Source organism: Euprymna scolopes, chromosome 7 (assembly GCF_053919585.1).
Source record: "Euprymna scolopes isolate OS-2025 chromosome 7, ASM5391958v1, whole genome shotgun sequence".
In the NCBI taxonomy this organism is placed as follows: Eukaryota; Metazoa; Mollusca; class Cephalopoda; order Sepiida; family Sepiolidae; genus Euprymna; species Euprymna scolopes.
In genome coordinates this window covers 100353060-100497238 of record NC_136488.1, presented here as the reverse complement: position 1 = coordinate 100497238, position 144179 = coordinate 100353060, and the positions used below count along the sequence as shown (strand labels likewise).

At 35.1% G+C, this 144179-nt stretch overlaps 2 protein-coding genes and 1 long non-coding RNA gene across 3 annotated transcripts; 1 reads left to right on the top strand and 2 right to left on the bottom strand.

Moving 5' to 3' along the window:
* Positions 1 to 18173: 18173 nt before the first annotated feature.
* Positions 18174 to 18701, bottom strand: LOC145280308 (uncharacterized). Its single transcript, XM_080132078.1, has one exon. It carries the CDS (start codon positions 18699 to 18701, stop codon positions 18174 to 18176), a length of 528 nt encoding a protein of 175 aa, XP_079988204.1.
* Positions 18702 to 40771: 22070 nt separating this feature from the next.
* On the bottom strand, positions 40772 to 97292 carry LOC145279863 (uncharacterized). The gene is made up of 3 exons (XR_013868475.1): positions 97122 to 97292; positions 76064 to 76615; positions 40772 to 41039 (listed from the first exon to the last, which is right to left on the bottom strand). It is a non-coding gene; the product is annotated as an uncharacterized LOC145279863 (long non-coding RNA).
* LOC145279862 (uncharacterized) lies at positions 94365 to 121906 on the top strand. Its single transcript, XM_080131304.1, has 2 exons — positions 94365 to 94521; positions 120645 to 121906. The coding sequence occupies exon 2, from the start codon at positions 120654 to 120656 to the stop codon at positions 121329 to 121331; it is 678 nt and encodes a 225-aa protein (XP_079987430.1). The 5' UTR covers positions 94365 to 94521; positions 120645 to 120653; the 3' UTR covers positions 121332 to 121906.
* The last annotated feature ends 22273 nt before the right edge of the window (positions 121907 to 144179 follow it).

Below are 144179 nucleotides of genomic sequence, written 5' to 3'. Positions count from 1 at the left end.
ACAATTTGCCCTGAGCTACGTTCATCTTCTGTTCTCTCTCCACTGGGATCTTCTGACCACTCTATTATATCAGTTAAAATAAAAACGAAATGTAATGTCCTTTAACGTACCTCTCCATCGTACAGTATATCGATACTCTATGGCTGACTGGGAAGCTCCATTTGTGTCTGATCTACCTCTGCGTTCCATGTTTAAAAAGGATGTATCCTCTATAGTAACAGACCTGGCGGAATGGCTTATTGTAGGTATAGACTGTTTCAGACCCTCCAAAAAATTCCAGCAAATACCTAACAGCAAGCCGTGGTTCTCTCCAGAATGTGCTGCTACCATTGCGCACAGAAATCACTTTTACCATTGCTTCCAACAAAACAGATGTACTGAGACTAAAGCCACTTTCAGGGCTGCCAGCAACCACTGTAAAAGAGTAATGAAGAATGCGAAAGAGTTGTATGTTCAGTTCATCAAGTCCAAAGTGGCTGAGCAGCTGCTCGGTTCCCACCAGTTTTGGCAAATAGCAAGCAGAATTGCTTCCCAACACCCTGGAAAATCTCATCGGTATGCCCAGTATTTAAGAATTCAGGTGATCGATCATCTCCCTCTCAGTACAGACCTGTAATCTCCTGTGCACCATGAATAAGTTACTTGAATCTGAGTTTAATAAAGAAGTAGTCAACCACCTCAGCAAAAATAACCTTCTTAGTGACATGCAATATGGTTTCCGTTCTGCTAGATCTACAGCGAATGTGCTTACGGTTATTTCTCATAGAATTAGCGAAACTCTCGATGGAGCTTCCTTTCTAGGGCAATTGCTCTTGACATATCAAAGGCCTTTGATAGAGTATGGCATAAAGGTTTACTTCACAAGATCTCCAGCTATGGTATAGCTGAAAATGTCTTTTCAAGTATTAAATCATTTCTCTCTGATAGGTCCATAAGAGTAGTGGTTGATTGGCAGAAATCAGAAGCTCACAGTATAAATGCTGGAGTCCCTCAAGAGTCCATCCTGGGTCCAATTCTCTTCCTGATCTATATTAATGATCGTCCAAATCACATCCTTAGATCATTCGTAGACATTTTTGCTGACGACACTACCATCTATGGCAGCACATCAAGGGCCGTAAACGACCAAGTTCTCTCTGATTCTCTCTCCTCTGATCTTGAGCATGTGGTACAATTGGGAAAAAAGTGTCTGGTTACTTTCAATGCATCTAAAACCAAGCTTCTATCTTTGCATCATCAACGTTCTAATCCCCATTTGGCATCAACTGAAATGAATTATAGGGGTAAAATTACCCCCAAATTGTGCATCCGTTCATTTGTTCACACTTTTTTCAATAACCATGCCTTGGATTTAAAAAAAAATTTGCACAAACATTTATCACAGTGAAAGTAAATTTTTTACTCGTGGAAGGGGACCTCTCATGCTCGGCTTGGTTTACTTTAATTTCAATGTACATTTCAAAGCATTGCAAGTAAATAAGTGTTATATTCGTTTTAGTTAAACTTCAGATGAGACTGACAACTATTTTTATAGAAGACAGATGCAATATTTTCTGGTATATTATTAAACTTACGGGCATTATTTCAAGGGATACAGTAAATTATACCAGTAAATGGGAATGACCACGTCGACTGAAGGTTCGAATCCAGTTAGTTCCATGGTATCGTTTTCACTTATCAATGTAAAATAAAATACACTTTTACGAATATAAAATCTTTTTTATTATGAACTAGTCGGGGGGGGGGTAAAATACGTTCGAATACATTTTAATTCACGCAGATTTCGTATTTATTATTACAGAATCAATTCTTTATTGAATATTATATTGTACCTAATATATAATAGTGTCTTCAAAAGTTTTTAAAAAAATGACTCGGGTGCCACCAGCTAGAATCCAAACCAAAACATTTAGCACTCCAGCCGTGTTCTTGACCGACGTAGCTATCGAGAGATGGGAAAGAAAGATTTGATATTAAACGACTTCAAGAAATTAATTGAATTTGGCCATGAGCAGAAAGAAGTGAAAATATGTTGACAAGTTGAAATGAACATTTTGCAGTTCGACTAACCAACGCGTTATTCATCCATCCAAACAAAGATTTTACTCATTATAAACCATCCTTGGTGTATGGTTACTATTTTCTGTTAATTTCAGTGTCCTGTGACCATTAGTTTGAGAGATTATCGGTTAAATATTATCATGCAAACAGACAAAAACACACATATACATCTACGGTTTTATTTATATAGATTGAATATATTCTCGACTTATCATTTTGAATGGTAATTATTAAATAAAACATAATTCTTTTCTTTATAGTAGTAAATAACAGATTATTTAAACGTTGGGTAAAAGTATAAAACAATAATCAGTTGAGAAATCATAAAAATAACAATACATAACTTATAACGTATAACAAATGCAGTATAATTTCACTATCTGCCAAACTGTACACGTTCGTGTTGAAACTTGTAAAACTTTTTTTTTATTTCAAAATCTGATTTTATTCGAAGTCGTCTCTCCAACATACGACAAAAATAAAGATAGTGGCCTATATTTTTGTTTATGTTGAAAAGATAGTAAAAAAAAAATACTTACCCTGCTACCAACCCTAAGTTCTTGTGACGGTGAGGCTTACCATTCGGACTTAAGGTTAGTGGTAGGGTAAGTTTTATTTACTATTTTGTCAGAAACGATTCTCCTCCCCTCCACCCCCACACCCAAACAAGAGACATTTTAGTGGACATTTTGGTATCATTTGTCGATAAACCAGCTTTTGTAAAAATGAATTATGAAAAAAATTTAGCAAACAGTTTCACTACGTTAAAAGTACACAAATCGGTATGTAATTTACTTCTACTGCGTTTGATATAAATTATTTTTTGTTTGTTTTTTGTTTTGTTTTTTGTTTTTTTAGTATTTTCCGTTTGTTAAGTTTTCTGCCCTTTTTGCCTAACTTTGCATACACAAAGTTGATTCAAGTATTTTTTTAAATTGCTGTTTATATACTTGTCGAGTGATGTAAAAAAATGATATTTGCTCAAAAGGTAAGTGAATGAAAAAGTCTATTCTAATATACTTTATCAATGTTATTTCACGCCTTCACTCAACAAATAAACAAAAAGGCGTCAAATATGACAGTAGGATTCCATGAAGTAGTAAGTTAGACAGGGTGCATTTCACATCCGTTTAAGTTGACATCTTAAGTCCAACAAATAACAAATAAGATGCAAACCAATAAAAACATTTGCTAATATTTTTCCTCTGAGGAGATGAATAAGCATTGAAAATTCATGGGTGAAGGAAATAGATTTATTTAATTGTATTCTTTGTTTTCAAACAATAAAAAAATTCTGTATTTGAAGATTAACCTTTTCAAACCATATAATTTAAATGCCTAAATTATATATATATGTATATATATATATATATATATATATATATATATATATATATATATATATATATATATACGTACACACACACACACACACGAACATATGTGTGTGTGTGTGTGTGTGTGTGTGTGTGTGTGTGTGTGTGTGTGTGTGTGTGTGATTTACATGTTATGTGTTATGCAGGAGTGGAATCACAGACTTTCATTTAAAAATTGATTATTAGTATTTATTTGCTTTCCCATGTAAGCAAAATGTGACACAAGGTCGTTTTTAATGTGAGGGAAAACCCAGCTCCCCAAAAAGGGGCATTCCGAAAGTAGGCAAAAATAAAAATTGCCTTAGCATAGAAGGGTTTCCCTTCCACTGACTAAGAGAAAATTAACTTAAGTGTAGCATCAGAACAGTTACTACGCTGTGATCTTAGATATATGATTTATTGCATGTAATTAAGATTTACAATAAAAATTGAAAAAATAATACTACACAACAAATTTAGACACAAGGCCCTCTAAGAAATTGGGGAGGGGGAGGGTACAGGGTCTTTTGTGACTAAAGTTTTTTTACAACTATTAAAACTTACTCTTGACTGGCAACATTTACCACAATACCTCATTCACTCGGTGGAGTTGGACCTACTTAATTGCCCAGAGATTTTGTAGAGCTATATACATTTGCAAAGAATTTGTGTGTGTGTGTGTGTGTGTGTGTGTGTGTGTGTGTGTGATGGTGTGTGATGGTGTGTGTGTGTGTGTGATGGTGTGTGTGTGTGTGTGCAGTTTTTTTTAAGTCTTAAAAACGTAATTAGAAACTCATAAAATTCATGAGAACGCAGAACAAGAAAATTTGAAATTCATACAAATATTTCAAAATTGAAATATTTATTTTGTTATCAAAGGTCAATTATTACGTCAATTAATAATTTACAATTAATTTCATGTTTTTTTATGATTGCACTTAATATTCCGAAATAATCTACCACCATTCTATAGTTATATTGCTGTTTCAAAAATATACTCGTACGAAGAACATTCAGTAAGTAGATATGATTTGAGGAGAGCAGAAAGCAAACAAAATATACTTTGTACTAATTAGATTCAGACTACTATTCACATCTTGTTATTTTGACAGAATTTCGGCCGATGAAACCTTCGACATTTTTCAAGTGTATCTTTTTCAACTTGAGAATATTTATCTTAAACGAAGGAAATTATTTGAACTGAACACTTTATTTGATAAACAGGGGCAGATTTTTATTATTCTGTCAACCATGATCGGGTAAAATTGTTAATTAATTATTATGATATTCTTAGTTATTATCGCCGGTAGTAAAGATTGAACCTTCAACCTCCAGGAGACTATGAGAACTCAGAGGTTTACGCTTACAGGTGATAATAACTAGGAATAGTACACTACTTAATAAGGAAATTTACTAGATCATGGCTGATCGAATGACTTTCATAACATGCATTAAACATAGATTAAAGATTTAAGAAATGTCGTTTCGGTTGATTATATATATATATATATATATATATATATATATATATATATATATATATAAGCTGTGTGTGTGTGTGTGTGTGTGTCTGGTCACGAATAGGCTCCTATATGGTTGACTATTTTAAAAAACTGATTACATATAATGATATAAAATGTATCGAGACACAGGAATGGGTTTGTTTGATCTGGCAGAACTGTAGTTAATATGAATTGTGGGGTCTGCGTTCTCGCCTGGTCCACAAAGTATGGAAATAAAAAATTTAAAAATAAAAAAAAATCGTTTACAAGTGTTTTTGATATAGATGTACATAAGAATACTTTGATAAGTATGTTTTAACATAAATAGAGATGGTATAATAAAATTGTGGGATCTGCGTTCGCGCCTAGCCTCCATAGAATGGAAATAGGCACAAACTTTAATAAAGACTTTTCATATCTATCTGCGTAAGTATACTTTGATAATTATGTTTCAGTTTGAAAAAATATGGTATAATAAAATTATGGGGTGTTCGTTCGCACCTGACCTCCAAAGAATGTAAATATGTCACAAAGTTTAACAAGGTTTTTTAATACAGATCCACAGAATATTGTGATAAGTGTTTCAGTGTGAACAGGTATGATATAATAAATTATGGGTTTTATCTATTTTATTTTTACTTTCATCATATTTTGCTTTGGTTTTGATACCCCCAAATTCAATCCAAATTTACAGCCATTCCTTTTCATAACCTATCATACGTTCATAAATGAGAGTCTATTTTCTATAGGCTATTTTTGAACCCAGTCAACTACGGGTACTTTTGCTAGTATATATATATATATATATATATATATATATATATATATATATATATATATACTAGACTACCCGTGACCCGTTGGGTCAGTATGTTATATTAGCTTATTGGAATTAATGTAGGAACTTGACACTTGTGATGTCAAGAAAATAGTTTTTTGTGAGATAACAGAAACATTTCTATGAAAGTATATTGAAATGAAAAAAGAATATAGATAGATTTCTATGAGTCGTTCTTTTTATAATTGTTTATTTAAAAAAAAATCTTACAGTCATTGAATTATAAGTGGTTTGCCATACTTATAGGTGAATGTGCACTGAACAGATATCGGCACTGGATGACGAGTGTGGACTCTGCGCAGACATTGGTTTAACCATGAAAAACTTTTTCAAGCCAAAAAAAAATTTTTTTAAAGCCAAAGAAAATGCCAAATTGATAAATAGTAGTCACATTTAATTCGCATAGATCAGCAGGGACAACACCAGTGATCTGTCTCGACCAGACATACAAATTTTTATAAATTCTTGCAAAGTTAACTTAGAGTTTTCTAAAAAAAGATCCTTTTTTAATAGATGTCTTCTGACTCTTATGAATTTTGCAATAAAAAATCTTTGTGTCACGATACTTTATGAGAGGCATCTTCTGAGTACAAACACTTCATTGCATCGTAGATGCAAGTATTTTTCGTTCTTTGAGGAAATTATCAGAAGAATCCTTTGTCCACTCAAATAGTTGCGTAGGCATTTTTTTTTATTATAAATGTAAAAAAAAATATTCAGTAGAGAAAATAAAATAAAAATTAATTTAAAATAAAATAAAATAACAAATTTAGAATGAAATAAATAAAAATAAATTTAAAATGAATAAAAATAAAAATAAATTTAAAATGAAATAAAATAAAATAAAAACAAGCACAAAATAAAAATATGAATGAAATTTACGCTCGATAAATTTAAGTTTAAAATCAATTTGGCATTTTTTTAATTTAAAATTTTTTTTATTACATTTTCACCCCAAACAAGGCACATTGCCACTTTGTTGTAGGGGGCTACTGTCAGGGACATAAGCATCAGGAGTACTGTGTAGAGAGTTGGGCAGCAAGATGTTGGTTCACATTGCACTTGAACTTCTGCATGTCAGTACAGTTGGAGAAGCAGGGACCTGGAAGGGAATTCCAAACTCTAGCTGTTCTGGGGAAGAAACTACTCGAGTAGAAGGGAGTAGTAGGGATCTCTACCGTGAAGGGGTGCGATTTAGCTGCTTGTCAGGTTTGTCAGGGGTATTTACGTTGAGGGGGCACAAGTGCTTGCAGTTCATTAGAGCATTCACCATTAAAGTTCTTGTAGAACAGGCAGAGGGATGCACCATTTTGTCGATAGGACAGAGGCTGAAGTTTAGATGACAGTTCAGGACCTATCAGATTGGCGACTCTCTTTTGAACCTTGTCTAGGAGCGAGAGACTAGTGGCAGATGCACCAGCCCAAATATGACAATAATACTCCATATATAGTGGTCTTATAGAGGTATACTTTCGGGCATTAGTAGCTTTCTTGCATGGTAGAGGGAACCCACATTCTTTGCAGCGGTCCTGGCAATACTCTCAATGTAATTGTTCCAACTCATGTTTCCTGTGAACGTTAGGCTGAGGAGTTTAAAAGATCTACTTTCAGATAAAGAGTCATTGGCTATTGCTATTGGTGGTAGGGAAGGTTTCTTGTAATTATTGATAGAAACAAGTTTAGTCTTGGCAGCATTGAATGTGACCATTCATTTTTGTCCCCATTCCACTACGGATCGGAGGTCATCCTCTAGTGTTTCTGCCATTTCTTTAGATATGTATTTATCTGTTTTCTTGTCATGTCTGTTATAGAGTGTAGTGTCGTCAGCATATATACCTATCTCACAGACAATTTTGTCATTTATGAATATTAGGAATAACAGAGGTCCAAGGATAGACCCCTGGGGCACTTCTGCATTTATATCATATTTTCTTTGGCTTTTTTTATTTTATTTTTTTTTGGGGGGGGGGGCTGAAAAAATTTTCATGGCTAAATAGAACAGGGTCCACACTAGTCATCAAGTACCCAGATACCATAATACTTAAAGTTAAATTCAAATTTTGATATATCTTTTAATTTAAACGCGAAAAAAAAAACACAAAAAAAACAATGAAAACGTACACAGTAAAACACGTTTTATTGTCGCATGATTATGTACGCATGCGCAACCGGAAGTCATAAACTGGCTGTTGGATTACAACACCCGTTACAAGGTCATTTGAGTTTTTTATATATATATATATATATATATATATATATATATATAATCATTCAAACACTACCGTGTTTGAATATATGGTTAAGTGTCGATGTAATAAAGAGACACGGAGACACAGTAATTGTTATATGCTTTTTATACTTCGCAGTCTACTGCTCATCAGAAGAGAGGTGAATGGACTAGGTTGCAAACAATTCAATGCGACACCTATATAGGAGGATAATTCGTGGGAGGTATTAAATATTTGGTATATAGGGATATGAAGGACGAAGAGTGAGCGGGTCAATCTGGGGGTGTTACACAAATGTAGGTGAATTTAAGTTAGCTGGGTACTTTCAATGGATTAGAAACTATAAGGAATGTATCATTTCATGCCTATACAGATATAATATTATAAGGTTATGTAATGTATATTTCAGTATTTAAACAGTGTTCAGTACGTGAATAAAGGTTAGTAGTAGTCTGAACATATATCGATGGCAAGTAAGCTATACATATTACCTGCAAAGTGAAACATGGGCTCCTCTGTGCCATAGATATATTTTCATATGACTACTTTATGTACACGTAATGTTTATAGTAAACTTGTAAAGAATGTAACTTATGAATAATACTTTTAAAAAAATAATGATGGAAATAAAAATTGAATAAATTACAATATTTATTAATCCATCGAAAGTTCAAACAAGGAATTAAAATAAAGATAAGTCTTTAACTCATGGATTTTCAATTTTTTTCATGAAGAGATAAAAATTAAAAGTGTATCAATGAATAACATGCGATAGAAAATGTATCAAAAACTTTTTATGAACCAAAAGGTATTTTTAATAGAATAAAATAAGATAAAAAAAAAGTAAAAGTCAAATAATCAATTAATTAATTAACTTGTACTCCGTAAGGTCCAAAAAGTAGAATCTGGAATCTGAAGTGTCAATCAAATACAGTGAAATCCAAAAAGCTACTAAAATTTGAGCATATCAAACAATTAATAAAGTTGTACTCTTCAAGATTCAAACGCAAGAAAAATGCAATTCGAGGTGTGAATAAATTATATTAAAGTTCAAAAAGTCAATTAAATTTGAAAATATATGAAACACTTAATGAAGTTGTAACTCCTTGAGGTCCAAAATGAAGCATCTGCAATCCGATATGTGAATAGATTATGCTTGAGCCCAAAAAGTCAGTTGAAGATTCCTAAAATATCATGAAAATATTGAAAATCCAAAACGTCCGTAGAGAATCCATTTATAAATAAAAATCTTTTTTGCTTTTATAATATGCTTTCCGACAAGTTAAAAAAGAAAAGATCAGTTTAATTATCATTATATATATATACTAGCAATCGGTGCCCGGCGTTGCCCAGGTGTTTTGAGGTTAATGCTGAGAAAAAAAAAAAACGGTCAATTTTTTAAAACTTTGACCCCTATTATGACCTCTTAACATTTATTGTTTAGGGATCAAGTAAAGTTAATAAGTTAGATCCATGTCCAAGGAATCTATATCTAAAATATCAAGTGTTTACTGTTTAGACCCAGAATTGTAGGAGGAGTTTGGTAGAGTTCTCAAAGGTCAAATCGTTGAATATTGACCACTTAATCGCCAAATTTCTGTCGAAAACCTATCACATCGATTTTCCCAAATCGCGAATTTGGCCCTTTTTTAAAGCAGTTTGGCCTTCAAAATTTCTGTTTGGCCTTTTTCTTCACCGATGAAATCTGGAGACGCAACGGGAATTTTCGGCAAAAAAATGTTGTTACTATGCACATCTATGTAATGAAATACAATTTGTGGCAAAATTTCAGGAAAAACTAATGGATGGTTATCTCGCAATAGTCCGGACAATTCGCTAAATTATCTCGTCAAAACCATAAATCTCGAATTTTTGTGCATTTTTTTTTTGGGGGGGGGGGCTAATTTGGCATAATAGTGTCCATTTAATAGTATTTTCTTGTAAAAATAAAAAAAATAAGGAAAATTACCAAAAAAAAAAAACAAGAACAACAAAAGTGTGCCGTATTTTTAAAAGTTTTATTGCGTTGTTTTTATTTGCTTTTTTTATTTCATCGGTGAAGAAAATGGCCAAACAGAAATTTTGAAGGCCAAACTGCTTAAAAAGGGCCAAATTCGCGAAATTTGGCCTTCAAAATTTCTGTTTGGCCATTTTCTTCACCGATGAAATAAAAAAAGCAAATAAAAATAACGCATTAAAACTTTTAAAAATACGGCACACTTTTGTTGTTCTTGTTTGTTTTTTTGGTAATTTTCCTTATTTTTTATTTTTTCAAGATAATACTATTAAATGGACACTATTATGCTAAATTAGCCCCCCCCCCCAAAAAAAAATGCACAAAAAAACGAGTGAACGCGCGTATTTGTTTTTTTTAGTTTAGTTTCATAATGGCGGCCGTGGTGTCGGAGGTTCGATTGTTAGATTGTAAGTTAGTTTCGTATTTTTTTAAGTTGTAAATCGCAAGTTAGAAAAAAATTAAACCCTTCCAAGATGGACAATAAATAAGACCAAAATATTTTATGGTAAAGTTAAGAGCGTAAGAACTATACTTTTTTAGGAGATGTGATTATTGGATTAACCAATCAGAAATCGTCTGTGGCACACACATCTCTGTTTTTATAGATATATAGATATATATATATATATATATATATATATATATATATATATATATATATATATATATATATATATATACTATCATGGTTACTCTGCATTGCCCGGGTCAACATGAAGTTCCGTTTGGAACACACCTGTTATACTAAGGACATTAATCATTTTCATCAAGGGCAACGTCAATACTCCCACAACAATTTCAAAAATAAAAGAACAGATCAAAACACGTAAATGTAACACCCCCCCCCCCCAAAAAAAAAGAAGTACGTGATACCAACTCCACCAGATATTTTGGCAGAAGGGATAAAAGAGAAGCTACGCTGTGGATATTGATCATATTTGTTGACTGTGCGCCCCCCCCCCCAAAAAAAAAAGAAAAAGAAAAAAAATGAATTAAAACAACTTTTCTATTAGTCAAAACAGCAGGGAGTGCCCGTGTGACCGAAAAAAGAAAGAAAAAAAATAAGCCACGACATGAAACGCGGAAAAAGGTAAAAACTTACGGACACACTATTTTGCCCACACAACCACGAAGGTGTATGACGTCATATCGTAGCAATTTTTTTGTTTTAACGCACTTTTTCAATGGCTAAAGGAAATGTTATATTTGTTTTCTTGAGGATGGGGGCTTTTTTGTTTCTAAAATTGTGGCTTAAGTTTCAATTTGGCTTTTTGGCACTTTTTCCTTTATAATTTGGCTTCCATTTTGGCCCTTTTAGCGTGAAAAATAATTCCGTGTAGGAAGTAAAAATGATTTTTTGTTAAAATGTAAGTAAAACTTATTTTTACTGATTACATAGAGTAATTTTGAGATAACACTTATTATTACTGACTTTCCACATGTAATATTAAAAAAAATTACTGCCTACACGGAATTATTTTTTCACACTAACAAATTATTTTATTTGATGGAGTTTTTTTGTTAGTCATTTTTTCAAAACGAAATTAAAAATGTAAAAATTGTTTCATCATTTTTATATATAAAATAAGGTAGTTTCTGGAACGGTCAAAAGTTCTGTATAGCGGTTTCAAGAATAATAAAAACAAACAAATTAAATACTTTTAGTTTATTCGTAAGTGTTTGATTTTTTTTTTTTCAATATTGAAAAAAAAAGCAAAACATTTTTATGTCTAGACGGAATTAGATAAATGTGCCTATCAGAATACCCTAACCAAATCACCGCGTCAATCAAGCTTAAACATCGAACGGGAAACTCGAAAACAAAATGAAACGAAATTTATTTATTTTATTTATTTGTTATTTGTTATTATTTTATTTTGCTGTACTTATTTTTTTTATTTTAGTTTATATATATATATATATATATATATATATATATATATATATATATATATATATATATATATATATATATATACTAGCAAAAGTACCCGTCGTTGACTGGGTTCAAAAGCAGCCTACAGAAAATGGACTCTGATTTATGAAAGTATGATAGGTTATGAAAAGGAAGGGTTTTAAATTTGGGTTGAATTTGGGGGTATCAAAACCAAAGCAAAATATGATGAAAGTAAAAATAAAATAGATACACCTCATAATTTATTATACCATACCTGTTCACACTGAAACAGCTATCACAATATTCTGCGGATCTATATTAAAAAACCTTGTTAAACTTTGTGACATATTTCCATTCTATGGAGGTCAGGTGTGAATGAACACCCCATAATTTTATTATACCATATTTTTTCAAACTGAAACATAATTATCAAAGTATACTTACGCAGATAGATTTGAAAAGTCTTTATTAAAGTTTGTGCCTATTTCCATTCTATGGAGGTCAGGCGCGAACGCAGACCCCACAATTTTATTATACCATCCCTATTTAAGTTAAAACATACTTATCAAAGTATTCTTATGTACATCTATATCAAAAACACTTGTAAACGTTTTTTCTTTTTAATTTTTTTATTTCCATACTTTGTGGACCAGGCGCGAACAGAGACCCCACAATTTTTATGAACCACCGTTCTGCCAGATCAAACAAACCCATTCCTCTGTCTCGATACATCTTCTATTATTATATGTAATCAGTTTTTTAAAATAGTCAACCATATAGGAGCCTATTCGTGACCACACACACATTCAGATTTATATTATATATATATATATATATATATATATATATATATATATATATATATATATATATATATATATATATATAGTCCTGGTCAAAAGACTACTTAAGAAAATAAGCGTTTATGCATATTATCGAATTTTTAATCAAACAAATGGTTGAAACCATTGCCAAAAGGGAAAATATGATTAAAAAAATGAAATCTGCTTCATTCGAAACCTTAACTCTGATCTAATAATTATTTTTTAAAATAAAAAAATTGACATGCACACACACACACACACACATATATGAAAGAGATTTATATATATATATATATATATATATATATATATATATATATATTTGTCTTTACATAAGCAGTAGTTTGTTGCTACACAGTAATCAGCATGTTTCGGTCTACCAGTATTTACCAACTAGAGACCTCATCAGGCAACAACCCTTATTTCCGAAAACGGAATTCTAAATTCCGTTTTCGGAAATAAGAGTTGTTGCCTGATAAGGTCTCTAGATTGTAAATACTGGTAGACCGAAACATGCTCATGACTGTGTAGCAACAAACTACTGCTTATGTAAGGACAAATGTAACTTGTTCTACTTCTGTATTGAGCACTCTCGTATGAATCTCGTTATATTTCACTGATTAACCTACCTTTGGAAAATAGCAACCTCAAATTATATATATATATATATATATATATATATATATATATATATATATATATATATCATTCAACCACGGTAGTGGTTGAATATATGCTTAAGTCCGAAATTGAATGAATCGAGACACATTCAAACCCCCACCACTAATTCCGTTCGCAACCAAATTTAAAACAGGTTATATAGTTGGATAGAACACCTCATTAGCTACATTTTGAAAAAAAATTTCGAAAATTGGTTCAGTAGAAAAAAAGTTACAACAAAATATGTGGGTTCACAAACAGGAGAGTAAATACATAAGTGACTAACGCTTTTTTTTATTTTGCATAACTTTTTTTTATATAAATATTTTTTACTGCGATTTTGCCAATATGACATGTTAGCGTAACGGTTAGAGTACCGGGGGTTGGTGGAAAGATTTTAGGTTCAATCCCGTGTATCGTTTTTTTTTTATAATTAAAAAACCGAACTTTTTTTTTAATAACTATTTTTTTTTAACTCTCCTTATGATTTTATAGCAAAAAATGGTGAATTTATCGATTAAAAATATTAGTGAATTCTATGATATACATATTCTTTGAATGAACTCAAATTTTTCGTTATCACATTTGATGAAAAATGTAGTCCCATTTTGGCAATGCGTCTGACCAATGATGCTTTTGAACCCGCGACCAGCACTGCGATGTCATCAGCAGCAGGCTGGGCATAAATATTCCTATTTTTAAACTCCTTTAAAAGAGGATTCAGCATACAGTTCCATAGTAAAGGTGATAAAATCCCACTTTGGGGGTTTCATTTAACTACTTCCCTTTTAACAGTTGCATTCAGTAGTTCTACTTGAACTGTTCTGTGCCTCACCATATACTCAATCCATCGGATGAGTACTGGTGGCACATTGAGTTCGACTTGAACATACTACTGAAGGGTATGTTGTCAAAAGCTCCAACGATATCTAAAAAGACACCGAGTACCATCTTCTTTTTTGTTAGTTTACGCTCTATACAGATCACGAATTCATGAACCGCAGTCTCGGTAGAAACCCTGGCTCGGAACTACTGTGATTGAATGATAAATATTGCATAAATGTGTGTTTGAGAGCTAATTTTTTTTGACAATCATTAATAAATATTATAAATTTATATATTAATACAATAGCAATGCCTGGAAAAATCATGGATTATATGGAAAAATGCGCGCATGAAAAGTAATATTCTTAAGATTTTATTAAACCTGGAAAAGTAAAGGACAAGAAATTCAACCTGGAAAAGTAAAGAACAAGATATTCTAGTAAAGCAAAAAATAAGAATTTTTTAGACTTAAAATATTGCAGCTAAAGATAAAATTTGAATATTGATAAATATTTTATTTATTATTTGCATAAGTTGTTGTTTATTGTTGAGTTAGAAAGAATTAAATGATCCTAATTATGATATAATAAAATTATTAATTTTTATGTAAATTATAAAATTATTAATTCCATCTACTAACTAACTAACTAATGAATTAATTTTATTCAAACAATTTTCACTACATAAATATATGCAAATAATAGGGGGGAAATAAGTTCAATCCAGCGACTGACACCCTTTCTAAGTCAACAATAAACAACAACATATGCAAATAATAAATAAAATATTTATCAATATTCAAATTTTATTTTTAGCTGCAATATTTTAAGTCTAAAAAATTCTTATTTTTTACTTTACTAGAATATCTTGTTATTTACTTTTCCAGGTTGAATTTCTTGTCCTTTACTTTTCCAGGTTTAATAAAATCTTAAGAATATTACTTTTCATGCGCGCATTTTTCCATATAATATACATATATATATGAAAGAGACAGAGAGAAAGGGAGGGAGGAGAGAATAGTTATCTACAGACATGTGTTTCAATGTACTATGGTTCATTACAGTGGCTGACTATGCCAGAATGCAAACTCACAACCAGTGTCTGCAATATAGAATACAATGTGGATTGGTTTTGAAATATTAGCTAATATTCGCCCATTAAAATACTATTTAATCAATTACATTTTATGAAAATCCTACTGGTTTCTATGAACCAAAATTGTTTTATCTGGAGAAAAGGCAATTAAAATCCCCGCAAAGACACGAGTTTATCTGTTCGCTTCATTGTACAATCAAGCCGGAATCTGAAGTTGATTTCGACATTGCTTATCTCTCATGAAGAAGAAATCTTTTGGAAGTGATAATTTAGTGGCACGCGAAGAAATGATAGGTGATTTAATGCCGATGTGAAAATGGTAGATAAAACAAAAGCTGTACAAGATGATATAAGAAATATAACAGGTAATTCTGATTGGCTGATAATTAGGGTTGATAAATGTGCCATGTTTGAACTGTTCACAAAACCGATGAAGAGAAAGATGGAGAACAGATATAATAAGCGAAAGGAAAGAAAAAACAGAAAATATAATAAATAAGGACAAAAAAGAAAGAGAAAGAAAAAGTACAAGAAATAAAGGTGGAAAATAGTTGAGACTTGTTTTTGGTTTGAATTTTTTATCAGCGAGTGTCTTGAACTGTTTGACAAAAGTGAAATCGAGAAAGACGAAAAACAAAACATAAAAAGGAGGAAGAAATGGAAAAGGGAGGAAGAAAAAGTAAAGACATTAAAGAAAAGTAAGAATTTAAAAAAAAAAAAAAAAAAATTGACAAAACTGATATAGAGTAAGGTAAAAGAGAATGGGAAAGAGGAAAGAAAGAAATAAAAAGAAAGGAAAACCAGGAAAGACAGAAGAAATAATGAAAACTGCAGGAAAAAGAAAAAACAGAAAAGTGATAAAATTACAGGAAAAAGAAAGAAAAAAAGAAATAAATATGGAAGGAAGAAAATAGAAAGAAAAAGTCGAAAAGCTGTTTTTGACTTTATCATTTGATCAACCTGTATCTTAAACTGTTTGTCAAAACTGAAAAAGAGAAAAATAAAAAAAAGAAGAAGATGAAGGGAAAAAGGATGGCAATCAATAACACAGAAAAAGAAGGAAATCATTAAGTAAAAAAAAAAGAAAGAAACGAACGAAAAGCCTAGGTCTGTTCTGATCAGCTACAGTCTTGCGATAATAATGTTTAATCAATGTTTAAAAAAGCTGAGAGAAAAGTATGAATTGATCTCATGATGTCTATAACTTCAAGATCAATTCGTCAAAATAGATTTCATTGGTTTGATTGATAGAAACGGGAAATTGTTTCTTTAAGTTTTAACATTTTCGGTGCCAAAGTGCACAGGTTATCGAAAACATCTTTAGACTAAGGATAGGACACCGGAGACTCTGCATAGAATAAATAGAATTGCAGGGAAACAGGTATTAGTCAAAGCACAGACGATGAAATAAAGATAAGGCATGGATTTAAAAAATGAGATCTTAATTAACATTGTTAACCACTTATAATACGCACCACACCTTTTATACGGTTCACAGGTTTATTAAAAAAGATTAATTAACATTCTACCACGCATATCATAATTGATTGCTATATCTTTTAACTTAAGTTGTTTCAGTATATAAAACCAAATAAATTTGCAACACCACAAAAGTATAAATAAGTAACAATTATTCAACAATCTAAACTATATTGTAGTATTGTCTCTCTCTCTCTCTCTCTCTCTCTCTCTATATATATATATATATATATATATATATATATATATATATATATATATATATATATATATATATATATATATATATATATGGGGGTGTTGCTTGGATGGGGATAATTAATTATTAAGTGGTACAATGCTTTGATTCAACATTTGTCTGATTATGACTATACTGATGATCGCTATCACATTGTTTAATTTTTATAACCAGCCATCATGAATTAGAACTAAGCACATGTTGACTTGAAGCAAAAGCTTATCAAGATGCAACGACATCTTTTGTATGGTTCACAGTTTTATTCATATATCTAGAAACGAAAGTGGTGAATCGTGGTTGTTTAAAGTAGCCCAACTATTCCAACCCAATGGTACTGAGGGGAGAATTATACATTCTAAGCATTAAGACACGTCTGCCTCATACAGGGTGGGCCAAAATAAGGGTCCTATCTTTAAATTTGAATAACCTCCACAAAATAAAAGTTAAACTCACCAAACTTTATGTGTGTGTAGACTGACCCTTCCTCTGAAAGGTCAGTCTACACACACATACACAGTCTACACACACATAAAGTTCTTTGAAATAAACAAAACAAATTTTGGCCGAAAAACACTTCTTAAAACTTACAAAAACTAAAGTATTGTTTTTTACACTGTTTTGAGTTTTTTAAGCAAAAATAATGTTTTCTAAATGGGCGCCATTGGCGGCTTCACACTCTTCGGCTCTTTTTAAAATATTTTCCATAACAGTTTGCAACATCTGAGGACTTATGGCTCTTATTTCTGCTTCAATATTTGCTTTCAGTTCCTCAATATTGTTTGGTTTATTGGCATAAACCTTTTCTTTGAGGTAATCCCATAAGAAGAAGTCAGGAGCTGTAAGGTCGGGTGATCGTGGAGGCCATTGAATTTCGCAACTGCGAGAGATAATCTGATTTCCAAATATACCCTGTAAAAGTGTAAGGGTATCTCTCGCAGTGTGTGCTGTGGCTCCATCCTGTTGGAACCACATCCTATCAGGTTTGGCGGCAACCCACGGTTGCAAGAAATTTTGCAGCATTTCTCAGTAGCGGTCACCCGTTACTGTTACCTGATTTCCGGCATCGTCTTCAAAGAAATAGGGGCCAATTATCTCTTCAGCAGTAACGCCACACCACACCGTGCACTTGAGTGGATGTAATGTGTGCTGCTGAATTATCCTTGGCAATTTTGTTTATTGATGAACCCATCAAGATGAAAATGGGCTTCATCCGACATTATTAGTTTTTTTAGAAAATACGGATCATTATTGGCCAAATCCTGGAGTCGCATAGCGTACTCAAGTCTTTTTTCATTATCTCGAGGTTGAAGTTCTTGAACTAGCTGCACTTTATATGGAAAATACCCTCTTTCTCTTAGCATTCTCCGAAGTGAGGTTCGAGAAATGCCAAGTTCTTTTGATCTCCTCCTTGTGGATGTGGATGCATCCTCCTCCAAACTTCTCTCCAATTCCTCGAAATTTTGAGCTGTTCGTACAGTACGAGGCCTACCACTTCTCGCCATGTCGGATATTCCTTGTTGGTCCCTAAAACGAGCAATAATTCCTCGGATTGCTTTTGCCGAAGGAGAGTTTCTGGTGGTGTAATGACGCCGATAGATGAGTTGAGTCTCCGAAATCGACTCATTGGATTTAAAGTACCACTCTATTATGAGGGTACGTCCCTTAGGGCTAATACGGCTCATGCTTGCTTCGGAAGGGGTCCTTTACTTATTCTGAAAAAAAAAAATCAATAAATAAAAAAGTTATGAATTTTTTAAAAATAGGACCCTTATTTTGGCCCACCCTGTACAAAATGCATTAGAAGAAACAGATTGTGAGAGAGAGAGAAAGAAAGGAGGTGGAAACCACTTCACTTTTCTTCCGGTCCTAAAATCATTTGCCACGACTTAGTTGCCCCTAGTGGGTAAACATAGGCGCTTCCCATCTCCAATTTTAACAGGAGGCTTATATTTTGCACCAATCGATATGCTGTCCTTTGTAGTCATGAGATATGCCAGTCTTTAAGACTTGCATTATACATCCATTAATTCTAACGAATGTAAGTAAATTATATGTAGATGAATGAAAACAATATTAAAATAGTACTTTCCACATAAAGTTGGAGTAATCATTAGGGCTATGACAACAGCATATACTTATTGTTTTGACTCTCGAGTATATATCCGACACAGTTAGCCACAGTTAATCAACCGAGAATGACATCACTCTACATAAAAGCATATAAGATATTAACGAATACACACTGGAGAGTCAAAAGAATGAAAAGTATATGCTTTTGTCATAGCCCTAGTAATCACAGAGTAGTGGAAAAATCCATTAAAAGTTCAAGATTTAGAGTTAGGACTACAAGTCAGGATGTGATATAATGGATAGCCCTATGTTGGATAACATATCAGGTAATATCAATCTTAAGAAAGATCGAACTAGGTTCAAATAAAAGTGACACAAAGTTTGGGAAATAAACGTATTCTCACGAAAGATGAACAGGAAAAATTATCGTGTAAAGTTAGCGAGGTTAAGTAGATTAAAATTAGAGTAAAACAAAAAGACGTCAGTGACATGATGCCTCGAGTATCGAGCTTGATAAAGAAACTAAGATTTAATTATTTTTTCTATGGGACGTCGCACAAGGTGAAGTAGCAATAATGCTCTAAACATGAAAGGAAAACTTTGATAATCGTCAAAAGCGAAATGCTTTCCTATTTATCCTTAAGACAATTAGTTGAAAGAATATTAATTTCCCTTTAATTTCTTAAACATTTCTCTCCATGAAAATAAACATTAAGAACTCCCAGCCGTCTTTGTTTCTACATACGTATAAAGACTTTTATTTAAAAAATTACAAGGAAATTACATCATAGACAGGAAGTCGCCATAGACAGATAACAGAGGAGGCGCGGATATTATCTGTGCATACTAGGAAAGAAAAGGAAAACTCCAAAAGCCTTGTAAAGCTCCAAATGAATCCTTTGATGTCATTATTTAATAAATTTTACAACTACTGATATTAAAAACATAATGACAGCAATATCAAAGAAAAGGAGAGAGATCGAACAGTTGCTATGTGTCATCAACACAACGATGTGATGAGCCACTGCCCAAGAATTGAATAATTGGTCCCTGTAGTGCTACAATTGTTTATTCTCTAATCTTCGATATTAAAAAGTAGAAGATGGCAACAATGAAAAAGAGAGAAGAGAAAAAGAACTACTGCTATGTGTTATCAAAACAACAAGTCTCATTGTACGCATCTTGAAATCTATAAATAGAATTTTATCTGTTAAACAGTTCTGGTGAGCATTTTATCAGATTAAAATGGTCCATAAAACTGATAGTCATTTTTTTCTTCTTTTCAAGAAAATAAAAAATTATTTAGAATTAGGATTAGCTCAGATTATATAAAAAAAAAAGAAAAATTTATGGTCAAGATTATGATCTTTTGCAAAGGGTAGTTAAGCTGATTAATCCAATTGTTCTTGTTTCTTTGTCTCATTGTACAGCTATGTTCAGACAGACGATCCAGATGAAAAGATGTACGAGCAGATCTCCATCTTTTTCAAGATAATATAAATAGAAATTGATCATCTTTTTTTATACCATCTGACAATATTAGTAAGAAATAGAAAGAGATTGCCAACAACATTTCCATATTGATTCTACAAATAAAGGTGAAGATAAGGTGACTCACCCCCCCCCCCACACACACACATATACAGATACACCAAAATGACACCCATGGAATTATTAATAAAATTCACAATTTGTTCTGCACTCCAACCATATTTGGTACAGTCCGACTTGTCCACCAAGTTTCAGTAATGAATATTCAACAGTCTTTGTTCAATGTTATACTACAAATGTGCAGTCTTATGTAACAAGCAAACCTGAATGTGATGTGCAATAATTCTCAAACACTCTTCTCTTGACCCATCCTGTTGAAAGCACTGTTCATCCCTCACAGTACCTCCTTGACTACTCAAGTTTGCCCAAAATTTCCTGACCACTAGGTAATGATTAGTATTGCTCATGACAGCCTATTCATTCCGATCTTGAAACCAGTAAAAATAAATACTCACGTTTTGATATTGCTATCCATGCAGTGCATTTGATTAAATGCAGTGATCCTTGTTTGAAATGGCTGCAGGGCCTCTTTGGTCATCGCTTCATCAGTAGGATGTACGATTCTGAGGGAACTTTACACTCTCCAAATCTAAACTTTTATGTTAATAAAATTCACAATCCTTTCTGCAATACAACTATAATTAGTAATAACTAGGGCTATGACAACAGCATATTCTTTTCCTTGTTTTGATTCTCAGGTATATTATTCATTGATATCTTGTATATTTTTATGTAGTGTGATGTGGTTCTCGGTTGATTAATTATGTCTGTGTCGGGTATGTATTCGAAAAAGTAAAAACAATGAAAAGAATATGCTGTTGTCCTAGCCCTAGTAATAACTAACAACTTCAGACAAACAGTCTTTGTTTTACTACTATTCAATGGCATGTTGGGACATTTTAGTGATTTTTGCATCTGTAGGTGTGATCCTAAATTAGCTTCATACTAACTGAATAATAGCCGCCTAGAATAAAAGAATAAAAACTCAAATAAACCTAGAACCCCATCTTCCAATGTAGACCCCTACTACCAGGTCTCCTTCTCCAACATCAGGGGTCTACGTTCCAACCTTCCAGAGGTTGAAACCCAATTACAGGAGACGAAACCTGACATATTCTTTCTAAGCGAAACTGGAATAGGGCCGACCACTTCCCTAGATGAGTTCATAATTAACGGATACTCTAACTTAACAGCTAAATCTGACCCCCAAGATCGCCATGGGCATGGAATATGTGCCTACATTAAAGATGGCTTCCCATGTGGCAGGGATATCTCTAGAGAAGATCCTAATTTACCCTATATGTGCTTCAGGGTTGCACTTGCTAACACCACTGCATTTATATTTGCCCTCTATCGGCCCCACAACAGCGGAGTTACTATCTTTAAGAGCATATCTGAGAAAATAGATCATGTCCTGTCTGCACATCCCTCAGCTAACATCCACATCTGTGGTGACTTCAACGTCCATAACGTAGAATGGCTGACCCATTCAAATAAGACAGACGATGAGGGGAGGTTTTGTCATGATTTTGCCATTGCTTATGACCTCACTCAGATTGTTTGCGAACCCACCCGTGTGCCCGATACACCCGGTCATTATGCAAGTCTCCTAGACCTTTTTCTCTCAACTTCCCCTGAGCTATGTTCATGTTCCGTTCATTCTCCTCTAGGATCCTCCGACCACTCCGTCATATCAGTTAAGATGAAACGAAATGTAATAAGTCCCCAGACATACCCCTCCACCGTACTATATACCGATACTCTATGGCTGACTGGGATAGCTTCCATACATTCATATCTGATTTACCTCTGCACTCCATGTTTAAAAAGGAAGTGTCCTCTATAGTATCAGATCTGACCGAATGGTTAATTGTAGGCATAGACCAATTCATACCATCTAAAAATTCCAACAAAAACCTAACAGCCAGCCATGGTTCTCCCCAGAATGTGCTGCTGCTATCGCGCACAGAAATCACTTTTTCCATAGCTACCAACGTAATAGATGCACTGAGACTAAAGCTGCTTTCAGGAACGCCAGCAACCACTGTAAAAGAGTAATAAAAATGCAAGAGAGCTATATGCCCAGTCTGTTAAATCCAAGGTAGCTGATCAGTGGACTATGTTCCCACCAGTTTTGGCAAATAACAAATAGGATCCTGAACAGAAGTGTGCGTTCTATCCCAACCATTATCAATGGACCAGAGGTCATCTTGTCAGCATCAGACAAGGCCAAACTATTTGCAAAGAACTTTGCAGTTAATTCTATCCTATGCGACGAAGGCCATCAACTCCCCATATTTCCTCCTATAACACAGAACACGCTAGGTAACATACAAATATCTTTGCATGAGGTCGCCAAGCTAATCAAGAACCTTGATTCCAGTAAAGCAACTGGCATCCCAATTATAGTGTTAAAAAAGCTTCAACCAGAACTTGCTCCCATACTTACGAAACTGTTTAAGCGCTGCCTTAAGGAGAAGTGCTTTCCGACTCCCTGAAAGACCTCATCAGTTTGCCCTGTATTTAAGAATTCAGGTGATAAGTCATCTCCCTCTCAGTACAGACCAATAAGTCTCCTGTGTGTTATGAGTAAGTTACTGGAATCCATATTAAATAGAGAAATAGTAAACCACCTCAGTAGAAACAACCTTCTTAGTGACACACAATATGGTTTCCGCTCTGCAAGATCTACCGCAGATGTGCTAACGGTTATATCTCACAAGATTAGTGAATCTCTTGACAAAGGCTTCCTTTCTAGGGCAATTGCTCTTGACATATCAAAGGCCTTCGACAAGGTATGGCATAAGGCGCTACTTCACAAGATTTCCAGCTACGGTATAACTGGAAATGTTTTCTCAATCATTAAATCATTTCTCTCCGATAGGCTCATAAGAGTAGTGGTTGATGAACAAAAATCGGAGGCCTGCAGTATTAATGCTGGAGTCCCTCAGGGGTCAATCCTGGGCCCAACTCTCTTCCTGATCTACATTAATGACCTCCCTAAACACATACTTAAATCATTCGTTGACATCTATGCTGATGACACGACCATCTACGGCAACACATCAAAGGCTGTAAATGACAAAGTTCTCTCTGATTCTCTCTCCTCTGATCTCGAGCACGTAGTTCAGTGGAGGAAGATGTGGCTGGTTACCTTTAATGCATCTAAAACCAAACTCCTATCCTTACATCATCAACGCTTTTATCCTCATCTGGCATCAATTGGGATGGATGGCTCTCGTCTGGGAGAGGCCCCATGTTTTGACAAGCTTCTGGGTTTGACCTTTACTCCTGATCTGAAATGGAACACGTACATCAAGTCTGTTGCCAAGGTCGCTGGAAAGATGGTGGGATCCTTCTATCACTCCAGAAGATATCTCACTACTGATGCAATTCTCTATCTATATAAAAGCCAAGTACGTCCAAGGATGGAATACTTCTGAGCAGGAGCTGCTAAAAACAGCCTATCCTGCCTTGACAGAGTACAAAATAGACTTCGTGGCTAAGTGGGGGATGCCCTTTTCTCTACCCTGCAACCTCTCTCCCATAGAAGCGACGTTGCAAGCCTATCCTTGTTTTCTCGTTATTTCCATGGCAGGTGCTCGTCTGAACTCCAATCTCTGGTCCCCCTCGCCAATCTTTCACGAAAAACACCCGTCTAGCTGAATCCAGTGTGAAAAATTTCCCCCACTCTTTATTTGTGCCTAAATCAAAACGTGGATTCCATGAACAAAGCTTCTTTCTTAGAACTGCACGCCTGTGGAACTCTGTTCCGTCTGCCTGCTTCCCACCTGACTACAACTTGGATGTCTTCAAGTCCAACGTTAACAAATTCCTAATGAACCGCCCCTTAAGTAAACACTTCATCAAATCTCCACACTAACGTAATGTACTTGCAATAACCCTTATCCCTGAGTGGCTTCCGGGTCTTGATAAGTGGTGACCACTATGTAAAAAAAAAAAAAAAAGTTGGTTGGCTGTTTTTGTTTTATGGCACATCAACCTCTCTCAGTGATTTTCAAGAAAAAATTTTTAATCGAATATATTTGCTTTTTTTCAAGTCGGTTTCTATTTAACCTATAGTTGGGACCCTAACAGGTACTACCACTCCGAGTCAGAGTGAAGCTGGGAGCAATGGCAATTAAAGGGTGGCTTCACACTCCCCAAAGCCCGCAAATAAAATAATTTACTTTTTTTTTTTTTTAATTTTCTTCCTTTGAAGATTGTAATGCTGGGTATGGGGCAGTCAAACCAGCTGCCAACATAGCCCTGCTTTTTATTGGAACCAGCCGATAGCTCTTTTTAGTATCCTCGTTGTTCCCTTAAGTGCAATTGCCTGGATCTCTTTTGCACTTGGTTCACCAGGAATCTTAGTAAGGTAGGATTTGAGGTTCTTCTTCATAAGCCCTGTGGCACCTACAATAACTGGTATGATTGATATCTCTCTATGATTTCAGTTTCTTAGCATGCAAAATGTTTTGACTGTGAAACGACAATTTCTGCCTTCCAACATAAACACACCTTCACCGAGTAATTGCACTTTTTTTTCTTTTTCTTCCTTCTGAGGATGAGGTGTACCTCGAAAATTAGAGAACATAATATTACATTACCATCCTGGTGCAACATATATTAACATATAACTATTTTATAATTGAAAATTGTTGAAATCTTTCAATAGCGTTGTTATTTTTTTTAACTACCTTGTCATATATCCAATGGTGTTTTTCTACAAAATTGCATTGTCTTAGACGTTTCACACACACACGAACACACACACGCAGATAGTGTACTATAATTTGAAAAATATATCAGAATTATATATTAAAGATATTGATGTTAAAATTTTTTCTATTAAAATATAGCTATAAAAAGTCCAAAGTAAATAAAGTGTTAATGTATTTCAACATTTACATTGAACTCATCACTAACCCGAATCCTAACCTCCTTCTTATGTTTCTGCATATGCATTGTACTTGTCTGCTAAGGCATTTTCCACTCTAAGTTTTGTTTTTACAGTTTTAGTTTTGTAAATAAACTATTGTTTATTTTCATGTTATATAACTCTTCAACATTTACAAAGCAAAATTTTTCTTTAATTAAAAATATGCATATAAAAAACATGCCTATAAATATCTTTAGGCAATTAGTAAAACTTTGTATAGGCTGTTTTATATATAGTTCAAACGGAAGTAAAAAAAAATCTGTATTAAGATAAAATGAGTCTTTTTGGTTGCTGCTTATTCTAAGGTGTCTCAAATCTATTTGATCCGTTTTATTATATCTATTCAAAATGTAGAAATGCTTTATGTTTTAATTTGCACTTATGTGTAAGCACTGCTTGCGTATATTCAACTACTATTATCAACAACCATAAACCCTGAATTTTCCCCAGGACATAAATTTGCGTACATTTTCGACTTTCAGTTGTCTGGCCAAAAGAAAACAGCCTTGAGGTATTGTCGGATTTTTTCTTAACGTTAAATAAATAAACTGGCCTATTATTTTCTATGCAGATAGAAGAATATTGCTTTTCATCATCTTTCCTCCTTGGAAGTAGTGGTGATGATGGTACAATGATTACTGACGCTGACTTTGGACTAAGTGGCCCATGTTTGAATTAAGTTGCAGCTGTTACACCATTTTCTCTTAATACTCTTAGGGAAGGTGGTCGACTGAGCTTCAATCTCTGGTCCCTTCTTGTAAGACATTCATCGAAAAACCTCATTTTTCGACAAAAATCTTTCCTTTCTTACTCTGTGTGCCTAATATTAAACAGAATTTTCATGAACAGAGTTTCTTTCCAAGAACTTCCCATCTGCAGAACACATAGTCACAATGCTGCTGCATAAAACTAGACTCCAGGGAAAGAGGGATAAATAAAAACCTAACCAGAAACAGGTTACCTTGGAAGTTAATCTTTTTAAGCTGTCCAACATATGTCAGCATGTAAAAGGGACGTTAAACTGATGATGATGATGATGATGATGATGATGATGATGATGGCACCTGTGGAAATTCCACAGGGGCTGATTCATATGTAATATATTGATGTTGCCATTCTGTAGATATTCAGCGTAAATGGAGACGCCCTGATATTATTGTAGCTATTTTGTTAAAACTGCAAAAGTATTTATCCAAGCTAGCAGGGACTTAAATATGATATTTTAATTCTTGCAGATTTCATATATATTATAATATAGTTAATGTTCTATCGATTTTTATATATTATAAAGTTGCAATTTCAAAAATAAAAAATATATCTATATGACTTGGGTTCATCAACTTGAATCGAAACCAAATCCCAAACTTACTTATATATATATATATATATATATATATATAAAGTTTGTTTTTGAAATGTCGTTACTTTCAATGTATACCATTTTCGTTTAACGGATCTAGATTGTTATTTTAAAACCATTCACCGTTAATTTTGAGTTAAGTTCAATGTGTCTATTTAATAGGGACAGAGCATATATAGTGCAAAATTTTGTTGAAAATTCAAAACCTCACGTTTTCTTTTTTATGACCTTCATTTATTTTCTGGATTTTTCCATTACAGCTGTTTCATTAATGAGTTGGCAATTTTATGATTTATGTTTCCATAAAAATATTCCGTCCCCACCAACTTCTTCAAATTTTTATCCATTAGATTTTTACAACAAATCGTATATTTTTAACATGCTGGACATCGTATTCGGGTAAAAAGATTTCCACAGCCATGCTTCCTTACTTCCTCCATCTTTTGGTGTTATGTAAAGATAGTTTTCCGTTTTAACCCGTACTTTCGTATTTTTATTTTTTATTTATTAATTATTTATTTTTGTTTTAATTTTGCCTGTTTTTCCTATTTGTTTTTTTCCAATTATCATATAATTTTATTCCTATATTTATACGTGTTTATTTTAATATTGTTTATTTGCTTAGTGTTTGAATTCGTATTATATTACCCGATGCAGGGGAGGTCACTCCCGTGGTATCATTTTTTATCTAGGATTACCTCCCTTCCATTTTTTCCCCTAATCTGCTCTAGTGCGTGAAATTAAATATTTGTTTTTGTGCAAACACCCGTGTATTACATCTAGTCTTTTGTTTAATAATTTTTCTTTTGATATTAATATATGGTAAGATTCTAATATACATAGGTTGCATCTTTTCGATTTGCTAGGTTTATATTTTCCCCTTATCAATTATTGACCATCTTAATTTATATTCAGTTTTATTTTCCTTTAATTCCTTAATCCATACTGCTAAAGTGGTTGAATTTTTCTTTGTTTTTTTTTTATTTTTTCCGGTTGAATATTTTTACGGAAACATAAATCGTAAAATTGCCAACTCATTAATGAAACAGCTGTAATGGAAAAATCCAGGAAATAAATGAAGGTTATAAAAAAGAAAACGTGAGTCTTTGAATTTTCAACAAAATTTTGCACTATATATATATATATATATATATATATATATATATATATATATATATATATAGCTTAGAGCGTTAGAGGAAAAGAGCAAGCTCAATTCTATTACAGGAGACTTATCTGGACATTATAAAGCTCAACAAGTATCAATGGACCTTATATATGAAGACAATAGGAGTTGGAAAGGAAGACACAGAACTATATATTGGTTCATTTATTCAATAAGGGAATACAATCGATCAGTTGAGGGATAGAAGGGACTCTTTATGCCAAGGCATTTCGAAGCCTAATGCTTCTCATCAGAAGAGGAGCGAAGATGCTAGGTAGCATAGTGGGGATGCGGCGTCTAGTGTTGGATTCATTAGGAACGAAATAGATAAAAACAAATTAAAACAAATTAAAACAAATTAAATTAATTAATTAATCAGAACAAATTAAAATTATAGATGATGTTGGGGGGATCGAATTCGACTCAGTCGCCACCCCCCCAACATCATCTATAATTTTAATTTGTTTTGATCTATTTCATTCCTAATAAATCCAACGCTAGACACCGCATCCCCACTATGCTACCTAGCATCTTCTCTACTCTTCTGATGAGAAGCATTAGGCTTCGAAATGCCTTGGCATAAAGAGTCTCTTCTATCCCCCAACTAATCGATTGTATTCCCTTATTGAATAAATGAACTAATCTATATCCACTAATATATAGTTTTGTGTCTTCATTTCCAACTCCTATTGTCTTCATATATATATATATATATATATATATATATAGTGCCCCGCAAAAGTTTACAATACACATTTGAAACTGTCAGTTTTGTATTTCTAGCTTCCAAATGGTAATGAAACTTTTTATAAATATAGAAAATATATTGAAACTAAGAGAGGAACAGTAGGAAAAATAAAAAATAACAATTTAACACAACACGAAGAGAAAACTCAATAATTAGCAACACAAAAGTTTACAACACATTTACAAAATAACTAGATTTCTCAATAATTTTATGGCGGATATTGTACCTCGGGGAGCGAGATCTTACTGATACCTGAAACTATTACTATTCTCTATATCTTTCTCTATATCCTTGTACCTTTCCTTAATACACTTGTAAACCACCTACTACATGTTTTTCTGTGTCGTTCTTATGGACCAAACTGAGCCCCACAACAACTAGACATTGAAGTAAGCAGTTAGTAAAATTATTGGTTATTCTTTATCTAATAACCGTATTGCAAGCAACCACATCATGGGAAAGAATAAACAGATTGGTCAATATAATTAAGCAAAGAAAAGGGTTTTTCCACGTTGCTCCCTTTCTGTCGAAAATAATTATCAAAGAAAACAACTTAGACACCGGTTAAACGCGAAAAAAAAAAAAAAAAAAAATTCGTAATTTCACTTAATTTTATTTTTATTTTACTTATTTACTGTATTTTATCATTATCTATTTTTAGACTCCATTTTATCACCTCCTATTCTTATTTTTAGATACCATCTTTTAAGTTACTGCGCTATTTTATCCCAATTCAATTATTTCTAATTTAAAAAAAAAAAAAAAAAAAAAAAAAATTCTTTCGTAATCTCGTGTCATTTTATTTATTTAATCTATCACCGCTATATTTCCAAACACAATTTTTAATCTCTACGATATTTTATCTTTTAGACGTAATCCACTACACTAGTTTACTCTAATTAGTTCTTCTCTCATAAAATGTATATACATGTATATATGACATCTAATTTACATAAGGAAAACACGCTGCTCTCCCCCATCATTATATATAGCCCCAATCCTCCGACTCTCTCGTCAATGACCATCCCTCTTGAAGAAGCCCGCATAGATCGGGCGAAACGTTGAGTATCCAGGTCCTTCCACCTCCATTTTATTTCATATATATATATATATATATATATATATATATATATATATATATATATATATATATATATATAACTTTAGTTCCTTCAGCTATAATCGAAACCGAAACCAAAACTTATGAAGAATTCTTTATAAAATCATTTGTAAAAAAAAATAGATTACTAAGGTGCCATCAGCTAAAATCGAAACTGAAACCAAGACTTATGAAGAATTCTTGATAAAATTATTTTTAAAAAAATAGATTATTCGAGTGTCATTAGTTATAATCGAAACGGAAATCAAAACTTATGAGGAATTCTTCGTAAAATTATTTATAAAAACAATTAAATGACTTGAGTGCCATCAGCTATAATCGAAACCGAAACCAAAACTTATGAAGAATTCTTGGTAAAATTATTTATGACAAGAAATGGAAATACATAGCAATTAAAAGGCCTGGATATAAGCGTGACACAGGAAATAACATGCACATTATTGTATTAATGTATAGATTCCTAATTATTGTCTCCTGTGAAGAGGACTGAATCTCAGTATCAATAAGACTATCGCTTAGAACTGAAAAAACTCAACGCATTGATCCGGTGGACATTTCTAGTGTGAATTTTAGGATTTCTGGAGTTAAATATATATAAATATATAGCTTCATAATTCAGAAATTGTTTACTCATTAATATTGCAATCACTTAAAATTATTCCTTGTTATTAGCTATCATCTTGCATGTGTTCTCCTTTCTCCAAGGACTAAGGTAATTTTCATTAGCTGCAATAAAAAGTCCTCTGGCACACTTCTTACTGTAATTATTCAATTCAACACGTTCTTAGCAGAATAATGGATTTTCTCCAGTCAGTGATCGTTGCATAGTTCAATGGTCAAAAAGAAGCAGAAGAGAGAGAGAGAGAGAGAGAGAGAGAGAGAGAGAGAGAGAGAGAGAGAGAGAGAGAGAGAGAGTTTATTTTTTCCCCCCATTTTCACCCCAAACAAGGCACAGTGCCACTTTGAAATAGGGGGGTACTATCAGGGACATAATTTGCAGGGATATTATGACGGGAGATCAGCAGCAAGATGTCTGTTCACATTACACTTGAACTTCTGCGTGTCAGTACAGTTGGGGAAGCAGAATCTCGAAAGAGTCTTCCAAACTCTAACAGTTCTGGGGAAAAAAAATATTAGAGTATAAGGCTTTCTTACCCCTAGGGATCTCTACTGTGTATGAGTGGGATTTAGCTGCTTGTCGGGTTAGTCGGGGGGTATTTACGTCGCGGGGCTACAAGTGCTTGTAGTTCGGCAGAGCATTCACCATTAAAATACTTGTAGAACAGGCAGAGAGATGCAAGATTCCGTCGATGGAACAGAGGCTGAAGCCTAGATGACAGTTCAGGACTTATCAGGTTGGCGACTCTCCTTTGAACACTGCCCAGGAGTGAGAGGCTAGTAGCATAACGTTTTACACACACTGTTGTCTAATTATTATTGCCTCGTTGATAGCAGCATAATTAATACGTCTTGTCTAATTCAAGTTCCCCTCAGGACTGATCTATATTTTCCCATCGATCTCGTCAGCTTCCAAACACATGATGTTAAGATCGCCCATTTTCTCGGCTTTCGTTTTCACAACACAGCAAGAACAATCTTTTCATCTGAACTCCAATCTCTGGTCTCCCCTCGCCAATCTTTCACGAAAAACACCTGTCTAGCTGAATCCACTATGAAAAATTTTCCCCATTCTTTATCTGTGCCTAAATCAAAACGTAGATTCCATGAACAAAGCTTCTTTCTCAGAACTGCACGCCTGTGGAACTCTGTTCCGTCTGCCTGCTTCCCACCTGACTACAACCTGGATGTCTTCAAGTCCAACGTAAACAAATTCTTGATGAACCGCCCCCTTAAGTGAACACTTCATTAAATCTCCACACTAACGTACTTGCAATAACCCTTATCCCTGAGTGGCTTCCGGGCCTTGATAAGTGGTGACCACCGTGTAAAAAAAAAAAATCTTCCTTTCGCGACAATTGTCTGAAACGTTTCCTGTTTTCCAACATATATCTCGGCAATATATTTTCATATATACACTGGGAAACGTACCCACCTGATTCATTAACAGAATGTATATATTGAATATTCAAATGTAATTTGTATTCATCCATTCATCAGAAGCCAGCTTCCAGCCATGAATATGAAATCCAAGATAACCCCCATATATACCAAAGTATATATCTACTAGCAAATGTTCTCTCACTCATAGGTTAAATCAAATATATTACTATAGATCCAATATGTATAAATATTATTATATATTATGTTAAATATAAATGTCAATGTTGCCATCGATGAACGATTTCGTGCATGGTCCTGTTCATCCGAGAGAAAAATATTCCATGAACATCATCATTCCTGGCCCAAGAAAAAGAATCAAACAACATGTACCCCCCCTCCTCGTGACATGCAAACATTCCTTATTAATAGCTTTTCTTTTTAACGTTCAATATGTAGAGGAAAAAATATAGAAATATAAATTTTGTAAATAATTGAAAACGATTTTTTAGGAGTTCATTATGAAATGTTACGTTATCCCAACATAAAATCAGGTTTCCTTCCTATTTCATCAGTTTTTTTTTCCACATACAGGTACATATCACTTTATATCTTAATATGTTCTGGCTAATGGGACATTACACAACTTGTATCTCAGGCAAATATACTTCAGTTTATCCATATGAGACAATAAACATATATGCAATCAAACATTAGGTAAAAGGACATAGACTGAAAATATATGATGTGTGTGTGGGGGTGGGTGCGGGTGTGTAGGTGTGTGTGTGCGCGCGCGTGCGTGCAGTAAAAATCAATCGATGAAAAATCGCAACTAGGCAAAAAAAAAATGAAAAAAATTATCTAAGTGGGCGAATTTAGAAGTAAGGTAAATCGAATTTCGTTTTTGCTTTTACGTTTTCATTAGGATACACATGTATATATATATATATATATATATATATATATATATATATATATATATATATATATTATATATTGTAAATGTAATTGATATACTGTATAAATATATATATATACATATATATATTATATATATGATATAAATATATATACATATAGTATATATATATGATATAAATATATATATATTATATATATATTATATGTATATTATATATTGTAAATGTAATTGATACACTGTATAAATATATATATGATATAAATATATATACATATCGTATATATATGATATGAATAAATATATATTATATATATATGATATACATATATATTATATATATGATATAAATATATATATTATATATATATATGATATATATAAATATATATCTTACGTATATGATATAAATATATATATATTATTATATGGAAAAATGCGCTCATGAAAAGTAATATTCTTAAGATTTTATTAAACCTGGAAAAGTAAAGGACAAGAAATTCAACCTGGAAAAGTAAAGAACAAGATATTCTAGTAAAGTAAAAAATAAGAATTTTTTAGACTTAAAATATTGCAGCTAAAATTAAAATTTGAATATTGATAAATATTTTATTTATTATTTGCATATGTTGTTGTTTATTGTTGAGTTAGAAAGGGTGTCAGTCGCTGGATTGAACTTATTTCCCCCCTATTATTTGCATATATTTATGTAGTGAAAATTGTTTGAATAAAATTAATTCATTAGTTAGTTAGTTAGTAGATGGAATTAATAATTTTATAATTTACATAAAAATTAATAATTTTATTATATCATAATTAGGATCATTTAATTCATTTTTTAACTGCAATATTTTAAGTCTAAAAAATTCTAATTTTTTACTTTACTAGAATATCTTGTTCTTTACTTTTCCAGGTTGAATTTCTTGTCCTTTACTTTTCCAGGTTTAATAAAATCTTAAGAATATTACTTTTCATGCGCGCATTTTTCCATATAATCCATGATTTTTCCAGGCATTGCTATTGTATTAATATATAAATTTATAATATTTATTAATGATTGTCAAAAAAAATTAGCTCTCAAACACACATTTATGCAATATTTATCATTCAATCACAGTATTTCCGAGCCAGGGTCTCTACCGAGACTGCGGTTCATGAATTCGTGATCTGTATAGAGCGTAAACTAACAAAAAAGAAGATGGCACTCGGTGTCTTTTTAGATATTGTTGGAGCTTTTGACAACATACCCTTCAGTAGTATGTTCAAGTTGCTACGAGAACTCAATGTGCCACCAGTACTCATCCGATGGATTGAGTATATGGTGAGGCACAGAACAGTTCAAGTAGAACTACTGAGGGCAATTGTTAAAAGGGAAGTAGTTAAATGAACCCCCAAAGTGGGATTTTATCACCTTTACTATGGAACTGTATGCTGAATCCTCTTTTAAAGTTCGTTTTTTTAATTATAAAAAAAAACGATACACGGGATTGAACCTAAAATCTTTCCACCAACCCCCGGTACTCTAACCGTTACGCTAACATGTCATATTGGCAAAATCGCAGTAAAAAATATTTATATACAAAAAAAAGTTATGCAAAATTTAAAAAAAGCGTTAGTCACTTATGTACTTACTCTCCTGTTTGTGAACCCACATATTTTGTTGTAACTTTTTTTCTACTGAACCAATTTTCGAAATTTTTTTTTCAAAATGTAGCTAATAAGGTGTTCTATCCAACTATATAACTGTTTGAAATTTGGTTGCGAAAAGAATTAGTGGTGGGGGTTTGAATGTGTCTCGATTCATTCAATTTCGGACTTAAGCATATATTCAACCACTACCGTGGTTGAATGATATCTATATATGGTATAAATAGATATATATTATATATATATATGATATATATATATATTATATCTATATATGATATAAATATATATTATATATTATATAAATATATATATTATATATATATGATATATATATATTATATATATACGATATATACATATTATATATATACGATATATACATATTATATATATACGATATATATATATTATATATATACGATATATACATATTATATATATACGATATATATATATATATATATATATATATATATATATGATATATATATATATATTATATATATCATATATATATAATATATATATCATATATATATAATATATATATCATATATATATAATATATATATCATATATATATCATATATAATATATATATATATATATATATATATATATATATACACATACACGATGGATTCTAACAGTTTAATAATCAGTTTGAATCTTTATGTTGAAGATGAATTTTAGTCAGACGACTAATTCGCAAACTACCACACAAAAATTTGTTTATTGTGGTGAAGACCTGTGTAGCACCATCCAAGCTTCTTAGAATTGATAGCACACAGTCGATGCAATGGTTTGCCAGAGATAACACGAACCACAGATATGAGGTTTTATATCAAAGTTTTCCTTCTCCTAGATGCCTTAATAAAAGATTGAGGTTGCATTGCTCCTAGTGGTTTAAACCGTGAAAAGTTAGAAGTTTTTATACTTTTCGTATTCTTTTTTATACATTTTCATTCACACACACACACACACACACACACACACACACACATATATATATATATATATATATATATATATATATATATATATATATATATATATATACGAGGCCTGTCTAAAAGTATCCAACCTTTATTTTTCCTATGCAAAATATAGACTTAGCGTGGCGCCACTCTACATAGTCAAGGAAGATACCTTCATGCGCATGCATAAAGTTTTGGGGGAACTTCCAGCACGTCTGTCGCTGCCTGTTCGTCGTTAAGTAAGGTGTTACACAACGTGTTTGTTGGATTACCGATTCTCTCAAGATGACTGAACGTGTTGAGCAACGGTACTGCATGAAATATTGTTAAAAGCTTACTGATTCTCCAAGCGAAACAATTCCTAAGATTTTGGGTCTAAACACTTTAAATTTTAGATATAGCTTACTTGGACATGGATCTAACTTTATAATTAGATTTGAGCCCAAAACAATAAATGTTAAGGGGTCATAATTTGGGTCAAAGTTTTAAAAAAAATATTTCCTCTGCGGTCTTTACCAAATTACTCAGCCAATTTTTAATCTAAACATTTGAAATTTTACATAAAGGGTATTCAGACATGCAGCAAGCTTTTTAATCAGTTTTTGGGGATGAAAATTTGGTTGATAAGAGGTCAAAGTTGAAAGAGTTGACCTTTGTAGACTCTACCAAACTCCTCCGCCAATTTTGGGTCTAAACACTTGAAATTTTAGATGTAGGTAATTAAGACTAAACTCGTTTCATTCAATAATTACAAGAAACCCTCTCTACCACCTATAGCAATGGCCAACGACTCTTTATCTGAGAGTACATCTTTCAAACTCCTTGGCCTAACGTTCACAGGAAACATGAGTTGGGACAATTACATTGAAGGCATTGTCAGGGCCGCTGCATGAAAGGTGGGCTCTCTCTACCGTGCTAGACAACTACTAACACCCAAAAGTATCCTGTACCTCTATAAGGCCACCATTCGCCCATGTATGGAGTATTGCTGTCACATTTGGGCTGGTGCATCTGCTACTAGTCTCTCAATCCTTGACAAGGTTCAAAAGAGAGTCGCAAACCTGATAGGCCCTGAACTGGCATCTAAGCTTCAGCCTTTGTCCCATCGACGAAATGTTGCATCCCTCTGCCTGTTCTACAAGTATTTTAGTGGTGAATGCTCTGACGAACTGCCATCACTTGTGCCCCCACGACGTGAGCACCCTCAACAAACCCGACAGGCTGCTAAATCCCACCCCCACACTGTAGAGATCCCTAGATGTAAACGATCTTTCTACTCCAATAGTTTCTTCCCCAGAACCGCTAGACTTTGGAATTCCATTCCAGGTCCCTGCTTCCCCAACAGTACTGACGTGCAGAAGTTCAAGTGTAACGTGAACCGACATCTTGCTGCCCAAATCCCTACATAGTACCCCAGTAGTTGTTGCCCCTGATAGTAGCCCCCTACACCAAAGTGGCAATTTGCCTTGTTAAGGGTGAAAATGTAATAAAAAAAATTTAAAAAAACATGGGTAAAACTTTGTATTTTAATTTGAGACCAAAATAATGTTAAGGAGTCAAAATTGGGGTTCAAGTTAAAAAAAAAATGACATTTGCGGACTCTACAAAATTACTCAGACAAATTTTGGTCAAAACATTTGAAATTCTACATAAAGCGTATTCACATATAGGGTAATTTATGAACAGTATATAGGACCCAAGCAAAGCCGGGCTCAACTGCTCGTATCTATCTATCTATCTGTCTATCTATATATATATATATATATATATATATATATATATATATATATATATATATATATATGTATATATATATGAAACTTGGTTAATAGGAAGTTAAGCAACATAAAACTGTGTTTGTAATGATTGAAAAAAATATATAAAAAAGAAATATCTGTAATACAAATATAAAGAAAATGGAAAAGAAAGCCTTAAACGCAATTTGCATTATAAATGTAAGGTACTTTTTTTACAAAGGAATCACCACTTATCAAGGACCAGAGGCCACTCGAGGATAAGGGTTAAAGAGTGCACCTTGATCAAAAGAACAATATCATAGTAATCGTTAGAAGTGTAAATTTGGTACTTTTTGATTCTCATTGAGGTTTTCTTTCCGTATTTTAGTAAGATTTTTGAGATATTTGTAAAAACCTAAAGAAACTGAATAGAAATGGAATGATTCTAAATTAAAAAAATAAAATACAAGATGTAGATTTCAGTAAAACATGTTTTTTTTACTGTGACATACAATTAAGTTTTACTTGAGTTGAATACAAAACGGGGAATATTAAAGGAAGGCATTATGTAGTAGAAACTATTTTCATTGGCTGCTGACGTGTCTCTATAAGAATGGTGAAGATTGTCAATTCAAAAAAAGGAAAGTTTTTGCAATGTCGACTGGAGTCGCTGTTTAAGGCCGACATGATGCGAAGCTCGAAATTGGCAGTGAAAACAGTGCATCACTGAAGACCACCCTTGACGTATCTAGAAAATGTATTTTACAGTTAACCTACACGCTCTGTCAAAAATTACATTAAAAAGTCATACTTTGTTAGTGTTCACACTAATATTCATATAAAATCATAGAATTACGTCAGTAATTTATGTTTTCATGTATTGATTACTAGAACATTACTGTCCGAGGACGTTTAAAATTAATTTCTTGAACTGAATAGTTTTGCACCATTTTTATGTGCTATTACAAAAAGTAAAATCAAGATATAATGACAAGAAAATTTAATAAAATTTCGAGGAAATTTTATTCCTATTTTGATCAAGATTCATTACAATTATTTGGATTCTAGAAAATCTGGCCTTTCATCTAAACCCATGCAGAGGAAGTAAATAGATATAAATATGCATAATATAATAATATATAGGGTAATGCCCCACCCCCCCAAAAAAGTGCCACCACAGAATCGTTAATAAAATTGATAATCTTTTCTGCAATCCAACCATAGATTCATTTATGACTGACAACAGCCTTTGTATTTTTTAAGGAAACTATATTTAATTGAACCTCGATAAGTGTATGTATAATTCGTTTACAGATGAACAGAAAAATCACCATTACTTTATGTTGCAGCCTTTCATGGTGATAATAATCCATACAAACACAGTGGTATAGTCATCAAACAGTGTATTAACAAAAGAATTTTGCAGAAGTACACGTCTGGGGCCATAATTGTCATGAATCGCTACACAATAATATGTTAAGTGTAGCTATATTTATGGTTTCTCGGTAAGTCCATTTATTCCTGAAATGTGTAGATCAGCTTATCCCATAACACTTTATATATTAGATCAATACAAAAATGTAAAGTTCCAAGCAGTGTTTTTTTTTTCTTTGTCATGAACTCACGTGATACACTTCTTCTGTGATAATCTCATTGGTACTAAATATGTTCACTTTACCTTGTGTTTAATGCTGTAACAAATTCTCCTCCAAGATGTTTATTTGTTTTTTATGATACACTTTGATTTTTGTAGAATTAAGTAATTGCGAAAGTTAGAGAAATCATAAGGAACTAAAAACATGGTCCATAAAACAACTAAACAGTTTCATTCAGCTTTAGTTTATACAAATATTTATTGTCAGACAATCATAATGTTATTATGCCGTAAGTATAAAGTAAAATAAAAAAAGTAAAATAAAAGCTATTCTTCTGGTATTGAAATGAATGCTGATTTTAAGTGCTTATGGTTACTAGGGGGGAGGCAACACAAAAATTATTTTTAAACTATTTTAAAAATAAATCGTTTCTTTCGTTGGGTGTGATTATAAAGAAGCACTTACATTTCAAATATAACATCATGACGAGATAGAAATGTTTGGATAATTTATTCCTAATTATTGTCGCCAATGATAATAGGAATTTGACTGTTTAGAAAATAATTCTTTTTGTCATTCAAAAATTTGGATTATTTTAATAATAATAAAGTGCTTTTTTCATATTTGAAATATAAAAAATGAAGCATTTTCTTCGTTAACTATTTTGAAAATTGAACTAACAATAATAAGGCCATGTTTTTTCATGAATAATTTTTAAAAATTGGACAATTTTAATGAGAATAAAGTGTTTTTTTTTTCATTGATGATTTTAAAAATTTTACTATTTTAAAAATAATAGGGCTTTTTATGGTTACTGTACGTTTTCAATCGAATTGGAATGGAAAATATTTATTGGAAAATTAATATATTTCTTTCTGCTTGAGTCCTTATGTATCATTTATGAAAATCAAATATGTTTTAATGAAATCTTTGCAGAAATCTATTTTATTGATTTATTAAATTTTCTTTTTCTTTCATGAATTAAAAAAATCACTGACAGATAAAAATGAAAACAAAAATGGCTATAATCAATATACCTCAACTATTTGATTTCTAAAGGGATTAAGGAATTAATATAATGATAGCAATCAATTTAAATACACAATATTTGAAAGTATTTAGAGTGACGAAAAAATTGACTCTTCAGAAAGTAAATTCATCAATTCATTAAAAATTGCATTTCAAATTTTTTTAATGGAACAATTTCTTTCTTTTTTTTATTTTCTGATGTAGTACTTCAGCCGTTGATGATATGTGTTGCATGGAGATAAATAATATGAAATGATATGTTTAATATGAGTCTTAAAGACAGATTTACATTGATATTAATAATTACCGTAACTCCAGCAACTTCTGGTTATTTTGATTGTCAATTTGATTTGATTAAGAAGCTTTTTCTATTTTTTGTTTTAAATGAAGTATGTAATGAAGTTTATACACTACTTTCAAATGATTCCAAATACTGAGTAATTTACACAGGCTAAGCTTTTTTTTTAACATAGGAGGCACCACTTATCAAGGCCCGGAGGCCACTTGAGGATAGGGGTTATAGAGTGTACAGTAGTCAATGGGATAATATTGTAGTAATCGTTAGTAATGGAAATTTGGTAAATTGGATTACTTAAGGGGGCGGTTCATCAAGAATTTGTTTATGTTGGACTTGAAGACAACCAAGTTGTAGTCAGCTGGGAAGCAAGCAAATGGAATAGAGTTCCACAGGCGTACAGTTCTAAGAAAGAAGCTTTGTTCATGGAATCTACGTTGGCATTAAATTTATTATTTTTTTATATTTATGAAAACTGCTCCAGACAAAGCATGAAGCCACTTTATGTATTAAGCTCAAAATATTACTTCAAGGTTAAAAACTAGCCGACAGTAAGTCTTAAATGAATATATTCTTCCTCAAAACATACTTTTTTACTTTTGTCAAAAACATCACTCATGGAATGTGAGGACTGAAAGACAAAATAAGGGAATCTAGAATTACAAGTCTGACGAAAATAAACGTAAGGTCCACTTTCTACTCTCGTTGTTATTAAACAATTTCTGGTGTCAATGTCTATCTTTGGACTGATAAGGAGATGGTTGTAGTAAAGTGGATAGTGATGTGAATTGATGATCTGGGCGTGTTAGGTTCAAATCCAGTTAGTTCCATAGTACCATTTTTATGTGGTCTTTCCTGTAAAATACTAGAAAGAATTGAGAAAGTCAATGTCAACAACAGAATTAAGCCAATTAATATGAATTTACAGTTCATATTATATCGCACATATAACATATATATTGGAGCACACGAAGCTAATGCTAGTATTATTGCAAGAGTTAGGGATAGATGAAGTTCAGGGCACTTCTGTCCTTATTTACCAGCAGAACGTTACCATTGTCGACCAAGGCAAGAGTCTATTAAGCAACATATTTAGTGTGATGAGGCATGGAAGTGAAAACAAGCCCATGAGAGTTGAAGACATGGGTTGCATGGAGAGAAGTTTTATAAAAATGATACAATAGGCATTTGATGTGATTCTTAAAGACAGGTTTAGATCTGTTGATCTTAGTGGAAGATTAAACCTGAATAGTATAGAGAGATTATGTAGACAGGAAACTTTGCTGGTTTTAAAAATATGGATAACAGTCCTTAGGTTAGAAGATGTAGAACAGTTAAGATTGGGTCAGTTATCAAGGAAATGTCAAAGGAAATAGGAGAGTAAGTGATAATTAGGGCTATGACAGCAGCATATTCTTTTCATTGTTTTGACTCTCGAGTATATATCCGACAGAGTTAGACACAGTTAGTCAATCGAGAACCACATCACTCTATATAAAAGCATATAAGGTATCAAGGGATACGCACTCGAGAGTCGAAACAATGAAAAGAATATGATGTTGTCATAGCCCTAGTGATAAGTATGAATTTGAAATAAAAAATGAATAAATACCTGGCCAAAGTTGGTCAATTTGGAAATTAATTTCTAAAAGCTGTCTAACATATGTCAACATGTAAAACAGACGTTAAACCGATGATCAGATATGTTATCTAGAGCATATATTGTCTTCTCTTATGCAACTTGGATGGACTCCAAGCAGAGATTCACAAGAAGGAATAATTTCAACATCTATCTCAGGATCGTTTTAGTTTTTCTTCGTATTGTCAGAAAAATAGTCGTTTTAAACAGTAATGACAAAAACGTGCAATAAAAAAAGAAGCTTACTGCACATCTGCATTAATTTGGCCTAAAACTAAATTCCATAAATTTTCTTACTTTTGAAATAATGTTAAATTTGAACACGTCTATTCCTTATATTTTAATTAAAATTAGATAAATCTATGATTTTTGGTGAATTAAAAAAATGTAGCATATTGGTTTGTTTACAGAAAGTAATCTGCAAAGTACGGCCTCATCTCATAAATTGGAGTTGGGGGCTTTAGCACAAGCACTGCTCATAGCAAACAATTATTATTGATATTAGGTTTGATTTTTACTAAGTAACCCGTATTTATTTGTAAATGTGTGATAGGCTACAAAGTAGAAAATGCTAACATATATATATGAACATATATATAAAATGTATAGTAATATGTTCGTAACTACCAGCCTCTGTCTGTCGTACTTTAACCGTTTGTTAGTTTCGATCTTTTCTTTTTCAATTATCTATCTGTCTTTCTGTTTCCAAGCAACGTCATCTCCTAAAGAATATCACAGAGAACGAATAAGAGTTAAGTAGCAGTAAACGACATGTCTTAGCTTTACTGTTTTCTTTTCCCTTCTCTCTCTGTAAGCCCCCCCTCTCTCTCTCTCTCTTTCTTTCTTTTTCTCTCTCTCTCTTGCTGCGCATACATGTTAATGTAGTCCATATTTGAATTCCGCCAACCATCGATTCTATTTAAAATCGCCATCATGTTAAATTTGAAATTTTGTATTTCTTATAAAATATTATAATTTATTGAATATCTGGATCTCTTGTAATTGAGAGCGACCCAAAGACTTTCTTTTCATTAGCTACTATACCGAGATGTATCAGAGGACACAACTTCTTTTCCTGGATTGCTCCACTTACCCTTGATCGTCATAAGATAATGATGAATTTTTATCAAGAAAGCATCAAATACCATTTTCTGAGTATAACTTGATTGAGGATTTAACCCCGACCTCATAGCCTGTTAGCAAACACTCTAACCATTATTTCAAACGAACTGGTTAAAATTTTTGGAGGGATAATTCTTTGATTCTTTGATGATTAAAGGAAATGAACATATTGGCTTACTTACAAAATGTAGTCTCCTATTAAGAGCTCCTATATTGTAAACCCTATACATGAGCCCTTAGTGCTTGCACTGGTGCTATTATACATTGCTATGAAATAGCAGGCCTGCATTTCTTTTACAAATACTGTGATAGAATGTGCTCTGATCAACTTGTATCCTCCTCAACGTAAAACCTCCCAGCCAACCTGACGAGCAGTTGTAGAGGTCTGTCGATAATAGAATATTTTCTATTCTAATATCTATATCTCTATAAAGTCATTCTTTGCCCATGCATGGAGTATTGCTGCCATATCTGGACTGGTGCACCAACCACTAGCATCTCTCTCTTGGACAAAGTGAAAAAAAGAATCTCTAACCTAACAGGTAACTGGTGTATCGCTGCAATGTGGAATTCCTGTGCTTGTTTTGCAATTACTGCCAAGGAGTGTGCTCCAATGAACTTAGTACACGTGTACACCCCCTAACATATCCGAGTAGTAACAAAATCCCACCATTTTACTATAGATGTCTCCAAATGCCGTAAAACTTTCTGCTTTAATAGTTTCTTTCATCGGAGTACTCACTTTTGGAATTCACTCTTTCTAGATTGTATCAACATGCAGAAATTGAAATGTAACGTGAACAAATATCTGGCTGTCCAAGTCCACACAGTGGATGATACCCTATAAATCTGGCCCCTATCACAGTAGCCTCTTATGCTTCAGTAGCAATATGCCTTGTTTGGATTATAAAAAAGTATTTTAAAAAATAATAGAAGGAAAGAAAAAACTTGCCCATGAAATAGTAGATATTTGAAAAAAAATCATCATTTATCTCATCAAAATAGAAATATATATTCATGAGTTTAGTTCACAGTTAGTATATACTAGTAAGCGTACATGGCATTTCCGGTAATGAAAGAGAACCTCTGTGGACTCCTGCTTCCAGCCCTGAACTCTATATTATCATTTTATAATGTTTTGCAAGAAGTCATTTTTTTTCTTTTCTTCTTTATTCACGTCTTTTATTTATTTACATCATCCTTTTACTGTCCTTTTCTATTGTTAATGCTAGTATGATTTCACATTCCTTATTCACCTCTTCTCACTTCTTCTCATCTTATTCACCTTTCTTTCTACCATCTAAGACATTTAATGTATGCAAACAAGCAAGATTATTAGGGTTTTAGTATTATATAAACACTATGATAATACCTGTTCTGGGACAGGTAAAATTAATTCCCTTTATGTTCATTACAAAAATTAAAATCATGATATAATGATACTAAATCTTATGACTATAATCTTTATTCCAATTTTTATCAAAACTCTTTAAATGGTTTTATTTCTAGAAAATGGCGAAAATTTAAGGCTTGAGCTCATAAAGGCTTAAGAAGGAATTGAAATTCAAGGAATCTTGCTTAATTAGTGTCTAATGGTTATAAACTAAATTTAATGCAAATTTGAAATATTTGAATTTTTAAATGGGAGGTTGTGTTCAAATTATTCCCCTCTCCGACAGCCCTTTAAAATATTCCAAAGAAACTGAAATTTGGGAAATATTTATTGATTGATGTCTAATACTTGTTAAAATTTCACCAAAATCTGAGGTATCCCAATTTTCACAAGCGGATTCCATTCTTTTTTCCGCATTTTGCATAAAATCCAATTAAACTAAATACAGCCACATTATGACCCCAAGTATCTAGCAGCCATGTTTCCAAATTAATAACGATCATTTAATTAGTTTATGTACATAAGAAATACAGAAACATATACACATTCTTATTTGTTATAAGGTAAGCTGATATGCCTATTTCTTGAATAATGAACTTACTCAAAGACTATGAATACAGCTATATTTAGCATGTTATTGGGAAGTGATTCGTAGCAGTTATGGCCACAGAATCATGACGTGTACTTCTATAACATATTTTTGCGGACACATTTTTTTTTTAATTATACCAATGTATTTATCTTGATTATTACCAGTCTGCGTGGTCATAACAGTATAAATAGAGATTATATATCATAAGAGATACACCACGGAATTTCTATGGGTGACAATATTTCATGTTGTTTTGTAAAAAAAAAACAAAAAAAAAAACAAAAAGAAAAAAACAAACCCAAAACCAAACACTTACGCTTTTAGTGCATTTTATGAAATTACTATTTGCCTTGAAAACATCACTTATGTTAAATGAGTTCGGAAACAATGAACTTTTAATTTAAATGTATTCTAGAATCGGAATCTATTTTTAACAGGTATGGCTACAAGAACTTAATCAGCTTTTTGTTACCTGTAGCATAAGGAAGACAATTTTAAATGTATGAGAATATGGAAATATTTTTAGCCGATTGAGACCTAAAAATAATTCCAACGATTGAATTATCCATCAATGTTAATGAGAACAACTCTCCAAGTTTTTTTGCGGAAAGTTAATTGCGAAAACGTAAAGTTATTTTTTTCCAGGAGCGTAAATAAATATTATTTCGCACTTACAAAAAAAAAAAGTATCGGAAAGTCCTTGAGCCATATGCATGCGTCGAGGAATTTAAAAAAATTAAAAAAACAAAAAACAAGAGAAAGATGGTTTTTGTTGATAGAAACGATGTGCTCACCACTGGACCTTTGTTACGTGGCATATTTTCCTTGGCTAACACGTTACTCAATGCCACAACGTATTTACTAAACACAAGTAGTAGACTTTTCTTTAACAACACCATTTTCAATACTGAACTCAAGAATAATGTGTTCGCCTCTGGAACATTGTTATGTGGCATACTTTTATATAACAACACCAATTTCAATATTGATCTCTATTGCTTATTGGTCTTAACCTTTCAAGTGCTAAAACGTCACTGACATCTTCTATTAGACTTATCTTTATGGATGGAAGAGCACGTTGGTCACACATGGTTAACACACCTAAATAATTTTATTCCAAAGTGCGTTCTTTCTCACATCTAGGTTCTGCACGTGAGGCAAAGATAAACCATTTCATTGCAGTCATCATCATCATCATCATCATAATCACCATCATATGAATCGGAAGATTCTATTGTTGTTATTTGGTTTCCCCGATATTTTTCTAGTCAGAATTCTTTCTAGAAAGACATTGGATACTTAGGGGAGGGGCCACAAGAAGGTTGCCAATATCGTAAGTGAAACCGGTTTTTGTAGAACGAACTGGATTCGAACTTGAAACACCTAGGTCATCAGTTCGTTTCATTAACCACTAGACCATGCTCAGTTCAAGTTCTTTCTCATCAAGTCTGCCACAATGGTTATAAAACTGCTACACAGAAATGTAAATGCAACTAACACTAACTTAGAAAGCATCTAACTCCTTACACAATCCTCTAGATGTAAGAGTTAAATACGTCCTAAGATGGAGTACCCTCGTCACATCTGAGGAGGTGTCACTAAGTGTACCCTTTCCTGCTTTGATAGAGTACAAAACCAATATGGCAGATGCTCGACTGAGCCCCAATCTATGGATCCTCTGCAAAACATTCGCAATAAAGACTTGTCTAGTTACAACCACAATAAATAATTTTCCTTTCTTCCTCTGTGTATCAAAAAGTAAATAGAACTTCCATGAACAAAGTTTATTTTTAAGAATTAATCATCTGTGGAATACAATACCACAGGGCTGCATCCCAGATGAATGCAACATAGTTGATTTTAAGTCCAATGTTAACAAATTTTTGTTGAGCTGTCCTAGTAAATAATTAAATCCTGCCAAATTCCCACCATCATTTCCAATCATCATGTTATTGTCTCACTGTCCATCTAACTAACTCATTAACCCTTATACTTAAGTGATCTTTGAGTTTTGAAAAGCAGTATATAAAATAATTTTAAGAAAAACTAATACCCACTATAAATGTTGAATATTTGATTCTCATTTTAATGTTTTCATAGCAATGCTCATGTTAGAAGCCCTTCACCATGTTGAATAGATTAGATAACACATGGTTTAGACATGAAGTGAAAAAAAAAATAGTTGAATTTGGATATCCCTCTTTATATAAAGTTAGGTACATATTTGTATATTTGTATGTACAGAATTCACTCTTAAAATAATTAACCGATTATTATGAATTTTGAAACACATAAGGTAAGGGTAGGTAATGCGGGCTATGTTTGCTTTTTACTTGTATATAAACAGGCAAAAGAGAGTGGAAACCCTTTGCTAACATTTAAGTACTTCTGATTCTTATTAAATGATTAATAAGAGGTGTTAGACATTAATAAGTATTGCCCAAATTTCAGTTGCTTTGGAATGTTTTAACCGTGTTTTAAAGGGCGTCATATGGGCATATTATCCGATTTGAAAATTCAAATATTTCAGATTTGTATTAATTTTGATCCATCGTCGTAAGAGATCGATTAAGCAAGATTCCCTGAATTTCAATTTCTTCTTATGATCCTTTAAGCATTACATTTTAGACATTTTCCAGAATCAAAATCATTAACATTAGAATAAGGATTCTAGATATAAGTTTTAGTGACATTATATCTCGATTTTAATCTTCATAAAAGGGCATAAAAATGTGGCAAAATTTTTATGTTTGGGTAATTAATTTTACCCGTACTGGAACAGATATTCTTCTAATACACATAGATGTATTTCTTACAGAGAATATTTGTGATACATAAGAGCAACATCGTACAACCTCATGTATAAAAGGGGTGATAATGACAGACATAGTCATTAATGAATGCGTTCATATTAATAGTCCTTTATAGACAATGGAAATATACATGAATTGTCAGGACAAACAAATTATACAGAATGCATGAGCGATATGAAGTAAATGAAATTTAATTTGATACTATCTAGGAACTATTTTGTGACCAGTAAAAAGAACTGCAAATGATAGTCATGACCCATGATAAGACATGTCCAAGTCGAGAAAGCCATGTACAAATGTTTAGCTAGGTGGAGCATGCCTACCCAGCTCGAGCCCACAGCCAGAAAGATCATGTTATTATTTGAATCTTGCAAATACTGTAGTGGGCATGATGAGCAGAGAACCTGGATCGCATGGCAGAAATAGTTTTCCCCACTATAAAAGAGCCTTTTTTTTTTTTTGAAGTGTAAAACCTCGATATGAGAAACAACAAACACGCATTGGAACGAGAGCATTTATAGAATGTTTTGTCATCCATAAAAGATGAGTATAATGGAAGTCAACAGAAGGCATGTTAGAACATGATAGAGATCAATATTGAAAACAGTGTTGTTGGAGAGACGTTTACCATGTGATAAGGATCTACTGCCAAATACATTTTTGCATTAAATATGGTGTCACCAGATAAAAGTATACCATATAATAAAGTTCCAGTCATGAGCACATTGTTCCTATCAATAGAAACTATTTGGTCCTCTTTTATTTCCTTGTTATTTTTCCTTCGCTTATATGTTGCAAGTTTCTTTTTACTTGTCAATTGAAGAGTTCAGTTTTTTGTTGGCTAGTATAATTTAGGGGAAATAATCTATTATGGTTCAAAAGAAAAAAACACCTGAGCTGACACTATTTTTACTCGATCAGTCTGCTCACTTGCTTTATTGCTATGAAGCATCGCTTTGTTATGTTTTATTAGAATTACACTGAGCTCTATCTACTTGCCTGAGACTGTTTTCTTTATCTTGATTGTTGTCATTGTTGTCATTTTCACAATGTTCCGGCAATTGTACTCCCCTTTCTTCTTCAGAAGCTCTTTGTTGGAGTTAGTAACCTTCTGTGAATTCCAAACTGAGCCTTTTATTTCCACTGGGGTAGATTGTCTTGATGCTTTTTAATCGTAAGGCGACTCCTAAAAATGCACTCATAAAATCTTACTAAAATTCACAATTCTTTTTTGTAATTCAACTATGTTTGGTACAAATAAACTTCAATTTATGCCTATCTTATCTAATGCAGCAGTCACTCTAGGTGTATTGAACTCGCCTCCTCCAAAGGAGAAAGTTTCATTGGAATATCAAATTTACAAGTAATCCTCAGTCACTTTTATATCCCCATCATGAGAGATGATAACGTTAGGCTGTTACAGTTCTTTGCATGGAGTTGTCAACGTCCTCCTACATACAGCACTTAGTATTCTCATTGGTAAGGTTGAAATCAAAGTCAATACCTGATGCCTGAAGGGGTGAAAATCTAAAGTGCCAACTTAGGATCTGCAGTATTTTTTGTTCTTGCTCCCAATATGCAACGCACAAGATAATCCACATTAAGCCCGACTTTTACTATTTTCTAAAATGGAAAAACAAAAATAAATATCAATCGTGTGTTTCATTACTCCAATATATAGAAATAAATTGATTTGAAATACATTTTTAAAGAATATGGACAATGTTTGCCACAAATAAAAGGCGAAACAGAATTAAGTAAGCGAAGCATGCATGGTCTCCTGTGAGTGTACAGTAAACGTGGCATAAAAAAACTCAGTATCTCCTCCCCCATTTAGCCTTAAAAGTCCCCAGGGGACGTCGAATCCTGGTGAAAATGAACAAACAGTGCAGTTTTAGGCCATAACATGTGTAAATTTGAATTCTGCACCATACAAAAAAAGAAATGAATAAGTCCGTCATTACCTCCACCCTCATTTAGCCCCAAAAGTCCCCAAGGCCTTAACATATTTAAATTTGAGTTCAGCACCATGCAAAACTGCCAAATAGACATACACAGAAAATTTTGGACAAATATAGTAAAATAGTCCCAAAAATGGAGTGTTTTTATTAGACTTAAAAAGAGCCCCTGATCACACCCAAGACTTATCGCAAAGTATAGACAAACCAAATTATATAGAAATCACTTAGTTACAACTTTTCAGAAAGTTTTATAAAAATCCAAGGTATCAATTTTTTTTAATAAGCACAAAAGTGTCAATTTTAGTCATTTTACTCCGAAAGGCACTCCTAGGGAGGCAACCAGAGTTTTCCCAGAAAATCTGTTCTGTTACTTTTTTACTCATATCATGTTTAATGTTTGTACAAAATTTCAAAAAATTCCAAGGTGTAGTTATTAAGAAAAGTTTGGACAGACAAACAGAGGAACAGACAAGGGTGAATTTACAAGTCTACACTCCTTTTGTCAGGGGACCAATAATTATTTTGTATTAGAAAAACTATTCAAATTTACATCTGAACACATTTGTTGGCTTTACTTTATATATAAGATTTTGGGTTGTTTTTTATATTATAGGAAGAAAACAATTTTCTTTGATTAGAAACACAAATAAACTATTATTATTGAAGCTGCCTTTATTTCAAATGAGAAGTTACTTAATAATCGATGTAGTCCATAATTGATGCAGTCTGTTTATATTATTTTATAACAGATGTAGTCCATTTATATAACTTCATAACTGATTTAGTTCATCTATATTACTTTATAATTTAGGTAGTCCATTTGTATTATTATTGATTAGTTCATTTATATTACTTATAATTGATGTAGTCCATTTATATTATTTCATAAATGATCGCGTCCATCTACATTATTTTATAATTTTATGTCATGCATCTATATTACTTCATCAATTAGGTAGTTCATTGATATTGCTTTATAATTTTGGTAATCCATTTATATTACTTTTGTATAATTGATATAATCACTTAATATAACCTTATGAGTGATATAGTCCATTTATATCATTCAAACACTACCGTGTTTGAATATATGGTTAAGTGGCAGTTTTAATCTTCACCACTGACTCATTTTTCAACCAAATTTCAAACAATTGTTACAGTTTATAGATCACCTTCTCAGCTATACTGTGAAAAAAAATTCAATTTTCGTTCAGTAAAACAAAATTTATGATGAATCTACTGATGTTCAAAATCGTAAAAAGACGTAAAGAGATGAGCAATATTTTTTATGACTGGTTTCCATAGCAACCACATCGTTTCAATGACTACTGTTGCTACCAATTCACCGATCTCGCGAAAAGAGAAGTAACAAGTGAAACAGACAGAATGAAAGAGAGATAATTAAGGGGATTTTATTGAAAGCAGACGAGTGCCGTACATTGTTATTTTTACATATGTGTATGTTATGTTTATGGAGGCAAAAAATAAGACTGAAATTAAACAAAGAACAAGTGAATTTACTAGAAGCCTGGAAAAATCATGGATTACAATAGAAAAATGCGAGCATGAAAAGTGATATGGTTAAGCTTAAACATGGAAAAGTAAAGGACTTGTTGTTAAAACTGGAAAAGAAAAGGACAAGATATTTTAGTAACAAATATAATAAATTCATAACTTAAAATATTGCAGCATTAACATTTTTTTAATTCAATTCATAACATTATATAGTCAATTCTTAATGCTGCAATATTTTAAGTCATAAATTTATTATAATTTTTACTAGAGTATCTTGTCCTTTTCTTTTCCAGTTTTAACAACTAGTCCTTTACTTTTCCATGTTTAAGCTTAACCATATTACTTTCATGCTCGCATTTTTCTATTGTAATAACTTTATAATTGAGACAGTCTGTATATATCATTTATAATTGATGTAGAACATTTTTATTATTTTATAATCGATTAGTCCATTTATGTTATTTTATAATCGATTAATCCATATATATTATTTTATAATCGATTAGTCCATATATATTATCTTATAATTGATTAGTCCATTTACACTACTTAAAATTGATGTAGGTCATTTATATTACTTTATTATAATTCATATAGTTACTTTCATTGACGTAGGCCATTTTGTAGTCTTTTATTTTAGTAATGAAGTTTAATCATAAATTTTTAACAGGAGAAATTTCTCATAAAATTTCCTACCATTATTTAATTCCAACTATGTAAAGAAATGATACAAAGATTTATTTTAAAAAAAGATAAAGAGGACGATCACTCAAGAGATGACTCAAGATAAGAATTGATAATCGTATAACGCTTCTGACAGCTGAAAGATTGACCCAAGACCATGTTGCAGAATTTTGTTCTCAAGCATATGACGAAGCTCTCTGAAGTGTGCACATAAGTAAATTATGCTATGATCTTAAACCAAAGAAGGCATGAATTCTTGCATAAGAACCACGTTTGATATTAAAGAAACAAACTATGTGCATGATGTACATTGGATCTATTATATAAAAAGCAGTTGTCTATTTGTGTGCGTGTTCACCTAAAGACAAGAAGCTACACAAGGCACATCCACAAAACTGATATATTCGTTTTCAGCATTACTTTGGATAAAATATGGGCATATTTTCATTGTATTATTCATTTTTTTGAGAGGCCAAAATTAGTCAGATCGGCATTTAGAGAGACATTTTTTTTCCATCTACATTTAGTGTGAAACTCGAACTGAAATTCACTTTCTTGGCTTTTGAGCTAAAAATCAAAGTGTAGTGTCTGTTCTGATGAGGGGGGGATCTTTCTTGATTGGGGAGCGGAAGAGGTAGCATGATAGAGGAGGAGAGAGAAGGAAGAAGGATAGAGGGATAGATAGACAGGGGGAGAGATAAAGAGAGAAGTTTTAAAAAAAGTGTGTTGTCAATGCCCCAGGCAATGCCGGATAGTCATGCTAGTTTAAAATAAATGGGTGTCTCAGTAATAATAATGGGTATATTTGCCATTACTGTTACATCAATTTCATGCAAGGTGTTATGGTTGTGCTTCTGTTTTCTTTTTGTATTATGTCGTCTTGGTGAATAGGAGCTAACCTATGATGAATAGCGGTCGTGTTTATTCAAGTGTGTTTTATGGCCCTAGACATACATACGATGTCTTGACGCAAAAAAAAAAAAAAAAAAAAAAAACATTGCAGGCGAATGTTATTTCTATGCGCGCGTAAGGCTATGAATGAATGTGCAAAGTTGCGTAAAATTCTCTTCTTTTTATGCACTTTGTTTATATCTTTTTTTTTTTCAACCCTTTCACTCACTCTCTATATAGAAGCAATGAAAAAATATTTTTTAAATTAAATTTAAAAGGAATACAAAGTAGCTATATGACTTTTTTTTTTTTTTCGGAAGGGGTATATTCAGATACAGAGAAAAGAAAATGTGCATCCAATCAAATATTTATTTATAGAAAACAACTATTTTCTTTCCTTGTCCCAAGAGAAAAGTCATACTTTAACATTATTTAATTTAAAATAAGCACAGAAAAAATAATGAAATTCTTTATCTTACCTGTCGTTGTATTTTTTATACCAAGTCGACGATATGTCTTCAATTAGACTGATTAGTCTAATAGAGTCTGGGCCATTTGAGTTAGGTGGCCTTTTTCCTGTCAGGATAAAGTAACGTTCTGTGCTATGCTAAAAGGTCAACCATCTCAGGCTTTACCTTCTCTCTTTATAAAAAGGTTTGTTTACTGCTAATTCTATGAGGCATCCCTACCGGAGAATGCCAACGGGGTGGCTCAGTCAATTTGTAGACTAGAGTGCTCTTCCATTTGGGAACTGTCTTTTCAGTCCCCACCTTCCGACGCTATGCAGTAGAGAGGGGAGGTATTAACTCTATCATCAATTTAGATTCTATGTTTTTTGGGCTTGAAAATAACCTTGGATTATTGTTTGGAGTATCCAACTGTTCTCATTTTGTCTGTTATTCTCACTTAGATTCGTCCTGTAACTGATAAGGTGCTAAGTGATAATCAGTTTTAAGTGACAGTTTTCTGGGGGTTAAAGTTCAATCCTCAGTATGGGCGATACTATGAACAGAATCAAGAATTACTTTAGATTTCTACTTGAATGAGAGTAATCTACCTCTGTGGATTAAATAAAGGATTCAGTTCAAAATTCCATACAGATTCACGAGTTTGGTATGAAGATTCCAGAATTCACGCAACATATACCAGAAAAAAGTTTGGAGGTTACATCAGATGGTACGTTATGAAAATAACACCCAAATAATATAATTTATCAAACCTCATGTCAAATATTTTTAAACAAAAGTAAAAGCTATTTTTTTTATCCATTTGTGTCAATGCCATTTATGAAAAATGCACAACCGTTTTAAAAAACAAACTAAGTGGAAATAAAACAAAAGAAACGATTGAAGGCGGGGGGAGGGGCGCAATTCGCTAATGTACCTTTCTTGTAAAATTGGAGACTGACTTTATGGTCGGTGTAACTGGAATCCCTCCATTAGAATGTAAAACATTGTTTCTGGCAGTTTCAATGACAGAATTTTGAATTTTTTTTTACTTTTGTTTGCTCGAAAGAGTCCGATGAAAAATGACACCAGGGAATGAAGAAAGAAGAAAATTATTAAGTTATTTTTTCAACTCGGAAGAGAGTTGTAAAGACATCTAAACATGTTGTAGCCAAAAACTCTTACCCAGCCATGAGAACGACTGATGTATATCTCAGACAGAATCATAGTAGACATTTTTTTTACATAGGCATCACCACATATCAAGGCCTTGAGGCCACTCGAGGATAAGGATTAAAGACTGTACAGTAGAAATTGGACAATATAGTAATCGTTAGTAATGGAAATTTGGTAAATTTGTTAACTTATATGGAACGGCTCATCAAAAACTTGTTTACATTAGACTTGAAGACAACCATATTGTAATCAGCTGGGAAGCAGGAAAACGGAAGACAATCCAATAGGCGTGCAGTTCTAATAAAGAAGCTTTGCTCATGGAATCTACGTTTAGGTTTAGGTACAGATAAAGAGTGGGGAAAATTATTGATAGTGATTTCTGCTAGACGAGTGTTTCTTGTGAAAGTTTGGCGAGGTGGGGGGGCATAGATTGGAGCTCAGACGAGCACTTGCCATGAAAATAATGATAAATCTCTAGATATTTAGATAAAAACTTTTGACAGCTTTATGGTCACTTATCTACGCACCCCCAAAATGCAAAAAAAAATTAATATTTAACAGTTTTAAGGAGTGCTCAGATCCCCATTTTTGAAGCATCGATTTTTATCGGTTAAATTTCATTTATCGGTTAAATTTCATTTTTATGTTGTTGGGCCTTCAAAAAATGGCAAAAAAGGCTAATTCGCAAAATTTGGCCGAAAAAATCGATGCTTCCAAAATGGGGGATCGATTTACTAGAACGTTGTATTAGAAACGGAGAACTCCTTAAAAATGTTAAATATTGATTTTTTTTTTTTTTTGGGATAATCTGATAGATTAGTGACCATTCGATAATACTCTGCTGAAAAAAATGAAAAAAAGACGAAAATAAAAAAATTACAGAAAAGGGTACTGCTTCCATACGTGCACCACAAAATCGAATATTATTTTTTAAAAGTATATGGGCTTCATCTTTCATTTCGACATCAAATCAACACACAGCAAAGAGAGAAATGAGTCTAGTCAACCTAGTATATAAGAGTCAGGCGTGATCTCTTTTTAGTTTATGTTAGAGTAGCCAGATAATTCATTTTATTTCCAATTTGCCTTTTTCACTAGCATGTATATAATTGATGCTCATTCCTGAGGGAGGAGGGGTGTAGTGGGTGTGTCACCTGGTGGTCATACTGCATGGATCCATCTATATTCCTTACCTTGAGGAATTCTGGGATCGTATTTTCAGATATAGGTTCTTCAAGAAAGTATCTTCTTTGCGGATATTATTAACCTATTGAACCAACCAGATTTATTTTACTAAGTTTGTCATTTTCTGGGTGAAAATTTCTGTTTTTGACTTTTCTGTTTTCTGTGGCATTTGGTTAAAAGATTTATTTGATTAAATCCTATTTCCCCCACACAATTTAACTGTATGAAAATGAGGATTATTTTCCACAAGAAAAAACAAAAGTGTTTTCAAAGAATATTGTTTTTAAAGAATCCAACTTGATTTAGCATTATTATGGAGAAGTGCGAACGAGCTAATGTCCAAGCAAACAAAAATAAACAATGACCTTCTTAATGACCTGGATCCATGACGTCAAATCGGTTATGGGTCAGAACAGGCAAACGAAAATAAACAATGGAATCCCTGGGCTGGTGACGACCTGGATCCATGACATCAAATCGTTTATGGGTCAGAACAGACAAATGAAAATAAACAATGGAATCCCCGGGCTTGTTAATGACTTGGATCCATGACATCAAATCGTTTATGGGTCAGACCAGGCAAGCAAAAATAAACAATGAAATCCCCGGGCTAGTGACGAACTGGGTTAGGAGGTCGAAGATACTTCAATAAGAGAGAAAAGATAAACAAAGCAAAAGACAGTCAGAGAGATGGACAGCTGAGGGACACAATTGTCACAGTTCGCGATCACCCCTACCACTAACCCCCCCCCACCACCACCACCACCATCGCCGTCATTGTGTTGAAATGTGTATATTAAATATATTGTAAAATAAACTAAGTTTGTTTTTATAAACAAAGTGTCTCGTATTCATTGATAAATGAATTAACTGTTCATTTAATCGCTAGATGATCACCAACCAGACATATATGTAACAGCATTAAATGACCAAAAATACTGTAAAAACCAAACAGGCAAGCAAACAGATGACTATTAAGTATTACGGGAGTTATGGAGAAATATTTTCATGAGAATGTGTAGTAACGGTGCGGAGAGACAGAGAAATAAGTGGCCATGGTTAGCATGCGGCTGCTGTAAGGAAACAGAACTATTAGAGTATGAGACAAGCGTGACTATGCAAATTTAGGCACTGCTGCGGTTCCAAAATTATGCTGGGGTTCCAAAATTATGCTGGGGTTCCAAAATGGCTAACTAAAAAGAGACAGATTTTTTTTTTTGCTCATGTGTTTTGAACTGTTGTTGTTGTTTATCTTTGTTATTGAGGAAAAGAAGAAAGAACTACTGTTGCTGCTAACACTAAGAGCGAATGTATTTATCATGACTGAATAGATGAAAATAATCCGGCACAAGTATGGGTTCTTTCAACTAAATAATTTATGTGACAGAAATTGGAATTAATTATCTAAATATATATTTCATAATATTGCAGTTTCCCTTTCAGAATCAACACATTTGCAGCATTACTACTAACAAGCTGTTCTTGAGTTTTTGTTGAATTTCCACTTTCCTAGTGTTATAAAATAACACGAGCGTATGGAAGCAAGGAGAACAAACGAAATAATTTGGTTTCAACCTTTATTGAGGGTCAAAGTGAATAAGCATATATATCCTCAATCAAAGCCGGATCGGTCAGCTGGGCGTCAGGAAGGCCGGAATAGGGATTAGAGAGGTAGGGATCCTGGCCTGATCAGGTTCGGGCAGGTACAGGGGCCTAGATGCTGGTACGGTCTAGGGATGACGTCCGGGACTGGAACAAGCGGTGATATGGTGACTAGGCGCTTTGAATCAAACTGCTGTCGCTGAGCTGCCGCTGCTACTGCTGGATGGAGCTGAAGGGAACGGCTATTGCTGCTGCCGCTGCTGCTGCTAGAAAGTTGAGGGGAACGGCTGTCGCTGCTGCTGCTGCTAGACGGTTGAGGGGAACGGCTGTCGCTGAGCTGCTGCTGCTGGATGGGGCTGAAGGAAACGGCTATTGCTGCTGCCGCTGCTGCTGCTAGAAGTTGAGGGGGACGGCTGTCGCTGAGCTGCTGCTGCTGGATGGAGCTGAAGGGAATGGTTACTGCTGCTGCCGCTGCTGCTGCTAGAAAGTTGAGGGGAACGGCTGTCGCTGAGCTGCTGCTGCTGGATGGAGCTGAAGGAAATGGCTACTGCTGCTGCCGCTGCTGCTGCTAGAAAGTTGAGGGGAACGGCTGTCGCTGAGCTGCTGCTGCTGGATGGAGCTGAAGGAACGGCTGTCGCTGGTATGGTGCAAAGGGTTGAGGGGAACAGCTGTATCTGCTTCTACTGGTAGCGAGGCGACCTGCTCTGGCCAGCGATCTGCTGGAAGACTGGTTTTTTCTCTGACGGCCGGCTTATTTATACAGCACGTGCGGACGTAGTAAAAGGCACATCGGCTCCGGCGTCAAAATGGCCGTCGTATTTTTTATTTGTGTTTGTTTTTCGTGCTTTAATGGATTGTAGAGAATTATCTGTTTGGTGTGTGTATGCATGTGTTATATCGATTTAAAGCTGAGAAAGTTGTGAATGTAACCTAGTCGGTGTCGTATTGTTGGGGTGTTTTGTGGAATCATTATTTGCGTTTTTATGCTATCTGAGTTGCGTTTACGGTAGTGTCTGTGATTTTTTATTTAGGTTTTTTCTTTTGCTGTGCAACTTTCTCTGGAGGTTTTCTATGTTGAAGTAAGGTGCGAGTTATTTTAATGATGTGTGTATTTAAAGAGATGGGATTTGAAATTGTCCTGTGTATTTATTGTGTTTGACTACGTTGTAACGGCGAACAGATTTGTCTTAGGGTCGCCATTGTTGCTGCCGTCATTGCCTTGCTGATTTCCGGTTTATTCATGGAAATGTGGAGAGATATGCGAATATAACAATGCTCCCCCAGATCTCGATCATATTTACATGATAAAGTCTCTGAAGCGTGTAGGGAGTTGTCCTCTTGTTGTTCTGGCTGGTAATCTCCTGGGTTGGCTGGCTTGTGAGGATGGCGTCCGATTCTCGTCCGGATTGCATGTGGGGCCGTTCGTGGAATGCTGTTCGTCGGTGATGCTGGGTGGGGGTGGGAGGTTTGTGATAGACAGGTGCGGCGGGCGTGGTGCTATTCGTCGGATGTGCGCCCGGTGTACCCAGGTTGTGATGCCACTCTCATCTTGTACTTGGTACATCAAGCTGTTGGTTTTGGTGATAGTGAAGCTTCCTATCCATTGCATGTGTGTTGATTTGGCCGTGGCTGATTGAGGACGGTGAAGTAGGACCTTGTCTCCTACTTGTAGCGGGTTCTCGTGGGAGAAGTGCTTTTCGCGGTTCTCCATTTTATGATCTGCTTCATCATTGGCCAGGGCGACACGGTGATGAACCTGTCTTAGCAGGGCGTTGATTTGCATGCCATATGCACCTGGGTCATCGCTCCTGGTTTCCCTTCTGTGGGGTGTTGGCAAGCCGATGCTAGGGTGGCGGCCCGTGACTGTGAAATGCGGGGAGACACCGGTGGGGTTGTTGATTGTGGCGTTCATGGAAGACACAACAGATTCGAGAACATCTGTCCACTCGCAATTCCTGTCTTCACACAGCATGTAGATGGCGTTCTTCATTGTTCGATGTTGTCTCTCTATGTTCCCTGAGCTTTGTGGGCGCCACGGGCAATGCAGTTCCTGTGTGATGGCCATTTGTTCGCAGAACTGTCGATAGACTTCCCCTGTGAAGTGTGTACCTCGGTCGGAGGACACTATGCATGGGATTTCTCTGTGTCGGAGGAAGAACTGGTATAAACCACGGGCGGCGTCGATGGCACGGTCTCTTGCACATGGTATAGCTGTGAGATGCCGGCTGAAGCTGTCCAGTATCGTAAGTATATATCTTTTCCCCTTTGAGTTGGGCATTGTGACAAAGTCAACAAAGACGAGTTCAAATGGTCTCTTACCCCGCTTGCAGTGGCCCATAGGCCAGCGGGTGCGTCTGCCATAATTTCCCTTGCATTTTGCACATGTGATGCAGGAATCAGCATAAGCCTTGATGTCGTTGTTCTTGGACTCCCACCAGTAACCGGAGAGGAGTTCCTGCATCCGTGTTATGCCTGAGTGGTTGGTGGCGTCGTGTGCTTGATGCAGGTATTTGGGTCTGAGCTTGTATGGTACGACCAGCCTAGGGGAATGTTTGTGGTCTCTTATCATTAGGACCGTGGTTCCTGGTTCTAAGAAGAATTGATGTAGCTTTCTCTTGAATAACTTAGCTCGGTGGTCATCGGGGTCAATTTGTGGGCCGTCCGGGTATGATGTTTGGAGTGCGTGTATGATTCTGGCCAGGGTCTCATCCTTCTGTTGTTCGGTTGCAATATCCAGGTGTTCACAGATTTGTTCAGCAGGAATGGAGGAGTTGGTGTGGTATGCGAAAAACGCGTCGCTGATGCGTCTTTGCGTGTGGGCGTTCCGTGGTGTGTGCGTCTTGGGAATAAGTTTCAGACTGTCGATGTCATTGATGCACCATGATGGGACGTAGATGCGTAAGCTTGAGCCATCCAGTATGAATGTCCTTCCTGCTGGATTGGGGTCGCTGGGAGTCTTGATCTTCTTCTGTCCACAGCCTCTGCTGAGCATATCAGCCCAAACGTTAGATTCGCCCTCCACGTATTCTAATACGAATTTGTAGCACGATATCTCATCCTGCCATCTTCGTATTTTTGCATTGTTGAATTCCCGTTGGTCAAGATATGTCAGAGATTTGTGGTCAGTGAACACCACGAAGGGACGGTTACGTAGAAAGTAGTCAAATTTCAGTATCGCCCACTTCACTGCATATGCCTCGCGTTCCGTTGTAGACCAGTTTTGCTCTGTTGTATTGAAGGAGTGGGACGCGACTCCGACAATGTTCTTCTTCCCGTTGCTGGACTCTTGCATCAGGATTGCTCCGCATGCGACATCACTGGCATCAGTAGTGAGCGTGAAGGGCATGGAGAAGTCTGGAAATGAGATAACCGGCGGGGAGGATAATCGGTCCTTGATCTTCCTGAATGCTCTGTCTGCATTCTCGGTCCAGTGGAATGGCTTGTTGACCTTGTTGAGCTCGTGTATAGGGGCCATGAGTTTTGAGAACATGCTTGATCTGATCTGTTCATGAAGGCGCGTCTCAAGGAATTGTCTGATCCAGACCAAGCGGCCGATGAGACTTTGGAGTTCCTTTCTTGAGGTTGGGGGTTTCATTTCTCCTATGGCACGGACATATTCGGGGTCGGCCTTGAACCCTTCGCTGTTTATTATGCGGCCGAGAAATTTGGCCTCAGGTGCGAGGAAGGAGCATTTGTCTGGGTTCAGCTTAAGTCCAAACTTTTGGAGGGCCATGAACAGTTGTTCTAGCGCGATGATGTACTCCTTGAATGTCTTAGCATGCACCAGGTTGTCGTCGATGTAAGATGATATGTTGCTGCGAGATGTGACCGTGGCTAAGGCCTCTGCTACGCAACGGGAAAAGATTTGTCCGGCCGAAGTGAGACCAAAGGCCAGGCGTGTGTACTGGTAGCATTTGTCCTTCCATGTGAAGGCTGTTTTGTGCCGGTCCTGCTCATCTATTTCAATCTGCCAATATCCACTACGCAGATCCAGGGATGCAAAATACCTGTTGCCCTTGCCGATTTTGTTGAGCAGGTGATCCATCCTGGGTATTGGGTAGGGGTCCAGATCGACTAGCACTTTGTTTAGTGTTCTTTTAAAGTTTGCAACGACGCGAATTGACCCATTTTTCTTACGTACGGCGAATACTGGACTGTTGAAACCTTTGGGGTCGCTGCAGGCTTCAATGATGCCTTTGCTTGCCATGCGGCCAATCTCGGCATTGACCTCCTCTTCCAGGGCTTGAGCAATCGGATGTTGTTTTTGGCTGCGTGATTGGCCGTTGGTTGGTATCCGAATGGGACGGATGAATGTGCCCTTGTCGCCATTCTCAGTACCGATGATGTCGGCATAGCGGATTAGTAGGTTGGTGGTGGCCTCAAGTTCATCACGGTTGGGATGGTTTGGTAGTGTGAGTCCTGTGTTGTGTTTTAGCCATGTAAGCTTTTCATCCAAGGTGTGGAGTTCGGGATGGGGTCCGATAGCTAGGTAGTCCTGGATGACCTTGGTCTGGGAGTCGTCTGTGGGACTGTTTGGTGACGACGTTTGCCGTACGATGTTAGCTGTGTGTGTGGAGCCTCCTTGGGCAAGTGTGCGTTTGAACTCCACTTTCGCTTTTTCGTTGTCGACCATGTACGAGATGAGGGTATCATGGCATAGGATGTTTTGGCCGATCAGGATTGGTGTAGATTGTGCCGTTATTAGGGCGTTTATGCCACAGAATGCGGGTGTGTTCTGGTTGCCGATTACAATGTCGCATGTTAGTTGGCCAAGCGCGGTAATGCTGCCATTGATGCCCCTCACTTTGGCGTCCGAGCGTTTTATGTGCTTCTTGGCTTCGTCTGGTAGTTGTGATGCTGGTATGATACAGGTCGAGCATCCTGAGTCGAGCATCGCGATGTCTGAGAATTTTGTGTCGCCAATGTAAAAGGTGGAGTAGACAAGTGGTGAGTAGTTAGATTGCTCTTGAAAGTTGAAGACGTGATGGCTGATATTGGAGCGGGTCGGGCGGGGCATCACATCTCGTCCTGACCGAAGTGAAAATCCTGGTCCTCTGTCTCCGGCATGTTGTTGCCTGTTGTTGCGACAAGGGCTTGTGTTTGGGTGCGGGGTGGGTGACGGTATCTGCAATTTTGCCTAAAGCAGGATAGGCCTCTGAGGTATCTCTGGCATACAGGGAAACTTACTGTTTGCCTGCAAGCTTCTTGCTGCTGATGTTGACGTTGATCAGTTTTCTTGTGTGCGTCTATCAAGTTCGAGCGCTTGCGTCCACTAGAGTGGGTGTGCATGTTTGTTACATGGTAAGGTTTTCTTTGGCTCAAGTGGTGCTCTTGAGAGAGGAGTGCGGAGTCTTGGGAATTGGTGACATCGGATTTTATGCCGCGGTCCAGGTATCGCTGTGCTTCAGCCGCTATACCAGTTGCCGTATAGTGGTTGTCCATTGTTCTGACGAGGTGCGGGTAGATATTTGTGTTCCATGCTTTCACCTTTTCACTCATAAGCATTGCGCCTATTATTGCTATGAGTCCGTCAACGGATAGTTCATTGTTTCTGTCCTTTCTGTGTTTTGCCTTGATGTGGACGGCCGCTTCCCTGAGTGTGGTTTCGAGTCGACCGGCAAAATCGGTTAGTTTTTCGCCGTCATGTCGTTCTAAGTCCCAGGCCTTGCTTAGATGTTGGAAGGTGGTCATTTGGCTGCCGTGTGTTGTTAGTAGATACTCCTTCAGGTTGTTGAAGGTGGATGTATCTTGTGCAGAATCCAGCATTTGCTGAAATATACCCTGGTCCAGCATGTCTTTCGCGGCCTTGACAAATTCGCCCTCCAGGCTTGGGTATGTTGCTCTCTCCGGTAAGACGTGTATTGCGTATATTTTGGTGAGCGCTGATATGAACTGGTTTACGTCCTGTCCAGGGCGGAAGGGCTTCTGTTGTCTCATGGCGTCCCGAATTGTTTGCTGGCGCATTAGCATACTGTAGTCGCTGCTTGTGTGGGGGGTGGTGGCTGTTGTTATTGCTGTTGATCTCAGGGCGGTTGTCATGGCATCTATGTCATTTCGGATCTCCTGAAGTGCCTCTTCCGATGGTTGTGTTGAGCTTGTCCTCAGGTTGAACAGCAGATGCTTCTGTTCTTTGATCAGTGTGAATAGTTCTGACCGCGTGAAACCCTCGTAGCTGTCTGTACTCATCTTGCTGAACGCTCTGACACCAGTTGTTATAAAATAACACGAGCGTATGGAAGCAAGGAGAACAAACGAAATAATTTGGTTTCAACCTTTATTGAGGGTCAAAGTGAATAAGCATATATATCCTCAATCAAAGCCGGATCGGTCAGCTGGGCGTCAGGAAGGCCGGAATAGGGATTAGAGAGGTAGGGATCCTGGCCTGATCAGGTTCGGGCAGGTACAGGGGCCTAGATGCTGGTACGGTCTAGGGATGACGTCCGGGACTGGAACAAGCGGTGATATGGTGACTAGGCGCTTTGAATCAAACTGCTGTCGCTGAGCTGCCGCTGCTACTGCTGGATGGAGCTGAAGGGAACGGCTATTGCTGCTGCCGCTGCTGCTGCTAGAAAGTTGAGGGGAACGGCTGTCGCTGCTGCTGCTGCTAGACGGTTGAGGGGAACGGCTGTCGCTGAGCTGCTGCTGCTGGATGGGGCTGAAGGAAACGGCTATTGCTGCTGCCGCTGCTGCTGCTAGAAGTTGAGGGGGACGGCTGTCGCTGAGCTGCTGCTGCTGGATGGAGCTGAAGGGAATGGTTACTGCTGCTGCCGCTGCTGCTGCTAGAAAGTTGAGGGGAACGGCTGTCGCTGAGCTGCTGCTGCTGGATGGAGCTGAAGGAAATGGCTACTGCTGCTGCCGCTGCTGCTGCTAGAAAGTTGAGGGGAACGGCTGTCGCTGAGCTGCTGCTGCTGGATGGAGCTGAAGGAACGGCTGTCGCTGGTATGGTGCAAAGGGTTGAGGGGAACAGCTGTATCTGCTTCTACTGGTAGCGAGGCGACCTGCTCTGGCCAGCGATCTGCTGGAAGACTGGTTTTTTCTCTGACGGCCGGCTTATTTATACAGCACGTGCGGACGTAGTAAAAGGCACATCGGCTCCGGCGTCAAAATGGCCGTCGTATTTTTTATTTGTGTTTGTTTTTCGTGCTTTAATGGATTGTAGAGAATTATCTGTTTGGTGTGTGTATGCATGTGTTATATCGATTTAAAGCTGAGAAAGTTGTGAATGTAACCTAGTCGGTGTCGTATTGTTGGGGTGTTTTGTGGAATCATTATTTGCGTTTTTATGCTATCTGAGTTGCGTTTACGGTAGTGTCTGTGATTTTTTATTTAGGTTTTTTCTTTTGCTGTGCAACTTTCTCTGGAGGTTTTCTATGTTGAAGTAAGGTGCGAGTTATTTTAATGATGTGTGTATTTAAAGAGATGGGATTTGAAATTGTCCTGTGTATTTATTGTGTTTGACTACGTTGTAACGGCGAACAGATTTGTCTTAGGGTCGCCATTGTTGCTGCCGTCATTGCCTTGCTGATTTCCGGTTTATTCATGGAAATGTGGAGAGATATGCGAATATAACAATGCTCCCCCAGATCTCGATCATATTTACATGATAAAGTCTCTGAAGCGTGTAGGGAGTTGTCCTCTTGTTGTTCTGGCTGGTAATCTCCTGGGTTGGCTGGCTTGTGAGGATGGCGTCCGATTCTCGTCCGGATTGCATGTGGGGCCGTTCGTGGAATGCTGTTCGTCGGTGATGCTGGGTGGGGGTGGGAGGTTTGTGATAGACAGGTGCGGCGGGCGTGGTGCTATTCGTCGGATGTGCGCCCGGTGTACCCAGGTTGTGATGCCACTCTCATCTTGTACTTGGTACATCAAGCTGTTGGTTTTGGTGATAGTGAAGCTTCCTATCCATTGCATGTGTGTTGATTTGGCCGTGGCTGATTGAGGACGGTGAAGTAGGACCTTGTCTCCTACTTGTAGCGGGTTCTCGTGGGAGAAGTGCTTTTCGCGGTTCTCCATTTTATGATCTGCTTCATCATTGGCCAGGGCGACACGGTGATGAACCTGTCTTAGCAGGGCGTTGATTTGCATGCCATATGCACCTGGGTCATCGCTCCTGGTTTCCCTTCTGTGGGGTGTTGGCAAGCCGATGCTAGGGTGGCGGCCCGTGACTGTGAAATGCGGGGAGACACCGGTGGGGTTGTTGATTGTGGCGTTCATGGAAGACACAACAGATTCGAGAACATCTGTCCACTCGCAATTCCTGTCTTCACACAGCATGTAGATGGCGTTCTTCATTGTTCGATGTTGTCTCTCTATGTTCCCTGAGCTTTGTGGGCGCCACGGGCAATGCAGTTCCTGTGTGATGGCCATTTGTTCGCAGAACTGTCGATAGACTTCCCCTGTGAAGTGTGTACCTCGGTCGGAGGACACTATGCATGGGATTTCTCTGTGTCGGAGGAAGAACTGGTATAAACCACGGGCGGCGTCGATGGCACGGTCTCTTGCACATGGTATAGCTGTGAGATGCCGGCTGAAGCTGTCCAGTATCGTAAGTATATATCTTTTCCCCTTTGAGTTGGGCATTGTGACAAAGTCAACAAAGACGAGTTCAAATGGTCTCTTACCCCGCTTGCAGTGGCCCATAGGCCAGCGGGTGCGTCTGCCATAATTTCCCTTGCATTTTGCACATGTGATGCAGGAATCAGCATAAGCCTTGATGTCGTTGTTCTTGGACTCCCACCAGTAACCGGAGAGGAGTTCCTGCATCCGTGTTATGCCTGAGTGGTTGGTGGCGTCGTGTGCTTGATGCAGGTATTTGGGTCTGAGCTTGTATGGTACGACCAGCCTAGGGGAATGTTTGTGGTCTCTTATCATTAGGACCGTGGTTCCTGGTTCTAAGAAGAATTGATGTAGCTTTCTCTTGAATAACTTAGCTCGGTGGTCATCGGGGTCAATTTGTGGGCCGTCCGGGTATGATGTTTGGAGTGCGTGTATGATTCTGGCCAGGGTCTCATCCTTCTGTTGTTCGGTTGCAATATCCAGGTGTTCACAGATTTGTTCAGCAGGAATGGAGGAGTTGGTGTGGTATGCGAAAAACGCGTCGCTGATGCGTCTTTGCGTGTGGGCGTTCCGTGGTGTGTGCGTCTTGGGAATAAGTTTCAGACTGTCGATGTCATTGATGCACCATGATGGGACGTAGATGCGTAAGCTTGAGCCATCCAGTATGAATGTCCTTCCTGCTGGATTGGGGTCGCTGGGAGTCTTGATCTTCTTCTGTCCACAGCCTCTGCTGAGCATATCAGCCCAAACGTTAGATTCGCCCTCCACGTATTCTAATACGAATTTGTAGCACGATATCTCATCCTGCCATCTTCGTATTTTTGCATTGTTGAATTCCCGTTGGTCAAGATATGTCAGAGATTTGTGGTCAGTGAACACCACGAAGGGACGGTTACGTAGAAAGTAGTCAAATTTCAGTATCGCCCACTTCACTGCATATGCCTCGCGTTCCGTTGTAGACCAGTTTTGCTCTGTTGTATTGAAGGAGTGGGACGCGACTCCGACAATGTTCTTCTTCCCGTTGCTGGACTCTTGCATCAGGATTGCTCCGCATGCGACATCACTGGCATCAGTAGTGAGCGTGAAGGGCATGGAGAAGTCTGGAAATGAGATAACCGGCGGGGAGGATAATCGGTCCTTGATCTTCCTGAATGCTCTGTCTGCATTCTCGGTCCAGTGGAATGGCTTGTTGACCTTGTTGAGCTCGTGTATAGGGGCCATGAGTTTTGAGAACATGCTTGATCTGATCTGTTCATGAAGGCGCGTCTCAAGGAATTGTCTGATCCAGACCAAGCGGCCGATGAGACTTTGGAGTTCCTTTCTTGAGGTTGGGGGTTTCATTTCTCCTATGGCACGGACATATTCGGGGTCGGCCTTGAACCCTTCGCTGTTTATTATGCGGCCGAGAAATTTGGCCTCAGGTGCGAGGAAGGAGCATTTGTCTGGGTTCAGCTTAAGTCCAAACTTTTGGAGGGCCATGAACAGTTGTTCTAGCGCGATGATGTACTCCTTGAATGTCTTAGCATGCACCAGGTTGTCGTCGATGTAAGATGATATGTTGCTGCGAGATGTGACCGTGGCTAAGGCCTCTGCTACGCAACGGGAAAAGATTTGTCCGGCCGAAGTGAGACCAAAGGCCAGGCGTGTGTACTGGTAGCATTTGTCCTTCCATGTGAAGGCTGTTTTGTGCCGGTCCTGCTCATCTATTTCAATCTGCCAATATCCACTACGCAGATCCAGGGATGCAAAATACCTGTTGCCCTTGCCGATTTTGTTGAGCAGGTGATCCATCCTGGGTATTGGGTAGGGGTCCAGATCGACTAGCACTTTGTTTAGTGTTCTTTTAAAGTTTGCAACGACGCGAATTGACCCATTTTTCTTACGTACGGCGAATACTGGACTGTTGAAACCTTTGGGGTCGCTGCAGGCTTCAATGATGCCTTTGCTTGCCATGCGGCCAATCTCGGCATTGACCTCCTCTTCCAGGGCTTGAGCAATCGGATGTTGTTTTTGGCTGCGTGATTGGCCGTTGGTTGGTATCCGAATGGGACGGATGAATGTGCCCTTGTCGCCATTCTCAGTACCGATGATGTCGGCATAGCGGATTAGTAGGTTGGTGGTGGCCTCAAGTTCATCACGGTTGGGATGGTTTGGTAGTGTGAGTCCTGTGTTGTGTTTTAGCCATGTAAGCTTTTCATCCAAGGTGTGGAGTTCGGGATGGGGTCCGATAGCTAGGTAGTCCTGGATGACCTTGGTCTGGGAGTCGTCTGTGGGACTGTTTGGTGACGACGTTTGCCGTACGATGTTAGCTGTGTGTGTGGAGCCTCCTTGGGCAAGTGTGCGTTTGAACTCCACTTTCGCTTTTTCGTTGTCGACCATGTACGAGATGAGGGTATCATGGCATAGGATGTTTTGGCCGATCAGGATTGGTGTAGATTGTGCCGTTATTAGGGCGTTTATGCCACAGAATGCGGGTGTGTTCTGGTTGCCGATTACAATGTCGCATGTTAGTTGGCCAAGCGCGGTAATGCTGCCATTGATGCCCCTCACTTTGGCGTCCGAGCGTTTTATGTGCTTCTTGGCTTCGTCTGGTAGTTGTGATGCTGGTATGATACAGGTCGAGCATCCTGAGTCGAGCATCGCGATGTCTGAGAATTTTGTGTCGCCAATGTAAAAGGTGGAGTAGACAAGTGGTGAGTAGTTAGATTGCTCTTGAAAGTTGAAGACGTGATGGCTGATATTGGAGCGGGTCGGGCGGGGCATCACATCTCGTCCTGACCGAAGTGAAAATCCTGGTCCTCTGTCTCCGGCATGTTGTTGCCTGTTGTTGCGACAAGGGCTTGTGTTTGGGTGCGGGGTGGGTGACGGTATCTGCAATTTTGCCTAAAGCAGGATAGGCCTCTGAGGTATCTCTGGCATACAGGGAAACTTACTGTTTGCCTGCAAGCTTCTTGCTGCTGATGTTGACGTTGATCAGTTTTCTTGTGTGCGTCTATCAAGTTCGAGCGCTTGCGTCCACTAGAGTGGGTGTGCATGTTTGTTACATGGTAAGGTTTTCTTTGGCTCAAGTGGTGCTCTTGAGAGAGGAGTGCGGAGTCTTGGGAATTGGTGACATCGGATTTTATGCCGCGGTCCAGGTATCGCTGTGCTTCAGCCGCTATACCAGTTGCCGTATAGTGGTTGTCCATTGTTCTGACGAGGTGCGGGTAGATATTTGTGTTCCATGCTTTCACCTTTTCACTCATAAGCATTGCGCCTATTATTGCTATGAGTCCGTCAACGGATAGTTCATTGTTTCTGTCCTTTCTGTGTTTTGCCTTGATGTGGACGGCCGCTTCCCTGAGTGTGGTTTCGAGTCGACCGGCAAAATCGGTTAGTTTTTCGCCGTCATGTCGTTCTAAGTCCCAGGCCTTGCTTAGATGTTGGAAGGTGGTCATTTGGCTGCCGTGTGTTGTTAGTAGATACTCCTTCAGGTTGTTGAAGGTGGATGTATCTTGTGCAGAATCCAGCATTTGCTGAAATATACCCTGGTCCAGCATGTCTTTCGCGGCCTTGACAAATTCGCCCTCCAGGCTTGGGTATGTTGCTCTCTCCGGTAAGACGTGTATTGCGTATATTTTGGTGAGCGCTGATATGAACTGGTTTACGTCCTGTCCAGGGCGGAAGGGCTTCTGTTGTCTCATGGCGTCCCGAATTGTTTGCTGGCGCATTAGCATACTGTAGTCGCTGCTTGTGTGGGGGGTGGTGGCTGTTGTTATTGCTGTTGATCTCAGGGCGGTTGTCATGGCATCTATGTCATTTCGGATCTCCTGAAGTGCCTCTTCCGATGGTTGTGTTGAGCTTGTCCTCAGGTTGAACAGCAGATGCTTCTGTTCTTTGATCAGTGTGAATAGTTCTGACCGCGTGAAACCCTCGTAGCTGTCTGTACTCATCTTGCTGAACGCTCTGACACCAGTTGTTATAAAATAACACGAGCGTATGGAAGCAAGGAGAACAAACGAAATAATTTGGTTTCAACCTTTATTGAGGGTCAAAGTGAATAAGCATATATATCCTCAATCAAAGCCGGATCGGTCAGCTGGGCGTCAGGAAGGCCGGAATAGGGATTAGAGAGGTAGGGATCCTGGCCTGATCAGGTTCGGGCAGGTACAGGGGCCTAGATGCTGGTACGGTCTAGGGATGACGTCCGGGACTGGAACAAGCGGTGATATGGTGACTAGGCGCTTTGAATCAAACTGCTGCCGCTGAGCTGCCGCTGCTACTGCTGGATGGAGCTGAAGGGAACGGCTATTGCTGCTGCCGCTGCTGCTGCTAGAAAGTTGAGGGGAACGGCTGTCGCTGCTGCTGCTGCTAGACGGTTGAGGGGAACGGCTGTCGCTGAGCTGCTGCTGCTGGATGGGGCTGAAGGAAACGGCTATTGCTGCTGCCGCTGCTGCTGCTAGAAGTTGAGGGGGACGGCTGTCGCTGAGCTGCTGCTGCTGGATGGAGCTGAAGGGAATTGCTACTGCTGCTGCCGCTGCTGCTGCTAGAAAGTTGAGGGGAACGGCTGTCGCTGAGCTGCTGCTGCTGGATGGAGCTGAAGGAAATGGCTACTGCTGCTGCCGCTGCTGCTGCTGCTAGAAAGTTGAGGGGAACGGCTGTCGCTGAGCTGCTGCTGCTGGATGGAGCTGAAGGAACGGCTGTCGCTGGTATGGTGCAAAGGGTTGAGGGGAACAGCTGTATCTGCTTCTACTGGTAGCGAGGCGACCTGCTCTGGCCAGCGATCTGCTGGAAGACTGGTTTTTTCTCTGACGGCCGGCTTATTTATACAGCACGTGCGGACGTAGTAAAAGGCAAATCGGCTACGGCGTCAAAATGGCCGTCGTATTTTTTATTTGTGTTTGTTTTTCGTGCTTTAATGGATTGTAGAGAATTATCTGTTTGGTGTGTGTATGCATGTGTTATATCGATTTAAAGCTGAGAAAGTTGTGAATGTAACCTAGTCGGTGTCGTATTGTTGGGGTGTTTTGTGGAATCATTATTTGCGTTTTTATGCTATCTGAGTTGCGTTTACGGTAGTGTCTGTGATTTTTTATTTAGGTTTTTTCTTTTGCTGTGCAACTTTCTCTGGAGGTTTTCTATGTTGAAGTAAGGTGCGAGTTATTTTAATGATGTGTGTATTTAAAGAGATGGGATTTGAAATTGTCCTGTGTATTTATTGTGTTTGACTATGTTGTAACGGCGAACAGATTTGTCTTAGGGTCGCCATTGTTGCTGCCGTCATTGCCTTGCTGATTTCCGGTTTATTCATGGAAATGTGGAGAGATATGCGAATATAACACTAGCCACCAAAAACGACATATGCATTCGTCCATATTTATAAGCAACAAACTTCACAAACTCCTGAATAATATTAGCATAGGTTACTTGCTTTTCCCATATAACCCTACATAGTAATACATGTAATTCTTATAATGTGTATGTGCATATCCCAAGCATCAGCATCACATACAGTTAACCTGCCATGTAGAAGGAATAACAAAATGCACTATCGTCCACTTTATCCACAACATTACACGTTTTGTAAACAAACAAGCAATTCATGTAAAATGTTGCTTGATCTCCGGAGAACCAAGTCAACATGATTATGCAGTGATTTCATTTGACCAAGATATATATGCCACTGGGGACCATTTATGAATTTAATATTCCTTAGAAACTTTCTCCTTTGGAGGAAGCTGGCTCAATCTGACATGGGTAAATGCCACACCAGGTACCGGGCAGGTATGTAGTAATGCTCCAATATCAACAGCATAAATATGGAATGCATATGGTTACAATAATTCAGTCTCGGAAAGAAGAAAATTTTATAGCATTGGTTTGACAGACTTCTGCATCATGCCATCTTTGAATGATGATGTCAGTTCTGGCATCAACTCAAATTCAAAATAATCTATATCATCATCAGATCCCATAATGGGAGTTGGACCAGCCTTGATGGATTGATGTTATCTACTTTCAGCCTCAGCATGGAGCACTTCCATTGTATGTGCACAATGCAATCTTTTTATTTTGGCATCTGCAATGCAAGCATTATCACTTTTCCTTTGTGCACCTCTTCCAACATTCTCGCTATAAATGTCTTTGTCAGCTTCTGTTGGACCAATTTCCAGACATTTTAAAGATGCCTGCTAGCTGTTAAATGGATCCAGCAAATCAAATCAATCCGAGATTTTATATCAATTATCATTATTTCATTTTATTCTACTATGACACAATTCAATGTGCTGCAAATCAGCAAATCACAATAGTTCATCTGAGCATACTGTTAGTCCACAACATTCTCATTGATTCTGACCCTAACCTCTTTATCTTGCTAATTCTTTATCTTGCTAATTCTTTATCTTGCTAATTCTTTATCTTGCTAATTCTCCTACATCATTCCTTAAACTTTTCGTCAAAACTTACTCCAAAACAAGATTCATAAATAGCCACTCCCAAAATGATAAGGAGATGTTGCAGTTCTCCCACATACAGTGTTTGGTATTTGTAAAGAGTCACGAATCTGGTACTGACCAGTCCCATCATTGCTTAACTATTGTGATCTAACGAGAATCAGTGTATAGACATGATTATACCTTTTAGCATTGTTCACTAATGTTTGAATGCCTTTACTAACTTCTAGCAAACTTCCAGATTGAAGTTACATATGTTGCTAATTGATAGTCTTCTGGAAGTTGAAGATCCAATCTTAACTAAAGGTGATAATAACTAAGAATAACATATTATTAACACTTCTACTCGGTCATGAAAAGAGAGCAATCTACCCCTGTTGATTAAATAAAAAGTTTACTCGAAATTCTGTATAGGTTTTCCAGTTTAACATAAGTTCCCAAGTTGGAAAAGATTAGAAGTTACATTGACCGAAATATAAAAACATCAGCCAAGATGAGAATAGTAGTCTAAAGAATCGAAATTATCAATCCTCATCTAAAAAATAAAAAATAATATTCAATATTTCTTCATAATGGGGATAAATTGTGACTGGTATACAGGGTGTTCCAAAATAGTCGACCCCATTCTAAATGGCCATATCTCAGAAACTTGATGGATCTTAATGAAACTAAATACACTTTATGTTGAAGGTCATCAGTTTTATTGGTTAAATTTACAAAGACAAGTAATGTGGTTAGAAGCTAAGAAAAAAACAGTCTTACCGTGGGTGTGGAGCGAGTGAGTTCAGACCGAGAAAAGGAAAAACAAAGATGGCAGCCAGCATTTTATTACGTGCGTTCTCGTATAATCTTGTGTGCGCATGAAGCTGGAAACTACAAAATGAGCTTCGTTTCTCGGTGCTGAGGGATTTCAGATCGGGCAGGAGAGTAGGCGCAACGGGAGTAGAGATACTTTCTGAAATTATAATCCTTTTTTTTGTGTGTTTGAGATGAACCTCCCCTCCCCATTACGGAGGCTCAAGTAAAAATAGTTGTTGGTTCTATGACAGATTTTCATAAATGTTCAATATTAGCGCCGCCTGTGACTCCATTACGGAGGCTCAAGCTATTTCAGCGATGGCCAACGCAGGCATAAACAACATGATTAAGCCTTTTAATGGCAACGGTGACGTGACTTAAAAAAGTGAACCTTGTGGCAAAGATTCAAAAGTTGGACGATATGGCCGCAGTAATACCACTGTTTCTAGAAGGGGATGCGCTGGCCCTCTATTTGGAGCTCAGTGAGCGAGAACAGAGTGACGCGGACGCCATCAAGGGTCAACTGATCAAAGCTTTTGCAGAGGGGCCTTTCGAGGCCTTTAATAAGTTGAAGGAGAAGAGGTGGACTGGTGATTCTGTTGATGTCTACGCGAAAGAGATAAGGAGATTGGTTGAATTGTCGGACATCAGGGGAGACGCCACGAGTCACGTAGTCAAAATGACATTCATTACCGGGTACCTGGAAGAGATATCTAAACGTTTGCAGCAGGTCTTGGGAGTGGAGATGCTGGATGTGAGTGAGCTGCTCAAAACTGCAAAGATCTTGGTGAGCATCCAGCCCACGGAGTCTAGAGGGACAACAGCAATGGTACAGCAGGATGTGGATAGGAGTCTGCCGAACCCGAGGGTGGCATGCTTCGAATGTGGGGTACCACACATGAGAAGAGACTGCAGGAAGTTCTTGCAATGGACAGTGTGTTATAAATGCAATCAGAGAGGCCATTTAGCGGTGAAATGCACGAGTTTGGGAAACTGGCAAGGGGAAGCAAACGCGCCAGTGGCCGCCCCGATTTGGGAATAGTGGCGCACTCACAGCAGATGCCCAAGCAGAAGATTGTGGTGGAAGGATGGGGAGTTATGGCCCTGATCGACACTGGCTGTACCACTACCATGGTGCACACGACCCTGGTCAGAAGATGGAAAGGGAAGAGTGAAGTAGTGGCATTCGATGGGTCGCGAGTGAAGTGTCGAGGGAGGAAGACTGTCACTATTGATATTGCTGAACACCGGATGAGGGTCCATGCAATTGTCACTGATCATCTGGTGCCTTGCATCCAACCCATCATTGGAATGGATGTTAAATGCCGACTTGGAGGCGTTACCATCACATGCAACATTTGAGGTTCGGACTAGCTGAGTGTGCAGTGACAGTGCAAGCTCCCGGAGGGACCAACAAGGCCGAGGAGGAAAGAAAAATGTCGATCAAAGATCAGGACTTCTGAGCTGAATTCGACAGAGAGCAGTGGATGGTGGAGTGGGCATGGAAACATCAAGTGCCATCGCTGACAAACAGGGTGGCGTGCTACACTAATTCAACTAATTCGCTTAGAGGAGGAGTGAGAAAGGAGTTTGAACAAGAAGTGAACCGATGGATTGAGGAGGGTATACTGCTGCTTTGGACAGATGACGTTGAGTCGGGCATTTTGCCGTTGATGGCCGTTCTGCAACCAACTAAAGGGAAAGTAAGACCGGTCCTGGATTTCCAAGAGCTGAACCAACATGTTAAGTGCCATACTGGAGGCGACACCGTAGATGTGCAGTGAGACCATTAGAGAATGGAGGCAGATGAATGGCGCGTCTACGTTGGTAGATCTAAAATCTGCATCAAAACAGACTCTGCTACAGTGTTTGCTTGGCTAAAATTCCTCATTTCAAGCGAAAAAAGGATAAGAATGAAAGGGGCAGCAGAGATGTCAGTGAAGCGCAGGCTTGGGATGCTAGCTGAGCTGATGCAGGAGTTTTGTTTGAAGCTTCGAGTAGACATGGTGGCTTCTGAGAAGAACCGAGCAGATGTTCTCACGAAAGTGAAGAAGAGTTGGCTTTTACCAAAGAAAGATGTTGTTGCTGCATCAGATCTAGATGATGTTGGCATGCGAGAGCTGCACAATCTGCACCATATGGGGGTAGAGAGGACTTGATACTTGGTGAAGAAAGTCGACCCGAGTGTCACCAAGGAGCAAGTGAGGCAAGTGGTCAGAACATGCGACAGATGTCAGTCGATTGATCCTGCTCCAAGCATCCATGAAGCTGGTCAATTGGAGGTGAGTGGGACCTGGGAGAGACTGCCATGCGATGTCACCATTACAGGGGTGGACTTTACCTGACCATGATTGACTGCGGGCCCAGGCGATTTGCCCTATGGAAGAAGCTGTGGAGGAACAGGCAATGAAATAGCGGCAATCCTTGGTGAGGTGTTTTTGGAGCGAGGTCCCGTGGAAGAGTTGTTAACCGATAACGGGACCACATTCAAGTCAGTAGCAGTGACAGAAGTAATGAAGAAATGGAATATCCAACAATTTTTCAGAGCTGCCTACAGACCCAGTGGCAACAGGATCATGGAGAGAAACCACTGCACCATAAAGGCAGTTGCAGAAAGAGGAGGCACCTCACCTGAGCAAGCTGTCTACTGGTATAATATGTCACCTAGATTGGGACAAGTGCCAGAGACGATTCCACAACTGTCAACGTTCGCATATTCCTGGAGACATCCTAGGGTTGAGCCGGCAAGCAGAGAGGCAGAGGCCACAGGGACTATTAAACTCGGGGATGAGGTATGGGTGAAGCCACCGGGGGTGCACTGCACCACACAATAGAGTAGAGGTCACGTGACTGAGAGGAACACTAGAAACAACATTGTGGTGGACGGAGTACCGAGGCATATTCTCGACATCAGATCAGTGAAAAGTGAAGCAATGGAGGGGAATGTGCAGCAACAGGAGGAGAACGAGACACCTCAGAGGTCAAGTAGAGAGAGGTGACTGCCACAGTGGATGAGAGACTACGAAATATTATCTTGAGATCAGAGAGGCATGTGGTTAGAAGCTAAGAAAAAAACCAGTCTTACCGTGGGTGCTCAGCGAATGAGTTCAGACCGAGAAAAGAAAAGTAAAGATGGCGGCCAGCATTTTATTACGTGCATTCTTGCATAATCTCGTGTGTGCGTAAAGCTGGAAACTACAAAATGAGCTTCATTTCTCTGTGCTGAGGGATTCCAGATCGGGCAGGAGAGTAGGCGCAACGGGAGTAGAGATACTTTCTGAAATTATAATCCTTTTTTGTGTGTTTGAGATGACCCCCCCCCATTACTGAGGCTCAAGTAAAAATAGTTGTTGGTTCTATGGCAGATTTTCATAAATGTTGAATATGAGCGCCGCCTATGACTCTGCACACGTCGAGTCGGTATTCAAGCTTGTGCCAAACTCGCTGTAGCATTTAGGTATGCATACACAGCACTTTTCTTGAAATTTTTGGTGCCAAGTCCTAATTTGTTTTGTAGTTGATGCCTTCTTTGCAAAATTTGTGAAGAATGCACACTGCACTGTCTTCAGTGACTGAGTCCGAGCATACTCTAACACACAAAATGCCTTTCCTTTTGAAGTGAACAGCATTTCTTAACCTGAAAAGATAGAAATGCCAAACGTTACACACAAAAACTTGAAACGTTTCTACACAAGCTGCGAAAATTTGAGGTAATTCCAATGAAAATTGTCAAAATTATTGGCCTACAAAATGGGGTCAAACATTTTGGAAGACCCTGTATTACTTCTTTCAAGATGTTGATTGTTTTCAAGTAAAAGTTTCCACAAATAAAGCAGTGTCGTTTTTTTATAACAGGTCTCATTAAAATCATTGCCATTTTACTCACATGCCAATATTACTTTAAGACTTGCACTCTTTCTATGCAATTCATTATAAACACTCTTCTGAGATAAATGATAAATTTTTATATGAATTGAGTTTTTAACAGGTACATTTCAAATTTTTTTTTTTTTTTTTTTTACTTCAGTTGTATAGTTCCCCAACCTCTAACCTTCTTCAGACGTCTCTTGTGGAACTCAGGAATCTTTCTCTTGAATTCTGGAATCTGCACAGAATTTCAAACATGATCCTTTATTTAATGCATGGGGTTAACATGCTCACTTTTTGTCACTGATGATCGAGTAGAAATCTTAAGCAATTCACAATTGTATTCTGAGTATCGTTTGCACTGAGGATTGAACCTTCAATCTCTTTGAAGAATGTCACTTACAACTGAATTTCAGGAAATGGGCTTTGCATGGGAATAACAAATTTAGCAAAGGTTGCATCAGACAGTTGGTTGAAAATGTACAGTTGACATGGAAGATTTGGATCTATCTGATATATTGTCAAGATGGTCTAAAAGAGTTATAATCATTAAGCCATACATGTCTCTTTCTTTCTCCTTTTTGTTTTTCAATCTAACAAGACAAACAATTATTGAATAAATCATCTTTCTTATGTGAAAATGTATTGAGTTGATTCATCGAATTTTGATTGTAGCTGATAAATTATCCTCAGTCTGGTAGTATAATGGCAACCAACAAACATAGAGAGGTTAGCCAAAGAAAAGCAAGATATGATTATCTAGGATTTGAACTGTTAATTCTTACTTGCTAAAATATTATAAGAAAATAGTTAATATCTAACACCATTAGTGAGTTAGCATGAAAGTAAAACTCTTCTGGAATGTTCAATATAATCATCTATAAAAACTAAGGTTTATCATTGATGTATAATGACTAGGCAGCAAAATAATTCACACATTTTCCACAAAGAGAATCGTCCGGCTTTACTCTCAGCTATAATCTCGGTTAAAGAAATACTACCTGCTATATTTGTCATAGGTGTGCAACTTTCAAACAGACCCAAGCATCAGCATCACACACAATCAACTAGCCACATGTAAGTAACAACACACATGCCCTCGATCACAAACAAAAAATGTTGACACTTTTTGCATGCAAACAAGCAAGCGATTCAATAGCACGGCCAAACTGCTACATCAAACACGTCTCATTAGGTCAACTTTTGGCTTACATAAGGAGAGCTTCAGTGTCATTTTACTCACATAAAAACTATCTTACAAATGCAAAAGCAAATCACATTCAAACATCCTCAAACATCTTTCTCTCAATAAATATTGTTACAAAAGAGGAACCAGACATAACCACGTGTTTTATCACAATTTATTTATGTTGATCAACTACATTTTAAACTTTTATTCTATTTTGCTTGTTGTATAATTTATAAGGTGATATCACACAGCATGGTTCATATGTCATATGTGAGTCTACATGCTTATCCCTAACACACAGAAATGCATATCCAGTATCCGTTTTCTAGAGTTCCTCATATTGAGCTACCATAATGAATATTTGATCTTCTATGTCTGTGTAAAACAATAAAAAATGTGTGCAATTATGTTTCAGAAGTTTTGAGATGAGGATTGATTATTCATATTATTAGGACTACTGTTCTCACCTTGAGTGTCACTTGCACAACGTTTCAGCCGATGTAACCTCTAACCATTTTCAGATATATCTTGTTGAACTTGCAACTCTTTCTGTGAACTCGGTAATCTGCACGAAATTTCAAACAACACCCTTTATTAAATCTATGAGGATAGCATACTCTCATTCCATGAGTCATGTCTGGGTAAAAGTCTTAAGTAATTGGCAATTGTATTCTTAGTATTATCCATGCTAAGGATTGAACCTTTAACCTCCAGAAGAGAACGTCACTTACAACTGAATTTTACCTAGTACTTTATCCGTTACACTACAGGTCCTTCTGGACGATTCTAGTATGGGTTTTGAGAGCTTTAAAGTTATTCTTGTCTTTAGATGAAGATGGTCGGAGGTTACTGAAACATGTAAATAACACTCAAGCTCAGAAAAATAGTCCAAATAATTCAAATAATTCAAATGATGCAAATAATGCAAGTGTATGCAAGTAACCAAATAACACATCACTCAATAAACTTGATAAAATTTGAACCCAATCTGATTATTAATTTACAAATTACAAATAAAATAAAAGTGAAGCTACTGTTTCGAATTTTTAAAAATGGAAAAATTCTCAATTTCGTGTGTTCATATAGTATTGCTTTCTGATGGGAACAAATACTGATCAAGCGAAACAATGACTTGATATTCAGATGTCTTGATATTTTGTGTTATTCAGACTCTGTTCTGTTGGAAACAACGATTAAGAGGTGGTATGCTGACTTTAAACATGCATAAATGATGACGAACAACAATAGTTTTCCAGGAAGAGATCAAAAGAGTTCATAAACTCGTTTCACTTGAAGTCGAATGAGATAGCAGAGAAATTAAAAATATCAGATTTGTCAATGAAAAGCTTTGTTCAACATGGAGGCCAAGTTTGCTCATAGTCGATCAAAACAACATGTCAGCAATTCAAAGCAGTGTTTTTAACAAAACAGTTTTTTTTTGCATCAATATATGAATGAAACACGGATCCAGCATTTTTCTCCAGAGTCAAACTGGCAATCAGTTGAGTAGATAGCAGCAGGTAAAAACCGTTTAAAGTGATTAAAGATGCCAACATCAGCAGGCAAAGTTTTGGCCTCTGTATTTTGGGATGTGTAAGATATTTTCATTGATTATCTTGAGGAAGGAAGAATCGTCACAGCATATATAAAATAACATTATTGATGCATTTAAAAGAAAAAATTGACAAAAAAATAAAGAAGAAAAATGCTCTTTTATTAAGATGACTAGCGAGGGGTACCCGGCGATGCCCGGGTGTTTTGATGTAAATCAAAACTCCGGGGGGGGGGGTTTTAAATAATTTTAAAAAATGTTTTGGTAGGTGAGTATGAGGATCAAACCCGTACCCTTGAGTTGGAAATTAATGTGTGAAAAAAAAAAAACCCGTGCGACGTTAACCATTGGGCAACCGCGACACACAACGTAGACAGGTTTGAATTTATTTATTTAACTATAAAAACAGGCATGCGCAATAAAAGTGAACTCTGCTGCTTCCATTTGATCTAATTAAGAAGGTCAAATAGAAGTCACGCAGCGTTTGGGTTTGTTTACCCAAATTTGACTGTTTTTTGCCCCAACAGATGTTGGGGAGGGGGAAAGCAGCTCCCAATTGTCCAGATTGAATAGCAATTGTATGATATACAAAATTGATCAAAGCTGATTGCTTCTGGATGTTTCCCGGCATGATGCCGAGAAAGCTTACTTAGCTTTGAATTAGTTTCGCTTTTTATACGAAAAAGCCGAATCAACACATGAGAAGTCAAAATAGCAATAATTTTGTAAAAGTCGTCGCAAATAAATCTATACGCTACACACGTTCCCAAATCGTAGATATTATTATATAGGGGGTATATAAACAGTTCTAAGCAATAGTACCCCCCCCCCCGGGAGCGTGTGCAAGAAAAGCCTTTGCGAGACATACACGAAATGGTCACACATATTTTGCCTTTTATATATATATAGACTAGCGAGGGGTACCCGGCGTTGCCCGGGTGTTTGGAGGTGTGTGGGAGGGGGGTTAAAAAAAAAAGTAAGTATGAGGATCGAACCCATACCGTTGAGGCAAAGTTGTAAATTAAAGTGTGAAAAAAAAAATGTGCGACGTTAACCATTGCCCCACTGCGACATGCTAACGGAAACGCGTTTGAATTTATTTAATTACTTGGATTTAGCAGGTGCACCGTTTAATGAGTTAATGAGGTGAAGTTTGACTGTGGGATTTCATTTACTGCTGAACGCTTTTTTTTTTCTTCCCCCAAGATGTTATAGGAAAAAGACTAACCCACATGCGGCAAGCGACAAATGTTGAATATTTATCTTCCTGAAATCGAGCAAATTAAATAGACAGGCGAGCTTCGTTGTTAACTGTGAGATATTACGATTTATATGTGATATAAAAAGTTTTAAAAAGTTGTGAAGCGAGCGACCGCTTCTCTGAAAGAAGCCTTTTGTAGACACACAGAAAAAGTGAACATACATACATACATTTTCGCTTTTATATTTATAGATGTTACCATATTACAAATTTTATTAAGATGATGGCACCATATTACAAATCGAGCCCAACAATAGCAAAATTCTATGAATTGCACCTTATTGCTTCTGTACCAATCCTATTCTCCAGATCTGGTCTTAGTAACTACTGTGTTTACAGACCTCAAATGAATTCTCCAGAAGAAGACATTTAGCTCCAATGAAGGAGTGATATTGGAAACTGAGGTCTATTTGTGGCAAAAAAATAAATCATTCTATATAAAAAAAAAGAAGCATGGAATCAATGTATCCCCATAGAAGTAGACTATGTTGATGAATAAAGTTAAATTTTGCCTACAAAATGTCTTATTAGTCAGACCCGAATGTATTATACAGCATCGATAATCACTACTACAATCACTTCATTCATTATTGACATGCAAAATAAAGATGGTAGTAGTCACATATAACTATCAGATGGAAATTTTTATATGTAAAACTGTGTCAAAAGTAGCTTTATTTATTAACAGGGACAGAATTAGGCTCCAAAACAGGCAGATATAAATTGCACTAAAACATTCTTTAACTTTGCTATCATGTGGAGAATAATATTTTCTGTTCTCTACAGTGATGCAGTTAATCTTTCTCTACTCTGTTGCTGTTTCAAATCACTACTCCTTTGTTTTTTAAACAAGCATGCCTTCAGCAGAAACCTGACACTCTTCAAAACATGTCACAACTATACGGGTTAAAAATAGCAATGACTCTTTTTCAACAACGAAGGCAAAACACAAAAAACTCATTTTTCTGTAACTAAACAAAAAATAATAAACTTTAATTTTGCATGAAAATAAACGCTGCCTACCTTTTTGCCTGTAAGAAACCTGACTCAAAATTAAGTATAGTCACTTATTTGTTTATCAAACTAGTCGACGGTAGCATGAACAGCTCTCTATGAAACAAGCGACTTCTCAACAAATTGCAGTCTCGAACCGGGAGTTAGGAGCACTCTCATCCTGACTTGATGAGAGTCAAGTTGGCAGACATAGTCATCATGGGAACTGGGGAAGCAGCAGCAGTGCTGAAACATACTATTAATTCGAGTCACAAACTACCTGTGTACAATACATATTCCACTCTCTACTTCTGCTTGCCTTCTGGAATCCCCTCCCTCACAGTCTGCCACTCTAGTTCCTGAACCAGCTTCACCTTTGGCTATCTTTCAGTGACTCCAGCTTACTCTTGCAACTTCCAGTGACTCCGGCAGCCTCCAGCTCACTCTTGCAGGTTCCAGTGACTCCAGTTTACTCCTGCAGTGACCGGTACTTTCAGCTTACTCCCGTAGCCTCCAGCAGCTCCAGCGCTTCCAGCCACTAGATCTTACAGCCCTTAACCTCCAGCCACCAGCTTCGGTTCCTGTCGACATCCAGCTATCTGTTTCAGTGCTCACTGAAGTTCAGCTATCTGTTCCAATAACCTCTGCCCTCCAGCTACCCTTACCAGTGCTTACTGACGTCCAAAAACCCATTTCAATGACCACTGACATCTGACTACCAGTTCCAGCATCAGACCCTGCCTATGACTTGGATCAACCCAAAGCATGTAATCCTACTTCAGGGACCCAATAATCTCAACTCTGCAAGATGACTGTTCTTGCTCTGGCTGACTTTGATATCCATTGTTATAAACAATAAAACACGATATCCTATCATCTTTAACAGATCATCTGTTCGTCATCTCTCTTTGCTATTGTCTCATCTTCCTTGCTTTGTGTCTATTTTATTAGTTGTAAGATGAATTGGCATCTTCACCTTTCAAGCCTCTGCAACAAATCCATGGAAAGTACTCGATTGAGCTCCAGTTTCTGATTCCTTTCTTTTTGTGCGAAGATGTTGTCATGATGATCATAAAACGGGACTTCTGTTATGCAGGCTAACATTAGTTTGCATAAGGTGTTAGAGTTAATTTTAAGTGAACATTGATTAGGATTATCTATCTATATATCTATAAAAGTGAAAGTGTCTATCTGTGTGTATGTGTGTCTGTCTTGTACATTTCCCTACACAATAACTCTGTCAATTTTCAGTCTATGGACTCGAAATTTGATATACAGGGTATTGAGATTTTGAAAAATGTTTGTAATTCATTTTCGGCAAGAAATTTGACTGTGAAGGGGTCAAAGTTCAACGATTTGACCTTTGAGAACTCTACTAAACTTCTCCGACAATTTTGGGTATAAACAATTGAAATTTTAAATATACGTTCCTTGGACATAGATCTAACTTAATAACTTGATTTGAGCCTAACACAATAAATGTTAAAGGGCCATAATAGGGGTCAAAGTTAAAAAAAAAAAATTGACGTCTGCGGTCTCTACCAAATTACTCAGACAATTTCTGGTCTAAACATTTGAAATTTTACATAAAGGGTATTCAGAGATAGGCCAAGCTTTTAATCAGTTTAGGTAAAAAATTTGAGCTACCAATATATAAATGTATGTATGTATGTTTGCATGTCTACCTAAAACTTTCAACAGAGGCGACAGATTTTCACAAGATCAGTATCGTTTTGAAGCTCAACCCTTCAGACGACAAATACCAAAAAATTGGCTAAAAATATTAATTTCTTCAACCTCAACTGGGCACTTTTCTATAAGGAAGGGTCTCTTTTTTCACAGATATTTTCGGAAGTCATCCCCTCTTTTCGATTCTCTAGCCTTAATTTAAACCTACATCACTTCCGGTTTGATGGTGGTTGTAATAGCAAAGACGTCACGTTTTTTTCACGTTCTTTTCCTCTTTCGCGGTATGGGTTCGAGCCTGCCTTCCTACTACCACTTTTTTTTTTTTTTGCTCAACACGCAACCTCCAAACACCCGGGCAACGCCGGGCACCCCTGCTAGTTATATATATTTTTCATGATATCTATTGTTTCTTTTACTGCAACATTAGCGAACAGATTTTCAACATCTAAGGAAGCAACGGTACCATTTTCAGGTTTCTTGCTCCTAACAGTCTGAATAAATTCTTCTGTAGATTTTATACTGTATTTGTTTGGAATATAGGGAGATATCATTTCATTTCTAACTTTAGAGAGTTGATAAGTAGGAGTTACTATTTATATATATTTTTTTAAACTTGTCTTTATCATTTAAAATATCATCTAATTTAGAGTAATATTCAGATTTGTTAAGGATAACGAACATATTAGTTTTGTCTGCTTTTTTTATAATTAATTCTGGGTGGTTTTGCAATTGTTTTTGCAGCTTGGTTTAAATGTTTCGCTAGTATGGAGGTGCCTGGTTTAGGATTATATTTATTTTTTTTGTAGCTTCAGCTTTTAGTAAATCACAGAGTTCAGGTTTCATTGTAATTTCACTGTCTTCCTCAAGTTTAAAAATATTTTGGTATAGAATTTCGATTTCAGTTTTTTGTAAATATTTTGTAACCATGGAGTAAGTGACGGTTAAGAAAGTCTTTTTGTGCTTGAGTTATTTGAACATCAGACAACTTCATGAATTTATCTTCGTTGTTAGTGATGTGCCTTGGTATAAATTATGAAGTTTTTGTTGGATTTTAGGTTTATGCTTTTTGTTTTTTTTTAATGTTAATTTGTGAAAATCTGTGTTGAATTTCATGAAGTTCTCCAGGAGATAGAAAGTTTTCTAATTTGGTAATGATCCTTTTCGTTTCTTTGTGAAGATTGTTGAGTTGTTCTTTACCTATTAGTATTTGTCTTTTCACGAGGTCACATCTGTATTCCCAAGTGCTGGAATCTTGGTGAGCTGCAGGATCGTGTAATTTAAAATATGTATATTTAGGCAGCATTTTTTCTCTGGCAATTTTAACCAATGGAAAAAAGAATAAATAATTAACCAATGAAGAAAAAAAAAAATTATAAATTGTTCAAAACCAGTTAAATTAATTTATTCCTGACGATGAATTCTGAAGGATTGGAAAGTACTCGGACTTATGAGAAATATGGTGATTACATCAGCCAGTTCCTGCCAGAAGTGAAGACTGTTATTCGGAAGTTGGAAAAGATCAAAAATAGAATAGACAAAAAACGTCTATTTTATTTAATGATATATATATATGTATTTGTATTTCTATCTCTAACCCATATTAATTTTCTTATAAATTTTAAATCCAGACCTTTTATTTCAATTTTTCAGATTCATCTGCCTTACTTTTAATGCTAGGTTTATTTATGGTGTCTTTTAAATTCAATAAAAACCCTCCTAAATTTGCTGATGAGGAGACCTTGCTTACCAAAACACTATATAAAATTATTCTACATAACTTGATGTATACCACAATAAAAAGCATTGTTTTCCGAAACGATCGTACAGATAATTGATTTTGTTGTTGTTCCTTCTTATGAAACTGATCTTTAATTTAATTAAAATTTGATTTTTAAATTTTAAATTATAAATCACATTACTTAATATATATATATATATATATATATATATATATATATATATATATATATATATACTTAACTGTATAATTTTTGCGTGTCTTTACTGGTTGTAAGATTTATTATATATATTTGTTGCTGTAACTTTTACTTAGCACATAAACATTTTTTTTTTTTTTACACAGGCATCACCACATTATCAAGGCCAAGAGGCCACTCGAGGATAAGGGTTAAAGAGTGTACAGTAGATATTGGACAATATAGTAATCGTTAGTAAATGGAAATTTGGTAAATTTGTTAACAAGTGGAACGGCTAATCAAGAACTTGTTTACGTTAGACTTGAAGACAACCATATTGTAGTCAGCCGGAAAGCAGGAAAACGGAAGCAGTCTAAGAAAGAAGCTTTGTTCATGGAATCTACGTTTAGGTTTAGGCACAGATAAAGAGTGGGGGGAATTATTGATAGTGTTTTCAGCTAGACGAGTGTTTCTTGTGAAAGTTTGGCTAGGGGGGACCATAGACTGAAGCTCAGTCGAACACTTTCCATGAAAAGAACGATACATCAGAGACAAACTCGCAACATCTCTTCTGTGAGATAGAGGTTGCAGGGAAGAGAAAAGGACATCTCCTACGAGGCTACAAAGTCTATTTTGAACTCTATCAAGGCAGGACAAGTCCTTTCTAGCAGCTCCTGCCCAGATGTGGCAACAGTATTCCATCCTTGGACGTACCTGGCTCTTATATAGATAGAGAATTGCATTAGCAGTGAGATATCTACTGGATCGATAGAAAGATCCCACCATTTTTCCAGCAGCCTTGGCAACAAATTTGATGTACGTGTTCCATTTAAGATCAGGAGTAACGGTCAAGCCCAGAAGCTTGTCAAAACTTGAGGCCTCCTGAAGACTAGAGCCATTCATTTTAATTTATGCCAGATATGGATCAGAATGTTGATGATGTAAAGAGATAAGCTTGGTTTTAAATGCATTAAAAGTAACCAGCCACACCTTTCCCCATTGTACTACGTGCTCAAGATCAGAGGAGAGAGAATCAGAGAGAACTTAGTTGTTTACTGTCTTAGATGTACTACCATAAATCGTAGTGTCATCAGCATAAATGTCTACAAATGATGTAAGGATGTGATTTGGAAGATCATTAATGTAGATCAGGAAAAGAGTTGGGCCCAGGATGGATCCCTGAGGGACTCCAGCATTAATACTGTGAGCTTCTGATTTTTTCCCCTCAACTACTACTCTTACGAACCAATCAGAGAGAAATGATTTAATAATTGAGAAGACATTTCCAGCTATACCATAGCTAGAGATCTTGTGAAGTAAACCTTTATGCCATACCCTATCAAAGGCCTTAGATATGTCAAGAGCAATTGCCCTAGAAAGGTTGCTTCTGTCGAGAGATTTGCTAATCCTATGAGATATAACTGTAAGCACATGTGCTGTAGATTTAGCAGAACGGAAACCATATTGAGTGTTACTAACAAGGTTATTTTTGTTGGGATGGTTGATTACTTCTGTATTTAACACAGATTCCAGCAACTTACTCATGACGCACAGGAGACTTATTGGCCTGTACTGAGAGGGGGATGAGCGATCACCTGAATTCTTAAATACAAGGCATACTGATGAGATTTTCCAGGGAGATGGGAAACTATTCTCCTTAAGACAACGTTTAAACAGTTTTGTAATTATGGGCGCTAGTTCTGGTTGAAGTTTTTTGAGTACTATAATTGGAATACCGTAAGGGCCAGTTGCTTTACTGGAATCAAGGTTTTTGATTAGCTTGGCAACATCACATACAGATATTTGTATATCGCATAGCGTGTTTTCTAATACAGGAGGAAATATTGGGGTTGGCAGCCTTGGTCGCAAAGGGTAGAATTAGCTGCAATGTTCTTGGCAAAGAGTTTGGCTTTGTCTGATGCTGACGAGATTACCTCAGGTCCATTGATGATAGTTGGGATAGAGCACACGCTTCTGTTCAGGATTCTGTTTGCTATTTGCCAAAACTGGTGGGAACCAAACCACTGCTCAGCTACTTCGGACTTGATGGATTGAGCATACAACTCTCTTGCGTTCTTTATTACTTTCTTACAATGGTTGCTGGCAGTCCTGAAAGTGGCTTTAGTTTCCATACATCTATTACGTTGGAAGCAGTGGAAAAAGTGATTTTTTTTTTTTTTACATGGTGGTCACCACTTATCAAGGCCCGGAAGCCACTCAGGGATAAGGGTTATTGCAAGCACAGTACGTTAGTGTGGAGATTTGATGGAGTGTTTACTTAAGGGGGCAGTTCATTAGGAATTTGTTAATGTTGGACTTGAAGACATCCAAGTTGTAGTCAGGTGGGAAGCAGGTAGACGGAACAGAGTTCCACAGGCGTGCAGTTCTAAGAAAGAAGCTTTGTTTATGGAATCCACGTTTTGATTTAGGCACAGATATAGAGTGGGGGAAATTTTTCACAGTGGATTCAGCTAGACGGGTGTTTTTCGTGAAAGATTGGAGAGAGGGGACCAGAGATTGGAGTACAGACGAGCACCTGCCATGGAAATAACGATAAAACAAGGATAGGCTCGCAACGTCTCTTCTGTGGGAGAGAGGTTGCAGAGTAGAGAAAAGGGCATCCCCCACTAAGCCACGAAGTCTATTTTGTACTCTGTCAAGGCAGGATAGGCTGTATTTAGCAGCTCCTGCCCAGATATGGCAGCAGTATTCCATCCTTGGACGTACTTGGCTTTTATATAGATAGAGAATTGCATCAGTAGTGAGATATCTTCTGGAGCGGTAGAAGGATCCCACCATCTTTCCAGCGACCTTGGCAACAGACTTGATGTATGTGCTCCATTTCAGATCAGGAGTAAAGGACAAACCCAGAAGCTTGTCAAAACACGGGGCTTCTCCTAGATGAGAGCCATCCATTTCAATTGATGCCAGATGGGGATCAGAGCGTTGATGATGTAAAAATAGGAGTTTGGTTTTAGATGCATTAAAGGTAACCAGCCACGTCTTTCCCCACTGAACCACGCGCTCGAGATCAGAGGAGAGAGAATTAGAGAGAACTTTGTCATTTACAGCCTTTGATGTGTTGCCGTAGATGGTCGTGTCATCAGCATAGATGTCAACGAATGATTTAAGTATGTGTTTAGGGAGGTCATTGATGTAGTTCAGGAAGAGAATTGGGCCAGGATTGACCCTTGAGGGACTTCAGCATTGATACTGCAGGCCTCTGATTTTTGTCCATCGACCACTACTCTTATGAGCCTATCGGAGAGAAATGATTTAATGATTGAGAAAACATTTCCAGTTATACCGTAGCTGGAAATCTTGTGAAGTAGACCCTTATGCCATACCTTGTCGAAGGCCTTTGATATGTCAAGAGCAATTGCCCTAGAAAGGAAGCCTTTGTCAAGAGATTCACTAATCCTGTGAGATATAACCGGTAGCACATCTGCGGTAGAGCTTGCAGAATGGAAACCATATTGTGTGTCACTAAGAAGATTGTTTCTGCTGAGGTGGTTTACTATTTCTCTATTTAATATGGATTCCAGCAACTTACTCATAACATAAAGGAGACTTATTGGCCTGTACTGAGAGGGAGATGACTTATCACCTGAATTCTTAAATATAGGGCATACTGATGCGGTTTTCCAGGGAGTCGGAAAGCACTTCTCCTTAAGGCAACGCTTACACAGTTTCGTAAGTATGGGAGCAAGTTCTGGTTGATGCTTTTTTAACACTATAATTGGGATGCCGTCAGGGCCAGTTGCTTTACTGGAATCAAGGTTCTTGATTAGCTTGGCGACCTCATGCAAAGATATTTGTATGTTACCTAGCGTGTTCTGTGTTATAGGAGGAAATATGGGGAGTTGATGGCCTTCGTCGCATAGGATAGAATTAACTGCAAAGTTCTTTGCAAATAGTTTGGCCTTGTCTGATGCTGACGAGATGACCTCTGGTCCATTGATAATGGTTGGGATAGAACGCACACTTCTGTTCAGAATCCTATTTGTTATTTGCCAAAACTGGTGGGAACCAAGCCGCTGATCAGCTACTTTGGATTTAACAGACTGGGCATATAGCTCTCTTGCATTTTTTATTACTCTTTTACAGTGGTTGCTGGCGTTCCTGAAAGCAGATTTCGTCTCAGTGCATCTATTACGTTGGTAGTTATGGAAAAAGTGATTTCTCTGCATGATAGCAGCAGCACATTCTGGGGAGAAACATGGCTGGCTGTTGGGTTTTTGTTGGAATTTTTTAGATGGTATGAATTGGTTTATGCCTACAATTAACCATTCGGTCAGATCTGATACTATAGAGGACACATCCTTTTTAAACATGGAATGCAGAGGTAAATCAGATATGAATGTACAGAAGCTATCACAGTCAGCCATAGAGTATCGGTATACAGTACGGTAGAGGGGTATGTCTGGGGACTTATTATATTTCATTTTTATCTTAACTGATACGACGGAGTGGTCGGAGGATCCTAGAGGAGAATGAACGGAACATGAACATAGCTCAGGGTAAGTTGAGAGAAAAAGCTCTAGGAAGCTTGCATATTGACCAGTAGTATCGGGCACACAGGTGGGTTCACGAACAATTTGAGTGAGGTCATAAGCAATGGCAAAATCATGACAAAACCTCCCCTCATCGTCTGTCTTATTTGAATGGGTCAGCCATTCCATGCTATGGACGTTGAAGTCACCACAGATATGGATGTTAGCCGAGGGATGTGCAGACAGGATGTGGTCTATTTTCTCAGATATACTCTTAAAGATAGTAACTCCGCCGTTATGGGGCCGATAGAGAGCAAATATAAATGCAGTGGTGTAAGCAAGTGCAACCCGGAAGCACATATAGGGTAAATTAGGATCTCTCTAGAGATATCCCTGCCACACGGGAAGCCATCTTTAATGTAGGCACATATTCCAGGCCCATGGCGATCTTGGGGGACAGATTTAGCTGTTAAGTTAGAGTATCTGTTAATTATGAACTCATCTAGGGAAGTGGTCGGCATTATTCCAGTTTCACTTAGAAAGAATATGTCCGGTTTCGTCTCCTGTAATTGGCTTTCAACCACTGGAAGGTTGGAATGTAGACCCCTGATGTTGGAGAAGGAAACCTGGTAGTAGGGGTCTACGTTGGAAGATGGGGTTCTAGGTTTATTCGCATTTTTTTTTCTGGAGATATTTCATGTTGAGGTTTTGGGATTTGTGGAACAGCTCGGCATACTTGGTTAGAGCAGTACAGAGAGGGAAAATAAGAGAGAAAAAGACAGGAAAAAATTTTTTTTTGTAGCACATGAAAAGGTAAAGCCGTAACAATTACCCACTAGTATGGCATCGAGAGGTCCCACCAGAGACTACTGCATGGTCCAGAATCCATTCACCAAATGGCAATACAGCAGTCCCAGTACTTTGCGCCTGCTGATAGGACAGCCTCCTTAGTGGTTAATCCAAGGTTCGGGTCCCTGACTATCAGGCGGATAACGTCAGCCAGACAAAACGTTTACCTCCAGCACCCTTACTAGTGACATGGCCACAAGGATAGACATAGAGATAGAAAATTTCCGACATCTCAGACTACTGTTCACCAAGTACTACCGACCTTTAAAGCAGCTTTTTCTTCACCCTTTGTCAGAAAAATCACTCATTTGAATGAGGACTGAGGGACAAAAAAGGAGAAGCAAGACTTACTGGAGCTGCCGATAACACATCCACTGTATTATCTACTCTCCATAAAAAAAAAAGGGGAAGGAGGGTAATGGGTACAAGTGACTTATTAATATCTAAGTAGTAAAGTCCGGTGCTAAATTATCAATTCAGGACACTTTTGATGATAATCTCCCCTCCCATATTAATGGGTGGAAGTTTTTGACATTATCTATCTCGAGTTTGAATCATTGGAGTTTCACCTTATAATTAAAATCCAATAATTAACTTTTATCAATTTGTAAAGTCGACTTAATATTACTTTACATTTGAGTTTAGATAATTATTCAAGGCTTTAATTTAGGAGGTTCGTTTTCATAGGTGAGTTTTTTCTTTGCTAATATTCGAATTATAATTTTCAAATATAATTGAAAATAAGACTAACTATATAAGATGGTTTGATTGGCTAGCTAGGAAGCAAGCATTTTCAATATAAGCAAGCTTGCAGTAATATCATATATTAAGTATATTACTTAAATAAAGTCCTAACTTTATCTATTGTAATAGAGAAAATAATTCCCGGCATTTTGTTTTTTTATCGCTAGTTTACTTTGTAGCATGGGTGAGCAGTATTTTGCCTGTTTCAATTTCAGTCGCAAAGGGGGGGGGTGACGAATAAATCAGGAAAAGTGCAGACAAATAAACACATATACATAAATAAAACAAGAAAAACAACTTTAAACAAGGTAACATAAAAAACATTTGTAAGGACGAATTTTAAAATACTTAACGTCTGTTTGCCATAATGGTTTGGCATCTTTTTGCCAACTGGCATATTGCCGTGTCTTTCTAGAGCGGAAGAAGATTTCTATTTCCGGATAACTTGTGCACGTGTGCCGATCTATTTATAGAATAAAAGTCGTTACGTTCAGATGTGTAAATATTAAATTTACATTTTTTTCTGTGCGCAATGGCAGCACACATTCTGGAGAGAACCATGGCTGGCTGTTAGGTTTTTGCTGGAACTTTTTTCGAGGGTATGAAATGGTCTATACCTACAATTAACCATTCTGTCAGGTCTGATACTATAGAGGACACATCCTTTTTAAACATGGAACGCAGAGATAGATCCGATATAAATGTATGGAAACTATCCCAGTCAGCCTTAGTGTATCGATATACTGTATGATGGAGAGGTATGTCTGGGGACTTATTACATTTCATTTTTATCTTAATTGATACAACAGAGTGGTCGGAAGATCCAAGAGGAGACAGAACAGAAACTGAACATAGTTCAGGGCAAGTTGTGAGAAAAAGGTCTAGTAGACTCGCATATTGGCCGTCATTGTCAGGCACACGGGTGGGTTCGTGAACAATCTGAGTGAGGTCATAAGCAATGGAGAAATCATGACAGAACCTCCCCTCATCATCGGTCTTGTTTGAGTGGATCAACCATTCGACGTTGTGAACATTGAAGTCTCCACATACGTGAATGTTAGCTGAAGGATAAGCAGATAGAACTTGGTCAATTTTCTCAGATATACTTTTAAAGATAGTAACTCCGCTCTTGTGGGGGCAAATGAGAATAAATATAAATGCAGTAGTGTGAGCTAAAGCAACCCGGAAGAACATATAGAGTAAGTTAGGATCTTTTCTGGAACTGTCTCTACCACATGGAAAGCCATCTTTAATATAGGCACATATTCCATGCCCATGGCGATCTTGGGGGTCAGATTTAGAAGTTAAGTTAGAGTATCCTTTAATTGCGAACTCTTCTAGGGAAATAGCCTGTTCAATGCTAGTTTCACTTAAAAATAAAAGGTCTGGTTTAGTCTCCTGTAATTGGGTTTCAACCTCTGGAAGGTTAGAACGTAGACCCCTGATGTTGGAGGAGACATGGTAGTAGGGGCCTACATTGGAATTTGGAGAACCGGGTTTAATCATGTATTTTTTCTTGAAACTTCCAACAATTTTTGGAGCACTTGGTTGTGAATTTCGGGCTTAAAAGATAGTAAAAATAAATAAGTAAAAGGGAGTTAGTGAAACCGTACCCCTAAGTCTGAGGGTGGTTGCCAATTGGATTAGAGTAGGTTGTTATAGTTGTTTATTATTATAACTCAGAAGAAGAAGACTTAAATTACTTTCACAGTTTACAGACCGTGTGGAAATAATATTTTAATTTAATAACGATATTATTTAGAAATCCATTTAAACAGCACGAGTGGTCTTTGTTAACTAATCTGTACTTTCACCTAAAAAAACTTTAAAAACAAAAAGATACCGTAAAAACTGTAATTTAACTCGCAAACCCTACCTAAAAAAAATAGCATTGTCCGTAAACTTCAGAAGTACTGAATATTGTTGAATTATTGTACTAATTTTATATTTTTAAATAGACGTCCACTTTTGCATCCATTTCTACTTAGAGGAGATATCCTTCTTGACTGAGGTACCTTTTATTGTTGTACTCATCCAAAGACGGAAATCTCCCACATAAAGGCGACATATTCTGTCCTGGTTGGGAAAATGCGCTTAATATGGACGTCGTAAGTTGCAAAACACATGTTTAAAATAGAAAATAAAAACAGCCAAAGAAATCAAAATTTCTGTTTACATTTGTGTAAGAAGTATTTTAAAAAAATAACAATGAAAACATTCTGGTAAATTTTTACTTAATTTCCACCTTAACAATCACCTTTAAAATGACGACTTTTATAGGTTTAGAGTATGCTGAAAATGAATATCGCATTTAAATTTGTTTTCCGGATATTAAACTATGTAATTTATTTTTTACTTGTAAAATAAGGAATTACATTGCTTAATATGCGGAAACTACTTGTTTGCGGAAAATTTAAATGCGATATTCGTTTTCAGCATACCCGAAAACCACTAAAAGTTGTCATTTTAAAGATGATTGTTAAGGTGGAAAGTAAGTAAAAATTTACCAACATTTTACGCATTAGAAATACATAAGAACACATTTTTTTCAGTGAATTTAGGCGATTTAAAAGAGAAATTGTTGGAAACGAAAATAAAAATAAACAATAATTATAAGGAGATACCGGAAATGTCGGGCGGCTTGCAATGCACCCTGGGTAGATATCAACTGCAGAGGACAGATTATTTTACCTATTTTATTTTTTAAAAATTAGTTTTAGTCGTTTTTCTCTGCACTATTATTGTTTTTATTGTCACTATTTTTATAATGAATATTATTTTAATTTTATTAAATATTAAAAAAAAAATTTTTTAAACTTATTCTCGTGTTTTTCTTCCAATTCCTGTTTCGAGCTGCTGCTGTTTTTTTCCTTTCAAAAAAATACAAAAAGAAACAAGGGGGAGATAACTGAAGCAGCCAACAACAACAATTCGTTTTACAACCGAAAATCCTCTTTTTTTTTCTATTCTGGCGATGCACGATTGTTGATGTAAGTGTTATTGTGAAAAAAAAATATTTCTCCAGACTATGTTTAATGTCTGCTTTCTTATATATTTAATGATTCTTCTTCTTGCCTCCTTTTAAAACCGTTTTTTTTTTTAACCCGACATCAAACCATTGAATGACTATAACCGCTAATGACGCGTGACTAGATAAAATACGATTTAAAAAAAAAAAAAAAGCAGTTAACTCAATAACAAATAGACGTGTGTGTAAGAAAAAAATGTTTATTTCTTGTAAAAAGAACGGATTAAATTTATTTAAAATTGCGAAATGCATTTTTGGTCGTCAAAGAAACGCGGCGAATAAACTGAGATGTTTCGTTTGCCATTTTTGTTTTTTCAAGTCTAATAATATCTTTATTAAATCGCAGTTGTAATCTGTTTTCAGTTTTTTAAATGAGTTTTATTTTTTATTTATTTGTATCTTTTTTGTTTGTTTTTTTTGATTTAGTAAGAAAGAAAATCCTTTCGTTAAAATGTCTCCTTAAAAGTGTATAATTTTATTTTGTCCCTAACCCCCCCCCCCATTCCAAAAGATACAACAATGAAAAATGATACACGAAAATGGATTGACCGTTTGACCACGGATTTAATTTTACAAATGAAAAATGTCCAACACCTTCGTTAAATAAACACAATTTCGTTATTTATCATACACAATTTAATTCATTCTTGTGTATAAAATATATGCATTATGTCACCTTAAAAGCGTTTGTTTTGTAATTTGAACTGCTATTTTCTTTCTTCGTTTCCGATTGTGTACGTTTTCAGCGTCCAAAATTTTCTTTTCAAAATACGCTTATTTATGACATGAATATATATATTTATGACATGAATATATTTATGACATGAATATATATATTTATGACATGAATATATATATTTATGACATATATATAAACTAAAAATATTCATGAAGATTTAAAAGTCAAATTAAAAATTTTTTTTTTTTTTTTTTTTTTTTTGTGTAAGAACTTAGTATTTTGCTTTTCTAATATTTCAATTAAATAAAAAAAAAAAAAAAAAAAAAAAAAAAAAGCTTCAAGTAACCCTAAATCTAACCCCAATTCTTTTGTTACAGATACAGGTAATGGCGATATTTTCACATCTAAAACTTAAGAGAGATCCAGATAAAATCTTAAAATATATTTTTACATTTTAAATTATTTCAGTTAATTATTACATTTTTTTTTCTCCCCTCAAAATAAAATCTGTTTCTATCAATATAATATTAATTTAAAATGTTTTTACGAAAAGTACGTTTCTAGAATGGGTTATATTGAAGAATTCAGCTTTACATGGATGCCAGTGAAATATTAACTATTATTCATTATTATTAATTAAACTAGATTAACTAAATTGGTCCAATTAATAATTTAATGACCAAATACTACTGTAATAACCTAATTAAGATTTTTCTGTCAACATCTTAAAGCTTAAATATTCAATGTTTATTTATTTTTAAGCCATTATCAAATTGTAACCACATCTCATCCTCTACGTAACATACACGTTTTACTAAAAGTAACTTTTAAAAAAATGAATAAAAATAAATTCACAATGCATTTCGGTTTCTTCATACCCAAATCATGGGTTTGTATTACTGTACACATAGATTCGAAAAAGTTGTCAACAAATGTTATCAAAGGCAAGATAAGTTACTTTTCTACCTAACTGGATAATTTTTTAGTGTTTTTATTTAATGTAACATGTTTATTCAGCTCGAAAAACATAGTGTGTACCGTTGGAAAATACAAAATGACACCCGACTCTCTCTCTCTCTCTCTCTCTCTCTCTCTCTGACACGATAAGTTCGGGAAAAGGGGTTAAAAATAAAACTAGACAAAATACTCTTAGAAACTTGCTCAATATATGTTACTGTGACATAGGCTGACATATATTCGGTGGGGTTATAACAGTATTTTGTCTTTTTTTTTTTTTTACTTTTAACTCTTTTTTCCAAACTTACCATGTCAGAGTCGAGCGAGCGACATTTTAAATTTTCCAATACATCGGTAAACACTGTTTTTCGAGCTGAATAAACATGTTACATTAAATAAAAACACTACAAAATTATCCAGTTAGGTAGAAAAGTAACTTATTTTGCCTTTGATAACATTTATTTGCTATATACTTGACAACTTTTTTCGAATCTGTGTACAATAATACAAACCTGTATTTAAACTGTCAAATAGAAACTTAAAAAAATTTATCTTGACAAAATTAGTTTTATAATTTGAGTCAGTAATTTAATGATCAAACAATACCGTAATTTCATTTCAATGACAAAATCCTATAATCACCCCCCCTCCAAAAAAAAAGGACAATGATTTTATGTCTATATATATATATATATATATATTTTTTTTTTTAATGTATTACTTCAAGTAAAATAATGGGGTTTACTTTATATATTCTTTAAATTTAAACTCTTCAGCTTTATAGAATGTTACAATTTTTAACATTTTTGTAACATTAAATATGAAGGTCACCTAAAACAAAATATGCCTCAGATATTTAACGAAACCTGCTTTTAAAAAGTTAATTTTAAAATAAGTAAATATTGAAAATTTCATGAAAATCTTACCATTAGTTGATTTTTGCTAGATTTTTGTTTTTTAAACACGTGTACTTATGCTGTCATGATGGCCAATACATAAGGTTGTTTTAAGACGTCGATAATGTAAACCTGATTTTAGTCTCGCATTTTCATACGCTGAAAAAAAAGTCTACAAAATATTGTTTATTTTTAAGCTTCTTAAATAGTACAAAAGTAATAAATAATTAAATCATAGTTAAATCGTGTTGCATATGCGGTGGGGTGGGGGTAAATCTGGTTCCTGACAGCGTAAATAGTACTTACTAAGTTCACGTGTTCATATATATATATATATATATATATATATATAAAATCTAGCAAAAAAACTATTGGTCAGATTTTCATGAAATTTTCAATATTTACTAATTTTAAAATTAACTTTTTAAAAGCAGTTTTCGTTAAATATGACAGTATTTTTTAAATTTTTTATTTATTTATTTTTTTAGGTGACCTTCATATTTAATGTTATAAAAATATTTTTGTTAAAAATGTTAACATTTTATAAAGCTGAAGAGTTTAAATATAAAGTAAACCCATCATTTTACTTGAAGTAGTACATTAAGAAATAGACAAAATCATTTAACTGTTTACATTTTATACTGTCTAAAAGTGAGGTTTGTATTCTCAATGAATTATTTAAGCCATTTTTTTTTTTTTTTTTTTTTTTTTTGCGGGGGGGGGGGGGTTATTTTTCAGATCTTTTAAAGAAGTTTTAACGTTCGTTTTTCTGTTTTCTTTTTCCATCACATTCGCGTTTACTTTTCTTTTTTTTTTTTAAAAGTTTTAACATTTATTTATTTTTTTTAAAAATATTTACTTCGCTTATTCTTATGTTTTGATTCCACCCCCACCCGAGCACGCACACCTCTAAACATCCAGGCAATGGCGGGTACCCCCTGCTTGTGTGTTTATAATTATGCAAAAATAAAAATAAAGATTCTTTAAATTTAAATTCTAACATGTTGCAATTTTATCAACCTAAATTTTTAGTTTTCATAGCATGAAATATAGGGCAGCGGGGGGGAGGGGGCACAACCAAAAATCTGACCCTTCGTTGATTTGTTAGATTTTTTTTTTTTTTTCTTAAACATGTGTATTTATGCTTTTTTTTTTTTTTTTTTTTTTTTTTTTTTATCTACAAACCTTACCCTCTCCACAATACATTTTGTTCAGTTTCGGCTGAATGTCAAGCATATTTGTAATCACAAATAAAGAAGGGGGATTTTTGTTGGCAAAAAAATATATATATATTAATATCGATTATGAAAAAAAAAGTACACCATTATAAAGGCCATTCTTCACTTAAATATTTGAAGATTTCGTGTTCATTTGATAATTACTTTATTTTTGGTAGATTTTTAAAGAGAGACTAGTCATTAAAGTTTTTGCAAGCAGAGGCAAAAATTTCCTTTGGATTACAAAATATCAAATATTCGACTTTCGATAATTTGATTTTTATCTCTATTTACATGAAGGGAGTGGCAAAGTTAAACAATTTTTTCAAGATTTAGAGGTTCTTGGAGAACTCATTTGCTATTACTCAAGTCCTCCCACTTCTCTCGGATTCACCAGGGAACAAATTTAATAATACACATAATTTAATATTCACTTGTTTGTCTTTGTTTCACTGCTATTTATGGAACATAACTGAAAAAACAATATATATTTTATGAAAAAAAAATTAGTACAATAATTTTAGTAAATACCAATATGCAAATACAATACTTATGGATTACCACATGGCTCACTTTTCAATTATTTCTGTAGCATTGTTTATCATCCTAACCAACATAAACCAAATTACTGTTTACTTGCAATTTCCTTACTGTGTAACCACATTTTAATATTTGCACTTAATGCCAAACCTTCATCCACATAAATAGTTGCTCATTCTTAGCATCTATTGGAACAAGAATGGCAAATTGCAGTTTTCTTAGGTCATTTGCGAAGAAAATTTATTTATTTTAGCAATGTACAGAAATGACAAAATCATAGATATAGCTACAGTAAACAAATAATTACTTAATCTAAAGTGACCCTATTTGGGGGGGGGGGACCCCCCCTCACCGCATCAAAAATTACTTTTTTCTAACTCTGCATTGAGGGAGGTAAGGAGGTAAGACTTGCTTGATAATTCACTTTCTTTTGGAAATAATCTTGAATAAAAATTCATTGATTGGTTGTTTTACCAAACCCACTTGTTCTAATTTTAATGTTGAAAAGTCTGGTAATTAAAAAGCGCTTTTTCACTTGATATGAAGCAATGCTTTATATATTTTCACTTCTGTTTCAAAGTGTTTGAATTCTTTAGATATTTCAAGTTACTATCTTGGGCTCTTCATTACATGAGTATATTCACTTATTTCTAGGTTCATTTCTATTTTATATTTTTTATGCATTGTTTTCTTCATGATGTGCTGGAAATAAGTTACTGCATGTTTCTTTGGAATATTTCCTTAAAGGTTATTTTGTTTCTATTTACTTGCCGCCTCACAAGGGCAAAGTTAGACACAAGGTTGGTTTGTAATGTCGGGAAAATCCAGCTCCCCAAAAATGGGCACTGTGGCTAGGAACAAAAATAAAAATTGCTTCAGTCTAGGATTTCTTCACTAAAATGCAGTTTTTAATTTAAAAAATAACTATCATATCGTACATGCCATTTCATCTGATTCTGCAGTCAAGTATAATTTTATACTTTGTTATTGAAATTGGCTTGTACAAAATCTTGCAAATTTACTTTTGTAGGCAATTTTCAGAAAGTGTGGACACTTAAAAACAAACAAATTGGTAGGTTAGAAACTATCATTCTTGTGAGCAAAAAACTTGTTGGTTTATTTCATCATCATCAATAATTATTTCTTCACTTTTATCAGTCTCCTTGCTTTGGGTGATATATTCAATAAAGATTGGTGTCTATCATTGACAGATGTAATGTTCAATACATTGTTGATGATTAGGTCTTTTTTTTTTTTTTTTTTTTTTTTTTTTTTTTTTTTTTTTTTTTACTTCACCATCGTGCTGCAACATAGGTTATACAACCAATTTCAAGATGTCCTCTTACAGATTGCTTAGCTCTCTCACTGTTAAGGGAACCGTTAATCTCCATGTAACTTAGCAACAAGCTGATGAACATCAATGTTCATATATTGATAGTTTTTAACTAATATCATTCATCCAATAAGTAGCAAATCCCCAGAGTTACTTTTTCCAAATAATTAATCAGTTCTTTATGTAATTTATTAACAGATTCCAGACTCCATTTCGGATTTTGGTGATAATTTATCACGGTTGCCTCTAATCATGAAGATTGACCATAAAATTGCATTTGGCAATTGAGTTGAAAGAAACCTATCCATGGCAGCTAATTTTTAAATTTTTTGTAGATTTCATTCTTATAAAGTCCTCCATTACTTTTTCATGGACTGATTTGTATTGATATTATGACTAAGCATTTTTTTCAAATGTATAGTCAAATGTGGCAGATCCTCTAGAAGACTTCATGTTGTTTTGTTTCTCACTTTTGAGCTTCATTTTTAGAATGAAAATGAAACCATAAAACTTCTCTTATTATATGTAGTTGGTGTTGCTTTCTTGAAATAAATCTGGAACTGGTTATTACATATGCTCAAAGAGGAAAGATCACCTGACTTAACACTAACAGTGTTTCCTGTAAACTAGGGGTCAGGAAGGAAATAATGCACTAATATAAGGTAATAAGGCAGGGGTTGAGAAATTAATATGATCTGTTTCAATGAAACTGATAAAATTCAACTAGCTAAAGACTTACTGGCTGTAGTTACAATTTCTTCAAAGGAAAACAATAGAGAAATGTTTCATGGAAAGTGGAGACCACAAACATTAAAATCCATATTGGTTTTAGGAGCCATCACATGAAAATTGGTTTTCCATACAATGTGTTGCTAGAAATTTCCTGTCTGGTGCAACATCCTGATGTTCTAAATTTTTCTCTAACTTTATCATGTTAAGACTAATGAGAATGAAATCGAAAAACATCTTTTTGAAAACATTAAAGATGTTAAAGTTTCATTTTAAAGGAATTAATACAACCACCACATTTCTTTTTTTTTTTCTTAAAATGCCAGAAATATTTTAGCTGCTTTCTTCCTTTGACACAAGATTTGAATGACATCTTCTGCATTGTTCTTATAAGAAATGTCTTTTAGATTTTGCTGTTTTGGGAGAATGAGCAATAAATTTATATAGACTGCCATAACACTCTAAAGTCCAACTCTTCCTCACTCTGGATGAACTGATAGTGTCAAAGCTATGCTGTCAGGAATTTTAAGTTCCTGGGAAGGCCATCCAGGATGGCTTGGTCTGATGCATTATGGTATGGCTATGGACTGCAACCTGGCTAATTGGGCCTCTTTTGAGTAATGTACTTCTTTTTCTCCTTCAAGAAAGGTGATGAATTGTGCTGCTACAATTATTGTGGTATAAGCTTTATCGACATTGCCACAAAAATATTTGCTACCATCATATAAAAACACTTTCAGAATTAGCCTAACATTGCTTGTTTATCAATTCTTTAATAGTTTTTTTCTAAAAAGATAGCTTCTTGGAGTTGGTATAATTTGACATAATCTGATAATTTTTGAAATAGAACATTTTTCTAAACTTCTTGATATTGATCTGGCATAAGAATCTTGTGTATATTTCCTTAATTCAATATATAGGTCTTATAAACACATTTTCTGAGCTGAGCATTAAGTTAAAAAAAAAATAGAATGCATCAGCTGTGTAAATATTGATATTTAACTGTTTACATTTTATACTGTCTAAAAGTGAGGTTTGTATTCTCAATGACTTCATTAAAGAACAAAGTCTTTCCAATCATACTATTAAGTTTCATAGCAATTTGTCTAAAAGTAAAGATTATGCTAGCAAAACTGATCACAGGTCTAATATATCACCCCCCTCCACTAAAAAAAACTGACCTATTGGAGGATGGTATAATGACTACAGAACAGGTACTAAACTATTTTCTTTGCACAAAAAGGGAAAAGGAGGTAATGTCTAAGAAGATGGTATCATGACAAACATATTACACTACTCCTCCCACCAAAGGAAAAAGTAATACCTGGAAGGAAGGTCTTGATCGAGGTAATAGATCAGAACTATTCTGACATGTTTTCAGAATTATCCGATTTATTTCCTGCTTCCTTTGTTCTAACTTGTAGGTCTTTATTAGTTCACTTTTCAGGCATCTCATAATACATCTTTCTATTCCAGTAGGCTCTTTCCAAGAATTACTGTCTTGTTGAACTCTCTTCCTGCTGACTTTTCCTCCTACCTATAGCCTTGATGATTTCTATACTAAGGTCAATAGGCATCTCCTGCCTTTGCATTAATCATTTTTTGTTCGTTTTAGCTCTATACATCAAGTGGCTTCATGGAGTGACGTTCATAAAAGAAATACTATACTAACCTCATGAATTGAGCTTTGAAAGATTATACATAACCTGAAATGGTATAGTAAACTGAATCAACCATTTTTTTTTTTTTTTAGCCATTTCCTTACGAGACAATTTTCTTTTTAAATTTTGATTATCATTAGCAGTGTGGGATGTTGTAATGGATGCTATCATGGACTATGAAATTGCTATGCATAGTTCAAGTCTATCTATGACTGTTAAAGGTATGAACCCAATATCTTTTCCCCTCTACTATGGATGAAATAGTTTGTGTTCAACTAATAACAAGGTGGTATTGATCTACTGTAAAGTAGACCTAAATTATCTTCATCTGGTTTTCATATTTAGGGTACTGTGAGTTTCCAAGAGTCAACATCTCCCACTTGCTCTCCATGTGGTTTGATCCAAAGGGTTTGCATCAACCAGGTTACTTGTAGTTATGTCATTTATACACTTGGGTCAGGTCTTCCTCGTTACCATTTAGAAACATTAAAACAATTCAGTCTAAAAATCTGTAGAACTCTGTGGCTTTAAGGTTAGAAATAAGTAGTTAAAAGTAGTCTCTTTGGAGGGGAGCTATATTTTTGTATGCTTTCGTAGTGCCCTCTTAAGGGTGCTGGATTACCCATGTTAAACAAAGTCCCTGTTTCACATCCATGTTTCTTTTGTAAAGAAGTGTGAATGCTAGTGTGGGGATGATTAATTGCAATTGAAAAAATGAGAACTTTTCTGAATATCAGAATCTGAAAAATTTGTGCCTACTTTCTGATGCCAAAAACGGTTCCTTTTAGTTCTTTTTATATTTGATTTTTTTTTTTTTTTTTTTTTTTATAAATCTTCCACTACTGGTAGTAATAAATAATGATTTTAAACTTCTGGTAAAACTAAAATCTATAGACCACCCCCACCACACAAGTGTGTTTCTACATTTGAGAAAACGTGTTTTTACGATAATCTGGGATAAAACCATTATATAGTTAAATATTTAGAGATTTATAAAGAATAGGAATTAATAGTGAATACCATCACAAAGAAATTGATCTTTCAAAAAAATTGACTCTTTAATTTTAAAAATGATATTGTCCTCCGACTACTGCTTTTAGAAAATTCCTTATTAGCAGACTCCTTCAGCAGCAGATGTTCTAAATTTAGAACCCTGTTTATCGGTGTTGTCTCTTCTATTGCCTGCAATGTGCTGAGATGTCATTTTCTTTTGCAACCATAAAATCAATTATTGGACTTGCAGATCTAGGTCAGTGGGATTATCACAACTCTTTCGACATGATGGTGCTTAGCGTATGGATTACATACATAAGAATTTGTTTGTTATTGGAGTAGATATGTATTTTATATTCGAATGATGAACATTTGTTAGATATTAAGTAAATCCACTAGTATATAAAATTGAGTATAAACGGAAATAGAAACCACTAAGAATTCATTCAGGGTCAATTTAGTGATACCGAGGTTAAGTAATAGGCTGTGGGAATATAATAGGAACAGATGATGCCACATGGCTTAAAGAGAAGGTGTGATAGAATAGCAGAGTGTGCATTTGGGAGCCTACGTAGATATGTAAACTGATATGGTCTGACAAAATATAATTAGTGATTTCAATTGCTTTTTGTTGTCCACGCACACACTGGTCAGTGATTTGGAACAATATAATTGAATAAATGTATACTGTCTTCCATTACCTTTATCTCAATTTCTTTTTGAAGATATGATAAGCTTATTTACTGAATGACGTTTCCTTGGTTTAGGAGGATTACGTAAAGTGTAAAAGAACATGCAGCAACCAAAGGCAGGAAATGGTGTGTGTGTGTGTGTTGAAACACAACATATTGCCTTATATTTTGTTACACCAGTTGCTTTTTGTTCCTTTTTTTTGGGGGGGGGGTCTATAAAACATAATTTTAGTGACTTTTCTGTTCTTTTTATGAAGTGGTCATCAAAGTTTGAATAATGATGGAAAGGATGTTAAAAAAAAAAAATGAAAAATCTTGAAAGTTTCCAAAATTAATTAATTGGATTCAGATGAAAAGAGCAGAAAGCCCCCAATGCTAAAGTCAAATGCCCTCATTTATTCTGACTTTGGAACTTGCTGAATTTAGTTGGGGCTTGGACACCGTGTTCACTATAGTTGAAAATGCAAATTATTTTAATTCTATTTCTGTCCTGTTTTCATTTTGGATTAATGAGCGGTAACTGGGGGGGGGGGGGGCTATCAGAGATTAAGAAATATATTGATTAATTATTTTTCAAAATAAAGATTGAAAGGGTGAAAAAATTTTTCAGTGGAATTGGTTTAATTTTGAAAGAAGCTAATGAATATTGATATTTTTCTAGGTGGATGTATGATTGGAGAATGATCCGACTTTGCAGTAACCTGTCCTCCTTCACTTATAAAGCTGTTTAAGCCCCCCCCCCCAAAAAAAAGGAATTTTTTTTTTAATCCTTTAAAATGTCAAATAATGTAGTTATGTTTAACTATTTCTTTTAATTATTTTTGTTATTGTGAAAGTTTATCTAAACATCCTTACTTAAATTCTACTAAAAATCAGCTTTTGAAACTTGTTAAATTTGTATTCCTTGTATAAAATCATTTATTATTGAATAAATGGTCAAAATATTATTAAAATTGGACAATTCTGATTCTTTGATTAAAATATGAGTATTCCTCTTGTATGTAGGTAGGGGAGTAGTTTTGAGGCTTTTGAATATGACTTGCAATTTTGTTCAGTGAGATTTTCAAGACCTTTACTATCCTCCCATCAAAAAAAAAACAATTTACTTTAAATATTGTGAATGAAAACGAATGTGTTTTTAAAGTTATTGAATGCTTGATTAGCGAGAAAAAAAGCTTATTTTTCTAATCAAAATTTAGAAAAGGATTACAATCAAAACTTTTCTCTAAAATATTTAAACTTGACAATCAATACTTCTAATAGGAAATAAGAATAAACTTTGCTTTTTAAATTATATTTATTAGCAAGACACTATGGAAAATTCATGGTGCTTTCTACATAAATCTCTGATTTATTAAGAGTATTTCTTAAATGTCTGTCAAGATCAATATTTTTAATTTAAAAAATTGCTTTCTTCTTCCGTAAAAATAATTACCTTTACTAAAGTTTTTTTTATTTTTTTATTTAAAATTATAGCAATTCTTTTTATAAAACAAATATTCTGTTTTCTAAAAGTAAAAATAATTATTAGCAGCATAGTTGGCGAATCAGTGGATGCCCTTTTATTGAAATGTATTTTTTTAAATTATATGGTTGTAGTAAATTGGGATGATATAATTTTATTTGGGAACAATTCATTGTAAAATGAGTAAAATATATATTTTTTTTTTTTACACATTTCCGAAATCAGATTAATCACAAATTACCATGCTAATCTGATGATCCCATCTTAAAAAAAAAAAAACGAGAATGAAAACATTCATATAAACATGAAATTTCCTTAGCATAGGTTGGCACAGGCTATTTTAAAATAATGTGTTGATCATTGTTATAAACATGTTACTATCCCCCCCTCTTTTTAAAAAATTTTTTTTTTTACCTAGATTAAGGTTTAAAATAAAATAGTTCGATATCATTCAATGTTTTTTTAATATCCATTATCTTTGTAACCTTCTGCTGCAGTTTATTCTACTTTGGTATTTTCTATGGTTTCTCATTGTAGATTTTTTTTTTTTTCCACATGAAATCTTATAATTCCTAACTGAAATGTGTAGATTACTTTGCTGTTAAATATAACTTCACTTTCCAAGTAATAAAAACTTTTTATCCTTTTCACATGACTATAATTACATCATCTCAAAGTAGAAAAAATCTTACTATGTCAATCAAAAAGTGAATTTTCATTTGTTGGAAGCATTTAATTCTATCAAATTTAAGTCATTAAAAAAAATCCTAATACCTTTTCAGTTTTTTTATTCCTGCATTTCAACATAGTTCATAGATTGACAGATCTTGTTTGCTATCATTAAGACTGCAATGAAAGTGAATGATGTCAATATGATTATTGCTACTTCACTTATTAAACTGATCCTTTTCAAGCCAGTCAGATTTTATCAATTCCACCATCAAGTTTGGAATTATAAACTTTTACATTTATTTTCTCATCTAGAAATGTCCATAAAATATCAAGTGAACTGTATAAGTTTAATAGTTTGTGTTTTCCACTTTGATTTATACAAATTTTATTGTATATCCAAAGATTTTCAGATTTTAACTATTATTATTTATTATTGTATATCCAAAGATTTTCAGATTTTAACTATAAAATTTAAATGATTTTTTGGGTATAATTATGTAAATGCTTCTACAAATTATAAGAGCGTAAAGCCTCTATAGTTTTTTTTTTTTTTTGTATGTGGGGGGGGATCAGACGATGTCTCTTACATATGGACTTTACCAATGCTAGACGTTTTTGACAAATGCTCTGGGATTTTTTGTTTTCTTTTAATTTATAGAATTCGCTCTAGACAAGGCATGAAGCTACCTAATGTAAGGAGCTAAAAATACTTCAAGGTCTAAAATTAGCCAACGATAAGTGCATCGATTTTACTATTCTTAATTGTAAAGATATCGCATCATTATGTATACAGAAAAATATTAGTAATTTATATCCTTGAAAGTTTGAATTCTTGCACCAGAGAAAATATGAATTGTACTCTAAATTAAATGCAGAAAATTAGATTTGTGAAAACTTTGGGGGAAAAAAAACAAAACACATACTTATGTATATTCATTGAACAATTTTACTTAGGCAAGTAAGTAATAATGAATGATATACAAATAAAAGTAAATATAGAGGTTTTGCAAATTTATCTTATGTGAGTGTTCTGTTAATAGGTATATATGCTTTGGCTCCAACAATTGCTGACTTTTAATTAAAGGAGATTTTGTGTTGCAATGCAGTTTACCAACATTGATTTTAGTACTGAAAATAGGCTGGCTCATATGACTTGTTTCGATGAGCTCCTAGAACTTTCATTCTAGATCTGGAATAAAGGACTTGTATCCAATTTGTTGTGATTGATGGAAAAATGCTTGGACCATTCTATTGCTCTAGAAAATAACCTGATCCTGGTGCAATCCTCTACCTATATAAGTCAATGATGGAGTATTTTTGCCTTAGTTAACTTCAGAATCGACTTCACAATCTAGTAGGGATGATTTCTTCTGTTCCAGTTTATCACAGAAGAGAAATTGTGAGTATCTCTGCTCTATCCTTATTTCCATAAAGTGCTTCACTGAGCTTCAATCTATGGTTCTTCATAAAACATTCGCAACAAGAACTTTCCTTACCACAAATGAAAAGAAATTTCCTTTCTTCCTTCTGGTGCCTGTCATTAAACTGAATTTCCAGTTTCTTTTGAAAAACTTCACATTTGTAAAACACATCACCACAGTACTACTTCCTGGCAGATTACTTGGTAATTTTCAAATCTAATGTCAGCAATATTTGTCATGACCTATCCTCCTATGTACTTAAATTTTCTTCATACTTCACATTTTTAATCCTCATATCTTCACTGAACTGACAAACTGCTATTTCATTATTCTTTATCCTTGAGTGTTTTTTTTTTTAACCTCCTTAAATGGTGACTAATTAGTTTTGTTATATTTATATTTGTCAACCTTTTTAAAATTTCTTGAAGTTAATTTTATCCAATCTAAGAATATCAGCTTTAAATCTTGCATACTGAAAGTTTTTGATTATTGAATTTTTGCATTTTATTTTAACAACTAGCCGGGGTGCCAGCATTTCCTGGGTATTTAGGTGGTGTAGTAAGGAACCGGGGCAGGGGAATCAAAACGTTAGCGGATGTAGCCATTGCCCGGGTGTGTGTAGGTGATGTAGTAAGGAACCCTGGGGAGGGTGTTAAAAGAAAAAAAGTGGTGGTGGGGGGGGATAAAGACAACAGTAGGCAGAGGTAAAAAAAAAAACAAAAAAAAAACGGTAGTAGGCAGGCAGGCTCGAACCCATAAAACATAACTTCTTAGCCGATGTCTCCATCGCCAGACCGTAAGTTCCGAACGTTGAAATTAAGCATAGTCACTCCAACCAACACAATGACTTGCGAAAATGGCAACGTAAAAACTGATCCCTCCTTGTAGAAAACTGGCCAGTTGAGGGTGAAAGAATTAATGTTTTGGGCCAATTTTTTATTTGTCGTCCGAAGGATCAAGCTCAAACGATACAGGTCTGGTCATGTTCCAGCGCGTCTGTCAAATTTTTTGCAGACATACACACACATTTTACCTTTTATATAATAGATTCAACATTATTATTTTGATTGAAAAGTAAACTAGTTGGTAAAATTGCAACAGTTTAGAAAGTTGCAACCTAATTTTTTTATACAAAAGATATTTTGTAAAAGCTTTTTAATTCTAATTTGTATTTCTGTTCATAATATCAAAATAATAAAGTCCTGTTTCCCCTTTTTTCTTTTTAAATCTCTGCCAAGGAGATTGTGTTTTCGGTCTAAGTTGTTTAGGCTCAGGCCTAGCATCCACATTGCTTAACCAGTCCTCACCAAACTTAATCAAAACCTCAATTATGATCCAGCTTAGATATGCTAAAATTAAATCAGTTTCTAATCAAAGGTTACAGAAAAGGTGAAAGTTCCTGTTGTGACAGTACCATCCATTCTGTTTAGCATAGACTCTATTGCCTACAATCTGAACCAAATTTAAAGTCTTCTATCTTTTAACATTGATCCTTAACTTTGTAAAGTTTATCAAAATTTTAATTAAATTTCAGCTTCTGATTTTTCCAAATTTGATATAGATCTGATGCTCTTTGATAATAATCACCATGCAATGTTTTCAGCCAGATCAGATAAATAATTTTTGAGTTTTTAACGTTTGGGAATACTTTATACTATAGAAGTAACCCCCTAGATAAGACTTTAGCTCATCCTTACGTTCTCAAGTGGAGGTATGTGATATCACGGCTAACTTATGATCTTGTTTGTATTAAAAATGGTGAGGGTTTTTTTTCCACCCAAAATCTCATGACAGGCTTGTTTTTGTTTTATAAACGTTTCTTTCAAAAATTCTTTTAAAGTAAAAACTTGAAACAGTTAATTTGACTTAAAATGTATTGCGACTTAGTATAAAACTTTTTTTTTAACTCCACATGCTATGACTTTTATTGTAGTGGCGTGTTAAATATACTTTCTGACTTTTTTGAAAAGCACTTGTTTTCCTTCCTTGTAGCTTTGATAGGATCTGTTTATAATCTCCAGAATATATATATATATATATATATATATATATATATATATATATATATATATATATATTAAGGCAATCATGAAGGGAAGACATATTCCTTCGGAATTCATTTTATATTAAAAAAAAAAAAAAAAAGACAGGAGAAAAGGAAAATGGATAGCGACTAAAAAAAATAAAAGTAGGGAAATAGAAAAAAAAAAAATCAAAACGAGTCAATTGACATGTTTCGCCCTCACTCATCAAAATTGGAATCGAGGGATTTATTTTTTAGTAATTTGTTTTCCTTAATGATAAAATCTAAAAAAAGAGACGGGAGCAAGAGCAATCGTATGGGGATGAATTTTAGAGGCTGATCACGTTCAAACCCAACAAGCAGTCCTTTTGCTTACAAAGGGAAGGCTTCCTAAGGTGAACGTGAAGTCTCCAAGACTTTTAGATGATATACGAAGTGAGCTCGACTCAGTACAGAGAAAGAGTTGATACTGAAGTTCGTTGCACAATCCCGGTATTTAATAAACTGTTCTGTTATAGTGGATCCATATGTGTTGTTTACAGCGTCGGTAGGTAGGAATGTTCCATTCCTGATTTTGCTTGGTACATGTTGTATGCGACTTACCAATTTTAAAGACGTTCGACCTACATAGTTGGCACCGCAACCACATTTAAATGAATAAATGACATTACTAATATGATGAGGCGGTAGAACGTCTTTTTTTTATTGGAAGCCATTAATGGTTTTGTATTATACACAACTAGAACATTTGAAGCAAAGTAATATCCTTCAACAGTTGAACTAATTTGTTTGGTGAATTTTTCACTTACTTTCCCCAACCACGGCAATTGAATATAAACCGGACATTTATCCACCATATTGGGTTTTGTTCGTGAAAAATCTGCTCTTTTCCTTTTAATGGTGGTTTAAAGGATACCTATTATTGGACAAAGCCTCTGTAATTGTATTAAATTCCTCATCCAATTTTTCTGGAGAGCAGATCATTAGGGCACGATGTATTAATGTCCAAATTAAATTATATTTGCGCTTGTTAGGGCAGAATGAATCCCAGCGTGTATACAGCCCAGTGAATGTTGGTTTGCGAGAAATCAATGTAAGGTAACTAGACGGAGTTTTTGTTACAAAAACATCGAGAAACACCAGTGTGGAATTATCTTCACTTTCATACGTATACTTTAACGCCGGATGCATATTGTTTAGTAACGAAAAATTTGTTTGCCTCCGAATTACTATCAAATAGGCAAAACGTGTCGTCTGCATATCTAAAATAGACCAATGGTTTTATGGGTCCTTTGTAAGCAAAAGGACTGCTTGTTGGGTTTGAACGTGATCAGCCTCTAAAATTCATCCCCATACGATTGTCTCTTTTTTTTTAGATTTTATCATTAAGGAAAATAAATTACTAAAAAAAAAATCCCTCGATTCCAATTTTGATGAGTGAGGGCGGAACATGTCAATTGACTCTTTTTTTTTTTTTTTTTTTTTTTTTTTTTTTTTTTTTATATAGTCGCTATCCATTTTCCTTTTCTCCGGTCTTTTTTTTTAATATAAAATGAATTCCGAAGGAATACGTCTTCCCTTCATGATTGCCTTAATAAAGTTTTGTACCCCTAAGAAAATCATGAAATATGTATATATATATTTTAATTTTTTTTTCCTCCTGAAATATTACCATTCTCTCCATCTCATATTGAACTCCAAAAGCTGATGCTCATACGGATTGTATGTGGTTGATGTTCTAATCATTTTTCTAACTTAATATTTTGACATTTAGTGTCATCTTTAAAAGAATCATTTTGTCGTACCAAACAAAGCATTTTTTTACTTGACCCACCACATATAGTCTTTGTGCAACTTGAAGCTTTGTATGATCTTTGCTCTGCCTGAAGATATTAATTTCAACACTGATTCTACTGAGTAAGCATTTAGTTTTAGAATTTAGTTAAACCATCTTTTTTTTTTCTTTATTATTATAAAAGGAACTTCCTGATTGACAGAAATTATAACTAGTTGAGACCCATGGAAATTCCACACTTGTATCATTCATCTGCTGTATATTCCTGCAGTTTTTTTAAAAAAAATATTTCCATTCTATGAACATCGAGTGCAAATGCTGAGACTACAATATTATTATACCAGCATTGTTCTAACTGAAACCTACTTCTCTAAGTACTCTGATGTAGTTTCAGAATATCTATCTAGTTATAGGGTCTATCTCCAAAACCCTTGTAAAAGGTTGACCTGTTTCCACTCTATGGATGTCTGTCGCAAATGCAGACCACCTCCATAAGATTATTGTACTATCTTGGATAGAACAGGTACATTTTGATCCTAGCTCGAAGACTAAGAAAATGTATTTTAGTTTCACATTCATACAACAAACATGTCAGATTAAATTTTTTTTTTTTAATTACTTTTTAAAATTTTTTGTTTTGTCCATCTTTTGGAACTGGACAATCATATCGTTTAAAAGAGTGGAGGATAACATGCATATTCATATGAAATTACTTGAATATGTTATTTGCAGTGATTTAGTTTTTATTTCTATTTGTGTTACTATATACTATAGTGAATTGCAATTCTGTTTTGCAACTAAGAATGCCATTGATTGTGATTTAACAAGCCTACATTTTTGATTGCTACGAATAATAATGCATAATTCATAAAAGATTATTAAATATTAGGCTTGTTTACATTACATATAGAATTCTATATCTATAAATAGGTATATCTGTATAATTCATTGTTATGTTTGTGTTCCCTACAGAAAGAAAGGCTATATAATCCCCATAAAATCTAAATGTATTTAAATTTAGAGACCATGTGTGACTGAAAAGCGCCAGAATATTGGAAGAGTAACTTACATCAGAATTTGTGCTGGATTGAAATTTTTTAAATTTTAGTTACAGCTCGGTGCTCCTTGAAAATCATGATGTGACGGACATGGAAGCAATTGCTATCAGGAAGACTCCTAAGCATTTTTACTGTCTGTATAACAAACTTTGTACAGACACTTCAAAAAGGAAAATGGTGTGGCAAAATCCAAGTAAGGCAATGCAGGCCTTGTTGAGAGATGGGCATCAGTGGTGACTATGAAAAAAGTGCTGAATGATGATCTTCATTACTCCTCATACAAGAGTTGCAAAGCCAAATACTTACTGCCAACACTCAAGAAAACTGTCTTACAAAAGCCAAGAAACTCTTAAACCAGATCAAACGCCTAGTCAAGCTGATAATGTTCTACCTTCTTTTAAAAACCAATTGCACAACAGTACAAAGGTGGCTAGTCTTCAGTTCACACATGAAAATGACGTTTTTTATTCAATGTTCACCCCAAACAAGGCACAGTGCCACTTTGAAGTAGGGGGCTACTATCGGGACATAAGTTGAAGGGATATTATGAAGGGAGATGAGTAGCAAGATGTCTGTTCATATTACACTTGAACTGCAGTTGAGAAAGCAGAATCCTGGAAGGGAGTTCCAAAGTCCAGCAGTTCTGGGGAAGAAACTATTGGGGTAGAAGGCATTCTTACACCTAGGGATCTCTGTGTAGGGGTGGGATTTAGCGGCTTGTTGGGTTTGTCCGGGGTATTTACCTCGAGGGGTGCAAGCACTTTTTTAATTCATCAGAGCATTCACCATCAAAGTAGTTGTAGAATAGGCAGGGGGATGTAACATTTCCTCGATGGGACAGTTCAGAACCTATCAGGTTGGCGACTCTCTTTTGAACCCTGTCCAGGAGTGAGACAAGCAGTAGATGCACCAGCCCAAATGTAACAACAGTACTCCATACGTGGGCGACTATTGACCTTATTGAGGTACAAGATACTTTCAGGCATAAGTAGCTTTCTATCACTGCAGTGAGAGCCCAACTTCTTTGCAGCAGTCTTGGCAATACTCTCAATGTATCTATTCCAGTTCATGCTCCCTGTGAACATTAGGCCAAGGAGTTTAAAGTTCTCTCACATTGTAATGGTCCTTAGGTGTGTTTCCGGTTTCTACATCATGTTACATCACATCTTTGAGAAGATTTCTATTTAAATCAGATGGTTATACGGAGTTATTGTCCACTATTACTAAATACTGGGTGGAAAGTGTGGTGGCTGGAAGGCCATACGTATGACTGCAGAATTTGGTCCTGTGTCACACCTAAGGAAAACAAGTGTTTATCAGAACTTCCAAGCTTTCATCAGTCTCAACATTTGGTCCCCAAATTTGTTTGAATGCAATCCCATGAACTTGGGTCTAAGGTACAAATCGTACCACTTGCAACACAAATGATTAGCTGATTGCCAAGAGTGAATTGATGTTATAAGGATACTGAAGGCTGAGGTTGGCTTCAAATGACCTGTATTCAACATATCTGCTAAGAGATGCTTTGACTTGAATAATTATGCAAGATGTTCATTTTTTTTTCTTTGCTTTCTCAAGTTTCAAATTGATCTCTTATACTCTATATAAAAAGTCGGCCAGATGTTCAAAGATGGATCCAAATATCACTATTTTGTTTGCCTTCATCTTTTTTTTTTTCCTCTAAAATTTTGTTTTTTCTGGTCATATTACAACGGGCTAAGAAGTTTACATTGGATATGTTTTTACTTAGTGACCTAAATAGGAGAGTGAATTTAAACTCTTCATTAAAATAAAATGTTTCACACTTTTATTTTGACTGATAACCTGTCCATAAAAATAACCTTTTAAATATTTCTTTAATACTAAGTAGTATACTTTTCATTATAGTTGCCACTTATTTTCCATGCTATATTTTTAAGGATGTAAGAGGCTTTCTCATTTAATCATTAATGAATGCTTTGTGATCACCTTGAAATACAGATATCCATATTATTTTTTATTTTTTTTTTTTAATTTCATTTTCACCCTAAACAAGGTTCAGTGTTACTTTGATGTTGGGAGCTACTATCGGCGACATAAGTTGCAGGGATACTATGTAGGGAGTTGAGGAGCAAAATGTCTATTCACATTACACTTGAACTTCTGCATGTCAGTACAGTTGGGAAACCAGAAACCTGGAAGAGAGTTCTAGAGTTCAGCAGTTCTCGGGAAGAAACTATTAAAGTAGAAGGCTTTCTTAGATCTAGGGATCTCTGTATAGAGGTGGGATTTTGCTGATTGTCGGTTTGTTGGAGATATTTACGTCGATGAGGTACAAGTGCTGATTAAAATACTTGAATGAATGAATATCAATGACTGATTTTCCAGCTTTGTAGTTAATCACATATTTTGCTTCATTTCAATTGATGCTTCGATATTTATTCAAATTTATTTTGTTGCTGTCCTTGATTCATGTGGGTTACTTATAAAGAATTGCAACTATTGCGAATGGTTTTCTATTATTGAAGTAAAAAAAAATATTAGTTATACTTTCACTGAAGAGATGAAGTCTAATGGTTTATCGAACATTAACTTGTAGTAAAATTCAATTATTTTTATAGATTTATTATCATTGATTAATCACATTCTGAAAAATTATTGATCAATTTGTGTGTGAATGAAAATCCCACAAATGAATGCCAGCTTAAAATGAATACAATTTATATTGTTAAATCAGATTAAGTCTGGCTATAAAAATATTCTTTACATTTCTTTTTATTTGTATCTATTTTTTTTCAAATAGATGGGGTTTGAGAATTTATTTATAAAGATTTTAACTGATAAAACATTTATAGATTTTTGGAGTTCTATTTAATGAATCCTTTATTTAATATTAAAATGTTCATAGAAGTTTTAATCATAAAAATATTTTCTTTAATATAATATTAGTGTTAGGATTTAAAATTGGAACTTTTGGGGGGTAATAAAACAAAATACAAGACACAAGCTCAAACACATTCTACAAATATCAGTTGCACTCTGTAAATGTGACACCATCAACTTTCTACATGCTAAGGTCCACAGTTACATAGTCATGTGCAAAGGCTATGTTCATCAGTTGATGTCAGCTTACCTCATCTGTGTTCCACTGTGCAAGACTGGCAACTCTCCTCAACTCCAAACTGTTCTCAACCATCGCAAACCGAAGACTGTCCATAAACTATGTCGCAAAACTCCTTGCCACTCTTAAAACTGCCTGTAAACCAACTCTAAACATATTGACCTCCATTGTTCAGTCCTTTGTTCCTGTTCATTTCCATACTTTACTTTGATTAATAATCCTGTTTTAATTCCCTTTTTGTGTGTTGATGAATAACTTCTGATACCTTTGTTCTGCTAATAAACATATTTCCTCTATTTTATATTTTTTCCTTTTTTATTTAATTCCTGAAACTTTGGGAAAGGGATGTCAATAGTATCACAACATAAATGTAGAATTAAAAAGACTAAAATTAGATTGGAACACATTTTAATAACTCTCCATAAACATTTTTCTTTGAAAACTTACAAACAGCTGTTTTTTAAATAAGAAAAATCTTTCTTTTATAGTCCCACATCATCTTGTGGGTGTTTTGTTTTCATTTCATTCCTTGCTTTTTTTTAATCGGCTTTTATCAAATCCTGGTGAAGCATGTCAAGCCAAAGCTGTAATTGCCTCGCAGCACCTGACTGTACTATCTTAGTTGATTCACAGAGCCTGTTTGCAATTGGTGCCACTCTATAATGCCAAAGAATATTGTGGTTGAGTAATGCGTGATGTCCAATTAGCAATACACATGAAAAAATTGAAATAGCTTGAAATATTTCAATATTAGTATGCATAGAAAGAGCTTGATGAGCTAAGAAAGAATCTTTTTAAATTTTTTAAATCTGACTAAAATTAAGGAAGTTATGGCTATTTTTGTGCCTCACATGTTTGGATATTTTTCCCTCTTTAAGACCATATGCGTTTCGTCACATTTTTTACACTACTTTTTCAGTAAAAATGTCATATCTTTGTTAAAACACAAGACTAAGAAATCAAATTTACCATATAAGTGTATTTTTGTACAAGGAATCAGAATATGCAACTGAAAATCTCCCAAAGTTTATGGTTTCCAAATAATCTGCAGTAAATGTGCATAAATATGCAGCAATTCCTTAAAAATGCCATGTATCCATAAACAGAAAAGAAGTTGGAGAACTCAAAGTTGAATTGTAATGTGCTTTATGTACAAAAAACTTAAATCTAAACATAAGACCATTTAAAAATTAATATATTGCAATATTTCTTTGGTATTATTGTAGATTAACACCTTCTGTTTAACCCCACTCAACTCCTTCTGACCACCCCTCCAAAATGTGATTCTACCTTTTTAGGAAATTATGTATAAAATACCATGAAAAACTTTAATGAAAGATAAACAAATTATTTTAGAATTGAATGTAAAATAATTTCCTATTACAGGTCATTCTAGCATTTTAGGGCAGTTAACTGTTTTTTTTTTTCTATGGGAAAATATGCATGCTTTTTTTTTTTTTAAGATGATTATGTGTAGTTTTAAGAGGGTTTCTATGCAATGAGAATATGGGGAGGGTTGCCATTCGGACTTTGAATTAATTGTAGGGCTAAGGAAAATTATGTGTGAACATACTGAAAACTTGACAGAGACAAAGCTAACAAAAACAATATTAGAGGGGGGAGCGGTTAGTTTCACAAAAATTTAATGTAAAATAATTCATCATTTCCTGGCCATTCTAGCATTTTAGGACAGTTAACCAATTTATTTTTATGTGTATTTTTCTTTAAGGAGGGATCTATTTTTTGTTTGTTTGTTTTAGATGCTTGTATGTGGCTTTTGTTGGGGGGGGCTTGCCACTCGAACTTAGTGTTATTGTTAGGGTTAAAGAGTGTTTTAGGAGGAGACTTGCCACGCATAATTTGTATTAGAGGTGAAGTTAAGAGAGCTTTTTTTCAAAAATAGCGTTCAAAAATTTGTTGATTTCTATTTTCGAGGTTGAAGGTGTTAATTCCATAGGCCGTTTATACTACGCTGGAGCAGGTTGTAAAAATATCTTTCGCTTAATAAGTAGAAAAAAAATAACGAAATAAAAAGCTTCCTAATTGTAGTTTGATGTGTTTTCTAACTGCTTTTAAAATTTCAAGAATATTGATATAGATTTTGAGGGTTTGTATTACTATATACATAGATTCAAAAAAGTTGTCAAAAAAACAAATATATAACAAATAAATGTTATCAAAAGCAAGTTACTTTTCTACCTAACTGGATAATTTTTTAGTGTTTTTATTTAATGTAACATGTTTATTCAGCTTGAAAACAGTGTTTACCGATGTTTTGGAAAATTTAAAATGGCGCCCGACTCTCTTGAAACGGTAAGTTTGGGGAAAAGAGTTAAAAATAAAAAAAGTAGACAAAATACTGCTAGAAACTCGCTCAATATATGTTACCGTGACATAGGCTGACATATATACGGTGAGTTTTTAACAGTATTTTGTATAGTTTTTTTTTATTTTTAACTCCTTTTCTCAAACTTACCGTGTCAAAGAGAGTCGGGCCGGGCGCCATTTTTAATTTTCCACGGTAAACACTGTATGTTTTTCGAGCTGAATAAACATGTTACATTGAATAAAAACACAAAAAATATATCCAGTTTGGTAGAAAAGTAACTTATCTTGCCTTTGATAACATTTATTTGTTATATATTTGTTTTTTGACAACTTTTTCGAATCTATGTATAAACGAGATTTTGATACTTATTTTGATTTTGAAAAAAAAACATTTGTGGCTGTTCGCAGTAAAACATTGTTTTAATTCGTTGTTCAAAACTAATTTAAAGAATAAAAGTGCATGCAAGCTATATATCTACAAAAGTTTTTGTTTTTTTAACCATGTTTTTAAATTTGACGAGATTTGTGAGAAATTGCAACAGATTCATAATGCCGAATTGGTTAGGATTGTTGTTATTATACATTCTGAAAACCGAATAGTTCTAAACTAATGTTATTCTGATAACAAAATAGCTCTAATTAAACATAAGAACATTTATATTCATATTTTCATGTTTTTCTTAATTCGTTCTTGAATAAAAATTAAAGAACGCGTGTTTGTTTACAACTGTACTATCGCTGATTCTACAGGCTGGAGCTGCTGCTGCTGCTTAAACTTCATTTGACCAAATTCGAGAAATAGAAACAATTTTTTTTTCGGGTAGGTCCTTTTAAATTATCAATTACCGCGGTCCTACTCAACATAAAACAATATTTTTAATTGATAAAGATAGTAAAAAGATTGATTTACTTACTACTGGGTGTCCGAAGAATTTTTTTTTCAAAATGTTCAATACTCGTCATATTAAAGTCTTATTTTTAACACGACAAAAAAAGAAATGGTCAAAAATATTTCGGACACTTGACAGTATTAAGATTAACACCTCTTCTAATTGGTTCCCAAATTTCATGACGAAATTCTTCATACAATCACGGTACGGACCTTTAGAAAACGGGGAGGTCATTACAAAACCTTACTGAAAACGCCATTTTATGACGTTCACATTTTTATCACTTTATTTGCTTAAAACTCTTAAAATATATAATGTACATTCATATTTATTAATTCATTTGAAAGTATATTCATTTCCGAACAAAACAGTAGTAATTTGAAGACTTGAAGTGCTTTGGTTTAAAAAATATGGCTATTTTAGTAGAACTACCTTGAAATCTGATTATCCAAAGCGTTTTTTCGTCCGTGTGTATTACTAGTCCAATGCAGCATCTTTCTCCATGGCACTGAAATGGTTCTTTAGCCCCTTTTGTGACTATTCAGCATTCAGTACCATAAATTGTGTTTGGTTGAATGAACAATGGATCTTAGATTTCAACCGGTCACTGATCTTATCGCATGTCACTGGAGTTGTGGTTTTCCACTTCAGCTAGGCTGCATCCATGCAAGTTATGATCTGACTTTAGACTTTCATCAGCAGCAAATCTTGATCCTTGTAGACAATTGAGGATATCTATTCCTAGGAGCTCTGTTGTCAATGGTAACAAAATCCTGCAACCTTTCAGCAGATTGTTCCACATCTTTACCTGATGTTGGAGATTGTTTTTGTCTAATGCCAGCAAAGTGTCACCTGCATAAAGAATTGTCTAAGATGGCCTATAACGTTGTGTTCATGACTAAAATGAACAAAACAGGTGACACTGTTTAACCTTGTCAGATGAAATTCCAACAGCATTGCGCATGTGATTTGGGTTTTCATATAACCAGATCTAGTTGACAAAGTCCTCCAGGATTCCATGTTAGTGCAACGCATACTATACAAGTTCATGTAGTACTCTACAGCCTTTTGATATGATACACCACATGAATTAACTTGAAGTGTTTTTGTTTGAAGTATGTATTATGTGGATAGTGAGATTTCCATAAATCCAGCTTTATTAGGGATATATTTTACTGTATTAGGAAAGAGCCAAAGGACAGTAGTTTGAGCAGTTAACACTGCTGTCTTTTTCCGCCTGGGTACAGTTGTTCTCAGCTGCTATTCATCAGGAATAATCCTTTCACTGATAATTTGCTTGGAAACTGAGCTAACCATGTAGGTGGCATGACTTCCACAACTGTTGCTGTCATTTATTTTTACTTTTTTTTTTATAAGCACTTGACATAAGGAGCTGAAGAAGAAGAAAAAAAAACTATTTCAAGGTGAGAAACTTGCCAATGATAAGGTTTAAATGAATTTGTCAAAAACATCTCATGGAATGTGAGGACAAAAGAAGAGAAGTGATCCTCCAATTTAAAACTTTATTTCTTGGTTGATCAGTTGTACTGGACTAGAAAAATATAATCTAATTTTTTTTATATAATATTAAAACTTTTTTTTTTGTTATATTTAATGTGTACTTATTCTTTTCCAGAAACTCAAGATGGCTTCTAAATCCTGTTACTGCTGCAAAGATCTGGCAAAGGCAGAGTTTGAAACAGAGTTGGACAAAACTTTGAATGAACTGGAAATGCTGGGTACTATGGTAAAAAATAAACTTTTAAGAGAAACACAGACTGCCTCTTCCACCTCTCGTATTACTCGTTTGTATAAAAACACTGACAACCGTCAACAAGGAAGAAAGAACAATTTTGAAGTGATCCACTTCAATCCCCAATACATAACCCAAGTAACTATAGACTCCGATCAGCCTTCACACAAGGTGTGGCTACCAAAATTGGACTTTGGAAAAGATTATCGTAAATCTATTTCGGACTTGGAATCTGATAGCCGTGTAAGGCGATTAGAAAGATGCCGACTAGGTAGAATCCGTCGTTTCCGCCGTCCTTACGAAGTTCCATGGCGTCTGATGGATCCAATGCCAAGCTATTCTTCTCAGGATAATGAAGATAGTTCGGATCTGCAGTCGAAATCCAATTCCTCATCACCAGTCAAATACACGTCTTCATGCACACTACCTAGGTCAAGGTCTTTCGACAATATGAACTTTGCCATGTTGCAAATAGCCACTGACATTCTAGAAGAAACTAATTTTTCGTTATGTAAGCAAGAAATAGAAACGGTTTCAGCTAACATGAGAAATCTTCAGGTTACAGAATAATGAGTACCTCTTATTTTTTTTTTATTTGGGGAGGACTCTAGTTTAACCATTTATGCATATACATGTGAACTTTGATAAAGAAAAAGTTTTGCCTTTTTAACTCTTAAATATTTTTTCATTCAATTTTTTACTGTCATTTCTCGCTGAGAAAATAATTTTTTTTACTTTAGTATTTTTTAATTGTATTTTTCTTACTTGAAAGAGACCCCAGCAATTTAAGCTGCAAAACCTGGACATAATCTGTTTATTTTTTTTTTTTTCCATATAATTTTATTATGTATGTGAATATATATATGGATAGATTGTCCATGTGTATTTTGTATATGTAATAAATTTTTGTTTTAAAAAAAAAAAAAAAAAAAGAAATTTTAATGAAAATGTTTTGTGAATTCAGTGCCTCATGCTGGAGAATAAGCTATAAAAATAAAAAAAAATATAAAACTCAACACTTGGAACTATTTTCTTGCCAATCCTATGTTACATGTTTATACCAGTTTTTTTTTATTTTAATGTTGAACCTTGTTGATCTAAAAAGTATTTTCATTTTTGGCTGAAATAAATGTTTGTAGAATGTATCTGCTGTTTGCTTCCAATTATGTCTATATTTAGAGGCTCATTCTTTTAAAGATCAATTTTAAATATTGTCTGCTAATTTACAAGTATTTCTGACTCTTTTTTTGCTTTATAAGTAACGATGGATATCATTTCACTTATATATTGGAAACTACACTTTTTAAAAAAAATTTTATTGCTAGTAATAATAAATATTTATTTTAAACTACCAGTAAGACTAAAATAGACAATAAAAATGGCACTAGTGAGTAAATAGAAAAATAATAGCATAAGTCATGGATGAATATCTCATGTGCTTATCAGAATCTTGGATACAATACATAAAGAAGGAAAAGTTGAATTAAAATAAAAAAATATCTACGTGTAAAACTAGGTTAGGAATCTCTGCTAAATCACTTACACTCAAATCCTGAAATTCTACTTTTTTAGCTGATATATAGGATCTGAATCGGTAGTTCTATTGGAATTGTTCCATCACTAATTTTGACAGAATTAAATTTTATCAACATGTCATGCTGTGCATCTGAGATAAGTTATAAAGCATCTGTGTCGGTTGGATCTGCTCAACCCTCTGTTGCCAGACAGCAGCACAATGACAGAACCATGATTAGATGCACTTGCGATGTGTAATCTGACCAAACCCACCCATGTGCCCAATACTGGTCAGTATGCAAGTCTTCTAGACCTTTTTCTCACAACAGAGTTATGTTCATCCACCGTTTTGTCTTCACTGGGATCTTCCAACCACTTGGTTGTTTCTGTTAAGATAAAAACAAAATATAAGTCCTGACATACCGTACGGTATATCGATACTCTATGGCTGACTGGGATAGCTTTTCTACATCAGATCTACCTATGCATTCCATGTTTAAAAAGAATGTGTCCTTTATAGTATCAGACCTCACGGAATGGTGAATTGTTCCATACCCTCCAAAAAATTCCAGCAAAAACCTAACAGCCAGCCGTGGTTCTCTCCAGAATGTGTTGCTGTCATTGCGCACAGAAATCACTATTTCCATTGTTTCCAACGTAGTAGATGTACTGAGACTAAAGCCGTCTTTAGAACTGCCAGCAACCACTGTAAAAGAGTAATAAAGAACGTGAGAGAGTTGTATGCTTAACCATTAAGTACAAAGTACCTGAACAGTGGATTGGGGCCTACCAGTTTTGGCAAATAACAAACAGGATCTTGAATAGAAATGTGTACTCTATCCAAATCATTATCAATGGACCTGAGATAATCTCGTCAGTATCGGACAAAGCCAAACTGTTTACCAAGAACTTTGCAGCTAATTCTACCTTATGTGATCAGAGCTCCCAGCCCCCGTATCTCCTTCCTGTGTCTGAAAATATTCTATGCAACATAAACAAATATCTATGCATGATGTTGCCAAGCTAATCAAAAACCTTGATTCCAGTAAAGCAACTGAAATGAATGGCTCTCGTCTTGAAGGGGCGCCATGTTTTGACAAGCTTCTAGGTCTAACCTTTATTCCTGATCTAAGATGGAATATGTACATCAAATCTGTTGCCAAGGCTACTGAAAAAATTGTGGAATCGTTCTACCACTCCAGTAGATATCGCGCTGCTGATGCAATTCTCTACTTGTATAAGAGCCAAGTATGTCCAAGGATAGTGTACTATTGCCACATCTGGGAAGGAGCTGCTAGAAGCAGCTTATCCTGCCTTGACAGAGTTAAAAAGAGACTTTGTAGCCTAGTGGGGGATGCCCATTTCTCTTCTCTGCAACCTCTTTTCCACAGAAGAGACGTTGCGAGCCTGTCCCTACTTTGTTGTTATTTTCGTGGTAAGTGCTCATCTGAGCTCCAATCTATGCCGCCCCCTTGCCTGACTTTCACAAAAAACACTTGTCCCGCTAAAACCACTATCCATAATTTCCCTCACTTTTTATCTGTGCTGAAACCTAAATGTAGATTTCATGAACAAAGCTTCTTAGAACTGCAGGCCTGTGGAACTCTGTTCCATTTTCTTGCTTTCCAACTGACTACAATATGGTCATCTTCAAGTCCAACATGAACAAGTTCTTGATGAACCGTCCCCTTAAGTAATCCAATTTACCAAATTCCCAGTCGTAAAATATGCTTGGATATATTTTAATTTGTCTAGATTTTATATCTATTATTATAGTCATGATTTCAAAAGTAAAAAAAGTATTTGGGTGCCATCAGCTAGAACCGAAAGCAAAACTGTAGCATTCAAAGCTAATAACGTTACTACTATACCAACATGACACACATATGAACTAATTAAAAATTTAAAAAAGATGAATGTACAAAATGTATAACAATTTTTTTAATTTTGACCCATTTTTGATTCCTTAAAAACTATTTTAACGCGGCTAAAGACCCATGATGGTCCATAAAAATTCCAATCAGTTGAGGACCCGTAATGCTGCTCTGCAACTTTTCGTTTCGGAAGAAATAGTTTGAAAATATGGGAGACAGACACAGACATATAGTCTTTTATATATTAGATTAATTATTTCTCATGACATGAAAATAAAAGTCCAGTGAGCGTTTTATTTTTATTGTTTTTTATTTATTTATTTTTGACGAGTCAATAAATGTAATGAATATATTTTAGTCAGCTGGAAAACAAGCCAGTGGAAGAGTTCCATAAGCAGACGGTTCTAGGAAAGACTCTTTGTTCATGAATTTTCCGGTGAGGCACAGATAGTGGGAGAAATTGTTGATATTCATTGTAGTTACACAAGTTTTTTGTGAAAGTTTGACAATGGGGGACCATATACTTAAGCTCAAATGATCACTTACCATGAAAAGATTACCATGATAGATTGCTCCAAGCAGCTCCTGCCCCGATATGGCAATCGTACTGTATTTTAGGACGTACCTGACTCTTTATACAGCTAGTAAATTGCATCGGGATTGAGATACCTACTGAAGCCGTAAAATGACAAACATTTTTTCAGTAACCTTGGCAATGGACATGATGTACAAGTCTTTGTAAGCCTTCCATTTCAGGTCTAGAAATGAAAATCAAAACAGGGAGCCTCTTTTAGATGAGAGCCATTCATATTAAGTGGGGATCAGTGCATTTATGATGAAATTAGCAATACACATGAAAAAATTGAAATAGCTTAAAATATTTCAATATTGGTATACATAGAAAGAGCTTGATAAGCTTAGAAAGAATCTTTTTAAATTTTAAAAATCTGATTAAAATTAAGGAAGTTATGACTATTTTTATGCCCTGCGTGTTTGGATATTTTCCCCTCTTTAAGACCATATGCATTTTGTCACATTTTTTACACTTTTTCAGTAAAAATGTCATATCTTTGTTGAAACAGAAGATTAAGCAATGAAATTTACCATATAAGTGTATTTTTGTACAAGGAATCAGAATATGCAACTGAAAATCTCCCAAAGTTTATGGTTTCCAAATAATCTGCAGTAAATGTGCATAAATATGCTGCAATCCCTTAAAAATGCCATGTATCCATAAACAGAAAAGAAGTTGGAGAACTCAGTTGAATTGTAATGTGCTTTATGTACAAAAAACTTAAATCTAAACATAGGACCATTTAAAAATGAATAGATTGCAATATTTCTTTGGTATTATTGTAGATTAACACCTTCTGTTTAACCCAACCCAACCCCTTCTGACCACCCCTCCAAAATGTGATTTTACCTTTTTAGGCAATTATGTATGAAATGCCATGAAAAACTTTAATGAAAGATAAACAAATTATTTTAGAATTTAATGTAAAATAATTCCCCATTACAGGTCATTCTAGTGATTTAGGGCAGTTAACTGGGGCTTTTATGGGAGATAAATCCTGTATGCTTTTTGTTTTATTTTTTTAAGACAATTGTGCGGTTTAAAGAGCATTTCTATGCAATGAGAATATGGGGAGGGTTGCCATTCGGACTTTGAATTAATTGTAGGGCTAAGGAAAATTATGTGTGAACATACTGAAGACTTGACAGAAACAAAAACAATATTAGTCGGGGGGGGGGGGGGGGTTAGTTTCACAAAAATTTAATGTAAAATAATTCACCATTTCCAGCATTTTAGGAGTTAACTAATTTATTTTTTATGTGCATCCTTCTTTAAGGAAGGATCTATTTTTTGTTTGTTTGTTTTAGAGGTTCGTATGTGGCTTACAGAGGTATTTTGTTGGGGGGGGGGGGTTGCCACTTGAACTTAGTGTTATTGTTAGGGTTAAAGAGTGTTTTAGGAGGAGACTTGCCACACATAACTTTAGTAGGTGGGTTGTTTACAGTATTTTGTTTACTATTTATTTTTAAGTCATTCTCAAGACTTCAAATATTTAAGTGTCAACTAACTGACATTTGTCTTGTTCTCAGGAAATGCTCAACAGTCTTTGTGCGTTTTATTACTTACCATAGAGGTACGAAAAAGTTCTCCAAAAAAATATAAAAAATTATAACAAATGTTATGCAAAGCATATTTTTATTTAATGTAACCTGTTTATTCAGCTCAAAAAACATACAGTGCTTACCGATGTATTGGAAAGATAAAAATGGTGGCCGACTATCTCTTTCACACGGTAAGTTTGGGAAAATGAGTTAAAAATTAAATACTAGACAAAATACTGTTAAAAACCCGCCGAATATATATCTGCCTATGTCACGGTAACATATATTGAGCGAGTTTCTAACAGTATTTTGTCTGGTTTTTTATTTATAACTCATTTCCCCAAACTTACCGCCTCAAAGAGAATCGGCTGCTATTTTAAATTTTCAAATACATCGGTAAACACTGTTTTTCGAGCTGAATAAACATGTTACATTAAATATAAACACTAAAAACATGTCCAGTTAGGTAGAAAAGTAACTTATCTTGCCTTTGATAACATTTATTTGTTTTTTTGACAACTTTTTCAAATCTATGTGTATAGTGATACAAACAAGATTTTCATACATCTTTTGATTTTGAAAAACATTTGTGGTTGTTCGCAGTAAAACATTGTTTTAATTCGCTGTTCAAAACTAATGCAATGAATAAAAGTGCATGCAAGCTATATATCTACAAAAGTTTATTTTGAGTTTTTTAACCATGTTTTTAAATTTGACCAGAAATGTGAGAAATTATAATGGATTCATAATGCCGAATTGGTTGGGATTGTTGTTATTATACATTCTGAAAACCGAATAGTTCTAAACTAATGTTATTCTGATTACAAAATAGCTCTAATTAAACATATCAGAACATTTATATTCATATTTTCATGTTTTTCTTAATTCGTTCGTGAATAAAAATTAAAGAACGCGTGTTGTTTATACCGTGCTATGACTAATACAACTGCTGCAGTGCTGCTGCTAATGCTAACTTAATTTGACCAAACTCGAAAAATAAACATTTTTTTCGGGTAGGTCTTTTTAAATTATTATCAATTACCGCGGTCCTACTCAACATAAAATAATACTTTTAATTGATAAAGATAGTTAAAAGAATTATTTATTTACTAATGAGTGTCCGATTAAATTTTTTTTCAAAATGTTCGATACTCGTCATATTAAAGTCTTTTAACACAACAAAAAAAGAAATGGTAAAAAATATTTCTGACACTTGACAGTATTAGGATTAACACCTCTTCTGATTGGTTTCCAAATTTCATAATGAAATTCTTCATACAATCATGGTACGGGCCTTTAGAAAACAGGGAGGGTCATTATAAAACCTTACCAAAAACGCCATTTTATGACGTTCACATTTTTATCACTTTATTTGCTTAAAACTCTTAAAATATATAATGTACATTCATATTTATTAATTCATTTGAAAGTATATTCATTTCCGAACAAAATGATAGTAATTTGAAGACTTGAAGTGCTTTGGTTTGAAAAATATGTCTATTTTAGTAGAACTACCTTGAAATCTGTAATTATCCAAAGCGTTTTTTTCGTCCGTGTGTATTACTATATGATAGCTTAGTTTTGGATGCATTAAAATTAACCAATCACTTTTTTCTCCATTGCACCACATGATCAAAGTCAGAAGAGAAACACCTGGAGAGATCTTAGTCATTATTGGTCTTTGAAATGTTGACATAAATCGTAGTGTCATCTTTATGTATGCCAACGAAGAACTTAGTGCGATTTGAAGGAAGATAGTTGAGCCCAGGATGGATCCCTGAGGTACGCCAATATTGATACTTTTAGCTTTGGACTTCTACCCATCGACAACTACTTGTAAAAACTTATTGGAGAGAAAAGATTTTGTTTAGAAGATATTTTCAGATATCCCTCAGCTGAAAATCTTGTGAAATAGACCTTTTATACCAAACCCTATCAAATGTTTCTGATATGTTGAGCTATTGCTTTTAAAGAAATCCCTGTCGATCTATACATCTCGCAGAATGGAAACCATGTTTCTTGTCACTGAGTAAGTTGTTTTTACTGAGGTGGGTGACGATTTCTCTATTTAACACTGATTCAAGCAACTTGTTCACGACACATAGAAGACTGCTTAGTCTCTACTGAAATGCACAAGACTGATCTCCAGTATTTTTAAATATTGGGCAAACTTATGGGGTTTTCTAGTGTGTTGAAGCATTTCTCTTTTAGGTATTGACTGAGCAGCTTTGCAACAATGGGTGCCAGTTCTAGTTGCAGTTTCTTGAGTACTATAATTGGAATATTGTCAGGACCAGTTGCTTTGGTGGCTTCAAGATTTTTTTATATGTGGCAATATCACAAACAGATATGTGGGTATCACTCTGATTATTTTCTGTCTTGGGAGAAAATTTGAGAGGTAGAGGTCCTGATCGCATAAGGAGTTTACTGCAAAGTTCTTGGCAAAGAGTTTGGCTTTGTCGATGGTCAGGATAGAGGACATGCGTCTATTCAGGACTGTTTATTTGTCAAAATGTAAACCAAGTTTCTGTTTGACTTTCGACTTGAATGGGGATTTCTTTCCAAATTAATTTCAGTTTGTGGGTTTTCTTGCTTCTTGTAACTATTTAAAATGGTTTTGTTTCGAAACTAAAAAAGGGGGGGGTCTTTTCTTTTTTTTAAAATAACTGTGATAGGATAGATTTGATAAAATACAGATTGGTCTTTGAATAAAAAAAGTATGAATTTTAAATATTGTTTGTTAATTTACAAGTATTTTTAAATTTTTTTCAAAACCTGTTGATCCAATTATAACTTTCAGCATTTATCTTTGAGTAAAATTTCTATTTTCTTTTTTGCAAAAATTGAATTGTTTCCTGAGGATAAAAATTAATTCTGTTAATTGCTACAGAAACTTATCTCGGATTCACTTAATATTTTGTAATTTTACGTTAAAAGAAAAAATATTAATCATAACTAATATAGGTAGCATTATTAAAACCAAGATGGTTGTACGTGATATTCACAGGTGGGAAGTTTTAAAAAATATAAAAAATGCTAGTTTCAAATTTGGTAAAAGACTTTAATTAGGTTGGTGCAAAAATGCCTTTTTATAACTCATCATGCAGCATCTGTAAGTTTGGAACTGGCTTGAACTCTATAAAATGCAGAACATGCAGTGTCACAAAAGTTGCTTCAATTTGTTGGTGCTGCGTGTAGTAGATGCAACTAATTTCATTTGCAGCACCTGTCGAGTCCTCGTTCCATGGAGGGTGTTGCTGGTGTTGAGTCATTAAATTCACCTACCATGATAACACAATTCCAGTGGGTGAACTGGCACAACTATGAGATAACGTATATCTGCCACATGGAGTCTTCAAGCAGCTGTCAACAATTAAACAAAATGCAGGGATGTCATTGTGTACAAGGGTGATGCCATGCGACACAAATATCCAACCTGTACTCTTGTGTGGCTCTAAGACACGATCCTGGCTGCAGTGCATTGGGTGGAGAATATTACTGGTTTCAGTCTACAGGCCTCCATGAAAAAGTATATTGCATAATAACATTGCTACTGGTGTGACCATGTCACCTGCCTTAGACATGCAAAAGGTTTTAATGTGTATTTCCTACATTAACGTTGATGGCCCAGACAGTGCAAGTGAGATGGCAACAGACAGGAAAAATTGCAAATTATTCACGAAACATCTAACCTGAAGCATGAGACCTGATGAAAATGTTTTCATGTCTATGAGGGTGTTTCTATGATGCTTCAGTTTAAAATAGCATTCTCATCACTAAGCACATGTATCTAATTGAATCTTAAGAATATCTGTTCCTTTTTATGTAATGTCTGCAATCAATTGTGGAAAGAATTTCGATGACAAAAATATAAAAACTATCATATTTGGTCATAAGAATGTTCTCGTACACGGGTTTGATTTCAAACATAAATTTAAGAAACTCTTGAAACTATTTGTAATGAATATTTGGAAAGTGGAAAATTTTGGGGGATAGATTTGGGAACCTTAAGTATTAAAGACATTTCCTACATTTTTATATTTCTTAATATATGATCTTTGTCGGTTCTATTTTTTTTTTTAGTATGAACTCGTGTGCCGCAACTGATGGTTTGCGTACTGGTGTTAGTATATGGACCTTTGTTTTAGTAGCACTAATCCAGCACACAAAAAACTATATCCGGACGTTTCTGTGCACATAAATAATTCTATAAATGTAATATACACTACCAGGACAGAGTAAAATTAAGGAACATAAGAAATTCTGGTTATCTATATACTTATAAAGTTTCATTTTTGTTTTCTTTTTTCTTGCTCTGATATGGATATTAAAAGCCTGCTTTTTCTATTTAAAAAGTTATTAAAAACAAACTTCTTAATATGCTCAGACATGGATATTCAAGTGACTTCATGAAGGTTAACTAATTTGCATATTCCTTTGAAAAACGGGCATTCATTTTTATGGTTTCTTATTAGATCATTGGTTTCATTTAACTATTATGCTTGATTTTATTCATGGTTTTTTACATTGTGTATAATTGCATAGAATTTAGGATGAAAACGTTCTAGCACACAGATGTATGTATGTATATATATATATATATATATATATAAGTGACCTTGTGTGTGAACATCTCTACAAAACTCCTCTCTGAAGATTTGGTCTAAAGACTTGGAACTTGATATATAAGGTATTTGAACCCCTGAAACACTTTTGATAGTTTTTAGCCGACAAAAATAGCTGCTAAGGGGTCAAAATCCAAAACAATACAGTTGACCTTGGCAAAGATAAATCGACTAACTTCTGAATATGCATATTTGCACATTTTTAGCTTGAAGTCGTTTGATTTTAACCTTTTTTATCCATCTGGCAATAGCCCAGACAGTAACAACGAAGGCTGAAGTGCTAAATAATGACTGGGGCTCAAGTGCTGAAGGTTTTAGTTTCAATTTTAGTTGGTGGCAATGAAGTCATATTTAAAAAAAAAAATTTTTAATCCTTATTATGTATATATTGGGTACAATATAATAATCAATAGAGTATGTGTTCTATAATAATAAAAAAAAATTGAAATTTGCATAAATTATTTAAGTATATTTTACGACTGGGCGACTTGCTAGTGTTAAATAAAACTCTTTCTTGACTTCCGCTTTCTGTTTAAGTAGAAATCTTGCAGGTGTATACCCAGGAAAAGTCCCTTCTAATTAATACTTGCATAATTCCAGTTTAATTTTAAAACTATATATAAAAAATGATTACTTTAAGATTATATTTTAAAATTTTACATAAAGTCTTTACTTTGTAATAGTTTTTTTTTAAATATCTTATAATAAAAATAGATTCATTTTAAATTTAAAAGGTACTTTTCATTTAAACTTAAAAAACAAACCTGTAAAAGCAAAAAAAATATATTTTTATTACAAAATATTAAAAAAAAAACCTTGAAAAGTGAAGACTTTTTATGTAAACTTTTAAAATCGATATATCTATGTGTGAGGACACTTCTCAACCTAGATACTCAACAAATTCTTCACTTAAAGACTTTAAATTTGATATATAGGGTATTCAGACATGTGGAAAACTTTTTAATCAGTTTTCATCTGGAAAAAAGGGTTGCTAAGGAGTCAAAATTGAAAAATTGGTATGTGGTGGGTCATTGGATTTTTATCTGTTTGTCAACTGTTTCATGAATGTGCGTGCACGAATCATTCTTATGACAGGTTACCGATGTTAAGAATTAACATTAGTAATCTGAATTTGAAAACACTTTTTAAAGATCGTTTCAAGATGGCCTAATAGTTTATCATACTTGACTCGCTGTCTTTAGGTTTGGGTTTAAAATATTTTTTCTTTGTTTTACTTACAAGAAGTGAACGGTTTAGAAAAAAACATAATACTTGTATGCCGGATTTATTTGCTTCCCCACTGAGCAAATTAGGCACAAGGCCGTTTTTTTTAATGTGGAGAGATTGGGGAAATGGGAACCAGCTCCCCGAGGAATAGGATAGTGACAATTGGTATGAAGGGTTTCCCCTACATTGACCAATAACTGATTGCTACAAGAACAATGGTCTTAGATGTGGGGTTGCCCCCACATATGGTCTTTGCTTGAACTTTGGTGCCCCCCCCCCCGTTAAAAACATAATACTTGTATGTACATGTCTTAGTTTCTGTATGAATTAAAATATATTTGTGTATTTTATGACCAGGAAACACCAGACGGCCTGCTAGTCTATAATAAAACCATTCTGAAAATAAAATTGAAGTCTAAAGTAAATATTTTGATAAAATTTAAATAAAACTATTCCAAAAATAAAAACATTTCAAAGTAAATATTAGATTTTTAGGTAGAGTTTTAAAATAAAACTCGACTTACATAAGTATTAATCAGAAGGGATTTTTCATTGTTAAGATTTTTAAACATTAAGAGGAAGTCAGAAAGAAACCGTTTTAACAGAAGCAGAATTCATGTTCTCGACTTCATATTATGTTGATTTTTCCATTAATACTGATGTTTATGCTTCCATTGGTTAATGTAATGTCGGTTTTTGTTTTTAAATGAAAAAAGAAAAAGGAAAAATTGCTCCAAATAAACCTTCAATCTTTAAATAAAAAGAGGTTTGATGAAGTCGATTTCATAGATTTTACAATGAGTCTTTTTAATTATATGTAACATGTTTGAGAGAGAGAGAGAGTAATCTAATACAAGATTTTTATTTGAAAAAAAAAAAAAGTAGTTGTATAAGCGGTTGATTGTACAGTATAGTTGACAAAAAAGGGTGTGAAAAAAAGAGAGCAACAAATAACTGTTACCAAATTTTTTTTTTTTTTTTTACATTTTCACCCCAAACAAGGCACATTGCCACTTTGTTGTAGGGGGCTACTATCAGGGACATAAGCATCAGGGGTACTGTGTAGGAAGTTGGGCAGCAAGATGTCGGTTCAAGTTGCACTTGAACTTCTGCATGTCAGTACAGTCGGGGAAACAGGGACCCGGAAGGGAATTCCAAAGTCTAGCTGTTCTGGGGAAAAAACTACTGGAGTAGAAGGCTCTCTTGCATCTAGGGATCTCTACTGTGAAGGAGTGGGATTTAGCTGCTTGTCGGGAGTATTTGCGTCAAGGGGGCACAAGTGCTTGCAGTTCGTCAGAGCATTCACCGTTAAAGTACTTGTAGAACAGGCAGAGGGATGCAACATTTCGTCGATGTGACAGAGGCTGAAGTTTACCTGACAGTTCAGGACCTATCAGATTGGCGACTCTCTTTTGAACCTTGTCTAGGAGCGAGAGACTAGTGGCAGATACACCAACAATACTCCATACATGGGCGAATGGTGGCCTTATAGAGGTATAGGATACTTTCAGGCGTTAATAGCTTTCTAGCACGGTAGAGAGAACCCACCTTCTTCGCAGCGGTCCTGGCAATGTTCTCAATGCAATTGTTCCAACTCATGTTTCCTGTGAACGTTAGGCCGAGGAGTTTAAAAGATGTACTTTCAGATAAACAGTCATCGGCCATTGCTATTAGCAGTAGGGAAGGTTTATTGAAGGAAACAAGTTTAGTCTTGGTCGCATTGAACATGACCATCCATTTTTTTCCTCCATTCCACTACGGATCAGAGGTCTTCTAGTGTTTCTGCCATTTTTTTAGATATGTGCTCATTTGTTTTCCTGTGGTGTCATCAGCATACATACCCATCTCACAATTTTGTCAGGGAGGTCATTTATGAATATTAGGAATAACAGAGGTCCAAGGATAGACCCCTGAGGCACTCTTGCATTTATATCATATTGTTTAGATGTACGACCGTCAAGGACAACCTGGATTTTTCTCTTATCTAAGAAGGATTTAATTATGTTATGTATTCTTCCAATGATGTTGTATGATCTGATTTTCTTTTGAAGACCCTCATGCCATACCCTGTCAAAAGCCTTAGATATATCTAGAGCTACCACTCTACCCTCCCCCGCTTTGTCCAGTGACTGGTATATACGTTCTGAGATTACAGTTAGGATGTTTTGCCAAAATCCATATTGTTGGTCAGTCAGAAGTTTAGCATCTGTAAGGTGATGGACTAGAGCTTGGTTGATTATAGTTCTTGAAAACTGGCACTACAGAAGCAGTTTTCCAGCAGGCTGAAAAGCAAGATTCATTAAGGCATTTGTTGTAAAGTTTGGAGAGAACTGGAGCTACTTCGGCGGCACACTTTTTTAATAGCACAGCCGGGATGAGATCAGGTCCACATGCTTTTGCAGTGTCAAGCTTTCTTATGATAACATGCACTTGAGCAGGGGTGATTTTCATATCGTCTAGTGTGGTGTCTGTCTGCAAAGGAAAGTCAGGGAGGGGGTGGTTAGCAGAGTCCAGTGTGGAGTTGGAGGCAAACCGTCTGGCAAGCATGTTAGTCTTCTCAGTTGCTGAGCAAACAACCTCATGATTGTTGGATAGTGGAGGAATTGACGATTGGCAATGCAAGAAAATTTACTTTTCTACTTGAATGTATAATTTTGGGGGAGACTTGATTGCTGTTTAAGTTTGGAATTTATGACCAAGTCCCCTCCAGAATTGGCAGTCATGACAAAGTGTACTGTACTGACTTGGCTGAGTAAAAGTAATGATAACAAATGTCTGAGTTATACATCTTATTAGTAAGCACACGTGAAAATTATACAGGTCAATAGAAAAGCAAATTTTATTGCGTTTGGTAACATTCGTCTTTTTGGTGCTTATTTAGAGTTACTCTTGGTTATAAAAAAAAAAAAAAGAAAAATGCAGAAAGATTTTCATGACGTATGTACTCGTCACAGAATGAAGATTTCATATTCTAAAAATCCTGTAAAGTGATCAAGTATTTTTTTTTTTTTTTGAGGAACTGGGAGCGGCCAAATTGTTTTAAATTTTCTCAAAATTAAAGCGCGACAATTCAATTCAACTAGAGATTTCCTTTTGTATTCAGAACTTTATAATCCCTAAGAATCTAAAATTAACTTTTTAACTAAGTGTAAGTCTAAATAAGCAACCTCTTTTAAAAGGAAAGAACTGCACAATTGCCAATTAGTTAATCCAGTATGTGCGTTTTATAAAAAAATTAAACTTTTAATTTTTAATTAAAAGAATATGTTTATAACAGGCTAAAAAATTTCAGTGTTTAAAAGCATAATGAAATTTATGGAGGCCTGTAAGTGAAAGAAACCCCCTATTTTTATGAATATATCATATACTGATCTGGGAAATTAATATTTATTAACTACAGTTTGCTGAAATGCAAATAAACCTTGATGTAAGAATGTGAAATATCATTACATATTTGCGCATTCATAGTTTACAAACAGTGAAGTGAAATTTTAAAATTGATTTGAGGTAAGAAGACTGAGGAATTTCTCCTGCCTTTGACTAATGAGACCAAGTACTGTTTATAAATTAGTTTGAAAAAAAAAAAGTCAATTGGAAATAATATTTTCGTTTTAGAATGCTAAACAATATATGCTCTGATAAAGTTTTAATGTCTTTAGCAACATATGTAAAGCAAAGCTGTCTGCGCATCTGTTTTCAATGGTTGAACTGTGAGCAAGACCAATGACATAGTTGGAATCATCAGGTTCCTGCATTTGTTTTAAGTGTAACAAACCTTGTAGAGGAATTTTGTTTGAACGCAAGCGTTTTTTTTTTTTTATGTTCTACTAGTTTGATTTATTTTATTTTCCTATTAACTAAATTCCAAAGCATGTTTACCTGAATGAATTTGATTATATCCACAGGAAGAATACTTCTTACAATTTTAATGTCATCAGATACCTCCTTTCTCTCTCCCCCACCCTATATTTTCTACTTTAAAAACCTTATGACAGGATGTATGTATGTATGCTTCTTTTTTTTTTGTAAAATGTACACCAATCCATTTTTTTTTTGTTTGAAAGCTCAATGTATGTTAAATACAACAACAGAACACATATAGAAGAATAACAGTACAATTACATTCCAAGATCCAAATATTTATTTTTCATGCAAAAACAGCTCCTCGAGTATGTTAAAATTTCGGTACTTTTTTTTTTTTTTTACAGGCCCGTTTCATTATGCAGAACCAATCAGTTATTATGTCAATACTGGCTCTTCTCATGCATGTACTTCTCAGAGAAAATAGATTTTTCTTTTTTCTGGCATTGTCATGCATTTTTTCTTTCTAAGCAAAGAATTTTTTTCTGAGGAGTATATGCACAAAAGGAGTTGGCATTGGCATAATAATAATAATAATATGCTGGAGGAGCTGTTTGCATGAAAAATAACTATTTGGATCTTGGAATGTAGCTCTAGTGTTACATAAATTTGAAAATATTTTCTTTTTTTATTATTATCTGAGGTTTTCAGTGTAAGACACCTTTTTCAAAGAAGTCTTTTTTTTTTTATAGTTTTTCTCTCTATCGTGTTGGTGGTATTAACCCCGAGGGTCAGCATCTTGTGGAATAGTTTCAAGAATTAATAACTATTCCTCAAATTTTCAGTTTCTTTGGAATAGTTTCAAGAATTAATAACTATTCCTCAAATTTTCAGTTTCTTTGTAATAGTTTAAAGAATTAATAACTATTCCTCAAATTTTCAGTTTCTTTGTAATAGTTTAAAGAATTAATAACTATTCCTCAAATTTTCAGTTTCTTTGGAATAGTTTCAAGAATTAATAACTATTCCTCAAATTTTCAGTTTCTTTGGAATAGTTTCAAGAATTCATAACTATTCTTCAAATTTTCAGTTTCTTTGGAATAGTTTCAAGAATTAATAACTATTCCTCAAATTTTCAGTTTCTTTGGAATAGTTTCAAGAATTTTTTGGGTGCAGCCTTGTTGAGTCGTAAAATACACTTAAATATTTTTCAATTCATGCAGATTTCATATTATTGCAGAATCACTTCTCTACTCAAAATTATTTTGCATCTAATATGAAGTACTGATTTCACAATTAAAACAAAATGACTTGAGATGCCATCAGCTAAAATCGAAACCAAAACATTTAGTGCCCCAGCCATGTCTTCCACCAATGTAGTTATCATGCCAGTGTTTTTAATTTTATTCATATAGAATCATAGAATTACAGGGTGGAACGATAAAATTGTCACCTTAGAAAAGACGATATGATTCCATTTCTGTTTGATGAAAACCGGTTTCTGTTTTTTCTTGCAGACTATTGACTAGTTGGTTAGTTCTGTACAAATCCCAAGAGCGATAGGAGCCTTCTATCCGGTCTGAAAGTGATACAATATTCAACAAAAGAGATCGAAAATGCACTGCAGTACAACTCCTGCTTTCTACCGATCCAAGTTATGACAACAGGACCATTACCAGCACCCTCAAAATGCAAATGCGAACAGTTCAACACTTAAGGGCACAGCTCAATGAAGTTTCTGGCCACGATTATGGTCTTTGGTGTGGTTTTGAGTTAGAACCACATCATACCACCTCACATCTTGGAAGTCAGTTTAAAAGTCACCACCAAAGTATACCTAGATGTGTTGAAAAGTGTGGTGATCCCTTGGTGCAATCGAGTGGTCGCTGGCAGACTCTGAATGTGGCAGCAGGACTTGGCGCCGGCCCACAAATCCAAAGAGACCTAGGTTTGGCTTTAGTAGAATTGCTACGACTTTGTAGCTTTCTCTCATTGCCCCCTCCCTCCTCTCCGACCTGAATCTGCTGGACTACTTCGTTTGGTCATATGTGGAGGACATCACCAACATGACCTCCTACAACACCAAAGCCAACCTGATTGCTGCCATCTGCTGAGTATTTGCCGAGCTCTTGCCGGTGCTTGTGCAAAAAGCATGCTCTCAGTTCCAAACCCATATTGAGGCGGTGATTGAGGCTGAAGGCGACTACATTGAATACTACATAATTAAGTTACCTGAATTAATTTTTTTCAATAAAAGTTTTAACATAAAGTATTGTTTGCTTTAGTGTGACAAATTTATCGTTCCACTCTGTATGTCAGTAATTTAATTTTTCAAATACAAATTATCATTTTCTGATGATCTAAAGAAACAAAAAAAAAACTAACATTTTATTTAGTGGAGGATTATCTTTCAGAATTCATTTCAAGGGAGAGCGTCTGAATTGCTATTTGTTTTCCAATATAAGTCTTTCTGATACTTTTTTAAAACTTTTACTAGGATAGTTAACGACTGAACAAAGTTTATAATGATCTAATGAAAACAAAAATGACATCAACTTTGCATCTTTTATTTTCTTCCTCTAATTCTGGGGCTGGACAGCTAGACCTTTAAAATTGGTAAAGGAAACAAGCTCATTATGGAAATAGATTTGCATTCTCCTTTTCCTTACCAAGAGGCAGACTTTTATGTGACTGGACGGATATATATTTACATATAAATAAACATTGCTCTTTACCATAGAGTGATGAATACAGATATAATATAATTGCAAATCCTTGACAAATTGCTGACTTGCATACTTTACCACAGAACAGACATGCATTTTCTGCTTGTCTTTAAGGAAGACATCTATCATAATCAATTTAAGACTGTTTGTGGTCATGGTATCTGAAATGACTTGAAAGCTGAGCTCTGGAAAAGAAAACTTTCCCACGGATTTTACAAATATGACCTGAATGTAACTCATCTGCTGTTTGCTGTATCCACATTTTAAAATGAAATGTCTAACTATTTCTGCTTTAAAGACTTTACCGTCATCAAGTTAAAATATATATAAAATTATCTTGTTGCATTTTACATATTACACCTAAATAGCAGTGCATTTGACATATTGATATTTGATTCTAATTAGCCAGTCAATTATGTCATTTATTTGTCTCTACATTTTGCTATTGAAAATTAAAATTCCAATTGATTTCATTGATTACATTTTGTAACAGGCCATGAATTTCCTCCAGTAACATACAGATTAATACATAAATCAATAACTTCCGTTTGGTAGAAATTACATAAAATTGGAAATGGCTACACTTATTAGTATCTGCTTGCATTAAAATTAAAATTTCAATCGATTTCATTGATTCCATTTTGTAATTGATCCATATTTGAATTGTCTGTTATCTACTTTTCGTTCTATGTTAATTTCCTCATTAATTATCTCTATATTAATAAAATAGGATCAATTATTCCCTTTAGAAAAAAAAACATAGTTTGGCAAAGGCACACACCACATATAAATTCATTATGACCAGACTACTGGCTACTATCTTACATAGTTTTTGCACATATTTGCCGTCGCATTCATCCATTATAATAAAATCTTATCTTAATTTCTACGAGCATCACAATCTAAAGTATGTCTTTGTTACTGAAAGTAGCACAATTTTTTCTCTCTAATTATTTTCTCCTCACAATCTCCCATTAGTAACTGGGAAGTTATCTACATTTGTGGCAAATTTTAGTTCTTCACCGTCCATGTTTGGGTCATCAATGAATACATTTGACATTATCTTTGTTTTCGATTCATGAAATAATGACTACTCCCTTCAAAATGTCCCTTCAATATTATTAGCTGTTAGCTTCCATTTCGAAGATTAAGAGAATAGCAGTGTTCGGTATTTTCTGAATGGTTAAAAACATTAGATGGCGTCATTAAACAGCCATGTTATATTGGGTTAAGGAACATGCTATTTTTTTTCTTATTTTTCTTCTGTCTTTTTGGTCTTCTTTAACGTCTAATACAGATTTTTCCTATTCTTCGCCATTTTTTCCATTTTCTTCTATGTGCTGTTTGTATTTTTCATCTTTTTCAGTCATTCTTCCTCCACCCTGTGTAAACAAACACAGTTTTTTTGTTTTTTTTTAACTGACCGGCACACTGGTGACTTCTGATTATATTTTTCTGTCATTTTTTTGTTGTCTTTTTTAGCCTCTGTCTTTTTTTTCTTTCTTTTGCATAAAATTTATATACAATTTCTAATAGGATGTTTACAAGATATGTTATGTATTGAATAAACGAACCATACTATTTTTTATATAGGATTTTCAAGTCAAATTCAATCTTTAAGGTAGATTAAGTTTATTAAATTGTTAGATGAAAATATCAAATAGTCATAAAACGCCCCCCCCCCCGCTAAATTTGGGTTCCTAAATAATAACGTTATTATTTCAGAAACGTTTTGGTTTGTTATTTTTTTTTTTTATCAAGTAAGCACTGAATATAACACTTACCTTCTTTAAATGAATTATAATAACATATTATGCACTGAAAGGATTTTTTTTTTTATCTTTTTCGCCTTCTTAACCATTTTCTTCTTCTTCTATGTAAAACTTATAAATAATTTCTTACGGGATGTTTACAGGACACGTTATTGATTGAATAAATGGGTTTACTTAAGTTTAACTTTTGATTTACCACTTTAAATTCTTCAAAATTCCTTAAAATTTTTCAGAGACGTGCATCCATAATGTAGAAGGTTTTCAGATTGTCGCTATAGCTTGCACATGTTTACACCTTTAACGGAATATAATTGGGCGTATCAAGAAATATTTCAAAATAACTTTTATAATTAATAGTTTTTTTAGCAACCATACACTTTTATGAATTGTACATAAATAAAGATGCAGAATCGCATTCAGACTCTTACCATTTTACATAGCGATATATTATGCAGAATATGGACTGTGCTGAAATACTAGTGTTATTATTTATTTACTCAGTCTTAACATGTGAAGCACCTAACAATTAAGTACACAAGAGAAATAGTCAACCACCTCAGCAGAAACAACCTTCTTAGTGACACACAATATGGTTTCCGCTCTGCAAGATCTACTGCAGATGTGCTGACGGTTATATCTCACAGGATTAGTGAATCTCTTGATAAAGGCTTCCTTTCTAGGGCAATTGCTCTTGACATATCAAAGGCCTTCGACAAAGTATGGCATAAGGGTCTACTTCACAAGATTTCCAGCTACGGTATAACTGGAAATGTTTTCTCAATCATTAAATCATTTCTCCAATAGGCTCATAAGAGTAGTGGTCGATGGACAAAAATCAGAGGCCTGCAGTATTAATGCTGGAGTCCCTCAGGGGTCAATCCTGGGCCCAACTCTCTTCCTGATCTACATCAATGACCTCCCTAAACACATACTTAAATCATTTGTTGACATCTATGCTGATGACACGACCATCTACGGCAACACATCAAAGGCTGTTAATGACAAAGTTCTCTCTGATTCTCTCTCCTCTGATCTCGAGTGCGTTGTTCAGTGGGGGAAGACGTGGCTGGTTACCTTTAATGCATCTAATACCAAACTCCTATCCTTACATCATCAACGCTCTGATCCCCATCTGGCATCAATTGAGATGGATGGCTCTCGTCTGGGAGAGGCCCCATGTTTTGACAAGCTTCTGGGTTTGACCTTTACTTGTGATCTGAAATGGAACACGTACATCGTCTGTTGCCAAGGTCGCTGGAAAGATGGTGGGATCCTTCTACCGCTCCAGAAGATATCTCACTACTGATGCAATTCTCTATCTATATAAAAGCCAAGTACGTCCAAGGATGGAATACTGCTGCCATATCTGGGCAGGAGCTGCTAAAAACAGCCTATCCTGCCTTGACAGAGTACAAAATAGACTTCGTGGCTTAGTGGGGGATGCCCTTTTCTCTACCCTGCAACCTCTCTCTCACAGAAGAGACGTTGCGAGCCTATCCTTGTTTTATCGTTATTTCCATGGCAGGTGCTCGTCTGAACTCCAATCTCTGGTCCCCCCTCGCCAATCTTTCACGAAAAACACCCGTCTAGCTGAATCCACTGTGAAAAATTTCCCCCACTCTATATCTGTGCCTAAATCAAAACGCGGGTTCCATGAACAAGGCTTCTTTCTTACAACTGCACGCCTGTGGAACTCTGTTCCGTCTGCCTGCTTCCCACCTGACTACAACTTGGATGTCTCCAAGTCCAACGTTAACAGATTCCTAATGAACCGCCCCCTTAAGTAAACACTTCATCAAATCTCCACACTAACGTAATGTACTTGCAATAACCCTTATCCCTGAGTGGCTTCCGGGCCTTGATAAGTGGTGATCACTGTGCAAAAAAAAAAAAAAAAAAAAAAACTTCAACAATTGTATTAGAAATACAGTTCACACAAAAAATATAAATTATAGTACATATGTCCTCACGATATTCTGGGTTATATTTTCTGTCTCCCTTGAGGTCAACGAATTCCCAACAAATGGAATACATTTGGAAACAAGTTAACCCCAGGAGTCTTTCATTCTACTTTTGTCTACAGGCATGCGTCAAAAATTCAGACCATTGCATAACACCTTTAGTTCTGATGATCCATTATCTCGAAGATCCACTAATTCAATCACACATAAGTTAGAAGCAGAATCTTGGGGTTAAATAAGCAAATGATTATGTAAATGATCTGAGTTTAAACTCTAGTAGAATTTAATGAAGATTCCTTTTTTTTTCTGTTTTCTTTTTCTTTTCTCATCCTTTTTACCTTTCTTTTTATATTTTTTCTCCTTTTCTCTTTCTTTTTATTTTTTGTTTTATTTCCGAATCTTTTTATTTTTTTCTTATTTCCTTATCGTCTTTATTTTTTCCTTTATTTTTCTTTTTATACTTTTTCCATAAATAAACATCTTTTTTCAATTTAAATGTTTTTAATTGAACAGAAACTGACTAAAGCAGTCTACAATTTTCGCTATTTTGGGTTATACGGGAAAACTAGTGCATCCGAGGTTCATTTCGACATTGTTTCTGGAGGTATTTTTATGTGTGACTTCAAGAATTTGAAGAAAATGATTAAACCTATTTTTAACACAGAATAATTTTAAGTCAGGGAACAAAAAAAAAGTTGTTTCATTTAATTGACTGTTTGGCAATGGCTTCTCAAATTCTGCTCCTTTCTGTAAATTGTATTTTGAAACATTTGGGTCGATATCGACCCCAAGTTAGAGAAAAAAATGAACTGTTCTGGATATGACAGGAAACTGTATCCAGTATTAAACAGTTAAATCCTAGAACTACCTACCTATGGAACAAAATACTGCAGAGCTGCTTCCCAGCTGATTACAACATTGTTGCTTTGAAATCCAGTGTAAACAAATTTTTGTTGAACCACCTTCTTAAATAAACTTCCACCATCATTACCAATCATCAGAGTATTGTACCACTGCCTATCTAAGACTCATTATCCTCGAATAGCCTTTGAACCTTGATAAATGATGACTCTTAGAAAAAATTGGTCATCTTTACCATCACTGTCTCCACTTAACTTCCGATTACTCCATCGTTTATAACTGATTTTTCCAGTATCTTTTATTTATTAAATTGTTAGGTTAAAGTACAGAAAAGGTAAAGGGAGCTCCCCTCCACGTGTTAAATGTTTTTTCTGAATAATAACGTTATTATTTCGAAAAACATTCTTAACATGGAGAGTGGCATCCGGAAGTGAAATGGAAACAGTAATCTTAAAGTTGACCAAAAATGTTTTAGTTAAAATGCTAGTAATCTCAATTAATTATATGCTAAATTAATTATAAATCAAATTCTTTTCAATCACCATCATCATTACCAATCATCACGGTGTTGTCTCACCGCCCACCTGATGGTCATTAACGCTTATTCTCAAGTGGCCGTTGGGTCTTGATAAGTGGTGACCCTTAGTAAATACAAATAAGATAATTCAAGAGTTAATTTCTAACCTAATATGTCCCACATTGTCTACTAAGTTCAGACTCTGTCACATCATAGTTTTGTATCCTTGTACTTGTTTTACAAGGATTCCACTGAATGTTCTCCAATGAACATGGCATTTGATCCCTCTCAACACAAATTAATTAGCAGCAAAACTACACTCCATTATTGTAGATTTTCTATGCTGATAGCTTCTTTACTTGAACTGCTAACCCGTGGAACTTTCTTCCTGCTCCCTGTTTCTCAAATCTACCAACATGTAAAA

Excerpts from the sequence above, each read along its gene's own strand:
- LOC145280308 (XM_080132078.1), bottom strand. The coding sequence starts at position 18,701 with ATGAGCCGTATTAGCCCTAAGGGACGTACCCTCATAATAGAGTGGTAC.
- LOC145279862 (XM_080131304.1), top strand. The coding sequence starts at position 120,654 with ATGGCTTCTAAATCCTGTTACTGCTGCAAAGATCTGGCAAAGGCAGAG.